The sequence below is a fragment of the Podarcis erhardii genome, assembly GCF_964252035.2.
Source record: "Podarcis erhardii genome assembly, chromosome: 16".
Taxonomy (NCBI): Eukaryota; Metazoa; Chordata; class Lepidosauria; order Squamata; family Lacertidae; genus Podarcis; species Podarcis erhardii.
Genome location: NC_138514.1, coordinates 9,549,909 through 9,694,087, shown reverse-complemented (window position 1 = coordinate 9,694,087; position 144,179 = coordinate 9,549,909). Strand labels below are relative to the sequence as shown.

At 46.8% G+C, this 144,179-nt stretch overlaps 1 protein-coding gene across 1 annotated transcript; it reads right to left on the bottom strand.

Moving 5' to 3' along the window:
• Nucleotides 1–28,549: 28,549 nt before the first annotated feature.
• ZMIZ2 (zinc finger MIZ-type containing 2) lies at nt 28,550–137,052 on the bottom strand. Its single transcript, XM_081843279.1, has 19 exons — nt 136,565–137,052; nt 63,165–63,311; nt 62,510–62,624; nt 61,540–61,742; nt 58,490–58,682; nt 56,558–56,821; nt 53,288–53,467; nt 52,586–52,666; nt 51,038–51,209; nt 48,426–48,567; nt 45,890–46,100; nt 44,943–45,048; nt 43,750–43,907; nt 42,803–42,870; nt 41,719–41,787; nt 37,359–37,600; nt 35,220–35,392; nt 32,825–33,070; nt 28,550–30,359 (listed from the first exon to the last, which is right to left on the bottom strand). The coding sequence occupies exons 2-19, from the start codon at nt 63,212–63,214 to the stop codon at nt 30,252–30,254; spliced, it is 2,781 nt and encodes a 926-aa protein (XP_081699405.1). The 5' UTR covers nt 63,215–63,311; nt 136,565–137,052; the 3' UTR covers nt 28,550–30,251.
• Nucleotides 137,053–144,179: the final 7,127 nt, after the last annotated feature.

Below are 144,179 nucleotides of genomic sequence, written 5' to 3'. Positions count from 1 at the left end.
TTTAAAAAGAAAATAAATCTAAAAGAGTTGATAAAGAGGTAAAGGGTAAAGAGGTGTCTTCAGCATTTGCCAAAAGGTGTATAATAAAGATGCCCAGTGTGCTCCCCCCATCCTTTTCATCTTCATCTTCCTTTTCATCTTCCCAACAAACCTGTGAGTTTAGTTAGGCTAGGACTACAAAGAGCGACTGGACCAAAACCAGCAAGTTAGGCTGTGTACACATTCCTGTTTACTCTCCATGTAATAGCCACAATCTATATTGTCTTGTTTCTTATGAAATGTTGCTCTCTGGAAACTGGGGGGCAGGGTGAGAAAATGATGCATCTTTTTTTAAAAGCAGCAGTGCATACACAGCCTCTGTTTCATGTGGATTTGAACCTGTGTCTCCCCAGTCCTAGCCCAGTTTATGAAGGTGTCAACTTCATATAACTCAACAGCCCCTCATTTCAATTATCTGGCCCTGGGATGTAATCTGGGATTAGGGTGGTTGCATTTCTGAGATCTTGGAGTCAACTGTTTCTCACCTGTATGTTCATTGCTTATTCATGACTCTTGTCCTGCACTTCATAGTGCTGCCTCAATACCCAAAATAGGCACAGCTTCTTCTGGTGGTATTTTTGGCGTGAAGTCATACATTTCTCACGCATTTTTGACTCTTATAGTCTCAGCTGTGCTTGCTTCTGAAGGAAGCCTATTTGTGAGTTTCCTTTGGAGAAAAAGCCACTTGGGAACAGTAGCCTGTTTCATAATCGGCAAGAAGACACTGTCACAAATTTCAGGGTCTTTTCACCTTTCAGTCATTAATGGTATTTCAGCATGTACTGCTGTAATTTGATCTTCAAAATCTGACATTGCAATTTCACTGAAGATAAGTGCTTCCCCATGTGTGAAACACTACAACCAACATGTAGGTTAGTGTGAGAACATAATCTCCTTGATAGGTTTCTTGCATTTTAATGACAATAACTAGTCTCTGCAAGTGAACTACGTTAGCTGTATACAGGCGTAAATTTTGCAGGATTTATTTTGTGCTTTGAGGTGCACCAGCTGAAGTACACAGTCACTTGGCGTGGAATTAGATGCAAAATGGTATCTTGGGGTGCAGCCACTTAAGTATCACATCCAAGTGCATAACTACTTTCGTGTGCAATATAGATCAGGGGCTTTAGCAGCCTAATTTAAAGTACGGTAGCCTTATATATAATCCCACAAAGATGACCAGCATGGAAATATATTTACTGGCCTGTTGTGGCCTGACAAGGGGACAAAGGGATTGGTTCCTCCAACTGCATGCAGTTGGTTTTTGTTGTTGTTGCTATTGTCAAATCTACAAGCAATAAAGTGGTAGAACAGAGCTTTCCAAACTCTGCGTCACAACATGTTTGTGTGTAAGTGTGTCGCACAAATGCTCCCTCCTGGCGCTGGCAAGGGTTCGTTTAACTTCCAGTTTGCTAGTAAAATTGAATTACTGTGTCACGAAATGATGCATGTCCAAAAAACATGTCACCAACTTGAAAAGTTCTGTGGTAGAGCCTCATCTACTTTCTGTCTACGCTGTGTTAGGAAGAGTATCACTGTGAATTTGGAACTAATGAGGGCTTTCTCCACACTTCACTCCAAAAGTAGTCCGTTACAGTAGCAACAACCATGCTCCATCCAAACCAAATAGCGACACTTCCCAGAGTAATTGTTAATACAGCCTGAAGAAAACTTACCACCCACTGAAAGCTTTAAAGTCGACAGAATTGAGACATAACTTGTAAACATTTTGGAGTGGCAGAAAAACACAACCTCTCCTATTCATCACTGATTATTAAGTACTAGCAGAGCATCATAGGTTCCTAGGCAAAATACATAACGCCTTTTCTTTTGTGTCTGTAGGAATCTGGACAAGCTAACTTGACTACGATTCCAGCAATAAAGTTCTCCTCAATCCCATCCCATATATCAGGAGTGGTGTACCTGTGGCCCTCCAAATGTTGCTGAACTGCCCCTCCCATCATCCCTGACCGTTATCCATGCTGGGTGGAGTTAATGGGAGTCATGGGCGTAGCCATGATTTTTGTTAGTGCAGGCAGGCCTTTTGTGGGTGGGGGGGCAGAACCTCAGTTTGCTATGTATTTTTATTGATTTAGGGGGGCAGTTGCCCCACCTTGGCTACACTCATGGCTGCAGTCCAGTAAAATCTGGAGGGCTATGGGTTCCCTACACTTGCTGTATATACAACAAAGCAGTCATTTCGGCATCCTTCAGAAACTAAAAGGGCTTTCCCTCTTGGGACCTCCTGTGTATCATGGCTTCTTTGTCCCACTCAGATTGGAGCAATGAATCAATCAAAGCTCCCTCCGGCTAGTTGCATTCCCACACATGCCTTTGGGTGCATAGACCCTATACATTCAAGGTTCACACACTGCGGGATCCTGGGAACCATAATTCTGGGAGTTATAGCTCTGTACAGGATAAACTAAACTTCCCAGGATTCTTTGGGGTGGGAGAAATGCACCTTAAATATATGGTATGCACACAGTCCCAATTAGTTACCCTACCAGGAAGAATTACATAGGGGTTATAGTCAGTTCTCTGCCTCCAGTGAGCTTCTGCTTCTTCAACAGCAAGTTGTTGCTCATTTGTTCTTGCTTCATAGCTAGCCATAGGCACAGATCCTGCACTCTTGTCTCAGCAAGAGTTTTGTCTCAGCAGCAGCCAGCTCCCAATATTGCCATATTCCATGCAATTTTTAGCAATGTTAAGGGCACTGTATATAACATTTGTAACCCACCAACTCCTTTTTCAAAAATCACAGCAATGTACAATAAATCATTAAAACATCATAAATGCAGAACAAATGAGCAACACTTACTGAAATTAGTCCCACTAGCAAGACAGAAACATTTTCAGGTGACAAAATATCAGGGGCCTGTCAGATTTCAATAGGAAAAGTGTCCCAAATTACTGTTGGCACTATGCTAAAAGCCTTAATTCATGTCAAAGCTAAATAAATAACTGTGGGACAGTTGGGAGGGCTTCTTCAGGTGATCACAGTGGCCGGCCAGTTTGTAAGGGACAATATGATCTTCTAGGTAGCCTGGTTTTTAGCCATTTAGGAGATGTCACGTAAAGACCCATCACTGTCAAAGCTGATCACTGCAACATTATTTCTGATTTAATTGTTTTAAAAAATCTGTAGGCACCTGTCTAGGAATGTACAAGGCAACAGATGCTAATTTTACTATATTTACTTTATCTTATTTTCTACAGCAAAAGTGTGCTTATTCCCAGGGAAATGTGTTTAGCAATTGGGTGGGTGACTCAAGACACATTTGTCACTGCAGTAGCCATGCAGGTTCTTTGATTTAAGTGAGTTTTTAAACACTGAAACTGCACATGCTCAGAGAACATTTTCTTTTGGCAGGGTTGGCCGACTGTTGTGCGTTTTTTGCTCTAACTTATTAGGGATATAGAAGGAGTTGTAAAACACGGACCAGTTATGGAGAAAGGGAGAGGAAACATTACTTGTACAGTATGCTTCACAACTAAAGTACAGTGGTACCTCGGGTTACATATGCTTCAGGTTACAGACTCCGCTAACCCAGAAATAGTGCTTCAGGTTAAGAACTTTGCTGCAGGATAAGAACAGAAATCGTGCTCCAGCGGCGCGGCAGCAGCAGGAAGCCCCATTAGCTAAAGTGGTGCTTCAGGTTAAGAACAGTTTCAGGTTAAGTACGGACCTCCGGAAAGAATTAAGTACTTAACCTGAGGTACCACTGTACACGTGGCCAGCTAAAGCCACTGCCCCCTGCAAGATAATTAAGGCTGTGTATACACCATACATGCAAGGCATATCTCTCCCAAAAGAATATGGGAACTGCAGTTCATTCCTATCTGCACCCTTAAACTGCAATTCCCAGGATTCTTTGAGAGTAAAGTGTGCTTTAAATGTGATACTTGTGCATTAAATGTATGGTATATATGCAGCACAAGCCCAAGTTGCAGACTGCAGTTTTTGTCCTGCTCTTCCCTATGACCTTGTTGCTCTCCTAGTTGCTGGTCTAGCAGTTTGTGATCATCTTTGGGTTCCCTCCCTGCCTTGCTGATCAAGGCATTTTTCTAGCATGGGCAGCAATTATATATAGGTGACCTAGTGCTTTCCAAGGAAGGATGTCACAGCTGCTTTGGCTAAAGTGAGAGCTGGAACTCAAATCCCACTTCCGGAAGCTGAGTGGTAACTCAATATGGGGCGAGGTTCCTGTGTCTGTCCAGTAGTGCTGCAGGAGGTAGAATTGTTGCAGCTAGTTATACAGAATTTGCAAAGTAGTAGCATTGGAGGTTTAACAGTGACAGGCTTTTCAACAACTGCAACACCTGTGGTTGGGAGAAACTACATCTGTCCTAAGTATCCATTGTATGAAACATTGAAAACACCCAGAAAAGCTGTTCCCTTCTAGCTTTCCTCACCCATCCCATGCTTATTCTTGTTCCATTATTATTATTGAAGTGGCCAACCATAAAGAATAATTGACTAGATTGCTGCAGCCACATTAAAGTCAAGAATTTCAAAACAGGTGGCTGATACCAATTCTATGAAGATGACAGACATGATATCAGAGAATCAGACAATGCAATTTTGCTAAACAGTGGTACTGTCAAATGGTTTTCTTCATAAGGAGTTCTAGAGGGTGGTCTTTACTCTGGAAAAGTAAGGGGTTAAATGTAGCTTTCAAAAAGCTCTAGCAGTCATCTTAAAAGAGGAGCAGGAGATGTAATTGTCATGTGATTTATTGCATTAAATTGAATATCTTGTAGCATGCATTTACTTACTTATAATGTAATTTTAAATTTTCATTGTATACTGCCTTGAAATGCATTTTTTTGGTAAAGGGCAGCTTGTAAAATTTTAAAATAAATAGCTATACAGATTTCTGACTACGAGTCCAACATTTCCAGGTTATGTAGCTCAGATTAGCACAAAGGAGGCAAATCAGTACCACTCACATTCCCTTTTTGTGTAGCACCAGCATACCTTGCAGAGCTAATATACTGAAGTAAAAAGGTAAAGGGACCCCTGACCATTAGGTCCAGTCATGACCGACTCTGGGGTTGCTGCACTCATCTCGCTTTATTGGCCGAGGGAGCCAGCATACAGCTTCCGGGTCATGTGGCCAGCATGACTAAACCGCTTCTGGCGAACCAGAGCAGCACACGGAAACGCCGTTTACCTTCCCGCCGGAGTGGTACCTATTTATCTACTTGCACTTTGACGTGCTTTCGAACTGCTAGGTTGGTAGGAGCAGGGACCGAGCAACGGGAGCTCACCCCATTGCGGGGATTCGAACCGCCCACCTTATGATCGTCAAGTCCTAGGCTCTGTGGTTTAACATTTCTGTTTTTACAAACTTACAAGGGCATAATCATTCCTCCATTACAATACTGTATTACTGAAATTTCACTGCTGTGTCTAGGATATGAAGATGGGCTTTAGATATGTGGCAGCTGTCCATATATTACCATCCTATTTTTATCCTACCCTTCCTCCAAGGAGTTTGGTGTACACCTTGTCTTCTTCCCCTCTCGCTGATCTTTATCCTCGCAGTAGTTTTGTTTTGGTTTTTTTTATAAAATATTTATTAGGGTTTTTTATAAAAGAAATACAAAGATAATAAACAGCATTGCTTTGTTTTAACAAAATTTCATAACTTCTTTGGACTTCGTCACGTCTCCCGCTCCCACTTACATCGTTAATAAATTTTTTCAAGCAAATTATCATCTTATTTGCAAATTTATAACCACTCAATTCAATATAGTGTAACAATTCTCCAACAAATTTTTGTTTCTCTTAATCTCATTTATCGTCAATTTCCGATCCAATTTAGTGATGGCCAATTGTTTATAACCAAGCATCCTTATTAACATTCGTCTAAATCACAATATTTTTGTAGATAAATCTTAAATTTCTTCCAATCTTCTTCAATCCTTTCTTCTCCCAGGTCTCGAATTCTGCCAGTCATCTCCGCCAGTTGCATATAGTCCATCAGCTGCATCTGCCATTCTTCCAGTGTGGGTAGATCTTGGGTTTTCCAGTTCTTAGCGATGAGTATCCTTGCTGCCGTTGTTGCATACTATCCTCGCAGTAGTTTTGGGGTGCAAGTTACATTGAGAACGACTAGTCCAGGGCAACCCAATAAGCTTCATGGCCAAGTGAGAACTTAGTCCAACACTCTTAACCGCAATACCACATTAGGGCTGCATACATTTAAAGCACATGACTTTGCCTGCTTGCTTTCAAGAATCTTGGGAACTGTAGTTCATTGAGGATTCTGGGAACTGTAGCTCTGTGAGGGGAAAACTCCAGTTCCCATTAATTTTTATTTTTTTTTTGAGGGGAGCAATGTGCTTTAAATGTATTGTTTATTATTTACTTCATAAATTTTATATACTGCTTGATTGTAGGGGGGAAACCCTCAAAGCAGTTTATTTACTTATATATGCATTTTAAAGTATTTATTTATTTAAAAAGTACGGTGTACAGTATACACAAACTAACTCTCTTAGGGGAAGTATAAACCAGAAAGTGTTATTGATCGGGAAAACCTTATAGCTTAATCAGAAGAACAGGAAGATACCATTCGTGGTCCCTTTTCTTGATTGTGAATTTTGAGGCAAGCCTTTCTTCTTCCTTTACAAAACTGCAACCTGGACATCACACAGCTAGTATAACAGGTGTTGGGAGGAAAAGGAAACTCCCAACAGCCAGGAAGGGGAGAGTGATAAGATGGAAGCCACAGTGGAAGGGCAGGAAGTGTGAGTCAGTGGCACGCCCCTATCATGTTGCTACACAACTGTCTGGTAACATAGCTGCCTTTATGTTGCAATGGGCCAATTCCCTCAGAGCAGCATCCCAGGTAGCTTAAAGCAAAGGTGGGACGCTTTCTTCAGCCTGAGGGCTGCATTCCCTTCTGGGCAGCTGTTATGCACTGAGTTGAATAGGATCCAAAATGCAGCAGTCTGATTGGTCCTAGAACAATAGGATTCAGAATGCAGCAGTCTGATTGGTCCTAGAACAATACAGCAGTATGATTGGTCCGCAGGAGCCACCCAATCCAATCCAATGTTACTCAATTGTGGTGCTCTACTGCCGCAGCTTTCAAGATGCATTCTAAGGTATGTCTCAGACCAAAAGTGACTGGACAGCTAGTTTTTTGTTGTTGCTGAATAATACAGTGGTACCTCAGGTTACATACGCTTCAGGTTACAGACGCTTCAGGTTACAGACTCCGCTAACCCAGAAATAGTACCTCGGGTTAAGAACTTTGCTTCAGGATGAGAACAGAAATCGTGCTCCGGTGGTGCGGCAGCAGCGGGAGGCCCCATTAGCTATAGTGTTGCTTCAGGTTAAGAACAGTTTCAGGTTAAGAACGGACCTCCGGAACGAATTAAGTACTTAACCGAGGTACCACTGTACCAAGATGCACAAAATGTTGGCCCATAAGAAAAATTCCAAAAGGGCAATACCTTGAAGAGGCTGATCAAAATATCACAAAATAGCATGCAAGCTTTTGAATTTTCCATAACTTTTTATTCGGGAGCAGGGGAGGTAAGAGAAAAAGAGGAAAAGTAGTTAAGGTTGAAGCAAAACATCTTAGGTTGAAGCGAGTAAGTAATAAATGAAATTTGTATTTTTAATTTCAACTTCCGTTATTGCAGAATGGATCTGATGGGAGTTGTAGTTCAACAGCATCTGGACAGAGAAAAAGGTAACAGATCATAGACATGGCTTTTATAACTGATTGTTTTTATCAGTGTTAGAAACTGAGATATGAAAGCTAGGAGCTGAATAGCACCTTAAACCTAGGTTATGGGTGCAGTAACTGAGTACAGTGGTGCCCCGCAAGACGAACGCCTCGCAAGACGGAAAACCCGCTAGATGAAAGGGTTTTCCGTTTTGGAGGCGCTTCGCAAAACGAATTTCCCTATGGGCTTGCTTCGCAAGACGAAAATGTCTTGCGAGTTCTTGCGGGTTTTTTCCCCTTCCCCCCCTTTTTCTAAGCAGCTAAGCCGCTTATCAGCTGATCCACTAAGCTGATAAGCCGCTAAAAGCCGCTAAACCGCTAATAGCGCTAATCCGCTAAACTGTCAATGGCCTTGCTTCGCAAGACGAAAAAACCGCTATACGAAGAGACTCACAGAATGGATTAATTTCGTCTTGCAAGGCACCACTGTATCTAGGTGCATGTTTTTTATAACAAGAATACAAAACTAAAAATGAATGAACTGCAGCTAAAATATTATGTTCATCTAGTCCATCCCCTGCCCACCCCCCTAATATTATTAAGAGGGTCTCTTCTCCAGTCTTCAGACAGTAGCTGGAAATGGGGAGGCATAAAAAGGTCCTCCTTTCCTTCCACTCTGCAGTTTTAATTTGAAATCTTAGGTACCCAGAGCTCAGAAACTGCTTGTGCTAATGAAATCCCCTGTCGCAAAATGTGCCTAGAACAATGGGAGTTTCAAACATTGGTTTTGATACCTTGATACATACCAGTGGCATTAATCTGATTATTTTAAATCTTAAACATACTCATTTGAAACACATTCTTTGAACACATTCCTTTGAAATGTGGGGACTTCTTCCAAGTAAATGAACCAAGGATGGGGGTGTTAAATCTCTCAGTGATTAGTGAAGTGCACCATTTGAAGGAATACGGTTATGGTGGGAATGAACCTGGAAAACATCACAATAACCAAGGGAGATTGGGAACAATTCTCATAAGACAAACAGGCCAGAATAAATAGACACACAAATTGGACATGAGAAACAGGCTTTTGTGTTTGCATTCTCCTAGGACCCTCTGCCACTGACTTTAAGGTGCTTGTTATTGAGCAAAAGAACTCCAAAGGGAGGTTGCAAACTTTACAATTTATGAGGAAGTTCCATTTTATCACCTCTGGCTTGAATCAGTTTTTTAAACAATCACACTACACCAGTTAATTCTCTTACCAATTGAAGGATGTTTGTGTTATCACCAGCCCTGCTTTGTGAATGGCAACTGTTAAGTCTGTTAAGTCATTTCCCTCTAAACTCACATTTACAATTATTCCCCACCTGAAACTTAGACTAACACTTAATTCATCTGAAGAAGTGGACTGCAGTCTACAAAAAGCTTATTCTTTAATAAATTTGTTAGTTGTTAAATGCCACAAGACTCTCTGGCTTTTGTTTCAACAGACTTAAATGGCTACCCCTCTGGACAAAGTTATTATAGTAAAGAATTACAGCATTGTGTCTCAAACTACGTTAACGTGTACCTTGGTGATTCCTGGTTCTGCTCTTGATCTTGTTGTCATGCATTCCTATAAAATTCATGCACACAGCTCCACTGTAGCGTTCTACTAAAGTTTAACCCTGATGCGTATTTCGTGCAGCAAAGAATCTTATATCTGACCCACAGCCCCTTACTCCTAGGAAAGTGGGGTTTGAATTTCAGCCTGTCAGCTTTTAACACATTTCCATTTGCAAACAACAAATGACACTAGTTTACAATTCTACAGGGCCGTGTAAATGTGCCTCTTTAATCTTTTCCTGCAGTTTTAATCCAGAATTTAGGCACTGCTAAAATACAGTATTGTAAACATAGTCGGCTGGAAACATAGGTGTGGAGGCACTCCTATATACAGTTATATAGGAATAAGTCCATCAGAAGCAGTGGGCCTTACTTTTAAGTAAACATACTTAAGGCTGTATTTAAAGTCCCTTTAATTTTTTATCATGCATCTTCATTACAGAAGCCAGTAGATTATCTCTGCATTGCATCCAAGCGGCAGTGAATCTGGCTTAGTGCAAGACAACCCAGATTTTCTAGCTATTGAACTTGTATCTTTTTACAACTTCTCAAAGCTGAGTTAGAACCTGTATTTGGCGGAAATGCAGTGGGAAGGGGTACCTGCATTCCTTATGTTATGGCTGATTTAGAGCTGGAAGGAAAGAAGCCTGCCGACTTATATTCTAATTTATTCATTTACCTTATTGCACATATTCCCCCCTTCCTCCAAGGAACTCAGGGCAATGTACAAACCCAATCCTGTTCCAACTCTGTTAAAATGTTTTGTGAATGACAATTAATTACTGCAACCATCGTTGGGCAATGGAGAATCCTCAGTGTAAAACCTAGTAGATCTAGTGCCAGTGTTTAGATAGATAAGACACTGGCTGAGGGCAGGGGCCTCTTACCCATAGAGGCTAGTGGTGCGGGGCGCCAGGGTGCCAAGTTCTGGAGGGCGCCAGGGAAGAGGTGGAGGTTGGATGCGACGCCTCCCGGCATCAGCTCGCCGCCCTTGCCCGCCTCCGCCATGCCACGCCGAAGCAGTGCTGTGCCCAGAGTCTCCATCTGCTGTGGCCACCACAGCACGAAGCGGCTAGCTGAGCTGGGAGGTGCCGCGTCCAGCCCCCACCTCTTCCCTGCTGGAGGAGCCGCCCTATAGCCACTGCCCGCCTCCTCCAGCCCTGCTGGCAGCGCCATCCTCCCTAAAAAAAGGTGGACAGTTCTGGGAAATGGGGGGGGGGCGCCGAATATGCTTAAGACGGCCCTGGCTGAGGGTTCCGAGGGGATTGGTGTGGATCTGCCTTGAGACTGAGGAGAAGGTGGCAGACAACTAATGCCTCCCCCTCAACCGATTGTATGGAGGCGGGCAGGTGAGGGTTGGTTAAGGACAGACAGAGCTTGGTGGGGCAGTGCACCCATTCACCCTAATGCACCAGCCTCCACTAGGTCTCCCCATGATTCAGTTCCCTAACAGAAGAAACAGAACATAGTCACCTCTAGAAGTGGTTCTGTGAACATAAATGTATAAAGACATTGCACATTGCACATTGCACAATAAGATGCTACACAGAAGGTCTTAGTAGTCCTTTTTTTAAAAAAATAATAATAATGTTTTATTTGTTCATTTTATATGGTATTTTAGTTGCGTTTCTGGTGAGCTGCCCTGAGAATTTATGTTATAGGGCAGTGCTAGGAATTCAGTTAGTTCATTAATAACTAAGAAAGGCCATAGACTTCTTCTGTAGGGGCCATCTGTCCACCTCCCTGCCAACCTGATCATCAGCCTTGAAAAACCATGGCAGGCTGTATTTTGATCCGAACTGATAGCAGCACAATGACTATGCACTCAGTGGGTGGGTGGAGAGAGCAGTGATGTTTGGTTCTGCATTTCCCTAGAGATAATCATGCATAATATCAACAAGAATGAAATCAAGTTATTTTGTGGCTAGGAAGATGCTCCCAAGGAGTTCAGAGCTATGGCACATTAGTGCAAGTGGTAATAATGGCATTCTCTACCAACAGCGAATAGCTACTGCTATGGGATAGGAGCACTCACTGGGTTCGGTCAAGCTTCCAGAAGCCCCATATTTAATTAGCCTGACGTGGGAGATGTGTGAGAAACGCTAAAAGCCTTTCTCAGCAGTGTAGTGTCCTCTGGGCTAAGCAGCAAAAGTTAGTAGGCAGCTGTCCTTAGATAACACCGTGATGCAGTTGCAGCAGGAGCTGTGGGTGGGAAGACCCAGAGCAAGCATAGAAGAGGTTAGCAAGATGGCCACACAAAGAAATCAAGGCTCTGGCAAACTGGATCTGCCTTTAAGAGAGACTGAGAAAAGGAATCACACATTTGGCTGCTTACAGGCTGCCTGGAGCATGTGTAGCACTCCCCAGAGTGCCTTTTTGTTACCAGGCAGTTACATGTAAGTAGAAAGGGTCATAGCACAGAGACTGACCACATGATAGGCAGGTTCATTTTTCAGCATGTCCAGCTAAAGTGGCAGGTCTTGTCTTTTTGGCATCTCCTAAATGGAGGCCTTCCTAAACAGCCTCAGCCCAGGATACCTGAAGGAGCGTCTCCACCTCCATCATTCTGCCCGGACACTGAGGTCCAGCGCCGAGAGCCTTCTGGTGGTTCCCTCACTGCAAGAAGCCAAGTTACAGGGAACCAGGCAGAGGGCCTTCTCGGTAGTGGCGCCCGCCCTGTGGAACGCCCTCCCATCAGATGTCAAAGAGATAAACAACTACCTGACATTCAGAAGACATCTGAAGGCAGCCCTGTTTAGGGAAGTTTTTAATGTGTGACATTTTAATGTGCTTTTAATCTTTGTTGGAAGCTGCTCAGAGTGGCTGGGGAAACCCAGCCAGATGGGCGGGGTACAAATTATTATTATTATTATTATTATTATTATTATTATTAATAATAATAATAATAATAATAATATTATAATAATAATAATAATAAGGGGGCGTGGCCCAGGCCCTCTCTCCTGGCTATAAAGGGACTCCTGCTGCAGTGAGGCCTCGGACCATCGGCTGGGTGAGAACTGCAGGGCCTGCTCCCTTCCAGGGCCTTTCCAGCTGGCCCAGGGGGCGTGGCCCAGGAACAAACTTTTGGAACAAACTCTTGGGAAGGGTGGGAAGTGTTCTGCCATTGCTTCCCGTTCCAGGGGCTTAATGTGCTTTAAAATGTCCTCAAGCAGTCGGTGGCAATTTAAATTTTTATTTCTTTTTTTCTATTGCTGGGGGTGGGTGGGATGGATATTTGGTTGGGGATTAATTTTATTATAATTGTTCTGTTCTTTTTTGTTGTTGTTGTTGTTTTATTGGTTCTGTATAGTTTATGTTTTGTTTTGAAGGGGCTAGATCAGGGCTGCCTGGGAGTGGGGCCCCAGTCATCACGATGGCTTGGACAAGTTCCACAGGGGGGGAAGCACTGGGACATCCGATCTCGGTGATCATGGGCAGGAGGCGGAGTTACGCTAAGACCAGACCATGTCATTACCGAGGAGGCAGGTTTAGTCGTTGTTTGAAGACTATCCCTGCCTCCGGGTCTGGCCTTGACCGGATGGATACTGGAATCAACAGGGGAAACCTACATGACCTGAAGGTGTTGCTGTGTAATGCCAGGTCAATGAGGAATAAAACCACTGCCATCCACGACCTGATTGTGGATGGAGGACTTGACCTGGCATGTGTGACAGAGACCTGGTTGGAGGAAGCAGATGGGCCTGTCCTTGCCGCTGCTTGCCCACCAGGTTTCTCTTACGCACAGCAACCCAGGTCATGTGGGCGGGGAGGGGGGGTTGCAGTGATTTTTAGGAAGTCACTAGCTTGCACCAGGCGTCCTACTGGGAAGATCCAGTTTTCTGAGTGCATGTTCTGGAAGTTGGGCAATAGGGGCAGTACAGGATTCCTTTTGGTGTACCGACCTCCCCGCTGCACCAAGGATTCCCTGTCTGAGCTGCTTCAGGTCGTGGCGGATTTTCTCCTGGAGACACCTAGTTTGGTTGTCCTAGGGGATTTTAACATCCATGCCGACACGACCTTACAAGGGGCTGCTCTGGACTTCGTGGAAAGCATGGCCTCCATGGGGCTGTCCCTGAATAAGTTTGGCCCAACTCATAGTCATGGACATGCCTTAGACCTGGTGTTCACCTCTAGTGACGTGGGTGATCTGACACTAAGTAAAAGTGAAACAAAAGAAGTGCCATGGTCAGATCACTTCCTGGTGCAACTGGACTTCTCCGCGACCCTTCCCCTCTGCAGGGAGGTGGGACCAATTCGGATGGTCCGCCCCCGCCACTTAATGGATCCAAATGGTTTCCAGAGAGTGGTAGGGGATGCCTTATCCCATGTTGATGGCCTTTCAGCTGATTCCCTGGTGGCCCGCTGGAATGCGGAGTTAACCAGGGCTATCGACTGTCTGGCTCCGAAGCGCCCTCTCCGATTGCATGGAGCCCGGACAGCTCCGTGGTTTTCTTCGGAGCTGAGGGCGATGAAACAATCGCTGAGACGGCTAGAGCGTCGGTGGCAAAAAACTCACTCCGAATCTGACCGGACACAGGTTAGAGCTCAACGTCGAGCCTACCAAGTGGCGATAGCGACGGCGAAGAAGACTTTCTTCACCGCCTCTATTGCATCTGCAGAAAATAGTAGCAGGAGACTTTTTCAGGTGGTTCGTAATTTAACGGAACCACCTTTACCACCGGGGCTTTGTAAAGACCCCAAGATCTCCTGCAACGATTTTGCAAAGTTTTTTGCAGATAACATCACTCATATTCGGAAGGAGCTAGACACCACCGTGGGAGCAGGGCTGGGGCGGGAGAGTGCTAGAGCTCTGTCTGGTCAAGTTGCATGGAATCGATTTCAATCCATTACCCCCGAGGATGTGGACAGGCTGCTTGGACGCGTGAAACCAACCACCTGTCTCCTGGATCCTTGCCCATCCTGGCTAATAAAAGCAAGCCGGGAAGGGCTGGGCGATGGGCTCTGCGGGGTGGTGAATGCTTCCCTCTGTGAGGGAGCATTCCCAGATCCGCTGAAAGAGGCGGTCATCAAACCGCTTCTTAAAAAACCATCTTTAGACCCGGCCAGTATGGCCAACTATCGCCCAGTCTCAAATCTTCCATTCTTGGGCAAGGTGATTGAGCGCGTGGTTGCTGAACAACTCCAGGCACGCCTGGAGGATGCGGACCATTTGGATCCCTTCCAATCGGGATTCAGGCCTCATCATGGGACTGAAACTGCCTTGGTCGCGCTGGTTGATGATCTCCGGCGAGCTAGGGACAAAGGTGAGAGCTGTTTCCTAGTTCTGCTGGATCTCTCAGCGGCCTTTGATACAATCGACCATAACATCCTTCTGGACCGTCTAGAGGGGCTGGGAGCTGGGGGCACTGTTATACAGTGGTTTCGCTCCTTCCTCCTGGGCCGTGTTCAGAAAGTGGTGGTGGGGGATGAGTGTTCAGACCCCTGGGCCCTCACTTGTGGGGTGCCTCAGGGTTCCGTCCTCTCCCCCATGCTTTTTAACATCTATATGAAGCCGCTGGGAGAGATCATCAGGGGGTTTGGACTGGGTGTCCATCAATATGCAGATGATACCCAGCTCTACCTCTCTTTCAAATCAGAACCAGTGAAGGCGGTGAAGGTCCTGTGTGAGTGCCTGGAGGCGGTTGGAGGATGGATGGCGGCTAATGGATTGAGGTTGAATCCTGACAAGACAGAAGTACTGTTTTTGGGGGACAGGGGGCGGGCTGGTGTGGAGGACTCCCTGGTCCTGAATGGGGTAACTGTGCCCCTGAAGGACCAGGTGCGCAGCCTGGGAGTCATTTTGGACTCACAGCTGTCCATGGAGGCGCAGGTCAATTCTGTATCCAGGGCAGCTGTCTACCAACTCCACCTGGTACGCAGGCTGAGACCCTACCTGCCCGCGGACTGTCTCGCCAGAGTGGTGCATGCTCTAGTTATCTCCCGCTTGGACTACTGCAATGCGCTCTACGTGGGGCTACCTTTGAAGGTGACTCGGAAACTACAACTAATCCAGAATGCGGCAGCTAGACTGGTGACTGGGGGCAGCCGCCGAGACCACATAACACCGGTCTTGAAAGACCTACATTGGCTCCCAGTACGTTTCCGAGCACAATTCAAAGTGCTGGTGTTGACCTTTAAAGCCCTAAACGGCCTCGGCCCAGTATACCTGAAGGAGCGTCTCCACCCCCATCGTTCTGCCCGGACGCTGAGGTCCAGCGCCGAGGGCCTTCTGGCGGTTCCCTCATTACGAGAAGCAAAGCTACAGGGAACCAGGCAGAGGGCCTTCTCGGTAGTGGCACCCGCCTTGTGGAACGCCCTCCCATCAGATGTCAAAGCGATAAATAACTACCTGACATTCAGAAGACATCTTAAGGCAGCCCTGTTCAGGGAAGTTTTTAATCTGTGATATTTTAGTGTATTTCTGGTTTTTATGGAAGCCGCCCAGAGTCGCTGGGGAAACCCAGCCAGATGGGCGGGGTACAAATAATAAATTATTATTATTATTATTATTATTATTATTATTATTATTATTATTCCTCTTTCGACCAGCCTTTTAATGGTGCTCTTTACTGTTTTTATGATCTCATTTGAAAATATTAAGCAGCTTCTAAATGCTTTAAATAAACACACAAAGAAATAATTGTGGACACCCATTTCTTCTGCAAATAAAGGGCCTTCAGACCAATGATAGTTGGTGATGTCTTCTCCAAAGAAAATGGAGCCTGCAAAAAATAGTCCAGAACACAATCTGCCTTTGAAAAATTCAGGAAAAAGGAAGTTGTTTGGCATTTCATTTGTCACAGTGGCCAGTCTGATGCTTCCGGGAAGCCCACAAGCAGGGCATAAGGCTGACTGCCCTTCCCCGCAGTTCCCCCTCCCCCAAGCAGCTGATATTCAAGTCTCATAGGAGCACAGAAAGCTGCCTTACACCAAGTCAGCCCATTGGTCTGTTTAGCTAGTATTGCCCACACTGACTGGCAGCAGCTCTCCAGGATTTCAGAGAGGAGTTCTCCTGGTCCCTCCCCGCAGAAAACACGACAGCCGAAGTGATTTTGTTAATTATTAAAGCATAGTAACACTACAGACTCTGCAGCAGGAAAGGACCTAATATAGTCCCAGGACTTTCAGAAACCAAAGGGGTGGCAAGGAGGACCCCACACTAGGAGAAAGGACTAAGCTTTGCAAGGCCCAGAACAGTGACAAGGAGTTCAAGACTGCATAGGAGCTGAGAAGTTGTTCCAAAAAGTTTCCACTCCCACCTGCCAAGTTCTAAAGCTGAGGCGGAGTGCAGCCTTTACCTGAGTGCCGGAATAGAGGCGAGAACCTCAATTCCTGTAGGAATGTCTAGGTTGTAAGCAGGTACTATGTCTAGGTGGCTGTGTCTCTGCTTTTCTCCAGAGGCGGCTGCTTGTCCTGGGAGAGGGTGCATACCTTTTAAAGCTTCTCTGGTGAAAATAAGGACATCCTATTCTACATCAGGAGACTTCTCCTTCATTTGATCTTGCCGCACACATATGCATTATATACACATATAGATTGGCCACCTTGAGCCAATTACAAATATCTGCCAATCCTACCTCACAGGATTGTCGTGATTCCACAGATAAATGTAAGGAAATAAAATTTTAGTGATAAGCTGCCTTGAGTCCCTTTCAGGGGAAAAAGTGGGACGTAATATAATAATAATAATAATAATAATAATAATAATAATAATAATAATAATAATAATAATAATAATATACCCCGCCCATCTGGCTGGGTCCCCCCAGCCACTCTGGCCGGCTTCCAACAAAACACTAAAACATTATAACCTATTAAACATTAAAAGCTTCCCTAAACAGGGCTGCCTTTAGATGTCTTCTAAAAGTTTGGTAGTTTTTTCTCTCTTTGACATCTGATGGGAGGGCATTCATAGAATCATAGAGTTGGAAGAGACCACAAGGGCCATCGAGTCCAACCCCCTGCCAAGCAGGGCGGGCGCCACTACCGAGAAGGCCCTCTGCCTGGTTCCCTGTAACTTGGCTTCTTGCAGTGAGGGAACCGCCAGAAGGCCCTCAGCGCTGGACCTCAGTGTCTGGGCAGAACGGTGGAGGTGGAGACGCTGCTTCAGGTATACTTGGTTCCTTGGTACCTTGGTTCTCAGACTTAATCTGTTCCGAAAGTCTGTTCCAAAACCAAAGCATTCCAAAACAAAGGCGTGCTTTGCCATAGAAAGTAATGAAAAATGGATTAGTCCTTTCCAGATGATAAAAAACAACTCCTAAAATAGAAATTTAACATGAATTTTACTATCTAATGAGACCATTGATCCATAACATGAAAGCAGTAATCAATGTACTGTACTGTACTGTACTATACTGTAAAATCAATAAAACAGTATTGATGATTTAAAAAAACGAAAATTTGATTTTTTTTTCTTACCTGCACTGATGATAGTCACTGTTTGGATGGGGGGGGGGTCAGGGTCCTCTTCCAGATTCACAAACAGTGACTCCTCTCCTGCCATCCCTTCCCTTGCTTTTTTTACACCACTGCCACCTACACCGCTGCCACCTGGTTCACACTCACTAGGTCTTTTCCTTACCAATTACCATCCCCCCCCCCAGTTGAGACTTTCTGCCCCACAGAAGGGGAAGGATCAGTAACGGCATTGGAGCCAGATGTGTTTGGAGGCAGAAGAAGGCTTCCATCTATTCCAGCCTTCTCCTCCCATGCCTCCTTGTCTGTCTCCAGAGTCTTCGATCCCAAGTCTGAGTCAAAATGTGCTGAGGTTGTCAAGACAGGTCCTTTCACCATCCCTACCTAGCAATGAGGCTTTTTACATGCATGTTGTTGAGCTGTGACCCTTCAGTTAAGTTGTTTTACACTTCCTGGGTATTTACTGGGAAGGATTCCGTTGTTCGGATATAGAATCATAGAATCATAGAATCATAGAGTTGGAAGAGACCACAAGGGCCATCGAGTCCAACCCCCTGCCAAGCAGGAAACACCATCAGAGCACTCCTGACATATGGTTGTCAAGCCTCTGCTTAAAGACCTCCAAAGAAGGAGACTCCACCACACTCCTTGGCAGCAAATTCCACTGTCGAACAGCTCTTACTGTCAGGAAGTTCTTCCTAATGTTTAGGTGGAATCTTCTTTCTTGTAGTTTGGATCCATTGCTCCGTGTCCGCTTCTCTGGAGCAGCAGAAAACAACCTTTCTCCCTCCTCTATGTGACATCCTTTTATATATTTGAACATGGCTATCATATCACCCCTTAACCTCCTCTTCTCCAGGCTAAACATGCCCAGCTCCCTTAGCCGTTCCTCATAAGGCATCGTTTCCAGGCCTTTGACCATTTTGGTTGCCCTCCTCTGGACACGTTCCAGTTTGTCAGTGTCCTTCTTGAACTGTGGTGCCCAGAACTGGACACAGTGCTCCAGGTGAGGTCTGACCAGAGCAGAATACAGTGGCACTATTACTTCCCTTGATCTAGATGCTATACTCCTATTGATGCAGCCCAGAATTGCATTGGCTGTTTTAGCTGCTGCGTCACACTGTTGGCTCATGTCAAGTTTGTGGTCAGCCAAGACTCCTAGACCCTTTTCACATGTACTGCTCTCAAGCCAGGTGTCACCCATCTTGTATTTGTGCCTCTTATTTTTTTTGCCCAATTGCAATACTTTACATTTCTCCCTGTTAAAATACATCTTGTTTGTTTTGGCCCAGTTCTCTAATCTGTCAAGGTCGTTTTGAAGTGTGATCCTGTCCTCTGGGGTGTTAGCCACCCCTCCCATATAACTGGATATAACTGGGGCACCATTCCACTGCACCCAGATGTGGTCACTACACAATAACAAGCACCACCGAGGTGAACACAGCCCTTTGGTGCCTCCACTGATGCTTTTTGTGCTGATGTCAAGAGCCGCAGCTGTGAGCTCTACCTGTGGTGGATTTTTCCGCAGGAGTCGAGTATAATCCTCAGGGATTAGACCTGGCTGAAGTGAGAAGGGCATATGGCCCCCACCTGTTCCCTCAAGTCTCCCCCCCCCTTCCCCAAGCAGAAGCACCAGCCCTGTACCTGTCACTTGAAGCTGAGTTGTAGCCATCTGTTCCCTGGAGGAGCGCTTGTCACCAAGCAGCCAGGCATGCAAAGCAGCCCCGGTATGTGATGTGCGAGCTTCTGATTTAATCCACCCAGCAGCTGCCAAGATTTTATGATGTTCCTGACTGGTAGACAACTGAATCGCCAGGCCGAGACTCTTGTCAGCCGGATCCCTGGTGGATACCTTTCAGTCGGAGCCATGCAAGGAACTCTGTGGCGTTCTGCCCTCCCCAACTTATCCAGGATTCCTTGAGGACTTTTGGCTTGCTGTGTCTTGCTCCAGGGAAACAGGCAATCAAAAAAGGGGTGTTCCTGGAAGGAAGAGGTAGCAGATACGAGCTACTAGAGGTGGAACCGTTTCATCAATTATCAGAATGTGCATTATGATAATGTGAGGTTAGAAAGGTATTTATCTATTATATATGAATATTGAATTTTTATATATGTCTTAGGGTATGAAGGGATGCTATGAATCTTTTTTGAGATATTTTCTCTTCTCCTTTTTCAAATGGGCCTCTTATAGATCTATTTTCTTTATGTATCCCGTTATTTAGCTTTGGCTGCCTATATCCCCATTGTCTCTATAAAGGTAAAGGGACCCCTGACCATTAGGTCCAGTCTTGACCGACTCTGGGGTTGCGGCGCTCATCTCGCTTTATTGGCCAAGGGAGCCGGCGTTTGTCTGCAGACAGCTTCTGGGTCATGTGGCCAGCAGGACTAAGCCGCTTCTGGCGAACCAGAGCAGCGCACGGAAATGCCGTTTACCTTCCCGCTGGAGCAGTACCTATTTATCTACTTGCACTTTGTGCTTTCGAGCTGCTAGGTTGGCAGGAGCTGGGACCGAGCAATGGGAGCTCACCCCCGTTGCAGGGATTCGAACTGCCGACCTTCTGATCGGCAAGTCCTAGGCTCTGTGGTTTAACCCACAGCGCCACCTGCGTCCCTTGTCTCTATACGTCAATATAACTCTGGATCAATCAGACTTCCTTTTGTTCTTTGTATTTTATAACTAGAGGGGGGTCTTGTCATCTCGGCAGCCCAGGACCTCCATACACATTGCACAGTGTTGCATCCTGGGAAGGTCATTTTGGTGCTGCTAATGCAGCAGTTTGACTTCACCCCCAGAGGCGCACTCCATTGTCTCTCGAGACAGATGGATGCCAACAACATAAATAACATATATATTGTGACACGCCACCCCAATCTCTGAGCATTCCTGGGGTGAGATTCCTGAGGTTCCAGGCCCTTAGCAAGGTTCGTGTTTCTTTTTGGAATGAGGCACAGAGGAGACTGTGGTGTCTTTATGATAGATGGTTTATTTACACATATCTACAACCTGAGCCTACAATGGAGGGGTGCACAGCATTAACAGGCCCAAAGGGTCTTTTTTCTCCCATAGCTGCAGCCTTGAATTCAAACACAAGTCAAACATTGCTCTGAATTTCTCTCTAGTTCGCTGCTTTTCTTCACTTCTCTGCAAAACTCCATTCTTGCCTTTGTCTTTTTCTAACTACCAGCCCCTCATGATGATATCAGGGTGGTTATACAAAATCCAACTTTCAATCCTGTTTGTGCCTGCATAAGTTTTTGGGTCGATATACTGCTTAATTTCCAATTGGTGCATGTTCTGCAGCTTCTTGCTGAAATCCTGGAACGTTGGGGTGGCAGGGTTAGGCTGTATGCCTGAGCCCACTTCTAATTCCTGGATCCAGCATGGATTCAATTCCTGGAATAGCTAGGCTGGATTCCTCGTGAAGTAATGACCTTTCTCAGTATGGGCCATTAAGGTAACAAAGGAAATGGCTCTGTGCCAGATAGTGTCAACTCACTGGTGGTTAGAAAGACAAAAGTCAGAGTTGGAAGCTAGAAGCAGGGCTGCAGGGCTCGACAGCTGGGAGACAGAGCCACGGCTGATTTCTGCTAGAATCCAAGGCTGGCTATGGGAAAAGAAAGGCCCTCTTGGGGTGTTATTGCTGTTCACCGCTTCGTCGTAGGCTCAGGTTCTACACACCGTATTTTCCCGTCTATAAGACTCCCCCATGCGTAAGGCGCCCCCTATTTTGGGGGGCTCCGATTTAAGATAATAGGGGAAGAACTATCCGTGTATAAGATGCCCCCAAATTTTGGACATTATTTTTTAGGGGAAAAACCTAGTCTTATACATGGAAAAATACAGTATGTGTATATAAACTATATATCATACATACACCACAGTGCCATCTGCTTTCTCTCATTCCAAGGAAACACCAACTCTGGGTAAGTGCCCAGAAGCCCTGGAATCTTGCACCACTGAGAGACTGAGGTGGCATGCAACAGTATGTTCTACGTCTTTTAATGCTTTTGTTGCACAAAAGTGTAAAAGGAGCCCTCCAGACGTCAATAATACAGTAACACTAGGGAAGCAAAACGATGTGTGGATGGTCCAGTATAAATTCTCCACGGATACACCATTATTGCATGCTGAAAAATACACTTGCAAAAAATCTGATCAGCCTGGAGGCACTCATCTTTGGGATGCTTCTAATCTGAACCAGCTACCCGAGGCCTCAGTGAACCAAACCAAACCAAACCAAACCTAACCAAACCTATGTTTTCTCCCCTCTGCCAATTGAATGTCATTGAACTGAATTGTGAGTGGAGAGAGGAATTTTCTATCATTCTCCAGGCTAGGCAGCTGATAGGATTCTCCATTGTCTGTAGGAAGCTGCTGGATGCTGAGACTATGAGAAAACAATCTCTTAGTTAGGCAGTGACTCATGCTCTGAGGTGTGTGTGTGTGTTTATAGTGAATGACCTAGATCTGTTCTTTTTCCAGGCAGGCAGGGAGAGAGGAATGAACCAGAACACAGCAATGAAAGGTAGAAATGGGCTAGCAGATGCTGTAAAGGCCCAGGCAGTGCTTAGTTGTCAGGGGGGGGAAATGGTGTGGTTGTGTGCTTCATAAGGTCCACAATATGCAGGACTGCAGTGAAACTATTGTGTCATGCACACAGGGTGCTTTTGCATGTACGGTGCTGAGGCGAGGCAATTTAGGGGCTCCCTTCCTTTGATGCTAACGTATATTACTGTACAGTGGTACCTCGGGTTAAGTACTTAATTCGTTCCGGACGTCTGTTCTTAACCTGAAACTGTTCTTAACCTGAAGCACCACTTTAGCTAATGGGGCCTCCTGCTGCCGCTGCACCGCCAGAGCACGATTTCTGTTCTCCTCCTGAAGCAAAGTTCTTAACCCGAGGTACTATTTCTGGGTTAGCAGAGTCTGTAACCTAAAGCGTATGTAACCTGAAGCGTATGTAACCCGAGGTACCACTGTACTTCACTTACTTCAGAATAGGGCATCCTAGTCCTGTTGCCCTTGAGGGTTCTTCTGCTCATTGTGTTGAATGGGCTCTGTTGGCACCTGTGGGTGCATTTCATGAAGAATTTGTGGGTTGTTTTTAGTACAGTGGTACCTCAGGTTAAGTACTTAATTTGTTCTGGAGGTCTGTTCTTAACCTGAAACTGTTCTTAACCTGAAGCACCACTTTAGCTAATGGGGCCTTCCTCTGCCGCCGCACGATTTCTGTTCTCATCCTGAAGCAAAGTTCTTAACCCGCGGTAATATTTCTGGGTTAGCGGAGTCTGTAACCTGAAAGCATATGTAACCTGAAGCGTATGTAACCTGAGGTACCACTATAACTGCAAAGACCAGGATCCATAGCACCATGAAAGTAGAGTGTGAAAACACACTTCCAGGGAATAACTGCCAAGCCCCTGCCTCCACCCCAGACTGTAATTTATTCTGAATTATTGGTTTGAGGCAATGGGGCCAACTTGAATAAACTATTGTGGGGGCCCAGGTAAGCCCTGCCCCACATAATTGATCACAAGATACAGTGCACACACACACCCTTTGAATGACAATGACCATCAACTTTGGGGGCCTACCAACCCCCTCAAATATTTTATTGGGGTGGATGAATGGACCTTGGCCCCTAGGAGTTGTCTCCTAGGGTCTGAGGAATATTGTGTGTTCCTGGACAACAAATGCATCACCGGTGCTATGGGCAAAGAACTACCTGATGTTTTGATAATGTTCGTAACTGGATGAGAAACCCATGTTGAAGGTCATTGCAGGCTGCAGAGAAGGTCCACCATTTACAAAAATGCAAGGCTTTTAAAGAAGAAGGGGGCTTACTCTAAAACAATACCCACTGGATTATACAAGATAATGGACCTGGCATGATAGTAACTGGCGTAAATTTGGCAAGCCCTGGAACAGAGGGCAGATGAGATTCTCAGTGGTTACCTGATCTGCACTTGGGAGCCCTGGGAGCTGATCTGAGTCATCAACCAATTGGCCTCTCGCATCTTTCTTTTTTTTCTTCTGCATGGACTGCGAAGACAAGAAAGTGCGGAAGGGCAAAGGTCTCTGGGGAGCTGATGATAGCAAGTGAGGAGCTGCTAATGGGGGTTAAAGGAGGCAGAACATCCAGAATCTTCAAGGTACCTTAATGCTGGCCGCAATACTTCTGAAACATCACTACTGATGGAACAAATAGAAATTCAGCTGGCCATTTTTATGTCCTTATCTATTTGTTTAGTGCGGGACGCGGGTGGCGCTGTGGGTTAAACCACAGAGCCTAGGACTTGCCAATCAGAAGGTCAGTGGTTCGAATCCCCGCGATGGAGTGAGTTCCCCTTGCTCGGTCCCTGCTCCTGCCAATCTAGCAGTTTGAAAGCATGTCAAAGTGCAAGTAGATAAATAGGTACCACTCCGGTGGGAAGGTAAACTGCATTTCCGTGCACTGCTCTGGTTCACCAGAAGCGGCTTAGTCATGCTGGCCACATGACCGGAAGCTGTACGCTGACTCCCTCGGCCAATAAAGCGAGATGAGCGCCGCAACCCCAGAGTCGGCCACAACTGGACCTAATGGTCAGGGGTCCCTTTACTTATTTGTTTAGTAATTTTTATCACACTCAGCATTAATTCCTCCTATATCTCTAGAGACAGGGGTCAGGAAGACTGGCAACTCAGTTCCATAACAACTGTTCTTAACCCCCGCATTTATATTTTTGGCATGTTTGTATGCATTCCTTCCCCTAGCACTCCAGAACTTTTCATGAGACATCAGTAGACTGGATAGCTAAATCTTTTAGGCCCTAGGATACACAGCTACCTGGCCCAGGTGATGCTATGAGCCACCATGTGATCCACTGTGCAGTCTCCATGCTTGTTCATATGTTGTTGTGTAGACTCCAGGAGTGCCCCGCCCCGCCCCGCCCCATCAAATGCAAGGCACCATTTGATTAGCAATGCCCATCAACTTTGGGGTGGCAGAAGGGACCTGGGCTTCTAGGAGTTGGCACCTATGCTGAGAAAGTTGATCTTTTGTGAATTTTGATACAAACCAACCTGATCCACACCTCTTGAATGAATCTGCAGTTTAGAACCGTTCGTCTTTTGGATTTTGTACGTCTCAGAATTTTATGAGGCAGTTTAAGCTAAAAAAAGAGAAAAGTATCAAATGCTTTTAGCAATGAGTACTTTGGGGTTAATTGTATTTAGAAATGAATTATCCTATGAGAAAATATGTTCAAAGGTATGTATTTAAATGCAGCTTTTAATGGTTGTTATTTTTTTAAAAAAATATTATTGCAGATTAATGTAAAAATGAAAAGTTAACTGAAGAAATGTGAAAGTGGTATGGCCGGGGAAAATTGATCTGTCTATCCCCACTAGACTCCAATTCTACTCCTTACCTGTAAAAACTCCATTTTAAACAATTGATATTCAGCTGTTTTAGTCTTTAGTGACTTCACTATCTTATTCAAAACACTCTCCTGGTACTTAAAACAAAACAAATTCCTTCCAGTAGCACCTTAAAGACCAACTAAGTCAGTTCTTGACTTAGTTGGTCTTTAAGGTGCTACTGGAAGGAATTTGTTTTGTTTTGACTATGGCAGACCAACACGGCTACCTATCTGTCCTGGTACTTAGTCTCCTCTGCAGATTCTGAGCCTTTTTGATAGGCAAGATTAATGCTCCCCTTTGCTCAGCTAGCCTCAGCAGATGGGGGAAATGGCCTTTGCTTCAGATGCCTTTCAAGTTTCTCTTGCCATTTGACATTCCAGCAGATTGTCAAACTTCTAACCCCCTGTGCTGTTCTCCTCCATCTCCTAGTTTCTCTTCATTTACTCTGGAAATCAACTGATACAGATTTTTGATTTCAACCCAGCTCCCTTTCAGTTAGGAGGAGACCTGGGTACATTTTCTTATACTCTTTTCCCTCCTGGTCACAATCCCTGGGAGATAGGAAGCAGCCATATACCAGGTGAGGTTACTGGTCCATCAATTGTCTGTTCTTGACTGGCAGTAACTCTTCAGCATCTCAGGCAGAGAAGAGTCTTTCTCATCACCTGGTACCCAACCTGCTTAACCAGAGACTCCAGGAACCTTCTGCATAAAAAGCAGCTGCTCTATCCCCGAGCTTTCATTGGGACCCGTTTTGACCATTGCCACAAACACTAGGGAACATCTTGAAGTCGTTGCAATCTCATGGTATGCCCTTGTACCAGATCAGGCCGTCTTGTCGATAGCTGTTCCCGAGACAGTGAAATTTACCGGGTAGTGGAAATTCATAAGGCACAAGAAAGGTTGCAGCGTGGGGTGGGGGTGGGGAATTGTTTATTAAAAAGGCAAGTAAGAGGTGACATGATGACGTTTATAAAGTTATTCATGGCATGGAGAAAGTTGACAGAGCATTTTTCTCTCTCTCTCTCCTCTCATAGCACTAGAACTCATGGGCATACAACAAAGCTGAATGCTGGAAGATTCAGTAATGGTACGTACGTCTTCATGTAGTGCTTAGCTGTGCTATGGAACTTGCCCAGGAGACAGTGATGACCGCCAACTTGGATGCCTTTGAAAGATGATTAGCCAATCCATGGCGGAGGCGGCTATCAATGGCTAACAGCAACAATGGCTTTTCTCCGCTGGTGAAGATCCTGCAGGCTCTTGCGTTCTTATGTTCCCTGGTTTGTGAGGCAGAATGGCTATCCCTTACATGCATGCAGACCACATAGGAAGATGTCTTACACCATCTCAAGATATTTGCTCATCAAGCCGTGTGCTACTTGCTATTAAGTGGACATGGCTCTCTAGCAATAGGGGATGGGGGCCTCTAACTTTTGATCGGGAGATGGGTGGAATTGTACTTTCAAAACATGTTGCCCTGCCAGGATAGTAAGAAACAGCCCTGACTGCTAAGCATCATCTTCACAATTATTCTTCTTATCCTATGTTTTAAAAACAGTTCTAAGAGAACGTTCTTTCTTCTGGGCAGATCAAGGAGCCTAACTAATCAGTAGCAGCTTTATTGCTTGGAATGGCCAGGATAAGAGTCAAAGGTTCTAAACTGTTCCCATGGGTAAAAGAGTGTTAGGCAGGGCCCCCGCTGGATGTTGCTGAACTCATGTTTGCCGCAGTTGATGAGAGGACCACAGGCTCCCCAGCCCTGGTGCAAGAGGTATCTTAGGTCTCACTTGAAGAGAGTGAAGTTCCTCATATCAGTTTTAGAAAGGGAAATTGTTCTTCTTTCTGGTTGCACCTCTTGTGATATCTACACTGGTGTTCTCTGAAGACCCTCCAGATCTTGCTGGACACCAACTCCCAACGGCCAAGGATGCTGGGAGCTGGAGTCAAACATCTGCCGGACTTCCACTTGGAGAAGGCTACTTTTTACTCATTTATCCCTTATTGTTATTTTGGTCTACTTTGTTACTTGTAAAGTAGCACTCTGTGCACTGGCAGCTATCAGGAGGAAGGAACTAGACAAAATAGTGGTCAACTGCAAAGGGGATTCAGATATTTAATTTGGCACATCTTACCTGAGAATCTTCTGCTATTCTGTTCTATTTAATGCGACAAATAATTTTAGTAGCTGTGACCGTGGTTTTATTGTATGTCTGTGCTCGATGATTTTTATGGTTATTGTTGTTTTTGTTTTGTCCCTGCTTAACCAGAGACTCCAGGAACCTTCTGCATAAAAAGCAGCTGCTCTATCCCTGAGCTTTCATTGGGACCCGTTTTGACCATTGCCACAAACACTAGGGAACATCTTGAAGTCGTTGCAATCTCATGGTATGCCCTTGTACCAGATCAGGCCGTCTTGTCGATAGCTGTTCCCGAGACAGTGAAATTTACCGGGTAGTGGAAATTCATAAGGCACAAGAAAGGTTGCAGCGTTGGGGGGGGGGGGAATTGTTTATAAAAAAGGCAAGTAAGAGGTGATATGATGACGTTGTTATTCATGGCATGGAGAAAGTTGACAGAGCATTTTTCTCTCTCTCTCTCCTCTCATAGCACTAGAACTCATGGGCATACAACAAAGCTGAATGCTGGAAGATTCAGTAATGGTACGTACGTCTTCATGTAGTGCTTAGCTGTGCTATGGAACTTGCCCAGGAGACAGTGATGACCGCCAACTTGGATGCCTTTGAAAGATGATTAGCCAATCCATGGCGGAGGCGGCTATCAATGGCTAACAGCAACAATGGCTTTTCTCCGCTGGTGAAGATCCTGCAGGCTCTTGCGTTCTTATGTTCCCTGGTTTGTGAGGCAGAATGGCTATCCCTTACATGCATGCAGACCACATAGGAAGATGTCTTACACCATCTCAAGATATTTGCTCATCAAGCCGTGTGCTACTTGCTATTCTCCTTCTGAATGATGCCATGGCCTATGGCTAGTGCAATAAAAAGTTTAATTGGAATTGGAATTATTTTGGCTTCTGACCTAGCTCCAAAATGTCTTCCCCCAATCTCCTCTGCCGAGTTATATGTGTGCAATGTCATATTTAGGGGCTTCCACAATCCTCTCTGCTGGTCAACTTTTAAACTGATAGGTTATCTCCATCCATGCAGATTATCACAGCTATGTTCTAATTACAATCACTGCTCCCAATCACTGTGTTGTCTAGGACGTCTCTGCTGATTGCAAGCTAGATAGCTTGGACAGTTAAGCTGGAAAGGGAAAAAGGGCACCCCGTGAACCTCCCCAAGCTCTGAGCGAGGACCTACTGTTTCCCCACATTCACCCTTGATGTTGCAATAGGTACATTTTAAAACCAACAGCACACAAACTATTTGGTGAGCCCCACCAAAAAGAATCCTTTAATATATAGCAATAATGAAACAAGATACACAAAAACTCAACAGAGCTGTCAGCACTTGGACACAGGGACTCCCTGGCTCAGGAAACCCGGCCACAAACAATGGTTTGATTCTTCCACAGGTAAGGTAACCTTTGGGACCTCTTTGACACCATCCCAAATGCAACCTAAACTGAAGTGGGCTCCTGAGTGGGATGGAGGGGGAATGGCAGGTCAACACACACATTGGTTTTTTTGGGTGGGTGGGTAGGGACTGACTTTGCTGCACTTATTTCTGGGGCTCGGCATTAAAATGAATTAATTCTCAGCATCCAGATCCTACTTTGGTGGGACGCACACATGTCAGATGCAAGGGCTGGACCCCAGCTATGGCTAAATGCATCAAGTCTCTGAATAGTGCACACAGCCCCATGTGGAATGGTCTATATTACAATCTAGGAAGCTTATGCACATTTATACAGAGGACTTTTGCCCCAAGGCTGGGAAGCCCTGGAGACTATACAACAGAGTGATGCGGCTTGCTTTTAAATAGTTCCTCCCCTCCCTTCCCTTCCCCATTTTCCTCCCACCCTCCCTTTTGTTTCCTTTAGTGTTTCTACATTATTTACATTGTTGTGCTTGTAGACGGATCCATTGACAGATGGAGGCAAGTCTGTCAGGTGGTGTCCTGGGAACTGTCTTTTTTTCTTTCCACCAGAGACGCCTTTCCTTTCTGCTGTAGTCCGCGGGGAGAAGCAATGGGGGCGGGGGGGAGGGAAAAAGTTTTCCAGCTCAAGTTCTTGTGGGTCTGTTGGACAGGAACGGAGCATGGGGAGCGTGGACAGGTTTCTGATCCCGATTCATTTGGGCACATCTATGAGGCTGGGAGCCGTAAAAGAGAAAAACCGCTGCTATGCCCCATCCGAGGAGTTTGGGCAAGCAGAGCTGGCTCCGGAGGACCTCCAGGTTCAAGAACATGCAAGAGCAAGCAAACTCCATCTTCTTCCAGACACCGTCACTCTCTGTCCTTTCTGACTGGAGCTTGCGGCTTAAGAATGCTCGGGAAATGTATAAACAAGGAGGAGCCAGTTTCATCCTACAGTGTCACATGTTACAGGTGGATCTGCGTACCCCAAAACTAAGATCCAGAAGGATGTGCCCGAGGAGGGGAAGGTGATTGACTGCTAACATTTCAGGGGAAACCCTGTGGCTCCATTTCCTCCTTCCCTGGCTGTGGGTTTTTTAGGCTGTCTTGGGGGGCAGATTGGCTGAACTGCTACAGCTGCCATGTGGATAACCTTGCCGTGGTGTGAGCATCTTGTTAACAACTAAGTCTTCAAGGAACAGCGCCCCCTCCCCAACTCTCCTTTGGGCATGAAGGGTTCCCAGTATGGCTAAAGCAAGCTGCTCTACTGTCCACTGGAGCCCTTCTGGAGGGTAGAGACAATTCTGACAAAACTGGATTACTGCCTGGCCCAAGTTTCTCGGGCTGCCTCAGTACGGTTCTGACTCGCTGGCAGGTTTCTGCGGGCACTGCCACTTTACCAAGGCAATGCCCCTCTCTCGATGGGAGCCTGGGAAGCTATGGGATGCATTATGTGAGTGTTGGTGTGTGTGTGTGTGCTTGTGTATGTGATGTGCAGGTGTGTGTAGGTGGCGTTTGGAGCTTGGTGACTGTGTTCCTTAAAGGGTGACTTCAGTTGTTCTCAAACAAAGAAAGCAGGTCATCGTTGCTGTTATTGGGGAGATCAGGGGGTCCTAAGTAGGACAGCAGCTCATCTGGGTTCGTCAGCTCAGGAAGAAGCTGAAGGTGAAACAGAAAGAACAGGGTTAACTTGTAATCACCTATTCTGCCCCCCCCTCCTGAAATTCCTTCATGGGCTTCCCTGGATGGGTGACCATTGATCCTGAGCAAACTTCTTGTCACTCCCTGTGATCATGCTCATCCAGCTCCACTACCCTCACCCTGCTCCCTCAAACAGCTCCACCAACTTCCCCTTGCTGCCCCATATGCGTGGAAGTGCCTCCTGGAACGTCGCCATGCAACCACCTCCCTTATTTCCTTCAATTCCTCCCCAAAACATGCCTTTTCCGGGAAGTCTTTTGGATGGTTCCTCTAGCCCTTACTGAAAACAAAAGCCAAATACGTGTAACTGAAGTTGTCGCTATTCTTTTCCTGTCTATCCAGGCCTCCATTTCCACCCTGCCACTGTTGTTTCCCTGTCTCTATTTTTAGATTGTAAGCCCCCTGGGGCAGGGATTTGTCATCTCTGCCCTTTATAAAGAGCCACATGGGCAGATGGCGCTATATAAATAAGCAACTTCTAGGCTTCTGAGCTGAACAGCAGTGCAATGAGCATCCAGAGTAGGACCTGGACTTCAGAATCAAAAACACACCCAGAAGATTCTTCAGGGGAGAGGATAGGTAAAGCTCTTGCAAGATGCAAGGAGGCGTTCTGCATGATGCACCATGGAAATATTTTTTGATCACTCACAGAATGACGGTTCCCTCCTAAAAGTCAAGTCAAGGTCTGATCGTTGGAAGAGACACACTCTCTTTCCTTGATTAAAGCATTTCCCCATTAATTCCAGGACCAGGACACAGAAAATTGGTCACCTGTGAGTTCTAGTGACTGATATTCAGAGACCTACTGCCTCTAATGCCAGAGGTACTACACAGCCATCATGGCTGATAAGTTATCTGAAAACCTGGAGATTTGCTGCTGGCCAGTGTTGACAATAGGTGGACTAAAGCTGTACTGGGCAGCTTCCTATGCTCCAGATAGGAATCAAGGGGAGTGCTGCACCTTAACTGCAAATGAAGTAGGCATGAGGCAGAGGAAGACGAATTAAGCCACCTGCCTGAAGGGAGCTGAGCGCCACCAGGGAAGCTTCGCACCAAAAACAGACCAGCAAACCGAGAGCCAAGCTAGGAACAAGGTCAGGGCCAAGGAGTTCCACCAGCTGCAGTTGATGCAAGTAGCTGAACAAGGCGGAAGGAGCTATGCCTGCTGCCTTCCTTCCCCAAAGGACTGACAGAACCAGCTGCCTTGTCTCCTGTGGGTTTAGCATCCCAGTTCTTAAGATTCCCTGAATAGCCTGACAGTGAAATGCTCAATCCTCAGGCAAGACACAAAAAATAGAAAGGGGGGTGGGAAACCATGATAGCGACTCTAGCAGGGGTGAGGAGCAACCTTTTACTGTCTGAGGGCCACATGCCAGGGGTGGGCAGGGCCAGAGTCGGACAACGGCTCAGGACCGCAACACCTCAAGAACTGCCTCTTTCCATATGAACCTACCCAGACCCTGAGATCATCTTCTGAGGCCCTTCTTCGTGTGCCTCCTCCTCGAGAGGTCCCGAGGGTGGCAGCAAGAGAACGGGCCTTCTCTGCAGTGGCTCCCCGTCTGTGGGATGCTCTCCCCAGGGAAATTCATAATACACCTTTACATGCCAGGCAAAAGCATTCCTTTTAAACAAGGCCTTTGGTTGATTTGAATGACATCCTAAGCCCTTTTAAAATGTGGGGTGTTTTTTGGAAGGAAGGGGTTATTGGGTTGTTGTTTTTATTTTTGATTATTTTGATTTATTTTGATCACTGCCTTGTCGTGCGAAGGGGCTTGAATAACTCCAATAAACTATGAGCTACGCCGTGCAGGGCCACCCAAGATGGACAGGTCATAGCTGAGAGTTTAGACTCTGCAGAAGGAACTGGCAAACCACTGCAACATTTTGCCAAGAACAGTCCATGGATGTAAAAAAGGAGAAGCTTTGAAAAGAATGTGAGAGTTTCCAAGGCATGCTCTGGTTCATGGGGTCACGGAGAGTCGGACACGACTAAGATGAGTAAACAACAACAACAAATATATTTTGTGGTTTTATATTTTGATTTTGTTCTGTGAACCGCCCTGAGACCTCTGGGTATAGGGCAGTATATTATTATTATTATTATTATTATTATTATTATTATTAATGCCTCTTGCTTTTGGAGGGGTGTGTGTGCCTGAAAACTAGCCTATGTCACAAAGGCAACCTCTACATTTGTTGCTCTGCCCACTTCTGCCGCAGGCCCTGCCCTTTCCTAACAGGTGGCACTCAGAAGCTTGCCCAGAAGCAAATGCAGCCCCTGAGCCAGACAGAATATTCCCCTCTCTAGCATTACGGCTTTGAAACTGAGGCCACCCGGTGCTGAGAGGAGCAGCAAGGCGTGAGACATGTGAGATCTTCTCAAGCGATGGGAAGGTTTGCGTGGGGGGTGTAAGGCTACTTACATCCAGGGAAGGCTCAGAGCCTTCTCCAGGTCCCTGTGGACCTCCCATCCCAGGCCCAGGGTTGAAGGCGAGATCTCCTGCGTGCGCCTGGCCCCCGGAGGCTGGCTGTCCCATGGGCTGCCGTGACTGTGGCGGAGGAGGGTTCCGATGGTGGAGCTGCTGCCCTTGCTGGCTGCCAAGGTTGGGGTTGTTGAGCCCCTGCTGCATAGGGTTGTGGGAAGTCTCCATCCTGCTAGATGGGGGCATCTGCAATTGCAAAAGAGGATAGCGGAACGCTGAGTGCCAGAGGTCCCATTTGGGGCAGGGCTGCAAGCACACCTCACATTTTGTACCCCCCCCCCACACCATTTGCCACACCTCCATCTCTGGGTATGTTGGTTGGCAGTTTTGCACATTGGAAGGAAATATGGCAATAGTAAAGTCACAGGTGTTTGCATAAGCTATGGTACTAGGGTAAAGGTAAAGGGACCCCTGACCATTAGGTCCAGTCGTGGCCGACTCTGGGGTTGCGGCGCTCATCTCGCTTTATTGGCCGAGGGAACCGGCATACAGCTTCTGGGTCATGTGGCCAGCATGACTAAGCCGCTTCTGGCGAACCAGAACAGCGCACGGAAACGCCGCTTACCTTCCCACCAGAGCGGTACCTATTTATCTACTTGCACTTTGACGTGCTTTCGAACTGCTAGGCTGGCAGGAGCTGGGACCGAGCGACAGGAGCTTACCCCATTGCGGGGATTCGAACTGCCGACCTTCTGATCGACAAGTCCTAGGCTCTGTGGTTTAACCCACAGCGCCACCCGTGTCCCCGCTATGGTACTACACAGCAGGAATTTGGGGTGGGGAACTGTGGCCCCTCCAGATGTTGTTGGAACCGAACTCCCATCAGCCTGGCCAGCAACTGGAGATCATGGGATTTATACTGCAACAATTATATGGCAGGAACCCCCAAACTTGGCCCTCCAGATGTTTTGGGACTACAACTCCCATCATCCTTAGCTAACAGGACCAGTGGTCAGGGATGGTGGGAATTGTAGTCCCAAAACATCTGGAGGGCCAAGTTTGGGGATGCCTGGTATATGGAGAACCTCCGTTTTTCCAGCTCAGGGCTAGAAGGAGAAAACACATAAATGGCTCAGTAAGCTCTACAATGCCCCCTGGTGGCTACAGAGGGAACCCCAACAAAATCCTGCAGCCTCTTCTCATTTGCTAAACATCAGCCCAATGCCTGATTGTCACACGAGAGGAGAGCGAAAATCAATGGCTTTATGTTCGGATCTCCTGCAAAATGATGCTTAATGGGTCTAAGGCTCTCTGGTCCCATGGCCATTTCTACAGCTCTTATTTCAAAGGCACTGCCTCTAGAAGGAGTGAGCAGCCGTTGCCCCTCTGGGTGTTGCTGAACTACAATTCCCATCAGCCCCAGCAAGCCCAGCTGATAGCCAGAGACGTTGGGAGTTGTAGTTCAGTAAAATCTGAAACGGCTGGAGGTTCTTGGGAATCTAAACTGCACTCTGAACTCCTCCAAAACCCAGTAGCAAGACTGTTCTATGTCGGGGTGGGAAACAAATCTTGCAGGTTGTTTCAGTATCTCCAAGAACTGTACAGCAGCTGCAGGAGCCGAGCAATGGCAGACTTTGGGCTCTCAAATTTCAGCAGCGCCCTGGGCAATGCTAAAATTTGGAGCCCCCTGCCTCTCACACTCCATTCTAGAGCATTGTTGTGGTGCCCCACCCCCAGTGCAGCAGAATGGGTTGTGCTACCCTAAAACTGCCTCTGAGCTGCGATCCCGGAAGGAACAGCTGGTGCAGAATACCGTATTTTTTGCTCTATAGGACGCACTTTCCCCCCTCCAAAAATGAAGGGGAAATGTGTGTGCATCCTATGGAGCGAATGCAGGCTTTCGCTGAAGCCTGGAGAGCGAGAGGGGTCGGTGAGCACCGACCCCTCTCGCTCTTCAGGCAGCTATCCACAGGCCTTCGGAGCGCAGCAGGAGTTCCCGCTGTGCTCTGAAGGCTTGCAGACAGCAGCCTGCAGCCTGAAGCCCGGGGAGTGAAGCGCCAACTCCCACTGCGCTCTCTGGGCTTCAGGCATCTATCCACAAGCCTTCGGAGCGTGCCCTCAGCCCAGCAAGCTCTGGGAGTGGCGGCAAGGCTGCTCGCAACCCTGCCACCGCTCCCAGACCTGTTCTGGGGGCTGGGGTCAGGGGAAGCTTGAGCTTCCCCCGCCCCAGCCCCGCAGCTAAAAACGACGCCAAGACAGTGAGTGGGATGGATTTTTTCCCCTTTATTCCCTCCCCAAAAAACTAGGTGCGCCCTATGGTCCGAAAAATACAATAAGCCCCGCCCTCCTCCTTGGCCCACCTCCCATTCCGCCCCGAGAGGAGATCTGTACTGACCTGTCCAGGGATGGAGGGAGCAGGTGGCTTTTCGGGAGTCAGCATACTGCTGGGAATGTCAGACTGGTATGAGATGGGGGGAGGTCCTTGGTTGAATTCATTTAATGTCGGGGTGCCGGGGTTCACAGTAGGGAAGGAGTCAGGAAAAGTCCCAGGACCAGAAAAGCTTGAACCTGTTGAGAGAGGGAAGCAAAATCCAAATCAGTGGGGGGGGGGTGTAGCAAAAGGGCAATTCAGGAGACAGAGATGGCTCTCCTTATGCACAGTTCCAGGAGCCAAAAGATGGAAGAGGGGCTCTGGACAGGAATGTGAGCAAGAACCAGACGTGTGAGGTGGTTTGGGACTCTGCACCCCATATAAAAACTTAGTGCTAGGTAGAGAATTCCTTTGGGGATTGGTTAGTACTTATACAAAGTGCTTAGTATTTGGGTGCTCAAGTCCACCATCAGAAATGCAAAAATAATGAGTTCTATTCATTCGTAGTTCTAGACTGTGTGCACACCATATATTTAAAGTGGTGAGGGGCTTTAAGAGAGAGCACCGAAGAACCCTGGGGACTATAACTTACGGTCTGCTGTGAACAAGTTGTTTAGCACTTTGTGGACAGAATCCCTTGGATCCTTTCTGACTTGGACACTGTAATTGACACACGTCCTGTGGGTGTAACTTTGGCCTCTGAATGTCCATTGTTAATGGATATTTTTCAAATTTTACAGCCTGAGGATGTGGACAGGATCCTTGGGCATGTGCGAGCTACCACACGTGCGCTGTTTTTGTTGTAATTACAGTGGTACCTCAGGTTAAGAACTTTGCTTCAGGATGAGAACAGAAATCGTGCTCTGGTGGCACAGCAGCAGCGGGAGGCCCCATTAGCTAAAGTGGTGCTTCAGGTTGAGAACAGTTTCAAGTTAAGAACGGACCTCCAGAACGAATTAAATTCTTAACCCGAGGTACCACTGTATTTGTATGTTTTGAACAGATTTTATACATATATATAGTTTTAATTCTGTCAGCATTTAATTGCTTTTAAATGATTGCTTTTTTTCTATATTTTTAGCAATTTTTATCTGTAAACTGCCTTGGGATATAAATATAATAATACAGTGGTACCTCGGGTTAAGAACTTAATTCGTTCTGGAGGTCCGTTCTTAATCTCAAACTGTTCTTAACCTGAAGCACCACTTTAGCTAATGGGGCCTCCTGCTGCCGCTGCGCAATTTCTGTTCTCATCCTGAAGCAAAGTTCTTAACCCGAGGTACTATTTCTGGGTTAGCCGAGTCTGTAACCTGAAACGTCTGTAACCCGAAGTACCACTGTTATGATAATGTTGTCGTCATCATCGTCATCAACCTCAACAACAACATGTCACAGAGCTACAATTCCCAGTACCCTTAACAAACTACAGTTCTCAGGGTTCAGGGGAGGGGAGAGATATGCTTTAAATGTACAATGTGTAGGCACATTCAAATTAATGACCCTAAATTAGTCATGTTCATTCTGTTCTGTGCATCATCTCTTTTCTCTTTCCGCCTAACTCAGCCCTCAGCGCCCATTCCCTGCTAGAACTGCGTCCACGTATGTGTAACAGGAAGAAGCCACAAAGTTCCCCCGATGTTAACCACTCTGTCTCCCCTTCTGTCCCCTTTCTCTGCTTTTATCCAGTGCCAAATCTTAGCCTGTAAGCTCCTTGGGGCAAGGACCTGACCCACTTGTGCTCTGTAAAACACCGCGCAAACCAATGACGTTATATAAAATAAACACAAAAATAAACAATAGGGAAGCTTACAAGGACGAAACGATCCAATAACAGCACTGTACGTACAAAGGTTTGGACTTCTGGTGACAAAGTGGAGACGTAAGTATTGATCAGGGGCGGAGGAAATGTACCCAGGGGCTGCAAAAGACCCATTAGCTGGACTAGGGAGTCCGTACTACTGGAAAGCAGGACTCCCTTGGAGGAGGAAGGCTGAATCCTTGAAGAACGAAGCCTTGCCTCCCATGCTAGTCCTGCTCGGAGATGCTCCCTCGGGCATGGCTACCTTCAGTCCAGTCATTCCAATGGGTCTACTCTGAGATGCAACCCAGTGTCCTTTCCCTAGTCCCCCCAGAGAGGTCTCTCTGCCCCAGGCGCAGACTCACTTTGGCTGGTGTAGTCGCTGCCGCTGGCCGGCGGGGGCTGCAGGGGCCCAAAGGGCGAGGGGCCCGGTCCCAGGGCGGCAATCATCTCCATGACGTTGGGCATCACCATGTGGGTGGGGCTCATGGTGCGGCAGCGCTTCAGCACAGGCCCGTCCTGCTCCTCCTTGATGTGGATGTCGGGCTTGATGGGCACCGGCTTCCAGCTGCACGTCGGGTCAATGGTGATCTCCTCGTATTCGGAGCTGGGCAGGGAGGCAACGGGAAGGATGGTCAGACGGTCTTTCTGGCTCAGCCCCTGGCATCTCTGGGCAGGGCTGGGAACAAGCCCCGCCTGGAACTTTGGAGTATACCCCCTGCATGCTACCCCCTGCATACCCCCCTCGGATGCTACCGAGCTAAGCGGGTGAATGCCTTAAAGGTAAAGGGACCCCTGACCATTAGGTCCAGTCGTGACTGACTCTGGGGTTGCGGCGCTCATCTCGCTTTATTGGCCGAGGGAGCCGGCGTACAGCTTCCGGGTCATGTGGCCAACATGACTAAGCCGCTTCTGGCGAACCAGAGCAGCGCACGAAACACCGTTTGCCTTCCTGCCAGAGCGGTACCTATTTATCTACTTGCACTTTGACAGGCTTTCGAACTGCTAGGTTGCCAGGAGCAGGGACCGAGCAACGGGGGCTCACCCCGTCACGGGGATTTGAACCACCGACCTTCTGATCGGCAAGTCCTAGGCTCTGTGGTTTAACCCACAGTGCCACCTGCGTCCCTTTTGGGTGAATGCCTTAGCAAGGTGTAAACACCACACTATGTTCCTACGCCTGCAGAAGTTGTGCCCCTACACAAAGCTGCCTGCATTCAGGGCCCCTTGAGAGCTGGCACACAAAAGTAGGCTTGCACAGCTTCACGGCCATTTCTAGCATAGCAAGGAAAAGGTGGATTAAGTGTGTGCCCTTGGAACAACCTCAAGAGGGCTGAGAGCTGAGCCATCTCACAGCCCTGTCTTAAGACAAGAGGCTGGAGGCCCATCACTGAACGATGTATGTTTACGGAATTTCAGACTCCGCTCATTGGAAATTAAGCGCCCACCTGCAGCCCTGAAAACGGAGTGCTTTCAACTCTATTTCAAACCTTGTCAGGCTCAGAAGGGCCCTTAGAGAATCAAAAACCTGAGGCTGACAGGATGTCCATGGCTGCCATCTCAGCACAGGACCCCATGGAAATACAAGCCCCATTTTCTAGAACTTCCCAGGCTGCTGGCACAGGACCAGGTTCCCCCCCCCTTTTTTTTTTGGCTCAAAGATTTGTCCTTGGCAGTGTAAGTAAAGGGGAGGGGGAATGATGCAGTGAATTATACACCAAGGCCGGAACATCACTGCCTCAGTGCCCAGCAGGTTTGATCTGGTTCCTTCTTGTTTATGTAAAGCAATGCTGTCTTTTTTATTTTTCTTCCCGGCAGTGAAAATTGGGAGCACGAGGCCCTCAAATGGCAGAAGGGAAGTTTTGCATGCTGGCTGGTCTTGCTCTGTATTCTGGGACAAGGAAGGCTCAACTGTGACACCTGGTGCAGCTGCTAATGAGAGAGCAGGATCTCTGGGGCCGAGAAGGAAGCGAGAAGCACAATCAGCATTCAGGGAAGGGACGGGGGTCACTGAGGAGAGGGATATAAAGCTGCTTGGGTATCAATTCCCTAAACCAGGGGGGCGGAACTTCAGGTGTTGCAGGACCAAAACTCCCACCATCCCTGACCACTGGCCAAGCTGGCTGGAGCTGATGGGAGTTGGGAGTCCACAATATATGGGCGCTCATTCTTGCCCTAAACCGTGATGCCCTGGAGAGGATGCCCATCCATCAGCCCCAGTCAGCACAGCTGATGGTAGTGGGTGGTGGGTGTTGCAGTCTAGCAACAGCTGAAGGATACAAAATTGTGTGCCTAAATAAATAAATGAACAGAGGGGAAAGATGAAAACAAAACACCACCAGGAGCTAGAATTTTAGCCACTAGACTCAAGATACTGTGTTACTGAGTAGCAAAGAGAAGATGCTACAATTAATAAGCATTTCAGTATACAATCTGTTTTCTGGCTGTAATCTCACTGATTGCCAAAACCACCTTGTGAGCATCCCTGTATATCTCAGGCTAGACAGAGACAGCCTGCTCAGAGATCCTTTAAGGACTGTAGTTTAGTGGTACAGCATCTGCTCTGGACGCAGAAGGTCCCATGTTCATTCCCTGGCATCTCCAAGTAGGGCTGGGAGAAACTCCTGCCTGGAACCCTGGACAGCTGCTGCCAGTCAGTGTAGGCAACACTGGGCTAGGTGGACCAATGGTCTGACTTGGGTACAAGACAGGAATCAGATACAAGATCAGCAAGGTGGGACACATGTCAAAGCCTTGTCGGTCGTGGCTCCAACAGTAAGCAGGGATAATTTAGAAATCATAGCAGTGCCATTGTGGTATAGCGGTTAGAATGTTGAACCCAGACCTGGGAAACCAGGGTTCGAATCCCCACTCAGCCCTGAAGCTCACTGGACAACCTTGAGCCAGTCACCATCTCTTAGCCTATCCTACCTCACGTGAAAGGAAAGGGGAGGAGACCCATGTACACCTTGAACAACTTGGAGAAAAGGGATATAAATGTTGTAATAATAATAATAATAATAACATAATAAAAAAACAGTACAGAAACCTTGCAAAGCATTTTTTTTTATCTACTCATGGTGAACCTTTATGACTGCTTGATATTCTGAAAGTCTGAGCTCCCTCGGGTTCTGTGCTTGCAATATTAGAGCTGACTGGCTTTTTGTTTTTCATTGTGTGCGTCTTGTGTTGCCTTCGAGGGCTGTGTAATCGTGCCTCGTTACTGTAAGCTGCCTGAGAGCGTGGGATATAAGCAGAATAAATGAAACTCTGTGGAGGATGTCAGGCTGAGCTCAGCGGCTGTCCAGTGACTCAGCCGGGGTTCAGCAAGGATTTGAACCAGGCCGACCAATCCCCCAAACTCTGCCTCTCGGAAAGCTTTCTGGCTCGTATAAATTTCGGGGGTAGTGGTGCTGGAGTTGGGGCTTGTCAGGCCCAGCGATGCAGTTCCATCCTTTTAGACTCTGGACTTGCCAGTTTTATTGGGGAGCCTCTTTAGAGGTAAATATTCATTTTCTTCAGAATGTGGCGAGTGACTCTTTTCGGAGTTGGGGTCACTCACTTTGCTAAGGCCATAGACTTCTGCCTCAGAGTCCTACCTGAATGACCCCTCTCTGTTCAGGCCTGTCCCTTGACCCAGAATACATATTTGCTTCAAAATTTCCACAATTTTCTGAAGGCCTGAACATTTTTTATGTTTAATGTTTTACAATTTTTTTATGTGCTGTAAGCCACCCAGCCAGATGGGCGGGGTATTCATCTTCATCATCATCATCATCTTCCTTCACAACAACCCTGGAAAGAAGAGGCAGCAGCTGTTCTTGTAGTCTGCTTAACTGGCTGAGCACAGAATTCAACCCAGACCTCTCCTGTCCTCGTCTGACAAGACACCACATTGCACTGGCACTCTCTTCCAAAATGGGTCTCTGCTGACTGCCTCTTCGGTTTCCGAAACCTCTGGTCTCAGTGATGAGCGAGTTTATCCAGGGCAGAGGTGGGGAAGCTGTGGCCCTCTAGATATGGATGAACTTCATCAGTCCCAGTCTATGGTCGAGGTGATGGGAGTTGTAGCGCAGCAATATATGGATGGCCACAGGTTTCCCCATCCCTGATCTAAGGCCTTTCCCTACCTGAATTCTTATTCCGTTCCTATCCCAACACAGCAGGTTTTGTCTAACCATGACAAAATCACAAAGGAAGGGGTAATCGGCTGGGGAGGGGTCTGGCTCCAGTACTTGGCTGCCCTCAGGTGGTGAAAAGCCCATACTATTATAATTATAGGCCCTATTTTGGGCGTACCTGTCCTTGTGGTTTGAAATGGGGTGAAAATCTTGCACGTATTATTACACAGTGTGCTTTGCACGACGTGCTGAAGGAAGAATATCTGGCTCGGATTTTAAGGAAAAAAACAAGGAGGCTGCAATCTGTCTACTGTGTGGAAAGCATAGACACACATCTGCAAACACCACACATTTCCCACCTAAATTACTTGATGCTAGGGATTTTGGGGCAGGATAGTCAGAATCTTAAGTTTGTCTGTTTTTTAAACATTAAATTTTATGTTGGTTTGTGTAACATTTATTTCTGCTAACTCGTCTTATATGGCTATGCAGTTCCTTTCGGTTTGACTTTTTTTTTTGCTTTGCAAATGGTCTGAAGTCTAAATACAAACACACAAATCTGGATCTGATGGTAGCTGCTCACTCTTTTTGAATGGACACTTACTTTTGAATGTAGATTAGGATCCCCAACATGTACTGATCCACTTCGAGTCCCTCCAACAGGGCTGTTTTACTGAGAACAAAGCAAAGGGTACAATAGTTAGCAGTAATAGCGGTGGTAGCAACAAACACTGCTCAGAGAAGTGTAAAGGCTGGGGGCTTGCAATATGCTTCTGACTACATATACTAAAAGGGACGCGGGTGGTGCTGTGGGTTAAACCACAGAGCCTAGGGCTTGCCAATCAGAAGGTCAGTGGTTCGAATCCCCACGACGGGGTGAGCTCCCGTTGCTCGATCCCTGCTCCTGCCAACCTAGCAGTTCGAAAGCGCGTCAAAGTGCAAGCAGATAAATAGGTACCGTTCCAGCGGGAAGGTAAATGGCATTTCCGTGCGCTGTTCTGGTTTGCCAGAAGCGGCTTAGTCATGCTAGCCACATGACCCAGAAGCTGTACGTTGGCTCCCTCGGCCAATAAAGCGAGATGAGTGCCGCAACCCCACAGCCGGCCACGACTGGACCTAATGGTCAGGGGTCCCTTTACCTTTACCTTTTTTACATATACTGAAGATGGGGTCTTTCGATTGTTCAGGCGTTGCTAGACTACAACTCCCATTATCCCTGACTATTGACCATTCTGGCTGATGCTTATGGGAACTGGGAGCCCCAAATCTGCAGAGCCACAGGTTCCTCGTCTCTGACACACACATACAGATTCTCAACCGCTTCTTTCCCCTTCTCCATGTCCCACACAAGTCCCCATGGTTTGTTCACTATTACTGAAGTTTAGCAGACATTTGGCACAAGAAATAGACAGGGCAGAGAGAGGGAGCCATCTTGCCAGAGTGGCACAGCAGGTCAGTAGCACTGTGAGGTACTATAGTCAATAGAGGAGAGCTATTGCCTTCATGCCCTGCCTGTGGGTTTCTAAGAAGCATCCGATTGGCCGCTATGGGCAACAGGATGCTGGGGTTTGAGTGGCTAGTCTGATCCAGGAGGGTTCTTCCTGAGTGCTTATACTGCTTCACTGACTACATTTCATAGATGCCACCCGCTCCTGCAAAGGTCACGGGCCCCACCCACAAATACTCACTTGCAAACAGGACACCTCCACGTCCCCCTTTCACAGTTCAGCTGCAGATAGGACTCCAGGTCAAAGCACTGGGCAAAAGACAGGGAATTTGGTTGGGAAGATGTAGATTTCCCCAAAGAGGGGGCAGCCATTTACGCTTGTATCCAATGTTAGTCACACTCAGGCTGCACACACACACACACACACACACACACACACACACACACTCTCATATTGACAGTGCAACCCCTGCTCCCAAGGATCCTGAGAACTGTAGTTTGCCCCTCGCAGAGCCACAATTTCTAGCATAATAATAATAATAATAATAATAATAATAATAGTAGTAGTAGTAGTATTTCTACCCTGCCCATCTGGCTGGGTTTCCCCAGCCACTCTGGGCAGCTCCCAACGAAATATTAAAAACATGATCAAACATTAAAAACTTCCCTAAACAGGTTTGCCTTCAGATGTCTTCTAAAAGTCAGGTAGCTTTTTATTTCCTTGACATCTGAAGGGAGTGCATTCCACAGGGTGGGCGCCACTACTGAGAAGGTCCTCTGCCTGGTTCACAAACTAGTTCCCAGGATTCTGTGCCGAGTGCTGAATGTGCTTTAAATGTGTGCCAGCCTCCCTCAGAGTAGACCCACTGAAATTAATTGGCATGGCAAGGTTAGGTGCATTAATTTTATTGGGTCTGCTCTCAGCGGAAGTTAGCAGGACACAACCCCTGGTCTTGGAGTAACAGCAGCCGAAGAAAACCTCCTCTCCATTCTAGATATCTAAAAATGGCCTGACGAAGCAGTTCAGCTGCTGCCTAGATGGGAGATCACACAGGCAAGGGGGCAGAAGCCACTCTGCAAACTTTGGAGGGGCAGCGGGAGATAACAGTGCCATTGGTGGAGCTCAATTCTATGAGGCTGCAGTGATGCAGCAGAATGGGAAGGAAGGCTGTATGACCAGAGACTCACCTGTATGTGCCTGCAATCATGACCCCTGGCAGGAAGCTGGATTCTCCGGAAAGTAATGGGGCACTTCAGAGACACCTTGATGGCCGTTTGCTCCACTCCATCTTCCCCATTTGGACCTGGAGTTCCAGGGATTGTGCCGCTGCTGAAGTTTCGCTTTACTAAGGATCGGGAAGGAAAAGGGACGTTGTTGCAAACAGCAGGGGCTCTTTGGCCTCCATCACAAAATTCATAGGCAGGAGAGCACACAGTTGAACTACGGAGGTTGCTGTTAGAATTCCTGCTCCATGATTGCAGTCATGGGATTGTTGTCTTTCATATGACGGTGTGTGTTTTGACTCCACAAAGCAGGAAGTGACGGAGACAGGATGTTTGTGTTACTGTGTTCTGTGAAGTGGGACTATTGTCCTTTGTTCTTTCTCTTTGCTGTCTGATGCTCAAGAGTGAGCCGTGTTGCAGTGCTCTGTTTGTGTTTATATGTAAATAAGGTAGATTAGCCAAAATGCTGAGTTGCTGAGATCTGTTACGCAAGCTGTGAAGACTCTGCGGATCTGTAAGTGTGCTGATGTCTGCTGGCATCGGTCGCTGTGATGTTCGGGCTGAAGAAAGCTTTTGAAGCTCCCGAACGATCGACCAGGAGGGAGAGAACATGCCAGTCGGGCATGTGTCTCTGCCAGGGTCCTACTCGAGTGTTGGACGAGCTCCTGACATTCGCTACCACGAAATGTAGCGATGGATGGCAAACTGCGCGGTTTTAAAAGGAGCTTAGACAAATTCATGGAGGGATAAAGCTACAAATGACTACCAGCCATGATTATCTCCAGTCAGGCCTACATCTGATGGCTGGAGTGGGAGACCCCAGTTGGCTGGGAAGCACAGGGTGTTCTTGGCATGACAGTTAAGCCCTGCAGGGCCCTGGCAGGGCCCCTTGGCCAGCCAAGCTTTCCAAGGCCCTGTAAAAATGTACCAGGTCGCCCCCTTTTCTGCCACACAGGCCTGCCTCCAGTATTAAGTAAGCCTCTGAATGCCAGTTTGCTGGGAAGCACAAGCAGGGAGAGTGCTGTTGCACTCCTGCCTTAACTTGTGGGCTTCCTGTGGGCATCTGGTTGGCCACTGTGCAAAGAGGATGCTGGGCTGGATGGGAATTTACCCAGATCCAGCAGGTTCTCCTTATGCTCTTTCAGCGCATAACTCACTTTTGGTGATGCAGTGCTCCGCTGGCAGAAGCCGTTTTTTTATCAAGCCTTGCAAAACAGACCTCACGGAGGGCCTGTGGACCAGCTGCAGGACGAAGAGATGAGACTGGGAAGAAAGGAGGAGGAGAGAGGTTAGCGGCTGTGTCTCGGGAGATTCCATGCACGGCACGAACAAAGTGAATAGGAAAGAGAGGGTTTCGCCCCCTTCTCAAAAGATCAGAGCAACAAATCCACAGAGGCAGCATGTCTCTGACTAGCAGGTGCTGAGGAGCAACCCTGGGACAGGGCGACCTATGACCGTCCTATCCTGCTTGTGAGCTTCAGGGCTCTGCATCGCCACCTGCCGCTCCTGCACGGATGTGCTATGTGCAAAATGCACCATTGAGGCCACATACAAACACTGAAAGCACTATTGTACCTAAGCAACCACCGCTTCCCCAAAAGAATGCCAATAACTGTAGTATGTTAAGGGGACCAAGCACTTTTAAGAGACTCTTATTCTCTTCCCCCAGCAGCACTACAATTCCCAGAGTGGTTAGACAATCAATCCCTCTTCTCAGGGAACTCTGGGAACTGTAGCTCTGTGAAGGGAACAGGGGTCTCCTTAGGACTCTCATCACCCTTTACATACTACAGTTCCCAGGATGCTTGGAGGGGAAGCCACGACTGTTTAAAGAGGTATAGTGGCCTTAACTGAGAGCATCTGGCTAATTCTCATACAAGGCCTCCGTATATTTACACGGCCATGGGAATATTCAAAAGTATTTAGCGGATCCCCGCAATGAATTTGAAGGGGATACGCCACAGAGAAGGCACATTTGCAGGGTGTTCTCCTGGGTAAACAGAGGCAACTCAACAGTGGGCTCCAGGCAGCTGTGGGAACAAGAGATCCCCTGGTGGGGGGGGGGAGGGCGTGGGGGAGAGAAGGAATCCAAGAGGCAACTTACACAGCAGCAAGCGGTGACGGTGATCTGGATGGTGTTCCTGCCAGGCTGGCACACCTGCTTTAGGTAGAGTGGCTTGTGGGATGTCTTGTTGTCTCCCCGCTCAATGGTCAGGGGCGTGGCGTTCACGCTGACCTGCACTGAGGCTGGCCAGTTGGTGTTCATCTGTCGGTCCTCGTGGTGGTAGCATTTGAACTGCAACTCCAAGTCAGGCCTGGGGGAAGCCAATGAAACGCCTTTCGAAAAACGGCAACGAAACGCTGATTCCTTGGGAAGCCCACCAGCGATGCATGCAAGACCCTGAGGAGGGGTGGAGGGTCAGATGTGGCCCTCCAGTCTTCTCTACCTGGCCCTCAGAACTCCACTCAGGCCATGCACTCACTCTTAGGCTGCCCCTGCTCTGCATCTCATGCATGGGGTATGTCCTTGAAATCTGATGATGCCTTTTGCATTGATAATGCCTCCTGGGTAAACAACTACCTGACATTCAGAAGACATCTTAAGGCAGCCCTGTTCAGGGAAGTTTTTAACGTGTGATATTTTATTGTATTTTTGCTTTCTATGGAAGCCGCCCAGAGTGGCTGGGGAGGCCCAGCCAGATGGGCGGGGTATAAATAATAAATTATTATTATTATTATTGTTGTTGTTGTTGTTGTTGTTGTTGTTGTTGTTGTTATTGGTGGAAGGGTGTGTGAGTGAGCCCCCTGTGCAAATGTAAAATTTGCATGTGTTGCTCCGCTCATTTTTGCTGCTGCCCCACTCACCAGTGGCATATAAAGCCACTGATAAACCATGAAGACCATGGCTCATTGCAGGAACATATGAAACTGTCTTATAGCAAGTTGGACCATTGACTGCAAGTATTGCTCCATCTGGACACAGGTCCTTCCCTGTGGAAATGCTGGGGATTGAACCCTTATTGATACAAAGCATCCCTGTGCTACGGATTTAGGGCTGACAGGGATACAGCAAGAATCTCTCAAGACACAGAAAGTCTGGCATGCTTCTGTTTTAAGCTATTCTCCCTTGGGAACGCCAGAGAACTTCTCTATGTAGGAAGGGGACAGAGAGAAGTTCTTCAGAGCCAAGGGGCCAAATTATTATGATTGTTAGTTTGAAATATTAACCACCCTTCACCAAAAGGTCCCAGAGCAATTTTAAAAATACAATATTAAAATCAGTTTAAAACAAATGACAACTGTGGTGGTCAGTTGTTGAAGACTGGGGCAAAGAGGTGCATCTTCAGCATAGGATAGGAACTACATAATGAAGGTACCTGGTGCACCTCTGTGGCGAAGGGAATTCCACAACTGAAAGGCTGGTGAGATAATAATCTACCTCTACGTGGGAAAGTGGGGCTTTTGATCCTGCAAATGCCCCGACACAGGCAGTCTGTGCCAGTTCGGCCCACCAGAGTTACTGTTGTGATACTGGGAAGATGCCACTCAAAATTAAACAGGGAGCTGCAGCCAAAATGGGAGTAGGCAATCCCTGGCTGATACTGGAAGTCTGATGGTAGTCAAACAATGGCTATGAAAGACCTCAGAAATGAGCATCTCAGAAGCCTTCGTTGAGTGTTCAATGCAGATCTCTTTCTGGATAGAGATGTGAAAGCCCTCTTCCCTTTTTCCCAACTGAGAAAATCATTTCTTGCGGACACACCCCGCCTCATTTTTCTCCGGATTCCCCCCTTCTTTTCTCCCCTCTTAGATTTTCAGTTCTGTCTCTGACAAGTTGGGAATGTTGGGAACACCGGAAGATACTTTAGATACGAAGTCAGACCACTGGCCCAATGAGCTCAGTCCTGTCTACACTGGCTGGCTGGCAACTCTCCAGGCTTTCGGACAGCGTCATCTCTCCCTATCCAGGGATGCTGGGGAATGAACATGGGACCTTCTGCATGTAAAGCAGTGCTCTACCACTGAGCTATGGACCTTTCCCCAGCTAAAACTGAGGATCGGTTTTGGAACTTACTGCCAGACCTATTTTGGAGGTTCAGAACAGAAGGTGAACTTGCTACCTCCAGCCCTTGCAAAGAACAAAAAACAGTCAATTAAATAACCCACTGTTTCTTTTAAAAGTGCAGTGAATGGCTGCCCAGAATGCCTTACAATCTTTCTGATGTAAGACGTTCAGACTACCTGTGTTCCAGATATGTATGCAACTGAGTTACTTGGATGGTCTAGTGCAGGGGGGTGTTGTTGGACTCAAGCTCCCATGATCCATCAGCACCGAACACTTTGGCTGAGGGTTGATGGGATTTGGAGTCCGACAACATCTGGAGGACCAAAGGCCCCACAGGCCTGATACAGTGAAATAGGGGGCTCTCTAGTCTTAAGGAGCTGAAAAGGTCCAAGGAACAAGGAAGACCTTTCTGGGTCACAGCCAGTTCCTCTCATTGTTCCTGTGCAGATTCTGAAGCACGGATGCTCTCTCTGTTCCCAACAGAGCGTTCCCGGTGACCCTGGTGGGAGGAAATGAGCTCCTCTGCAGGAAGCACAATGGCGACAGGGGGGAAAAAAGAGGGTGGTTCTCTCACCTGAGCATCAGAGTCTTGTAAACCGAGTCCCTGAGCTGGAAGACGTGGTTGCTGACAGCCAAGTTGTGCTGGAGGCGGAAGGGCTCCAACACGACCCCGTCCCGCACGGGAAAGGTCAAGCGCAGCTCGTCGCAAGGGTTTCCTGGCAGGGCGAGATGAGAGAGAGGGTTGGCGGTTGGCTGTTGGCGCAAGGCAACGGGCACTGTGAGGTAGCGTAGGGGTACCAGGGCCGGTGTGGAGGCCAGCTTGACCCGGCAGCCGGGGATGCCGTAAGGGACGGCATACGCCTGGGGGCAAAGCAAATGCCTGGCAGGTGGGATGAGGAAGCAGGTGGCGCAGAGAAGAGGCCTGGTCGCCACTCCTACTGTGGCTCCAGGGGCCTCGCCACTCTTCCCCTCCCCCACGACCCTGCACTTTCCAAGCATTTGGGGGGGAGCAGGAACTCCTTGCTCTCCTTTCCACCCCACCCCAGACTGTACCCACTGCATATTAATGAGGTCCGCAGGCGCCCTTCCCCCACATGGGGGCCAAGCACCCAACTGCCACTTCTGAACTGCCGTGGAATCCTCTAACCACTGAAATTCTGCTGTTTCCCCCAAATCTGCTGGCTAAATCTGGAGCAGAATCAAGTGATAAAGCTTGTCCTGGACTGAATCACTTTGGGCAATGGGACCGGGGGTGGGGGTGGGGTGCAGCAAGGAGGAGGAATCATATTTTTAATGCTATTCCATGAAAAAGACCACTCCTCTTCAAAAAGTAAACAGCATATTGAGAAGGCTGGGGTTGAACCTCTCTCACTGACATGCATTTTCTATATACAGGGAAGTGAGTGGGGTTTTTTTTTGTGTGTGTGTGTGTTTAATGCTTTCTTTTCAAGTTTTACATAACAAATTTAAATTCAAACATTAAATGTCCACCTCACCTGAATCCTTCGTGTTTAATATTTTCAACCCCTCCCAACATGCTGTGTGAAGTCGTGGCCATCAAGAGAAGCTTTACCATGTGATTCTGCTAAATGCACAAACTGAATCCTGGTGGAGTCAAAAAACGCCACCTCCCTGTGTGCATGTGTGAATTCAGTTCTCCTTACTTAGCCAATTCAGCCCCACCATTCATGGGGAACCCAAGGTTACCAGAAGTACAATAAACCTTCGGGGAAGAGAAACCTGAAGGGAGGAACTTCACAACTAAAGCAGCTGCCAGGCCTAGTCCTGATCTGGTAGTAGATTTGGAGGATGAAGTAGAGACACCTCACAGATCAAGGAACTTGGGAAGGAAGGGTCCTCTTAAAACCAGTCCTTGAGGAGCCCTCTGGGTTGAGACCTGCTACAGAACTCCTGAAGCTCCAGAGGATGACCTTGGTAGAACCATCACCCGGTCCTCATGAACAATGGCACCAGAAGGCCCAGGCCAAGGAGTCATGACACAGCTAGAGTCATTGTGCTACTTGTGAATAAGCAATTCCCAAAACTCCTTCACTACTAACAGCTGCTAGAAGGCCTGAGCAGCTGCTGGCTACTTCTTCCATAACCCCATGCTGTGCTTTGCTGAATTCTCTGTGATGCTGACTGTGGACTCTTGCTGGCCTATAGATGATCTTCTGAGCTAGACAGATTCTGTGTGCTTAACCATGGTTTGCTTGGATTTCACTGCCTCGGCAATGATGCCCCTGTTGTCAAAGTGCTTTGGTGAGGGACCTATTCCTTGTGGAACTGGAACCGGTGGATTGTGACAGTAGCCCAATGAGGACAGGCTGCTCAGTGGCCAAAGAAAGCAGATTAATTGTTGGCGGGGGTAGGGAGTGGAGGAAGGAAACAGAACAACTCTGTGTGGAATGGGAATGACCTGAAAAAAGGTACCGCTGACTGACTGGAACTCTGAACAGGAGCACTCCAAACTGCAACATTTTATTGTATAAAGTTTCCAAAGGGTAGGTAGGAGATTGGATATTCCTCTTGCGTACCAATCAGAGGAGGTGCCTTATAGTCCATGTTCAATGAGCGTCCAGTGTAGCTATTTGGTTTAAGCTTAGCGTTCCAGAGCGGAGCAGAACGATTTTATTAAAGTTAATATAAAACCAATAATAAATTAAAGTAACACTTGTTTCTCATCTACAGTCGCCAAAGGACTGTACAAACAGAAGTGCTGTTAATAATTCAGGCCTGCACTCAGGTTAGGGCTCTGGGAAACCTCCCAAAGGAAGGGAATCCCATAAAAGATTGCTACAGCTACCAATATTGCCTTTCTGTGGGTCTTTGTGTTCAAAGCTGGTGTTGGGGGTGGTGCTCAAAGGGCACTCTCATTTGCTCTTGAGAACTACAACACGATACAGAAAGGAAGGAGCCTAAGGAGTCATACTGTTTTTGAGAAAGTTGACTTCAGTTAAAAGGTTTGCCCCTCCCAGTTTAATGACTGGCTATATAGCCTCCTAAGATCAGGTGGATCATCTGATTACTGGAAAAAGGGGATCTTAAAAAAAATAACAATTAAGGGACATTCAAGGCCCCTAAGAATCCCTTGGGCCTTTTGCAAACGATTCCCCTTGAACCCAGTGGGAGTGTGGAGGTAAATCAGCCAGGACCCAGGGGTCTCAATATTAAACAAAGACTTACCAGAGGGAGACGGATGCAAAGAGTTGATGTTGGGTTTGATGTCTGGAAGGAACGGGGACTTCACGTCTTGCCCTGGGGACATGTATGGGGGGATGTTGCTGCCAGGTGTCATTGGAGGGGTGGGATTCCCAGGTAGCGGGGAGCTGGGGTAACCAGGCATGGATCTTCCAGGCTGAAAGGAGAATCAAAACATCAGGCTAACTTGATGGAGCAGGGCACATGTTGAAAGCCACGTGGCTAATGGGCAGAGATAGCGTGACTGCATTCCCACATCCCACTAAATCCTGGTTTGGTGTGATGTGCACAAACAGGAAGGAGCCTCAGAGAGCTGTAGGTTTGTGCGCTGTTGCTGATCCCATGAAACCAGAAGTAGGAGCATGGAAGCTTTTTCTTCTGCTTTTGATTGGTCACAGTTTGCTGTTGTCCAGATCCAGGAACTGGGATTAATCTTAACAATGGCGAGTCAGTAATTGCGGCCTGAAGGTAGCTTCTTCGAAACTAATCCCAGTTATTGTTAACCACAGTTTATCAGCCCATCTGACATGATAAACTGAGGTTAAGTGAAAACTTCCAAATTCCCCTCTGACTGCATGTGGTTTGTTCTGACACACATCATGCTAAGTTATGGTTTTGCACATCAACTTTTATTCCTTCAAGGCCTGCATTTCCTTGGGAGGTAAGATATTGGGGACCATATGACAGTGGTGGTTTGGCACCCTGTTCTCTCTCTCTTTGCCGCACTCTTAGAGCATGATGGTCATCATCTCAGGTTCATGAGTTTGAGCCCCACGTTGGGCAAAAAGATTCCTGAATTGCAGAGGGCTGGACTAGATGACCCTTGTGGTCCCTTCCAACTCTGCAGTTCCATGATTAACACCTGCATGACATTGGGCCAATGATCCCACAAAATTAGAAAAAAGGGCCAAAGGAGACCCCTGGGCTGCAGGTTGCCCACCTCTGATTTAGCAGGAGAAGAATCAGTCCAAAGAGGACACCTGGCAGCTGGGGAATGAATCCCTATTGAGTGTATGGACTACAACCACCAAGAGTGCCATTAAAAGGTAAAGGGACCCCTGACCATTAGGTCCAGTTGTGGCCGACTCTGGGGTTGCAGCGCTCATCTCGCTTTATTGGCCGAGGGAGCCAGCATACAGCTTCCGGGTCATGTGGCCAGCATGACTAAGCCGCGTCTGGCGAACCAGAGCAGCACACAGAAACGCCATTTACCTTCCCGCCAGAGTGGTACCTATTTATCTACTTGCACTTTGACGTGCTTTCAAACTGCTAGGTTGGCAGGAGCAGGGACTGAGCAACGGGAGCTCACCCCGTTGCGGGGATTCGAACCGCCAACCTTTTGATCGGCAAGTCCTAGGCTCTGTGGTTTGGACCACAGCGCCACCCGCATCCCAAGAGTACCATTAGGGCTTTGCAAAACTTAAGGAAACACAAAAGAATTCCCTGAGAAAGACTAGAGGTGAGTAACTGGCTTCCACATCATCACAACATGCCTAGATAAGTATTGAAGGAGCGGAATAGTCATAGACTCACCCCATTCATAGTAGCCTGTCCGTAGCTGTTGAAGTTGCCTCCGTTGAAGTTGGGATTTTGACCGTTGAACTGATCCGTAGGCTGGAAAGGAGAAGTTGAGAGACTGGTACCAGAAGAATGTGTTTCCCTAGACCATCCTTATTCTCGAGACAAAAAACTGCCTTAGCCTAGTCATACTTCCCCCTCTCAGCCCTTTGCAGTGGGATACTACCCATCGTCTTCTGGTCGGGGTATCTAGCTAAGTGACACAGTGGCTCTTTCACCTGAAGGATGGCTGCTTGGGGTGGGGCGGTTCTTGGCATATTTCCACCCCTGGTTTACTGGGTAACTTTGGTGGAAGCCCTTGTCTTCCGCCTGCCGTTCCACGCCGCCCCTCAACCCTTTATACAAAAGCGATGAGCAACCAGTGTTGCTGGGGCTTACTTTCTTAGGATCTCTTTGGGCCAAAAGCTAGGGATCACAAAAAGATGGAAGCATTAAATCACCGAGGGAAAGGGCAGACCCAGGCGACAGAGCATTCAGGTGCCATAGGTCAAACCAAAGTGACACGCATTACATCACCTTCACTTAGGCTGGATCTACTCCTGACACATTTATGACTACTACTGGGGGGGGGGGGTTCTCTTTCTCTGCAAGGAGGCTGACTTTCTTCCACGCATCCCGAGAGAATCTTGGGAGGCTGTTTCCATAGTAACTGGGTACCTTATAGTAGGGGCCACCAGTGCCAGAGCCAGAGAGATACTGGCTCATTCCTTGTTGCATGGGCATCCTGTGGCCAGGATACGAAGGGGACGGAGCAGACGGCTGGGGGGCAGTGGGGGCATACTGCCCAGCTTGAGAGGGATACTGGCCACTCTGCATGTACTGCTGTCCTGGATAACCCTGGAAGAAAGAGCAAAAGTAGACCATTATGTTGGCAGGACACTTCTTCACACAGTGTGTAGTGAAACTGTGGGGTTCGCAAAAGGGAGGCACGGGAGCCACCTTGAATATCTTCAGAAGGGGATTAAACAAATTCATGGCTGCTAGTCTCTTTTTTTTTAATAGAATATTTATTAAAATTTTCAAAAATAATACAATGTAAAATAAAAAGAAAAAATAACAAAAATACAAAAATGAAAACAATTAAAAACACATAGAATTTCCATTACTTATTTTCTTTTAACTTATTTCCCAGACCTCCTCATACCTCCCTTTTTTGTATTCCAATTCAGATTGTTAGTTCAGCAAATCCTCACCATTAGTTTTTACTTATTTCTAAACCTTTTTTTTTCATATTCTCTTAAGCATTACAGCTGGAAACCACTTAATTTCTGTCCAACATCATTCTAACATTCATTAATTTTACAATATTTCTGTAAATAGTCTTTAAATTTCTTCCAGTCTTCTTCCGCCGACTCTTTTCCCTGGTCTCTCATGGCTCAATGGCTATGTGCTACCTTTGTGTCAGAGGCACTTTGTCTCTGAATGCCAGCTGCTAGAGATTACAAGTCGGCAGAGTGATGCTGCACTCAAGACCTGCTTGTGGGCTTCTTGCACACATTTGGTTGGCTACTGTGAGAACAGGATACCAGGTTAGATGGGCCTTTGGTCTGATCCAGGACTCTTAGGTCCTTAACACCAAACCTTTAGCGTTACATCTGTAAACAGCCTACGAGTCTAGAAGTTGGGAGTGCTGACTAATTCATCGGAAATCAAAGGAGAACGATCTTGTCAGCGCTGTCATTGCCGATGCTATGTGTTTGCCACTTTCTGTCTGCCAAGTGCCAATCTCTGCGGTAAGCAATCGGAACAGATGTCGCGCATTGTGCTGTAGCTACAAGTTTCCTCCTCCTCAGATTGGCCTGTAATATTCTTTTTGTTGTTGTTGTTAAGAGCGCTTATTAATTTTCCAATAAAAAACATCCAATTAACATATCAAATTATAATCCAATAAAAATTAAAAACTAAAAAAGAAAAAAAAAAGATCAAATTGTCTTCCGAATTGTAATTTTGATTTTACGGCTTCCCACAGTCTGAACCTCGAAGCATATCTGTATCAAGGTCCTGCCTCTCAGGCCTGTAATATTCTTAAAATATTCCTTTCCAGCATTGCTAAGTGTAATCCTTCTTTCATTCCAGCACAACCATTACAGGAGTGGGTGTCTTCAAATAGGCTGAGTGTATGGTTTGTTGCTGATTACCTAGTTTTTGGAGAAGGAAAACAAGAAAAAAAAAATATCTGAATCTCAGAAGCCAGAACAGCAAGAGGGATCGCTGCGCAGTGAAAGCAGCAATCCCTCTTTCTGTTCTGTGATAGCTGCGAAGCCTACATTCGCTCCATAAGACGCACACCCATTTCCCCTTACTTTTTAGGAGGGGAAAAAGTGAGTCTTATAGAGCAAAAAATACGGTATATCTTTCATGGGGTCCCATGCTTTCGCCAAGCCAAAGGACTTCAGGATTATGGGCGGGGGAGGGGGGTGGACCGTGGAACACAGGAAACAGCCTTAAGACTTCAGGCGTGGGGAACCTGTACTCTTCTTGGATGTTGTTGGGACTGTCGGCTACCATCATCCCTGATCACTGGCCATGCTTGGCTGGGGCTAATGGAAGTTCGGATTCCAGCAACCTCAGAAGGGCCACAGGCCTGCACATTTCTTGTACATACATACGTTTCCCTTGTAAGAATTCTGGACATCATTGTTCTGCTTATTATTATATTTATCTTTTTAAAAAAGCAATAGCTAAAATAGAGTAGGCGGTGCGAAATGAAACAGGGAGGAATGGAAGCAGCCCTACGATGTCTCCATGGAGTTGTGAAATAGAAAGGCAAAGTCGTAAATGTTACAGACATTTTCCCTCCCACCTAAAAACAAATTGAGCAGAATGAGTTGTGGTGAATGGGTAGGCATGTACAAATCAACCTAATTTCTTTCTATTTGTTTCCTCTTTTTTAAGGACAAAGACTCCGCTAATAAAACAGGAGAGGAGGGAGCTACACACAGGATGAAAAGGAACACAGACATTTAACCCAAACCATCCTAGGAATAGCGGAGGCTCTTTTTTGATAAGGTTGTAACTTGCATGGGGGGAAAAGGATGCTACCCAGGGCCATTATAGGCTAATGAGCTGGTGCAGATAGGACCTTAGGTAGGCATATGAGGAAGTTGTTGTTGTTGTTGTTTAGTCGTTTAGTCATGTCCGACTCTTCGTGACCCCATAGACCAGAGCACGCCAGGCACTCCTGTCTTTCACTGCCTCCTGCAGTTTGGTCAAACTCATGCTGGTAGCTTCAAGAACACTGTCCAACCATCTCGTCCTCTGTCGTCCCCTTCTCCTTGTGCCCTCCATCTTTCCCAACATCAGGTTCTTTTCCAGGGAGTCTTCTCTTCTCATGAGATGGCCAAAGTATTGGAGTCTAAGCTTCAGGATCTGTCCTTCCAGTGAGCACTCAGGGCTCATTTCCTTATATGAGGAAGTACCTTATAGCAGAAAACAGCCAGGTGGTCATGGCAGCAGCGGCTGAAAGTGCTACCAACACTGCTGGTGGGTGGTATTGCTGTCTATTGCCATGTTTTTAACATGAGCACGCATTAATCGATTTGACGGGACACAGCAAGCATGGGCAGCAGCCTGGTATGCAGTGCCTCCTAATAATTAGCCCAAACTGGCTTCCTTACAATTTCCACCAATAAGTTAAGTTAGGAAGATAGGAAGCTCCATTATATGGAGTCAGACCACCTAAAGGTAAAGGACCCCTGGACGGATATGTCCAGTCAATGGCAACTCTAGGGCTGCGGCGCTCATCTCGCTTTCAGGCAGAGGGGGCCGGCGTTTGTCCGCAGACAGCTTTCCGGGTCATGTGGCCAGCATGACGAAACCGCTTCTGGCACAACGGGACACCGTGACGAGTGCCGGAGCTCACGGAAACGCCATTTACCTTCCCGCTGCAGCGGTACCTATTTACCTACTCCCCCACCCTGACCTCACCTCATTGGAATACGTCCTCTTGACGCTTTGCCTGGGGATCGGTTGGCCTTGCGGGGGACCAGGGTAGCCATGCTGGGGCATCCGCTGGCTGCCATACAGGGCGCTCATGGCAGGCGCCCTCGCTGCGTTCATGCTCATGGGAGACATCCCAGAAGCACCCATCACGCCGCCCATGTTGGCAGGATTCATCCCGGGGGGCACGGATGGCCCTCGCGGCCCCGAGTGAGGAAGAAACTGGTTGTTGAAGGGCTGTCCAGCTCCCATCTTCGAGGGAAAAAAATGAAAGAAGAAAAAGAAAGAAAGAAAGAAAGAAAGAAAGAAAGAAAGAAAGAAAGAAAGAAAGAAAGAAAGAGTTAGCACAATGTGTTAGGAAACCAAGCCCTGTGTGGAAGCAAGGGATGAGAGAATACAGCGCACCTCAACAGATGGCCAGTGCTGGTACCTAACAATGAATATGCGTTTATTATTTTATTTACATCCTGTCTCCAAAGAGCGCAATGTGGTGTACATGCTCTCTTGCCCAAGTTGATCTTCACAACAAGCCTATGGCCCAAGGCCACCTTGTAAGCTTCATAGCTGAGCCAGCAATTGAGCCCTGGTCTCCCATGTCTGAGTCTAACACTAATGACTACGTCACATCACTGTTCCAAAGCACCTGCCACAGCCAAGCCTCCTCTCCACCCTGGCATCAATCCCCGGCATCTTTTTTTAATAAAAAAGTAGAGGACAGGTGATGGGAAATCTTTCTTCACCTGAGATCCTGGCAGTCATCGTAGATACTGGGCTGGAGGGACCAACTGTCTGACTCAATGGCTGTTTTCACACAATGAAATCATGGCACAAGCTGCGTGCAACCTCCCCCCCTTCTCCCACTTTGCTCCTCCCTTTCAGCGAGCAGAAAAACAAGCCAGGAAGGCAAAGCTAACCATAGTTTCCTGCTCTCCACAAACCAGGAAACAATGGTTAAGGTTTAAAATTATTATTATTATAATACAATTATTATTTCTATTCTGCCCTTCCTCCCAAAGGAGCCCAGGGTGGCAAACAACAAAGCAGGAAAATCTTAATTTTTAAAGCTGGTTGATGAATCTTGGCTTGTTTGGAAGCCATTAACCATAGTTTCCTGGTTTGCACAGAACAGGAAGCTATGGTTAAGTGCACCTTCCTGGCTTGTTCCCCTGTTCGCAAAAAAGGAAAAAGTGAAGGGGCTGCAACCAAAGACATGAAGCTTGTGCATTTCGTGGCTTATTAAACCATGATTAGATCCTGTGAACCAGGTCAGCATTAGGCCACTCTGTATATTCATCTGAAGTTCATAGGGGATGCAATCTCTTTGATCACCCATTAAGGTGCAATCCTGATCTGCCACCCAAAGCAGGGCACCATTTCCTGCTACAGCTGCAACTGACTCACAGGTGGAGAAAGACCAAGAAAACCAAAACTTTAATAAAGAATGGGGGAAATTTATAATTTGTCTGGGAGACCACTGTAAGCAGATGGAAACATTAGCAGGATTGCAGTAACACTTGTAGTGCTGCAGGTACTATGGACAAAATGGAGTGATATACAATATGGATTATAGAACAATATGCAGCAGAAAAGGTTGGCTGGACCATGGAGGCGAAGGTGGGAAGTCTAGAAATCTCTAAATATGGATATGTGCTTTGTACTGTTATAATTCTATATTTGTAAAACCAAATAAAACTTATTTCGAGAGAGAGAGAAAGATCACCCTCACCCTCTGGGAAGGTGCCACTTCACTCTGAGCAAATTCAAGGCCATTGGCCTTTCATTATAGCATTGCAACAGATGGTACTCCTTTGGCTTCACGCTATTTCCCCGGCTGCAAGTTACATTCTGTGAGCTCCGCTCTTCACCCTCGAAAACCCCCGGGAATTATCAAGTGCTGAAATCGCGCCGCCTGCATCTTACCGCTCCATACTGGCTGAGTTCCTGGCTTTGCTTCTCTTGCAGGGCGGCCACAGTGGCGGTGGCCGTGGCTGTGGCCGTGGCAGCGGCGGCTGCAACAGCGGCGGCGGCGGCTGCTTGGGTGAAGTCTGCAGGGGGTCGCCCAGTGTGTGAAGGAATGCCCATTCCCCCCGGGCCGTTTGGGCTGCCTGCATAACTGGAAAAGAAAAAGAGGCGTCTCACAGACCAGGCAACTCACATCTACTCCATTGGCAGAAGAACCTGGTATTCGAAGTGGGAAAAGAGGGATGTCCTCGGAATCTTTTTTAAGAAAGCAAAGGGTTAGATCCAGAGAGCCTCCTGTGGAACAGGATGGGCAGAAGGCGACTCTCCTACTTCTTTCTCCAGTGGAGGCTGGTTCATTAGAGGAAACGGGGGCACTGCCCCATCAAGTTTGACCTGCCCTTAGCCAGCCCACCCTCCTACTTACAACCAGTCCACAACTTGTCAGCTTTGTCTCCAAGACCTCTTGCAGAACTCAGAAGGGAGATGGATGGGGACAAAACTAGAATGAGTTGGTTCTGAAGGGCATTAATAATAATAATTTATTATTTATACCCCGCCCATCTGGCTGGGTTTCCCCAGCCACTCTGGGCAGTTCCCAACAGAATATTAAATACACTATCAAACACCAAACATTAAAAACTTCCCTAAACAGGGCTGCCTTCAGATGTCTTCTAAAAGTCAGATAGTTGTTTATTTCCTTGACATCTGGTGGGAAGGTGTTCCACAGGGCGGGTGCCACTACCAAGAAGGCCCTCTGCCTGGTTCCCTGTAACCTGACTTCTCGCAGTGAGGGAACCGCCAGAAGGCCCTCGGAGCTGGACCTCAGTGTCCGGGCTGAACGATGGGGCTTCCCGCTTTCTGCAGCAATGGGCACCAGCTACCACTGCCCTTCTTTCCTTAAGGAGACTGCCCTGCCAACCGATGGATCCCTGATGAATTATGACTTCCACTTGGCCTCTTACATCAGGGAAAGCAGTAACACCACGGTCCTTCTGGAGTGTATAGGGAAGCCCAGCTGGAGTCGGATGATGCTAGAAGAGCGATGTGTCTTGGTGATTGGGAAACCAGGCCTGGTGACCATGAGCTGGCAACCATGAGCTGGCAAACCATGCTTAGTCACACGCTCATGCCCTTTCCCCCACACGCTCAGTGGCAGCGACAGGGGGAATGGGATGACTACGCAGCAAGTGACAGGCGTCTGACAGCTCAACTCCCCACGCACCCACTGAGCGTCTTGTTCTCCCACCACGCAGAGCGTTGATTCACATGTTAAGAGGTTGCTACAAGGGAAAGCGCCACGGAGGCAGACCGACTGCTTTGCAAGCAGAAGCTCCCAAGTCCAATCCCTGATACTTTTCCATTAGTGCTGGGGGGCACTGCTGCCAGTCAGTGTAGCCAATACTGAACTAGATGGATTAATGTTCTGATTCAACATATGGCAGCTTCCCTGTGTCCTTAAAGAAGGATTCCCCCCCCCCCTTTAAAAAAAAAATCCCCTTCTGTTTTAGGATTCCAAAGAAACAAGCAAACTCCCTTCTACCCCCAGGAAGAACAGAAAGGGGAGGGTGGAGATAATCAGTGTGTTCTGAAGGAGTCACACACCAACAAAACAGGAGCATCGTCTTCCTATCAGCAGCCATTGCTCTCCCCTTTCTATTGTGAATTTGCTATATAAACGTAGGCTGGAGAAAAGCAGGCTTTTAAAAAAATGTATCATCCGGAACTTGCTGGGTCAAGTGATGCCTGCAAACATCATCTGCAAAAATCAGATCTTCAAAATGCATCCGGAACAGCCTCAGATCTGACTATGTATTTATTTATTTCATGAAATATATAGATTGGTTGACTGTAAAAAAAAAAAAAAAAAAAAAAACACTTCAGAGCATACGCAATACAACAGATTTGTACTGCAAGATTGTATATTGAGATACATTCTTGGTGACTGAACCACGGTTGTGAAACTAATTGGAACAGACCCACCAAATTCCTAATGGTTTAAACAGTTTTCCAGAAGCACTGTGAGACCTCCTTGTTTAGGAGAAAAATTAAACAGCTGGGGTTAAGCAGGCCTGGGGGCTGTTATATTCAATGTAATATGTAATATTCTGGATGAGCATTTTATTCATCGGATTTCTTGTGAATAGGTAGGTTAGAAATTCAAAATACACAAATCAAACAGAGAGTATTTCTAGATGGCTCAAGCAAGCCACCCTTCTGACAAATGCTTTTTTTGGGAAGGGGGGGTAGGTTGAGTGAGGTCCTCCTTGGCCCCACACCTACCAATAATAATCAGGGCTGCAATGTTTAATCAGTTTCACAAACCGATTAACAAAGCAATTCTGTGCATGTTTATTCAGAAATTAAGTCCCACTGCATCCAACAGGACTCAACGCTCCCTAGCAATTTTGTGTACAGGACTACGCTTAGAAAGACTTTCGCAGCACCATCTTACAGGCGTTGGCTAAAGGCCAAGTTCCCTGGAGTGCAATGAGGCTTAGAACCAGGAAATCAAGTATAGGACTGCGCCCATAATTTGCTAAAATGGTGCCCCCAATTAAATAAGACGACTAACTTCAATAAAAGCACATTAAAAATTCCAGATGGCAAGCCCTGTCTTTAAAGAGGCACCCCTTCTTTCTTCTCACACTGGGGAGAATGACTTCTACATAAAAAGAACGTCTGCATCAGGCCAAAGGCACACTTTTGGGAATCCCATAAGCAGAATCTGAATGAAATTGCACACTCTTCAGCGCTGTTCAACTGATGTTCAGAGGCATGCTAGAAGCCACAATAGTTTTATCTTCCATGGATCTCTCTAATCCTCTAAGCCACCCAAGTTTGCGGCCAGCACCACATCTTGTGGGAATGAGTTCCACAGTTTAACAACGTGCTGCGTGCAGAAGTGCTTTCGTTCTTCTGACCTAAGCTGATGCCTGCTGCGACCCAGGCAGGCAGGCAGGCAGGCAGTACACAATGGACCAAGGTTGATCTGCTGGTCCAGAGCCTACCTTGTGGTGAAGCCCGGACCTCCGGGGTAAGTGTTGCGACTGTACATCCCCGGCTGCACGTAGCCCTTGTTGGTAGATCCCTCTGGGAAAGGCTGCTGTCCCATGAACTGAGGCGAGTTCATTCCAGAGCCGCTGCTGGCCACGCTGGGCATCATGGGGTTGCCAGAGGTGTTCCCCCCAGGGCCCATGGGGTTTCCGAAAACCTGCAGAGGTTGAAGAGCCCAAGTGAGGAAATAATAATAATAATAATAATAATAATAATAATAATAATAATAATAATATTTTATTTATACCCCACCCTTCCTGGTTCAAAAACCGGGCTCAGGGTGGCTAACAACAAATTTAATACACTTTAAAACACTTAATTATAAAAGCAGCATAAAATAGATGTGGTTAAAGGTGCAGAGGTTTTTATTTTGATTATATATTTTGTGGTTTATTATTTTTATTTTGTTCTGTGAACTGCCCTGTGACCTCCAGGTATAGGGCGGTATAATAATAATAATAATAATAATAATAATAATAATAATAATAATAATAATAGGTTTAACTAGGCAGTTTGGACGGCAGTATGGTCTTGTAGGGCAAGGCTGGGGAAACTCTGGCCCTCCAGGCCTCTCTGTCTGGCCCTTGAGACTCTCCCCAGACCACACCTCCTCTCCCCAGGACACCCCTCTTTGGCCTGGATGGAATGCACCCTTCAACTCTGATAAGGACACTTGCTTATCTGAATGGAGCCTACAAAAGGGGAAATCTCCATTCATTGCCCTGGCCACTTTAGCTTCTGCCCTCCCATGTGGCCCCCCAAGAAGTTTTCCTGGAAGGGAATGCAGTCCTTGGAGTAGGGTAAAAAAAAAGGTTCCTCGCCCATTTTAGGGACTGATTACCAAGATGGCCGAAAACACGCAGCCTAGACACCCCACTTCCCTGCCCCACCCCATCATTTTGGAAGAATGCGGAAGGTACCTACCTGACTCTGGGACGTGTTGCTGACTCCCCAGACCGTGGTTACCACTGAGAGAGATCCTGCGGGCTGATTGGTATTCTGTTGCCAAGGAACTGACTCGTAGGCATATGAACCATCACTAGGAAAAGCAACAAACAACGCACAACATTTTAATTAGGAGCCTTTGGGGAAGTGGCAGAAAAGCCTGGCAGGAGGCAGGTGGGGATTGCTGGACCACAGGAAGAGTGGGTAAGCGGCCCAAAGCAGAGCAAGAAAACACAGGACTGGTGCTTACGCAGGAGGGGGGATACAAGAGTGGATGCACGTGTGCCTGTTGATCGCTCAACAGCTGCAACATCAATGGATGTGCATTATGTTAGGTAAAGTGAACCTCCATGTTCAGGTGCCGCGTATCTTCAAAATTCCAATTGCCAGAGGGCAAACCGCAGGGAAGGGCTATTGTTTTCACTTCCAGATATCAAGGGTTGAAATCACGAGACTTTCTCCATGCAAAGTCGGGGCTCCGTGTCTAAGATACATAGCATCTCAATCACCTATCCATTTCTGATGCCTCTTTGTTGTGCAGAATACACCCGGCTCAGTTTATTCCCAAGGGTAAGACAGAGAGAGAGGTGGATGAAGGAATACAGATGTGTGTGGCCAGCTTGACCATACGTACCCATGTGGGGTGGGCGGGAGCGATGGTTTCATTGGGTTCATTGAATTCATTGGCTACAGAAAGGCGACAGGGATGGGAGCAGGATCTTCCAAGGCAACACCAATGCGAGGAGCAAGTAGCCTCTTCAGTGTCACGGCTCTAGTTGGGCTATTGAGAAACAGAGAAAGAGAGAGATTAAAACCATGTTCTCCCAGACAGCATGCAACTGGAATCGGGCTAAGCTTGGTGGCTGGAACGCTCTCAGGTCAGGGCAAGCTGACCCACAGTAATAAATCAAAAGGTGTTCCTCGAGGCAATTGAGCTTGTCTTGCCTGAAGAACTAGTGAGGAAAGCCTAGCACGGAGACTTAGATCAGGTTGATGTTCCACATGAAATCTACTTTACGTCTCAGTCCTTGGTCTTTCAAGAAGCAAAACACACACAGGGACAGAGGAAGCTGCCTCATGCTGAGTCAGAACATTGGTCCATCTAGTTTAGAATTATCTACATTGACCAGGCAGCTTCCTAGAGATGCTAGGGACAGAACCTGGGACCTTCTCTTCACAAGGCAGACAATCTGCCCTTCATACAGTGACATATACACAAGGCACCGCCAGCTGCTTCCAAAAGCAACCCACCAGGATGTCCTATAGCTCTGCCCAGCAGAGAGGGAAAGAGAGAGATTGTTCCTAGGTCATTCAGCGTGTTTCATGTGAGTCCAAGTTTACCTCTTAGTTCAGTGTTTCTCAAGCTTAGGTCCCCCAGCATCCCTAGCTAGCAGAACCAGAGGTCAGGGATGATGGGAGTTGTTGTCCAACAACAGCTGGAGACCCAAGTTTGAGAAACACTGCCTTAGTTGGAGGCTACATCCACACCATATATTTAAAGTACTATGGTACTTAAACAGTCATGATGTCCCCCAAAGAGTGCTGAGAATTGTTAGGAGGCCCCTCTTTCCCTTAAAGGTAAAGGGACTCCTAACCATTAGGTCCAGTCATGGCTGACTCTAGGGTTGCGGTGCTCATCTCGCTTTATTGGCCAAGGGAGCCGGCGTACAGCTTCCAGGTCATGTGGCCAGCATGACAAAGCCACTTCTGGCGAACCAGAGCAGCGCACGGAAATGCCGTTTACCTTCCCACTGGAGCGGTACCTATTTATCTACTTGCACTTTGGCGTACTTTTGACCTGCTAGGTTGGCAGGAGCAGGGACCGAGCAACGGGAGCTCACCCCATTGCAGGGATTCGAACCGCGGCCTTCTGGTCGGCGAGTCCTAGGTTCTGTGGTTTAACCCACAGTGCCACTCGCGTCCCCCTCTTTCCCTTACAGAGTTACAATTGCTACAGCTCCCTGCAAAGAGGGACTGATTGTTAAACCAACTCTGCAATTGTAGCTCTGTGTCTTCTCTGGACATAATTTTTATTACGGGTCCATGATTATTTGCGCCCATGAAGCTATCAGTGTTGTGACACGTGATCCCACATTGAAGACTGTGTGTGTCTGCCAAAGTTGGGGGGGGGGGCAGCCACACTGCTTTGTCAATGTTGAAATCCCATAATTTCTCATATGTTCTGGTTTATCTTTGGCCCCTTATGGTTGTGCTCATAGGAGCCAACTCTTTCCCCCCAATACAATATTTTAGGGGTCCAGGGACCCCTAAAGTGGATGGCCATTCCAAAGGGTTAGGGTTATGTGATCCATTATGCAGGGTGGGGCTTACCTGGGCCCCCCAATATTTTGTTCACATTTGCACCCCTGGTTGTGCTCTTATCTCATGTTTTTGTCTTGTGAACCACCCTGAGATCTTTTTGAAGAGTGTCATGTAAATCCAGCAAATAAATTTAAAAAACGAAATGAAACGTTGTCGTGCCATAGGATATGGCTTTAAATATATAGTGCAGGTGGGGCCTAAGTCCTTAAGGTGCTGCGAGACTCCAAGAGACTTTGCTGCAAGAGACTAACATGGCTGCCTCTCTGGAAATAAGGTACGGACAAGCACTCCCTCTATGATACAGCCCAGAGATGCCTTGTGTCCTTATATACACTCTTATCCTCAAACAGCCAAGGCCACGAGTGGGTGGCAAAACCTGGTGTCCTCTCCCCGCAGATGCCTTTTAGCCTTTTCGTTCCAGATCAGGAGAAGTCTCTCCACCTTAGACAGCAGGTCACTTGATTTCTGTGCTGGACAGGTAAACCGCCAGCCAGCCAATGGGAGTTCTGCCCCCTCCCCAATGACATTCTCTCTCCCCCCCCCCCAGCTTGCTCCCAGTTTTCCGGAGGGGAAGGGGGCGCATTTGTTCAGCAGAGGCTTTTCGCTCTGACTACGTCAACTTTATACAGCGGCCAGAAGGAACTTGGCGTACTGCCCAGATATGGCAAAACAAGGTCCTGGCAGGCGCGGACTGGAGGGCTGGCCTAGTTACGCCAGATTAACTCTCTGCTGCCCGCGCAGCATCCACACAGACGCAAATCTGAGCCGGCCAAGGCAGCACGCCGGCCGGCCACACGCTGCCTCTGTCCTGTGAGCAGGGCCAGGCCCATCACGACCCTTGCTGCTCGGGAACCGGAACCGGGCATGAGTTACTTCCTTCGTTTCGCCCTGCGAAGCAGCTTGCCCTTTTACAGAACAGAACACGGGGCAGTGGGTGGCTACCTTTTAGAGGGACAGGGTGACCCGTAACCAAGCAAGGGAGCACGTGTTTTTGGAGGCAGCGAGTCCCCAGTTCCAACTCCTGAATCCACAGCTGAAAAGGATCTCTGCCAGGAGGCCTTGAAGAACCACAGCCAGCCCGCTGGGGAACTTCCCAGGTTTAGCAAAGGTTTCTTTTGAGTAGGGACATCAGGCGACTTTGGCTTTTCGAGAGCATTCGTTCCGAATCTGCGAGGTACTGTTGCAACAATGCAATCGCTCCCCCCAAACTTCCCAGTGTGGGTTCTTCATCACTTTCCTTATCGCAAAAGATCCAAATCTTAGGGGAAGAAGGTTTGCTGTGCAAGAGTCCTCCAACTCAGCTTGAACTGCACAACCTGAATTTACCGGCGTGTGGCTGAATCAGAACAGAAAACAGGCCCCGTCTGGAAGCACGCAGAATAGACAATACAGTGGTACCTCGGGTTAAGTACTTAATTTGTTCTGAATATCCGTTCTTAACCTGAAACTGTTCTTCACCTGAAGCACCACTTTAGCTAAAAGGGGCCTCCCGCTGCCGCCATGCCACTGGAGCACAATTTCTGTTCTCATCCCAAAGCAAAATTGTTAACCCGAGGTACTATTTCTGGGTTAGCGGAGTCTGTAACCTGCAGCGTATGTAACCCAAGGTACCACTGTACTAGGATGCAATGGCTAGCAGTATAAGCTTTACAGCCTGCATGAAGTCATGCTGGGTACAAACCCCCACCCTTCTCAGTCCTGAATATGTGGAGGATGATTGTGGTAATAGGTAAAAATACTAGGGCTTGCCGATCAGAAGGTCGGCGGTTCGAATCCCCGCAATGGGGTGAGCTCCCGTTGTTCAGTCCAGCTCCTGCCCACCTAGCAGTTTGAAAGCACGTAGATAAATAGGTACGGCTCCGGCGGGAAGGTAAACGGCGTTTCCGTGCGCTGCTCTGGTTCGCCAGAAGCGGCTTAGTCATGCTGGCCACATGACCCGGAAGCTGTACGCCGACTCCCTCCGCCAATAAAGCGAGATGAGCACCGCAAACCCAGAGTCGGCCACGACTGGACCTAATGGTCAGGGGTCCCTTTACCTTTATGTTGAGGGCAGGGAACCTGTGGTTCTCTAGATGCTACTGGACCACAACCCTGACCATTGGCTAAGTTGGCTAGGGCTGAAGAGAAATGGAGTCCAACAACCTCTGGAGGACCACAGGTCCCCCCACTCATTCTGGGTATGCGCAGAAGCATCCTTTTCTTCATTGCTTCACAGGATCCCACAAACCCTCGTGGGCAAACTTCCAAGGGCCACACACCCGTGGCGGGCACAGCCAGGAGCAAAAAGCAGACGTGGCGCCACAAATGCAACCTCTCTGTCTTTGAACAGGTGGCTACCTTCGATCTGTGCTAGCCACACGTCTCTCTGTCCAGGCTAGTTAAAGGCATCATCACAGTTCAAGGTCCCTTTCCAGCCAAGCAAAAGCACTCCAGGAGTGGAGCACAGCCACTAAGGAGCATAACCCGGAAGGAGAGTAGCCTGGGCAGAGTCCCAAGGTCTAGAGCAGGGTTTCCCAAACTTGGGTCTCCAGCTGGCTTTGGACTACAACTCCCATCATCCCTAGCTAGCAGGGCCAGTGGTCAAGGATGCTGGGAGTTGGGGTTGGCAGTGGGGCCCACCCAACTGAGGTATAGGCTTCAGTGGGCTCCCAGCAATGCTGAGTTCTGATACCAGCCCTGTTCATATGCTAAAATCTTTGCTCTGCACATGGGAAAGGGACTTTCTTGAGGTCAGCCATACAGGAGAGTCAAAAAGAAGGGGAGACTCAATGCTGGACAGCATCCCGGCCTAGCTCAACTTATTTTTCCCTCTTTGCCTTTAGGTTTTAGGCTATGGGAATATATTGTTGGACTGCTGAGAGTGATAGGAAAGCATGTTTGGCAAGAACCGCTCCAGCAAGGTTTTAAGGATCCTGTTCTGAAGGAAGAAAAGGTAGGTGTGGGGAGCTTGAGTAAACCAAGCGCCCTCAGCTAGGAGCTGGGAAAGTAGGAATATCTTGCCTGCACCCCACATTTTCTAGGTCACGGGAGTGAAGAGGAGGGTTGGCAAAGTCAAAAAAGCCACCTCTGCTCCTATGGGGCTGGTTGTTGACCAGGGCCAATTACAGAGCCTATTCCCAGCTGCCTCTGTTTTGGGGGGGACCCAAAAGCAGAGGCAGCTTTTCATTTGGGGACCAAACGAAAGGGAGAAACTGCCACCTCTGGCTGCTTCTCACTATTCATTCCACCAGAGAGAGATGGAGAACCAACTAGGAAAGCGTTCTGCGCTCAAGATGGTGTTCTCCAGCCACTGATGTACTGGGGCCTTCTGAGCATACGCCTTTCCTGGGGCAGGGAAGGAAGTTTCCACCAGCAAAGGGAGCAGGGAGAGAGGAGTGGGGACATTCCATTCCACCATCTGCTGGGTGAAAGAGGAGTCAGTGGAATCAGATTGAGAGCCAGGGAGGGGGGAAGGGTTGGGAGCAGGCCCAGCAGCAGGCCCCTCATTTACTCATGCATTTGAGGGAGGGGAGGAAGGCCTGCCCCAGGAATCCTGCCAAGCTAACCTCTCTCTCTCTCTCCCCGCCCCTTCCTGGCTCTTAGGAGAAGGGCAAAAACACTTTTATTTCTTCTGCTTTCGAGGGGGCTGGCTAATTGCTAATATTGTTAAGACCGGGTGCTGTCTGCACGCTCCCCCCGGCTGACTTTTGGGGGGTTTTGTCTGGTGGTTTTTTCGTTTGATGTTTTAAATGGATGCTTTTAAATGGTCTTAAGTGGCTCTGATTGCTATTTTATGTGAGCTGCTGTGATTTTTTTTTTTAAAAAAAGGAAGGTTAGAAAAACCAAAAGCATACAACAAAATAAATGATTTTCAGGGGTATGAGAAGGTAAGAATGGGGGCAGGGGATGCAAACTAAACAGGGGTCCCCATCTGCATTTGGAGCTTTTTTGGGGTGCAGGCCGCAGCGGATATCTGTTGGTGGGATAGGTCTCATTTATTGTGTCAGCAAATCACTTACAATGGGTAAAGGGAATAGAAGAGTTAAGCACTACAGTGTCCAGATACAAAAGTGAGCAGGGGTGCTCTTGCAACTTTAATCATCATGTAGCAGACACAATTCCTTCTTCTTCACAACAATTAAAGGTGCAGAAGCCCAGTTCTCTTTTTTACCTATAGGGCATTGAAAGACACCCCCACTCTCTATGAACAGTAAATCACACTGTATATATCCACTGAAGTTCTTTGAAAAAAGAGGTAAAACACGAGATATACAACAGTTATACAAACAACGGAAAGGGGCAGCTAAAACATAAAAAATCATACCAGAATTAAAACTGCATTCTCATTATCCAACACACACACACACGCATTATCTCAAAACGGCTGCCCGTACTCCATACATTATGATAGGGTGCCTTTTTCCTGAGGAAGAAATCCCACACAATTCAAGAGAACTGTGCATTCACACACTGTGGCAAGCCCCAATTAATGGTTTCCCATGAACTCACAAATCACACCTGCTTCCCTTCCCCTGGTTTAGTGTTAATATCAAAAAGGGGTAATTGTGATTTGTTCCTCTCAAACAAACAATGATTGGGAAGCGGAGAATGAACCTTGGTTTTATAAAACCCTGGTTTGGAGCAAAACAACAACACTAACCCTGGTTTGGATGTGGAACATAGGTTGCTGTTCCTGCTTGCAAAGCACGGAGGAGCAAACTATGTGTTCATGGTAAGCCATTACAGTCATACCTCAGGTTACAGACACTTCAGGTTACGGACGTGCTGAAACCCAGAAGTACCCGCCCATGCGCAGACATGGCGCCGCAGTTTGCGAATGCTGCAGGTTGCGAACGTGCCTCCCGCATGGATCACGTTCACAACCCGAGCGTCCACTGTATAGGCTTTCAGTGTTGTGTTTTCCAAATGTTTTGTTGCAAGTAAACTGACTCCCAAAACTGTGCCACTGAATTGAGAAACAAGTGTTCTCCTAACAGGGTCACGAGCCTCAAACACACAACTAGCCAGACAGGGAAGAAGTTAACCCTTTCATTAGTTTTTTAAAATAATAATAATAATAAAACACACCTCCCATGTGCGCTTGTATTAGCGAATGTGTTGTTGCAACATGAGAATTATCCCTATTGACAAAATGCACCTAAAAGCTCTCATAAGCCTATGAATTCCAAGAAACTTGGAAAAGTGGCTTTGAAGAGGAAAATGCTACAAAGGGAGAGGGGCAGCTAAGATGGCCTAATTCAGACACAGTTCTAAATCTTACATTCATAAAGGGGACCGAGCAATAAAGAGGCTACTCTGGGCTTAGTTTCAGGAATTACTTTTCAATGGAACATTTGGAGAGCAGAATGTTTTTGTTTTGCAGGGTCAGTTCAGCTGAATTGGTTGTTTGTTTTAGGGAAAGGAGAGGGGAGATTTTTCTGGCAATGCTGGCGGTGTTTGTTTTGAGTGACAGAATCAAACTTCAATTCTGGCATGTTTCATACGACTGCTGCCCCTTTCCATAGTTTGTACTATTATTGTTCACTACACAGTTTTGCCTCTTTATGCACACTTTATCAACAATCTATTTTGTTAAAAAACCCGAGGCATTTTTGTTGGGGATTGTAGGGAAAGACCTGCCAAAAAAGTTGAAAAACATCTTCATGTATGTGACAACGGCCACGAGAGTTCTGGTAGCACAAGGATGGAAGACTGAAGAAACCCCAACTAAAGAATCATGGCAAGAAAAATTGACGGACTATGCAGAACTGGCAAAATTGACATATAAGCTACGGGACAAGGATAACTGTGACTTTAAGGATGAATGGGAACCCTTTACAAAGTATTTGAAGACGCAACAAAGCGAACTGGACTCCTTGGCTGGTTTTGAATAAACATTCACAATTTTTCTACTGATAATAATTAGCTAAACAGTTTGAGGATCTATACAACTCTGTAACATGCAGAAAATAGCATTATTGGAGAAACCAAAGACTGGAACTGAGGGAAGTCGGGGGGTGGGGTGGGGTGATGGGTTCTGGGAGGGGGGGAGGAAAAATGGGGGGGGGGAATAAGGATATGTTTTTGGAAAATAAGTTTTGTTATAACTTTGAATAATAATAAAACAAACAAACAAACAAAACAATCTATTTCAACAGCTAGGCATCTCTTATAAATGTACAACGCCCCTGGTGTAGATTCTGACTGAAATGCGCCGAGCCTAATAAAATCAGGATTTTGTACATCTAGACTTCCTTTCCTCTTGTTTTTGCAGTAAATTATGGGATGTCAGATCTATGTATCTGGAGGATTGCAATTGAAGTGCATATGAAAACATGCTTTATTAAGAAAGAAATGCTTAACCAGAGGATGAACATCATAGCAATGCAGATGAAGCAGAGTGTGTGCTGAACAGGACAGTGACTCTTAGATATATGGAGTGCAAAAAAATACAAAATTGAAGGGCTCCATCTACACTATACATTTAAAGCAGTATTATACCATTAAAAACAGTTGTGGGTTTCCCCCAAAAGAATTTTGGCAACTGTAGTTTGTTAAGCATACTGAGGCCAAGGAACAGAAAATCTGAGCTCTCTAGATGTCGGTGGGATCCCAAGGTCTTTCAGCCCAGCCAGGGATGGTATGAGTTGAAGTCAGACAACATGTGGAGGACCGCAAATTGCCTATTCCTGAATCCTAAGGTGCCGTATTTTCTGCTCTATAAGACTCACTTTTTCCCTCCTAAAAAGTAAGGGGAAATGTGTGTGCATCTTAAGGAGAGAATGCAGGCTGCGCAGCTATCGCTGAAGCCAGAACAGCAAGAGGGATCGCTGCTTTCGCTGCACAGCAATCCCTTTTGCTGTTCTGGCTTTTGGGATTCAGAATTTTTTTTTTCTTGTTTTGCTCCTCCAAAAACTAGGTGCGTCTTATGGTCTGGTGCGTCTTATAGGGCAAAAAATATGGTACTTTCCAGCAGTTGTGCCTGAGGCATTTTACAAGAACACCATGTAGTGCTTCTGCTATTGGGGGGGGGAAGGAGAAAATCTACCAGCCTACATTGTAATTTGCCATTCACTGGCTTGCCTGTGGCTAGTAGACTTGCTAATATTTAAGCAACAACCTCCGCCAACCAATTCCTTAATCCACAGATTTAACCCACAAACAGGTAATAATAACACAGCTCCCTGGCATGAGAAAGTTCATCTGCTGATTCCTGCAGAACAAGTGGCGGTTAAAAGTCAAGCCGCCAGTGTAAAGAAACTGAGGGAACATTCTTTCACCTTTGGTGGACGTGCCCAAAGGTCAAGGCTTTCTGGGAAAAGATCTATAATGAACTAAAAAAGGTATTTAAATATACCTTTCCTAAGAAACCAGAGGCCTTCCTCCTGGGCATTGTCGGCCAATTGGTGTTAAAGAAAGATAGAACACTCTTTATGTATGTAACAACTGCAGCAAGAATACTCATCGCAAAGTATTGGAAGACACAAGATTTGCCCACCTTGGAAGAATGGCAGATGCAAGTGATAGACTACATGGAATTGGCAGAAATGACTGGCAGAATCCGAGACCTGGGAGAAGAGTCGGTGGAAGAGGATTGGAAGAAGTTCAAAGAATATCTCCAAAAACATTGTAAAATGTTTGAATGTTAAAGTGATGTTGGATATAAAAATAATATGGCATCAGTGACATAGCTAAAAGGAATATGCAAAAATGTTTTAAAAGAAAAGGGTGAAAAGACCAGAGTAATATTATGTCGAAATTAAACAAAATGATATAAGGGATTAAGTTATAAAGAACATGTAAAAACGGATTTAAAAGGAAAGGAAAAACCGAAGACATAATAGGTGGAAATGTATAATATTGAATAAGATTTGAAAGAGGGTAAGGAATTGCTGAATTTGATTGTGTAAAGGGGAACACAGAAAAGGGAGATGTGAGGAAGTCAGGAAAGAGGGTTATAAAGATAATAAGCAAAAAACTTGATTTTCTTTGTTTTCTGTATTTTTTTATTTTCTTTTTCTTATGTTTTTTATTGTGCTTTTTAGTCTTGTTAGATTGTGATGTTTTTTATTGTCTTTCTCCTTTGTTTTGTTTGATTGTGATATTTGTTATATTCTATAAAATCTTAATAAATATCTTTTAAAAAAAATAAAATAAAAGTCAAGCCGCCAGGTTTCTTTCTTCTGATCAGTTGGCAACCCCATCCTCATCAACTGTATGCCAAAATAGTGGCTGGCTCTCTCTATCTCCTAGAATTGTAAAGAAAGGGGTGGGAAAACCGCTATGTGCTTCTTGGAGGAAGAACAAGGTAACAACCCAATAAATCAATGATAAGTGTTTTTTGTATTTCCATTTCACAAAAACAATTAAAATAAAAACTACTAGCTTTCAGACTAAAATGATGGGAAACAGTTAAGCTACAGTTCAAGAGTTCCCATCTCATGTGTGTCTTGCATTTATTGAGTGTTTTGCAAGTTAATTGATAAATGCAAGATACACATTTGCCAGAGCCTGTCCCTCATCAGGTAATGGATACAGGAGACGAAAGCGCTTGCCTCTGGCTTCTGCAGTAGTGACAAATGTCACCATGGTGCTGTCTTGCCAAAAAAGTGGGGGGGAGGTTGGACCAGCCTCATTGCACACAAAACCATGTGCTCCATCGAAAAGATACAGCCAGTACTTTTTTTCTGGGGGTGTGCAAAGCTATGGTTTTCCCAGTAGTGATGTATAGAAGTGAGAGCTGGACCATAAAAAAGGCTGATCACCGAAGAATTCATGCTTTTGAATTATGGTGCTGGAGGAGACTCTTGAGAGTCCCATGGACTGCAAGAAGATCAAACCTATCCATTCTGAAGGCAATCAGCCCTGAGTGCTCACTGGAAGGACAGATCGTGAAGCTGAGGCTCCAATACTTTGGCCACCTCATGAGAAGAGAAGACTCCCCGGAAAAGACCCTGATGTTGGGAAAGATGGAGGCCACAAGGAGAAGGGGACGACAGAGAACGAGATGGCTGAACAGTGTTCTCGAAGCCACTAACATGAGTTTGATCAAACTGCAGAAGGCAGTGGAAGACAGAAGTGCCTGGCGTGCTGTGGTCCATGGGGTCACGAAGAGTCGGACACGACTAAACGACAACAACAAGCAGGGGTACACATACCCCCAGACATTTTGTGAATCTTTGTGCTTTTGTCCATTTGCTGTATTTATTTTTCCCGATTTGAACTATAAAATGGTGATTTTCTTGAGTCAAAATGAGAGTACCCCAAAACATTTTTTTTAGAAAAAAGCACTGGATGCAGCCATTTCCCTAATGTGCCCTGTGGGACATGTTTTGGGGAAAACCTCTGGCTGTTCAGATGCTGCTGAAACTATAACTCCCAAACAGAAAGAAAGAAAAGGGATAGCCTCACTCACTTTTAGCTCACCACTGCTAGTGTGCGGCCCCCAACAGATGATTCCCAAGGGGATGTGGCCCTCAACAGACTATCCCCGCTCTACAAGACTGGAGGATGCACAAGCACTGGAAACAGTGCAATAGTAAGGAACCAAAACTGCATTTACATAATTGGAGGCAGATTATATATATTGGCTTACCCCCCTCTTCAAAAAGCCACTCAATCCGATAAAAAGCTATAAAACCACATGACTACAAGATGGGCATCAAAGGAAATGTCTGCTTTGCTGTGCTTCGTACGAGATAAAAGTTGAGTTTTCATGGTGCTTCCCAAGGCTTTTTCAACATGATTAGAAAAACAACCCCATTGCTTCTGCAAATTCTTTCACAAACCAATCAAGCGCATGGAGGCTCCAGCTCGTAAGTGGTTTCAAGATGAATTGGCCGTCTTAGCTAGCTGTGCAAAGTTGCTGAGAAAATGTCAGGCCTTTCTGATTCTCCCCAACCGTCCTGAAAATAAGAGGCAGTTAGAAAAATAAGTCTACTCCCTTCCTCCGCTGCCCAAACACACTTCCTGCTCTAAAAACCGTAATCCTAGACCATGACAAGAAAGGATGCCGTTTAAGAAGTTGTGCACGTTTAGAAAGGAAACGGTAAAGTGGAAAGCTTTGCTATCCACATTTTAATAAAAGCAGAAACTGAGAACCAGAAGTATGGATGTGGCAGCTCCCCTCGTTGGTTTAAGATATTTACATGTTGCTTCATGATTCACATTTCTAAGCGGTGTGCATAAAAACAATCCACACGAAATGGGACAACGAAACAATAAAAATTATCATAGTACAATACTCTAGCTTGAAATGCCTGAACAAGGAAGATTTGGTCATGCCTCTAAACTTCTGCAGGGAGGGTACTTGTCTAATCTCAGGTGGGAAGGAGTTCCACAGGTAAGGCTTAGATTTGCACTAAAACACAACTTGCTATGACTCACACACTGTGGTGTTTGTGGGCTCTCAGGTTGACCAAGGTAAACTCAGTATTAAAAATGTCAAGGCACTGGTACATAAACATTAATGCCCCATTAATCTTAGTTTGCCTCCACACTGCACATTGCAAGCACTCTTAACAGTCACAGCATCTTAACATCCCTCAAATAATTCTGGTAACTGCAGGGTGCTGACCTCGCAGAGCTACAATCCCCAGCATCCTTAACAAACTACAGTTCCCGAGTGTTCTCCGTGTGCTTAATCTGGAGGATTTGCTTTACCACCTTGCTGGGCCGAGTTCCTCTCCTCCCTCCCAGTGCTGTCTTCCCCCAACCACCCTGAACCAATTTTGGAGGAGGGGACCCCCTGTTGCACAAGCGTAGGCCTTGTGTGGGGCTTCTGCTGACAGGCCCCATTAGCAGAATCCCACCCAGAAGCCAAAGCTTGGCTCACATTAAAAACTGCATCACTGACAAATGGTCTTTTCCCTTCTTGGAGGAAAAGATCAGACACAGTACACTGAAGCAGCCATGTCACGTCAGGAATAAAGCTCAGATAAGATTCTTTTCCAGGTAGAGACTGGCTTAATCCTGGGGGGGGGGGGGGTAGAGCCAATACAGAGTTAATTGGAGACAAATATTTCTCAAGTCCAAAGTGTAGCACAGCTGTTTATAACCCGAGCTGAGCAACTCAGTGCTCTAAATCTGGCACCCTTTCCATTTAGCTTAATTTAACTAAATGAAACTTTTGTCTTCGTTTTGCTGCTTTTCGGGCGGAACTGACGTTCCTTTGGTTGGGGTGGGGTGGGGAAGCCTAGCCTTTACTTCTAAAAGAAAACAGGAAAACCCCTGCCAATATGAACAGAAACCTGAAGACCAATTTTGAAAACCAGAAGTGGGTCCTCCTTTACTGGCACTGTGATATAAATGAGGGCGCAACCCAACCCTCCGCCCAGGGAAAATGGATGGCTCCTTTTGACTGAAGCAAGAGGGGTGGTTTGTATGAAAATGGTATTCTGGTGAGAGCAGAGATAGGAAGCCTCCAGTTTGGCAGGTCTCCCAATTTTCTCCCCCCCCCTCCCCAGGCCCACCACACACACAGGGGTCAGCAAACTTTTTCAGCAGGGGGGCGGTCCACTGTCCCTCAGGCTTTGGGGGGGGCGGACTATATTTTTTGGGGGGAAATGAACAAATTCCTATGCCCCACAAATAACCCAGAGATGCATTTTAAATAAAAGCACACATTCTACTCATGTAAAAACACCAGACAGGCCCCACAAATAACCCAGAGATGTAGTTTAAATAAAACACGCTGGTTTCTGGACTGTCCGCGGGCCGGATTTAGAAGGCGATTGGGCCGGATCCAGCTCCCAGGCCTTAGTTTGCCTACCCATGCACTAGAACAAGGAAGAAAGGCCCTGCTCATGGTCCAGAAAATAGCCCTCAGTTGATCGGATCAAATCAAATGAGCTGCCAAGGATCCTCAGCTCACTCACTCGGCAGACCCACACCATATATTCAAAGCACATCCGATGCATCTATAATTTACCGCAAAGATTTCTAGGAACTTTTTTGTTTTTAAGTCTTTTTTTTTTTTTTTTTTGTATGCACAATTATTGCATACGGGTGGGGGGGGGAGGAATCCTCTCTTGCAATAATGGTCACCCTGCTGAGAAGGTGGAGCAGCTCTCCACAGCAACAGTGACACAGTGTCATCGCATTACTGCGCCCGCTCCCCCTCGCAGGCTGCCCAGGCCCCGGCGTCGTCAGGAGGACTCTGGAACAGCACGTCCTTCTCGATCTGCTCAGCCGCCTGTAGCTGCAGGGAGCCAGCCAGCAGCCGACCACAAGGAAGAAGCAGCACCCAGGAGCGCCCGGCTCTCCCCCCCCCAACACACACCGTCCCCTCCCACCGCCCACTGTCCAATGCACAAGGAGCCAGCAGAGCAGGAGAGGACTGCTGTAGGAAAACACAGCTTGCCTCTCCCCTGACCCTGACATTCCAGGAAAAGAAGGAGCGAGAGATACACAGCCAAACAGAGAAGAGAGAAAGCAAATCGAGGGCTTCCTGGATCATCTCCCAGGCCAATCCTCCCGGCCGGTGTGGGTTTCCCCTAGCCCTCGGTACTGAAATATAATCCCAAATCCCTTCATGACCAACATCCACTATTGTTGTGTGTGGTTTGTTTGTGCTAATCCTAAAACAAAAGAAAACACAATTCTGTTTCACCCATCTTGCGGTTTTTAAATTCATCTCCAGCTTTGCTAATAAAAAACGACGACACACGACTGTTGTGGTGTTTTGTTTGGTTTAAGTCTGCCTTGTGTCTTACAAGGGACTGGAGGATTTGGGTTACAGCTAGAATTGGATAGTTGCTGGATTGAATATTTCCAAAGGACATTGTGTCTTTTTCTCCCAGAACGCACTGTTGCACCATGGGATCTTTTTATGACCTCCACCTCTCCGCTCCATCTAGTATAGCTAACAACACAACCCCATGCATGTTTACTCAGAAGTAAGCACCACTGAGTTCAGTGGAGAAGCTTACTTTCAAATCAGCGTGCACAGGATCAAAACCTTAGACCAAAATCATTTGCACACTGCTAAAGAGGTATCATAGTGCTTTAAATGTTTAGTGCAGATGGGGCCTTGGTAATGTCACCCCTGATTTACCTAGAAGGGGATTAATCATGGAATGAAGCTGTAATAACAAAGAGATTCTGTAAGGATGGGTGTCGCTAGCAACTCAAATCAAATTTTCTCCTTTCTCTGATCTCTTGGGAGGCCATCTACTCAGTGTCTTCTGCTTAGTCAAGGATCTTACGACTACAGCATCTGACAGACGGCCACCCAGACTCTGCACAAGCATTTCCAGCAAAGGCGATTCCACTGTCAGACAGTTCCTGCTGTTAGAAAGTTTAATGACTAGTTGAAATCTGCTTCCTTGAGATTTCCACCCATTGGATCCCACCTTGCCCTCACTGTAAACCTAAGAATCACCTTGCAAAAACAACCACCAGGCTATAAACAGGTCTACAGTCAGACAGCAAGTTCACAACAGAGACTAAGACTCCAACTAGGGATTTCCTAGTTCACAGCTGATGGGAAGCAATGGTGGAAAACAGGCCCTTTGAAGCCTTAGTGTCAAGGGGAATACAGAAAGCACAATAAACTGACTATTTGTCCCTTTAGCCCAGAGGTGGGGAGACCTTTTCTGGCTGCTGGGCCAGATCATTATCTCCCCAACTATTACAGCTAGACAGAGTCACCCATCTGTCAATCACTCCAGGTGCCATTGTGCTTTGGAGCTACAAATGCTGGGACTTCAAAGCGCAGCATGGGGGCTGTTTGAAAGCCCTTTTGCAAGCAGCCCCTGTGCTGTTCTTTTAAGGTTCTGAAAACTGGGGAAATTTCTTCCCCCTCCCAGCAAAGGAACAATTGGGAGATGACTTGACGCTCCTGATTGTTACTTCGAAGCTGCGTCAGTACCTGTCCCAAACCTGACTTCAGATATGATGGGGGAAATAGCCATGCAGATCAATCCGGAACCCTTGGTGGGCCATGTTTGGGGATCCCCCACCCCCAATCTGGCGTATTATTGTTTGCTGCTCTGACTAGAAGCGACCCCCTCAGGCTCTAGGGCAGTAATGAGGAACCACCCCCAGATGTTGTTAAGACTCCACTGCCCATCAAATCCAGCCAGCAAGGCCAGTGGTGAGGGGAGCTGTAATTCATCATTTGAAGGGACAGATTCTTCATCTCTGCTCTAAGGCGAGCCTTGTAAATAAGTCCCTGCAATTTCCAGCAGGGTCTCCTTGGAAAGATCATAAATGATCAGCTTGGCATACATTGGGGGGGAGGTGATCAGCTAGGCAATCTGGTCCCTGGTTGTATAGGGCTTTACATGTCAACAAGAAAATGTTGAATCTGGCAGTAGCAGAGGCCAGTAGCAGCCAGCGTGGATCTGTCAACACGTGGGTAATGTGTAAAGCTGGGTGTCCCACTAAGCACTCTAGCAGCTGCTTTTTGCATTAGCTACAGGAGGGATGCGGGTGGCGCTGTGGGTTAAACCACAGAGCCTAGCACTTGCCAATCAGAAGGTCGGTGGTTCGAATCCCTGCGACGGAGTGAGCTCCCGTTGCTCGGTCCCTGCTCCTGCCAACCTACCTTTACCTTTACAGCTTCTGAACAAGGTGCAAGGGTAGTTGGTGTACAACCTAATTCCTGGATCTGGAATCCACCTACCCATAAGGCAGGATTCAGTTGAAATTTATCAGCCCCATCTTGCTCATGACTGCACCCAGACATCAGTTTGGCACATCCACAGCATCTTCTGATTCACATGCTACAGAGAACTGGAGCAGTCTAAGAAGAAATGCAAAGTCAGAGAGATTTTTCCTCTCATCTGCTACCTAAGAAATTTTTAACAGGAGGATTGAAATTGGCAACTTCTCTCTACAAAGCATAGCGGGCTCTACCACTGAGCTAGAATTCCTTTGCAAATACAGTGGTACCTCGGGTTAAGTACTTAATTCATTCCGGAGGTCCATACTTAACCTGAAACTGTTCTTAACCTGAAGCACCACTTTAGCTAATGGGGCCTCCCGCTGCTGCCGCGCCGCCGGAGCACGATTTCTGTTCTCATCCTGAAGCAAAGTTCTTAACCTGAAGCACTATTTCTGGGTTAGCAGAGTCTGTAACCTGAAGCATATGTAACCTGAAGCGTATGTAACCTGAAGCGTATGTAACCTGAGGTATCACTGTACAGGCGGAGGACACGGCTCCTGTACTTTTCAGCGACTCTGCGGAAGAGAGTAATTTCAGGTGGTGCAGTTTTTTCTCAACAAACCTGCATCTGTCAAAATTAATCTCTTCTGCATAATTATTAATTACTGCTGGAGCCCACCCCTCCTTTGCACCCGGTGCGGTATCTTAGTTTATCTTTAAGGCCTTCGTCATCGGAAGCAAGTCAATAGACAGCTCCCTATATAGGCCAATATTCAACTTTTGATCTGATGCAATCATATTCTTCCTAAGGACTTGAAAATGTTCCCCAACACTCATTACACCTCCTATGTTTTATTTAATTAATGAACCTCAATATTGTCTCTTATTTCTCCCCCCTTAAACCTTAGAGCAGAATTTTCTGAGTTTGGCTTTTATTTACTTGCAGTATGAATGTTTGCATCAGCTAAAGTGTTAAGTGTTGCCTGTGGTTAATTCCAGGTACCAAGGAAAAGGAAGGGGAGAAACAGGGGTATTTGTTTTGCCCAATCAAGTTATAAAAGGTAGCAGATGAGACGACACGACACGACAGCTTTTTCTTCTTCTTTTAATTGCTGTCTGTGATGAAAGGGCTGGGAGACAAGGGCCCTCCGTTCTCATACACTTGTACTACCAAACAGCCAATTCCAAAATATGGGGGAAATAGACATTAAAAGTCTTGTGTAACTACAATACTTAATGTACTTAAGAACCTATTAATCCAAAGTATACATACATGCCTTTTATACATTGCTCACTGCCTAACAATGAAGCCATGTAAGAAAGCAAAACTCTTAGCAGAGCGAGTGCTGTGGGCGGGTGTGTTTTACTTTTTACTTATTCTTACTGCATTTATTCCAGTTTCCCAGGTATTTCCACTACAGAGACTCACGTCTATGTTGACATGAGTAACTTAAATGTTGACAAAGAGTAACTCAAAGAGCGTAGACAGCCATGCTGCTCCTTAAGTTGGTGGTGTGATTGCAGGCAGTAGGGTTGTATGTACCGTATTTTTCGCCCTATAGGACGCACCATCCCATAAGGCGCACCTAGTTTTTTGGGGGGGAAATAAAGGGGAAAAAATTATTCCCCCCCCCCAGGCTCAGGGCTGGGGCGGGGGAGGCCCGCCCGAGCTTCCCCCGACCCCAGCCCCCAAATAGGCAGCTCTCTGCAAGCCGTGGGAGCCCAGCGCTGGCTCCTGCTGCTTGCGGAGAGGTCCGCGAAGCCTGGAGAGCGAGAGGGGTCGGTGCACACCGACCCCTCTTGCTCTCCAGGCTTCACCGAAAGCCTGCATTCGCCCCATAGGACGCACACACATTTCCCCTTCATTTTTGGAGGGGAAAAAGTGCATCCTATAGGGCGAAAAATACAGTAATTAACTTTTCCTCTGATTAGACCCAATGAAATTAATGGACATGGCAAACTTAGGTCCACCAATTTTGATGGGTCTACTCTGAGTATTCATTGCATATTCATTTCAACAGGTCTATGGTAGGTATGATTAGAACAGGAGGTAAGCTATAGTATATATGTTAAGATGGCCTAATCTAACTGGCCATAACCTAGAAAAAGTATTGTGTGTCAGGACTGCTAGCATCACAATTTGAGAACCTTTAAGGAACAGGTGGTTTCGTCAAGTGCCAATTCTTCTGCCACTGCAGTGCCGTTGATGCAAAAAGCCACATCTGGTGAAAATGCCCTCTTCCTAACAGCTTTGAAAGGAAATCCAAACCTACCATGGCCAGGAGACATCATCTCTAGGATCTTGAAAGCATGTTTACCCTGCTCTTCAGCCCAAAAGTTACAGATCAGCAAAAGACAAGAGAGCTCAAGCCCTCAGGCTTTCAATCTAATGACACAAAAGGGGTGGGGGGAGAAAGGGAGAGCTAGGAAAACAGAACAGGCAAGCTTCAAGACCCAGCTTCTTAAAGCTACAATTCTTATAAAGACCAGAAGGAATGGGCACAGGTCAGGTGGTGTGAGGCTACTGCTAGGAGATAGCAGAAGGAGAATTAAAAGCAACTATCTCTCAGCTTCCTTTCTCTCCTTCTGTTGCAGCCTGGTGGAAGGGGTGACCTCTCCTGATCTTTAGTCCAAGCAACAGGTGACCTCTCCTTGCATCTCCACCGCCCCCCATTTTGCAACGAGAGTAAGGTGGGTTTTTTTAATTAAAAAAAAACCTAAGTGTGTATATATCCAGTTTTCATATGTAGTCCACAGGAATTGTACTGGCCTTTGGTTAGATTAGGGACGTGGGTGGCGCTGTGGTCTAAACCACAGAGCCTAGGGCTTGCCGATCAAAAGGTCGGCGGTTCGAATCCCCACGACGGGGTGAGCTCCCGTTGCTCGGTCCCTGCTCCTGCCAACCCAGCAGTTCGAAACACGTCAAAGTGCAAGTAGATAAATAGGTACTGTTCTGGCGGGAAGATAAACAGCATTTCCGTGCGCTGCTCTGGTTCGCCAGAAGCGGCTTAGTCATGCTGGCCACATGACCTGGAAGCTGTACGCCGGCTCCCTCTGCCAATAGAGCGAGATGAGCGCCGCAACCCCAGAGTCGGACACGACTGGACCTAATGGTCAGGGGTACCTTTACCTTTACCTTGCTTAGATTAAATCTGGACATGATGTGGGAATGCGGTTAGTTTGCTTATGCCATATTGGTGAATAACTGTAGCATGAAACCACTGGTCCATCTAGCCTGGCCTTGTCTACTCTGACCGACAGCACTTCTCTATGGTCTCAGGCAGAGAGGCGTTTTCCAGTCCTAGAGCTGAAGGTCCTTTTTTTGGCTGCACGTGTAGCAGACTGAACCAGGGCTCTTCTGCAATGCAAATCAAGTGCTCAGCCCCTGAGCCAACACACTCTAGATGGGATACATAAGATGCTTTGAAATTCTTGCTTCATCATTACTTGTGGCTTTAAATTAAGCTAGGCTTTCAAGACTTCAGCAGAACCACCTTATACTTATTCAGGGTTTCCTGAAAGATCATTCGTCCTTCCTAAGCTGGATTCCCCAGCATTTGAAATTCACCAGGCGCATTTTGCTCCTGGCCATGGGCCCCTCGTGACCAAGTGAAGATGCCCAGGTGCCAGGAATGCGCCTGATGTGTCCACCATCTGGAGGTGCACACCTGGGGATCCTTGGAGCCTGACTTTTCCCCACACATGAGCAAAACTTCCTGTAGAATTCTATCCATGATATTTTATCTGCACCATCAGAATGAATTTCAGGAACCAAAAAGTCATATTGAAAAATAAGCCTTTAGAGTCGTCTGGCCCCAACATGGCAACTAGACATTCCGTTTTTGACGATGGTAACCCTGGATTAAGGAGTCATTTGGTGCCTCGCTTATATATCATTGGAGTTTCTAACAGTGAGCGTGGCCCAATGGTCAGGGATGATATTGGCTCTGCTGCCTGGAGCAGGCAGGAGTCTACAATATCTGGAAGCCCTGTTTTCCCACCCCTACCCCAGATCACGGCTGGACAATTTGCACCGGGGGTAGTCAACCTTTTGCCTCCACGCGTTGTTGTACTACAACTCTCATCATCCCCAAGCACTGGCTATAGTGGTGAGTGATGGGCATAGCTGTCAACTTTTCACTTTTTTTTTAAATAAATTTTTTTATTAAAAATTTTTCCATGAAAAACTCCAATCATATCCATTTACACATCACATATTTTAGCTTATTGGACCTCCCTCAACTTCTCTGACAATCATTCGTAGTTCAAATCCTTTCTTCACATTCCTTAATTTTAATATTGCCATTAAATACTATATTTCTGTCCTTATTTGCTTTCTAACAATACTCCTTGTATTTTCACAAAGCCTCTTTAAAGCACACTAGCGTTGTACAGTCCTCACATACAGTTTTCAAATACTCCGTAAATTTTCCCCAGTCCTCAAAAAACCTGTGATCCTTTTGGAATCTGATTTTCCCAGTTAATTTCTTGCGAGGAATCCTATTCGGAATAAGGGAATTTCCCTTTAAAAAAGGGAAACGTTGACAGTTATGGTGATGGGTGTTGCAGTTCCAAAAATTAATAAATCTGGATTTACATCATAGGAAGGTATTGGCTCCCTCCACTTTCTCACATAGCACAACACAGACAGTGGGGTGCAGTGGTTAGAGTGTCAGACTAGAAACTGGGAGACTAGTGTTCAAATTCCCACTCGGCCATGAAGCTCGCTGGGTGACCTTGGGCTAATCACTGCGTCTCAGTCTAACTCACCTCACGTGGTTAATGTGCAGATTAACCAAGGAGGAGAAGAATCATGTGTGCAACTTTGAGCTCCCTGGAGAAAAAGGGGGAACATAAATGCAACCTAAAATAAATAAATACTTACATACATACATACATAGCAGAATTCAAGAACCAGCAGGAGTGGGTATGGGTTACGCATCTGAAGCTTAAAGCAAACAGGCTCGGCTGCTCTGCATGGGTGGTTTATATACTAGAATGTAAGGAATATTCTGTTTGCTTTGAGAAAAAGCAATAGATAATAGTACCACTCTTTCGGAGTATCGGTTCAAGTGTTTGCTCAGCCTCCGACACCTAAATAACCCTTGCCTTCTGTGGCTGTTATCCCTACCTGTAATCATGTGACCATGAGTTCCCCTGCTCACTCCTATATGTGTATTTAGGTGGCTACTGCCCTTTTGCTCTGTCTAATGGGTTGGTTAAGGTTAAAAGTACAAGAAGCAGCTGCAGGGGGAAAACCCCATGTGCAGTTTCTAGGCTACTGACCACAAGAACTTGATGTTTTAGGAAGGGGCTGTGTTCTTTAAGTAGATGGGAGAAGGAAGAATTCTGGCAATTTGCCTTGCAGTATTTGGTGTGCGGACCTCTATCTGCAGAAAATTATCCCTTCTAAACATAACACAGCTATTATAAGCACAAGAGCAGAGTCCTGTCCTGAATCCGGAACTCATGGACGAGACAGATTATCCTGACCCAGTTAAATCTGTCTGATTTTTGGCCTGATTTTAGGGATGAGATTGCCTTTGGTTGCTACAGCTGAGGACATGTGCCAGTAGATGGGCAGGGGGAGCATGGCCCCCTTCAGTTTCTTGAACCTCTCAGAGACTTACAATCACCCATCAATTGCTGGTCTAGTTTGGGAGGTGGGGGCAACACACTGGTTCAGTTTGGGCACAACGCTGAGCCAAACCATTGTTTAGTGTGAACAAGAAAACGTGCAGGTTCTGCTCTGCTCTGCAGTAAACCATGGTTTGGCTTAGCGTTATGGCAGCAGTTACACTCTCGATGAGAAGGTTTTGAGAAGATCTTGATGAGAAGGTGGTGTCAAGAGGATATGGCGTCTGATGCCCCCCAAATGTTCTCATTTTCCTCTCAAACAAAGAGGATGCCCTGTCCCAGAATTTAGGGCCAAGGCTGAGCCAGGTGACAGTAAATAAATCAAAGCTTGATGCTCCTTAGATGGAATTGTTGATGGTGAGAAATCTAGCTGGGAACTGAGAGTAGGCGAATGAGCTTTCATGAGATTCCCTCACCCTTCCCCAAATGTTCAGGTTCATAAGAGTCTGTGGCTTGATTACTGAGCTTCCACTCAACGTGAACACGTCAGTGGTGGTTAACCTTCAGATCTAGTTGGACTCCAACTCCCATCAGCCCTATACAGTGTGCCCAGTGGTCTCGGGTGAAGGGAGCTGTAGTCCAGCAATGTCTAGAGGGCCAAGGCTCCCCACCCTAGCTTACTTCGTCCCACCCACCCATTTTATTCTCACAACAGCCCTGTGAGGAAGGTTAAGTAGAGAAAGAATAAAGCAAGCCAGTCAATATAGCTTCATGGTTGAGTGAGGATTTGAACTCGGGTCATCCACTACACCACCCTGGCTCGACACTACTCCAACTCCCATCATTCCCTGACCACTGATCATGCTTGGGGGGCAGGAGGCCGGTCCACTGTCCCTCAGACCTTGTGGGGGGCCCGGGCTATATTGGGGGGGGGATGAATGAATTCCTATGCCCCACAAGTACCCCAGAGATGCATTTTAAATAAAAGCACACATTCTGCTCGTGTAAAAACACGCTTATTCCCAGCACCGTCGCGGGTTAGATTTAGAAGGCGATTGGGCCGGATCCAGCCCCCGGGCCTTAGTTTGCCTACCCATGATCTACACTTTCTGAAGCAACACCCAGGGCCTTCATGGTGGTTGCTCCCTTCCTGCAGAACCGGCTCCCCAAGAAGCTGGCCAGACCTACAGAGAGTGTTATTGTAGGGCAACATGTGGTCTACGAATTGAGATGCACAGGTCGCCAGCCATATAAGACGACCCAGAAGGAGCTGGGTAAACAATCTCTGTGTCTTTTGTTTTCACTGGCACGAAGTAAAAATAGATGTTCCAGCACCTAGCAGCCCGTAATCAATGGCTAGCGGGCAGCATTTGGTTTGGTGAGTCACACACTGTGCAGGCTTGCCGCAGGAAAGCACATGACGAATGAATGGCACAAGAGTTTTACAATGTGATGTGCGTTGGCTACTTGGCAAGGACGGAGGAGACCCGAGTTCATATCTCCTGCCCCTGCCCTAAGACATGAAGCTCACTGGCTAATCTTGGCCAAGTCAGCATCTCTTAACCTAACCTACCCCAAAGGGCTGTTGTGGTTAGAACTGATTGGGCAGGGGGCAAAACCATGTGTACCACCTATAAAGATGCTCTCTCTCTCAATATATATCTGTATCTATATATATCTACACCCAAAATATATTATAACCCACCTCCAGCACTTCCTTCTAAAGTTTATGTGCAGGCAATTATAACGCATTACCAAGACTTGCAGAAGGGACATGGGTGGTGCTGTGGGTTAAACCACAGAGCCTAGGGCTTGCCGATTGGAAGGTCGGCGGTTCGAATCCCCACAATGGGGTGAGCTCCCATTGCTCGGTCCCTGCTCCAGCCAACCTAGCAGTTCGAAAGCATGTCAAAGTGCAAGTAGATAAATAGGTACCACTCTGGCGGGAAGGTAAACGGCGTTTCTGTGCGCTGCTCTGGTTCGCCAGAAGTGGCTTAGTCATGCCACATGACCCAGAGGCTGTCTGTGGACAAACACTGGCTCCCTTGGCTAGCAAAGCGAGATGAGCGCCGCAACCCCAGAGTCATCTGCGACTGGACCTAACGGTCAGGGGCACCTTTACCTTGCCAAGACTCACTATGGTAAGGGTCTTTGGCTTGGTAAACCTCAGCCAGCCATTGCATTAGTGTTAGCTGACGACACTAATTAAATTCCGAAATATTACACATTAAGGAGTTCTTAGCATCCTATCGTAGGTGAATAGAAGAAGCTCTCTTACACTAAGGGCAACTGTTGGTTCATCTAGCTCAGCACTGTCTACAGACTGGCAGCAGCTCTCCCACGGTTTCAGACAAGGGCAAGCATTCCCAGTCATACCTGTATATGCTGAGGACTGAACCTGGGAGCTTCTGCATGCAAAGCAGGTGGCATATATCTATTTAATATATGTGTCCAGGGCAGCTGTTTATCAGGTCCATCTGGTACACAGGCTGAGACCCTAGCTGCCCGCAGACTGTCTCGCCAGAGTGGTGCATGCTCTAGTTATCTCTCGCTTGGACTACTGCAATGCGCTCTATGTGGGGCTACTTTTGAAGGTGACCAGGAAACTACAACTGGTGACTGGGAGCGGCTGCCGAGTCCATATAACACCGGTCTTGAAAGACCTATATGTTTCCGAGCACAATTCAAACTGTTGGTGCTGACCTTTAAAGCCCTAAACGGCCTTGGTCCAGTATACCTGAAGGAGCATCTCCACCTCCATCGTTCTGCCCGGACACTGAGGTCCAGATCCAAGGGCCTTCTGGTGGTTCCCTTGCTGCGAGAAGCCAAGTTACAGGAACCAGGCAGAGGGCCTTCTCGGTAGTGGCACCTGCCCTGTGGAACACCCTCCCACCAGATGTCAAAGAGAAAAATAACTACCAAACTTTTAGAAGACATCTGAAGGCAGCCCTGTTTAGGGAAGCTTTTAATGTTTAATAGGTTATTCTATTTTAGTGTTTTGTTGGGAACCGCCTAGAGTGGCTGGGGAAACCCAGCCAGATGGGCGGGGTATAAGGGTATAAATAATAAATTTATTATTATTATTATTATTATTGTTGTTGTTGTTGTTGTTGTTGTTGTTGTTGTTGTAACAGCCACCTTCCCTTCTCCGTCGCTTTAAAAAATGCTGAGCAGAGCAGGCAGAAATTAAATGCATGAACCTTTCCCCAGCCCTCTGCTTGCACACCAGGGAAAGCTTCTACCTGTTGAATTCCCGTCGGCCCCACAGCTAGGTTGCTCCAGCCCTCTGAGCAGCTTCCAGGTAGGCAAGGTTGCAATCCTAACCCCACTTACATGTGAGTAAGCCCCTACAGATTCAGTAGGGCTTACTTCTGAGTATACATAGTTTGGCTTGCATATTGCAGAGAGGCTGCTGGATGGCAGCTTGCGTATGTTGTAAAGAAATCTGTTATAGGTATTTCTAAGCAAAAAAAAAAACCCAAACCAACCACAAACAACCACCTCTGTATGGAAACTGCGCGCTATCTATAATTTTAACCTGGAGGAGGCTATTCCCGCATACGGCTCAGAAAGCCTGGTGGTGTCCTTGGTTTGTGATTCTGCGCACCCCCCATGTGTGTGGAGGAGACTGCTTGTTTGGATGAAGCCGGCTCCCATCTGAACAAAGGGGGCCTGTCTGGGGTCCTCTGAGCACTTTCGGCAATCTTCCCACAGAGCCGTGCTAGGCAGCTCTGGTGCTGCAGGGGTTAATCAGATCTGTTTCAACTGGCAAGGCTGGGTGTGGGAGGCTGGGAGCTCTGGAAGAGTGTTGGACATGGTATGCAGAGTTTTCTAGGGGAGTGGAGGGGGGTGAAAGGGGTTTCAGCTCCGAAGGCAAAAGGAGACAGACAAAACCATCCTTTGCAAGGGAGGATTCCTGGAGACGAACAGAGCAGAAATTGCTCCAGACCCATAAAATCTCAGGCCAAATTCGGCAGTGATGGGGGGCTGAGTTGTCCTACAGCATTCGCCGGCCTCACCCAGATATCCCTTGTTGCTAATGGTGTTGCAGGATAAAGCCAACAAGCCAGGAGTGTCTCCCCCAACACACACCCGGCCCCAGCATCTTCAGCAGCAAGAAAGGGCTGTTTGCCAAAGGCTATAATCTTATGGGTGCTCACTTGGGAGGGGAGTTCAGAGGGATTTAGAACTGAGTAAACAAGCAGAGGACTCAGGAATGAGGTGGCTGGATTTCAAGCAGGGTGACCCTAAGGAGGGAAGTGATTAAGCCCTTCCCGAAGGCAGCGCAGACACTCTGCATGGCCAACAAACCCACTTCCTTTTGATGACAATTTGCTCCGTTCTTATTAATTTAGTAGAGGGGAGCTGGAAGTATGGAACATTGGGCCAACCCTCAGCACTTGGGGCTACACCAGGCCAATAAAAGTAATATTAATGAGCATTTGTTTTCAACCTTTTTGGGTCCATGGCTCCCTTGACCAGCTACATTCCTTCTGCAGCACCCCTGTGGGGCTCAGGGGCCCGTTATGTCACCCCTTTCCTGCAGAGACACCCTTTTTGGCCACCCTACTTTGTGGAGCATTCCCTCAGCCTTCTCTCTCCTCTTCTTGGAAGTCCTCCAGGCAGCCGCTGCTGCCACCCCTAGTCTCTGAGCTGCCCCTCTGCCCCAAAGAGAGGTGTCTCCTGACACTGCCCCACAGGGGTCTTGGAAGCACCCCATGGCCAGCCCCAGAGGCACCATTCGCCTGGGGAGCTTGTAGCCAGGACTGCTGCAAAGAACGGCTTTGCAAGCCTTTGAGAGGCAAAGACGCGAGAGGGCATTAGAGGAAGGGAAGGAAGGAAAAGAGGGACGGAGGCCAGTGTTGCCCATGGCACCCCTGGCCATCATTCAAGGCACCCTAGGGTGCCACGGCACACTGGTTGAAAACCACTGGTATAGGGATTTCAAGTATTCAAAGCTATTCACTTGCATTGCCTACTGGGAACCTTTACAAGAGCAGATCCTGGTGAACTATAACTCCCATCATCTCTGACCATTGGGCCATGCTGCCCAGGACGGATGGGAGCAGCAATCCAACAACATCTGGAGGGCACCACTTTGGCTATGCCTGCTTTGCAGCAGCCACAGAACCACGGGATCTATGCCTTCCCCAGGTGGTGTTGAACTACAACTCCCATCATAACTGACTGTTCGCCATACTGGCTAGAGCCGATAGGGAGTTGAAGTCTAAAATTGTCAGGGGGGGGCACAGGTTCCCCAGCTTTGCTGAAACGTAAATTTGTATTAGCACCTCCCATGTTGCTGAGAGAAACTGGGCGGCCTAAAGGCACTGAATTGCACATAATGTTGAACCAGGAACTTGTGGCTCCTTCGGGGAGAAAGGTCCATAGCTCAATAGCACAGCATCATTCCTGCATGCAGACACTTCTAGATTCAGTCCTTGGTAGAGAAGAGATTAAAATTTGGGGTGGACGGACTTCCTGGTTTGCAGCTCAGGCTGTTGGGGAAAACACAACTCCAAGAGATACACTTTTTGAAAAATTCAAGTTAGGGCTTTTGCCATTACTCTCCACATGAATGCTGGCAATTTTGCAGAACTCAAAGCAAATTAAGCACTACAGCAGCCAAGTGATAAAAACCGTGACATGTGAAGGAGTCCCAAAGAACGACACTTTGCCTCATGCACCTCCAGTGCACTAATGGGGTACACAATTCAACATCACAGAGAGAGGCTGAGTGTCCCCAGTTGCAGGGAGAATAAAGAAAGATTTGTTGCTGGCTACTGCCAGGTCAAGGGACGCGGGTGGCGCTGTGGGTTAAACCACAGAGCCTAGGACTTGCCAATAAGAAGGTCGGCGATTCGAATCCCCGCGACGGGGTGAGCTCCCGTTGCTCAGTCCCTGCTCCTGCCAACCTAGCAGTTAAACAGCGTTTCCGTGTGTTTCTCTGGTTCGCCAGAAGCGGCTTAGTCATGCTGGCCACATGACCCGGAAGCTGTACGCCGGCTCCCTTGGCCAATAAAGCGAGATGAGCACCGCAACCCCAGAGTCAGCCACGACTAGACCTAATAGTCAGGGGTCCCTTTACCTTACTGCCAGGCCATGATCAATGGTGTGAAGGGAACCAGTGCTGGCATCCGAGGGGGTACTTCTTAATACCTAACTTCAGCCCCCACCCCCTTACTCTTTTGCAGAAAGCTTTATAAGGTCTGTATTTCATCAGCAATCATTTCCAATGAAGTGTCTTTGCCCTGAAATGAAAACTGAACTAGGCTGGGCATCGCTGTGTGCAAGGACTAAAACACAGCACGTAATGCTTGAAGCAGGGTCTCTTACCCTCCCCTTGATCACTTCTGCAGTCAGTTTCCTTTACGGGCAACTCCCCATTTACGTGTATTCTGTTTGTACATCGCCCAAGACTGGTAGGAGGCCCAGGCCGCGATGGCTGCTTCACCGAGCAGTCTGTCGTGGGTGAAACCGCTGTTGCGTCCGAGTCCCTCTGCCACCAGTACCCAGCTTGCCAAGGGGCAAACAAGCTGCAGCCCAGCACTGGAGGCAGAGGGAATCAGGAGAGGCAGTGGTTTCACTTGTTAAAGACCGCTGGGTGAAACTGCCAGTGCAGGTTGGTGGTTCCTTTAAACTTCTATATTGAGGGGCATACAGCTGCCTGCCCCTCGGCAGAGAAGTTTAAAGGAGCCCCTACCCCACCTCCGGCTTATGCAAGCCACCTGCGAGGGGGGGGGGCTCCTTTACACTTCTCCAACAGATGAGTCAAGCAGCCCTTGACAGTGCGCCCCAGACTTACGGCGGCAGCTTTTCAGGAGGGAGTGCCCTATATCTGAAGGATGGCGAAGTTAGCTTTTAGACTGCGTTCAAGTATTGATTCAAATATGGACCCACACCACTCAATTGGCCAGCACACTGCCTCACAGTGTTGCATTGTGCCAGGCAGTAAGCATGGAAGATGGAGCTTTGATTAGTTTCAACCTATTTACACATGCACCTCTTGCAATTGCTGGGTGAAGAATGTGTGCTGTGAACCTTCGGCTTTTCTGGATGCCCCTGGGAATCCGGCACACTGGAAGGGAAAAATAGGCCTGGCGATGCGGATTTTAGCAGCAAACCGTCCCCAGTAGCAAGGTCGAGGCTGTGGAGGGTCCAGCTGCCTGCTTACTGCCAACCCACTGCGTGTGACACAGCAAGAACTCACGCTTTCTCTCCGAACGCCGAGTGCCTTTCTCCAGAACATGTTCCGAGAACAAGGAAAAACAGACTGTTCCATCCCAGCACTGCAGCCTGGAGCTACAGCACTGCAGGAGGTGACCAGAGACTTAGGCAGTGGGCTGTGCCTAGGGGCAAAGAATGGCCTCCTCACCGTAATCCTCCCCCCACCATCTCCTTCCCTCCCCCAAAACAAGCAAACAGCTTGCTTGGTTTCTGCCCAGATTTGCAAAACAGCAGTGGAAACATTTTAAAAATATATAAATCCAGGCTGGTAAGAGGAGAGCCGTTTTCTCCCCAAGCCTTGTTTAAAAAAATAAGCAGCAGCCATTACGTCTTGTAGAGCGGAGGTATTCTACAGTATAAAAAAATATTCCCTCCAAGGATACCACTTACTCTGCAGACTCCCCATGTTGCTATTTACTAATCTCGGGACACACACACACACACACACACACACACAGAGGCTTGCAAGAGTTAGGGTGGTTTCCTGTTCTTGCCTCTGTTCCCAGACCCCTTCGAATGAGCTGCCACTTCCTCTACTGGAAGGTGGGTTTTGCTAACCCGAAAGAAGCAATCTGCATGATGAAAGCTGGAGGGAAAGTAATCTTGCTTTTTGGAGGGGTTTTATGTCTGAATCCTTGCCATCTACATAATTTTCAGCAGCACAAGGAAACACTTTTTTTTTTTTTTTTTTTTTTTGGTCTTGATGTGGCTGAAGCCACTAGATGGGGTATCTGATGTGCCCTCGCCTCCTCAGGTTTTGCAAGTCTTTTCGCTGCCAGGTGTTTCAGCTTCAAGTGCCCCCTTAGAGAGAAAGGATGCACTTTGAGTAACCAAGAATGCCGGTCACAGACAGTTTATAACACCTTGGTAAGCATGTAGGTGTATTAACATGCCTGTGTGAAGACTTCTAGCACTTCTTCAGATGGCTTGTTTTACAAAAGAAGGAACCTGCCTTGTATTGAGACAGACATCTGGCTCCATCTAACTCAGTACTGTCTACTCGGACTGGCAGTGGCTCTCTGGGTACTTTCCCCAGACAGGGGAACCTGGAACCTTCCATACCCAAGGCATCAGATGCTCAACACTGCGCCCTTTTATTACCAGCACATCACATTTCAAATATAGAGTGCTTTATGAACCTTAACCCTGTCTCGAAATTGCTCTGTTCTACAGAAAGGCAAGCAACCCATTTCAAGGCCAAAACTTAAACCCCACTCCCTGGGAATGTCTCTGCGCAGGGCTCCCTGTGCCCTTCAACATAGCCAGCCCGTGGCACCTCTCTAGCATTCTAACAGAGCCAAGTACGGACTCAAATTTCAGTCGCAGAGCCTTAGGCCCTGGGGTTCTGGGTAAAGAGCAAAGCACTGTATTTTCTACCCAGGAGAGAAAGGGGCGAGAAAGGGTTAAGAGGCCAGGAAGTGCCTCAGAGGCTCCAGTTCCTGTTACGGGCTCTGCAGATCCCCCCACCCTGGAGAGAAAAGGCTGTGGGGGCAGCAGTCTGTGCAAATGGCAGCGAGGGAAGAAATGCGCTGGGGGAGGGAAGAGCAGCAAAAAAGGGCTGGAGGAGTGGCGGGGTGGAGGTGGGGGTGGCTGCGGTAATCCAATAACCCACCCCTGGGATCGAGGAATCCATGACCACCTCCTCCCTGCTTGGAGCTGAGCCATATGGCCTCCATAGCAAGGGGAAGCTGGGGGGGCGGGTTGGGGAAGGGGGGGAGAGAGTCTGGATAGGCAAGACTCAAGAGCATTCCGCAAAGCAACTCCTGCCTTTGGCCCAGCCTGCTCCAGTGAGATACAGTCATGCCTTGGGTTACAGACACTTCAAGTTGCGTTTTTTTGGGTTATGGATGCGCCGAAACCCGGAAGTACTGGAAAGGGTTACTTCCGAGTTTCGGTGTTGCACATGCGCAGAAGCACCGAGTCGTAACCCATGCGTGTGTAGGCGTGGCGCTGCAGGTTTCGAACATGCCTCCTGCACGGATCACGTACGCAACCCAAGTGTCCACTGTACTTCAATTGCAAGGGGTGGCCAGAATGCAGATGTGGCTCTGCCGATAAGACCAGCGGGCGATTTTCCCGCACAAGAGCTAAAAGAGGTCCTGACTCATCAATTGCAACATCATCAATATTACAGATGTTTATATCTTGTCTCTCCTCCAAAGAATTCAAGGAGGCATAGATGGTTCCCCCCTGACCTTCACTCTCCGTTTTGTCCTGAGAGACTGGCCCAAGGTCACCCTGGTGACCTTCGTGGCAGAGTGGGGATCTGAACCATGGTCTCTCCAAGTCCTAGTCCGACCCTCTAACCACTAGGCCACGCTGGCCCTCTTAACAATAGTGACACAAGAGCTCTGCTCTCCATCAATGAGGCTGTTAGAATTGCTGATCCACCGTAACTCATGTACAGATTTATGTTTGTTTATATAAAGGTCGTCACAGTGTGCCGTCCAAGGAATGCCCTATGTAAATGGCTTGGCCCCTTGAGCTAATTCTTCTACATCTAGCTTTCATTGGTGCAAAAGCAAATCAGAAATAGCAAAGTAGATTCCGCAAGCCTTAAGTTTGACCATGCTGCTTTACTTGACTATCAGTCGATCAATACCACAATATTAAAGAATCAGGGATACAGGAAACACCCAAGGCCTCAATGTCTCTTGACTGCACCCTTGGTCACCTGTCTAATGGAGTCTGGGTGTTGCAAGGGGACATGGAGGAAGCCAAGAGCTCATCCAAAAAACACTTTGCTAATGTGATATATTTTTTTAACAAAATGAAGAGACATCTCCACGAAGGAAAACCAGCTACCACAACCCAAGGGAAAAACAAAATGGAACAGGAAGCTCTTAAAATAAGTGTTCAAGGCAGGCACTAAGAACGTGCCAGGGAAGTCCATTGGATCATATCACTTAATACAAGATGTGGGCTTAGAGGCAGTGTGAGTGACTCAGGTATTTGCCTTCAGTGCAATTTCTGTGCATCTCGAGCAGGCAGAATGCTGTGGGGGGCATGCACAATCTAGACGCGCAAGGCAAGGGAATGATGCCGACACACTGCATGCTCTCTGGGAAGGCAATGCGCAAATCTCGTTGCTAATGCTGCATAATGTGCAATAGCAGTTCTAGTTGGTTCACTATTCCATTTTAATCCCCACCCATAATGCTCAAAAGTGCATTCCACAGTTCTTCTCTGCCCACACTATTCTCACAATGCACTGAGCAAGAGAGTGTGCATATGCACGTTTCGGGGGGGGGGGGAGAGTTGGGAGGGAGCAAGGTGCCCCAGTGAGCTTTAAGTCAGAGTTGAGATTTGAACTCGGAATCCCTCCCACCCCACTCCTAGCCTGGCACTCTTTCTAAGGCCCCAGCACTGGGTCTGAAGTACAGTACAGTGGTGCCTCGGGTTAAGTACTTAATTCGTTCCGGAGGTCCGTTCTTAACCGGAAACTGTTCTTAACCTGAAACACCACTTTAGCTAATGGGGCCTCCTGCTGCCGCGGGAGCAAAGTTCTTAACCCAAGGTAATATTTTTGGGTGAGCGGAGTCTGTAACCTGAAGCGTATGTAACCTGAAGCATATGTAACCTGAGGTACCACTGTACATGGAAGGGAACTTGGGGAAAGGCCGTAGCTCAATGGTAGAGTTCTCTGCCCTTCAGAAGGTCCCAGGTTCAAGCCCCAGCATCTGCAAGTAGGGCTGGGACAGACTCCTTGTCTGGAACCCTTAAATGCTGCTACCAGTCAGTATAGACAATCCTGAGGATCAGTGGGTCCGATTCAAATGAAGGCAGATTCCTAGGCTCCTATGATTTAAACCCAGCAGTATGAGTGTGGAAATACTGGGGCTGGGATGAAAAGGGAAGCTATATATAGTCCCACCCAGGCTTCTCTGTCTTGCAGCTCTGCTTCCTGGACAGGGACCCATCCCCAAGAGGCTGATTTCAGCAGGCTGCCTGTTGTGGATTCCTTATCCAGAAAGCAGCAAATGTGTTTGTGCGGCAGCCGACAGAAGCAGCAACAACAGCAGGGTCACCTGATCCCAGGAACGGAGAAACATCCTAGCCTTGGCACAGATGCACCCAAGCGCAGTTCCAGCTGAGAGCTTGGCTGGCAGTCTGCCCAGAGCCTGTGAGGGCTGCGTTGCAGCTCCTTCTGCGTGAAGAGCAGATGGCAGCTCTCCTTCTGTTTAACATGGAGGGGCTGGCCCTAGGAACTACAAGTCCCAGCATGCAATGCTCTCTGAGAAAAGGTTCAGGATGGGAAAGGGATGCATGCAAGTTGGGGGACCGTGTGTGTGTGTGTGTGTGTGTGTGAGAGAGAGAGAGAGAGAGAGAGAGAGAGAGAGAGAGAGAGAGAGATGCCTGTTTTTGGGCAGCTGCCATCTTCCCAAAATGTACTTCAACAGCCAGAGATTGGTACATATGGACGCCAACCAATCAACAAGCAAGGAATGGGCATACTAAATGGAACTGAACTTGAAAAGAGAGACAGAGACTGTGTGTGTGTGTGTGTGTGTGTGTGTGTGTGTGTGTGTGTCTCTCAGGCACTAGCTCATTTTGAAAGTGATGCCAGTTTTGCATGACTCTGAAAAGCCAATAGACCCCCTTCCACTAAGAGCTATTTAGCATTGCAGGATATATTGCTTGTGCCCTCCCCAACACCTCAGACTTTCCATTAGTTAGTGTAGGTTTCTGTTGCCCTCACACTGCTGGGGCGGCAAAATAGGGCACCCCCGGGAGCTGCCCCATATGGCAGGGGTTTGTCACCCCCTTTTTTGGGCCCGTGGGCACAATTGTGAAGCTGCTGTGGGCCACCCCAACACCCCACAATTCAGCTAACACTACAGCCTATTTTATTGGTTACAATAGGATGATTTAATCAGTGGGAGGGGGGCATGTCCCCATAGGTGCGATGCTGCTGACCTCCTCCCACCAGTTCTAGATTTGAAGGGGTCCCTTGGCAAAGTGTCCCCATGCTGGCTTTGCAACACCATGAGTTTGCTTGGCAGCTATGGGTAGTTATAAGTCAGTTTTTAAATTCCCTACAGTTCCCCACATCATTTTGGGGCTCTGTGGGAAATTGAAATGGTGCCTAATGGATGCTCCATCACTGCTCAGGGTGCGTGTTGGGGCAGGTGGCTCCTGGCACCTCCCTGAGTTATGCCAGCCCTGCTACTACAGATGAATAAAACCTGAGAAGTGTCTGAGGAAGGTGAGATCTTGCTGTCTAACATAGTCCCTTGTTTTTGTTTTAAAGATTTGGCTTAGCGGCAGCAGAATGATTTCCCCTTCCCAGCAGCCTGCCCCTGTTTCAACTAGGAATTTGCTTGGTGGACCTAAGACTTCTTGTTCTCAGTGCCTCAGCCTATAAAATGGGAGCAGCTGCAGCCTGCCACTCAGGTTTGTTGGGAGAATTAATTACACGCAGATTGCAAAGGTGCTTTATGTGCTAAGAAGTGTCACTGAAATTATAAATAATAGCCTCTGCGGCCAACTGCTGCACACACATTCCTGTCTAATTATTCTAGTGAGAGTCCTTAATACACTTAAGACAGGCCTAGTGGAACATGCCCTGGATTAACAGATTTAAAATCCGTAATTTCTGGCGGCCTCAAATAACGCCCCCACGCCCTCAGTCTTCCGAAACCTAGCCCCGCAACTTTCATCACACGTGGAAAATGAGGCAGAACATTGAGAAAATTCAAGAAAAAGAGTTAGTAAGCAATGAGTAACCCCCCAAACACAATACACCCACTTCCCGGGCCTGCCCCTCCTGTCTCTTCCGATAATCTTACATCTTCTGCCAACTAGAAAACAGAAGAACAGTTTTCTCTTCCTCTAACATTTTCGTGCTGTTTTGCAACCTGCTAAAAACCAGGATTAGAAATGCATGCTCTTTTCCCAGTTTTCTTGCTTCTAGTCTTAAGACAAAGTAGGCCAAGGGGGGGAAATAGTCCCGACCATCTCAGTGTTATGCAGTTGGATGCCAAATCCTTGGGAAATATTAACTCTCTTTCCCTGGGTATAGGTTACTGAAGGACAACTGTCTACAAGTTCATTAGCCCACGACTTACTGGACTGTAACCCTATGGGATGACCTACTATGTACAGCGTATTCTCACAGCCAATAATAATATGGAGCAACTCACGCACGTTCAGGAGTCCAAAAATCCCCTTGCCAACCCACCCCATTCCCAGTGCAAACAAAACCCCTTCCACAGGCTCTCTTTGCATGTTGTTGCAGCGAACTCAGAAAACAGGTGGGGAATCTGCAGGTTGGGCATGGAGGACCAGCCCTTTGCTTGTGGTTTTAACTTGTTTTAAACTGTGTTTCATATTGCACTTTTAAATTGCTGCAACGTACCCTGGCAGGTAGGAAATCAAAATAACAACAACAGTAATAATAAAACAACAACAACAACAAAAACAGTAATAAACCAAGCCCTGAGAGGAACTTGGGTATGTTTAGCCTGGAGAAGGGAAAACAGAGGCGATATTATAGGCATCTTCAAATATCTGAAGGGCTGTAACATGGAAGATAGAGCAAGCTTGTTTTCTGCTACTCCAGAGGACAGGACCCAAAGCAATGTTTTCAACCCACAAGAAAGGGGAGTCAAATATTAGGAAGAGCTTTCTGACAGTTAAGAGCAGGAGTCAGCAAACTTTTTCATCAGGGGGCCGGTCCACTGTCCCTCAGACCTTGCAGGCGGCCGGACTATATTTTTTTTTGGGGGGGGGGGGGAATGAATGAATTCCTATGCCCCACAAGTAACCCAGAGATGCATTTTAAATAAAAGGGCACATTCTACTCATGTAAAAACATGCTGATTCGCGGGCCGGATTTAGAAGGTGATTTGGCCAAATCCGGCCCCTGGGCCTAATAATAATAATAATAATAATAATAATAATAATAATAATAATAATAATAATAATAATAAATTATTTGTACCCAGCCACTCTGGACGGCTTCCACAAAGACAAAAAATACACTAAGATATCACACATTAAAAACTTCCCTGAACAGAGCTGCCTTCAGATGTCTTCTGAATGTCAGGCAGTTGTTTATCTCTTTGACATCTGATGGGAGGGCGTTCCACAGGGCGGGCGCCACTACCGAGAAGGCCCTCTGCCTGGTTCCATGTAGCTTTGCTTCTCTCAATGAGGGAACCGCCAGAAGGCCCTCGGCACTGGACCTCAGTGTCTGGGCAGAACGATAGGGGTGGAGACGCTCCTTCAGGTCTACTGGGCCGAGGCCATTTAGGGCTTTAAAGGTCAACACCAACACTTTGAATTGTGCTCAGAAATGTACTGGGAGCCAATGTAGGTCTTTCTTAGTTTGCCTACCCATGGTTAAGAGCTCTCTGACAGTGGATCGGGCTACCTCGGAAGGAGGTGGGACTCTTCTTCATTTGAGGTTTTAAACAGAGGTTGGATGCCCATCTTCTGCTGTGATTCCTTCACGACAGGGGTGTGTGCGTTTCAACTAGATGACCCCTGGGGTCCCTTCTAACTCTACAATTCTACAAATACCAACCCTGCCTCCCTACAGAGCCCTCCAGTATGCAGGAACGGACACACGCCTTGATAGGCGGTACACACCCCTTCCCAAATCCCCAGGCGGTGAGATATTTCGGGGTGCCACCACATGCCTCAGGTTAGGTTTCCTGGGTAGGTTGGTGCCTTTGCAATATATGGTTTTATTTGCACATATATGCAGGTTGAGGATAAGGGGGGTGGGCTCGCAGCATCAACACTCGTCTACAGGTACTGGCGCCCCCCATTAGGTTTTGGGGGAGGCTCTGCGATTCCATAGCACTGGATTCTCACAGAGAGTAAAATCGAGGCTCTGTCTCTCTTCCCCACCAAGCCTTTGAAAGCCCAGCATGCTAGACTTGCAAGAGGGTGGCACCCTGGCACCCTAATCTTTTCACCAGCCAAAGCCTTCCCCCGCCTTCTCTGCATGCCCTGGGGGCAAGTTCTCTCCAATTCTAAAGTGGCCAATAAAACTGGGTGGGAACAACCTCTCCCCATCCCTGCCCCTATTGTTCCCACCATCTGGTTCAGCTACTTCAGCCCAATCCAGGTGCTGGGGTCAGGCAAGGTTTCCCCTCGGGCTGACAGAAAGGTAGCCTCATTCCCCTTCTTCCCTTTTAGTCTCCAGAAAGGAAACCTGGCAAGATATGAGCCTTCAAAGATACCACTGATTCCCAGATTCCTCAGTCCTTCCCTTACATGGAAAGCAGTATTATACCGCTTGTAACAGTCAAGCTATACCCAAAGCATCGTGGGAACTGTAGTTTGGTGTTGAGAGTTGTTAGGAGACCCCCCTAGTCTCCTCACAGAGCTACAGTTCATAGCACTGTATGGTAAGAGGGTTTGGCAGTTAAACCACCCTGGGAACTGTAGTTCTGTGATGGAAATAGGGGCCTCTTAACAACTCTAAACCCCCTTAACAAACTACACTTCCCAGGATGCTTTGCGGGAAGCTGTGACTGTTTAAAGTGGTACAAGACAGCCTTAAACATCGTTTTGTATCTGTAATGATTGCAATAATTTTGGCGTATACACTTTGGCACAACTTTGTTCAGAAAAGTTTATCTGAGTGTTTGTTGTGGTTTTACTTTTTATGTAACTGTTGCATGTTTTATATTAAGACATATCTCAATGCAGCCATGCTACACAGTTTAAAGGTGAACATGAATAAAAACAATAATAATAATAATAATAATAATAATAATAATAATAATAATAATACTGCCTTAAATGTAAAATGCAGACAGAGCCTGCCTTAAGTGCAACTGAGGGCCCAGTCACCCACATGGGGAAAAGGAGAAGTATCGGCAGGCATGTGCAACTCCAAGGTTTAAAGAAGCAAAAAAACTTTTAGAAGAAAACCCCGTAAGTGGGCAATGACTAATAGCTGTTAGCGCTCTTTCTCGTCACGAACTACAATTCACAGAATTCCCTGGGGGAAGGGATCAACCGCTCTGGAAACTGTAGCTCTGTGAGAGGAACAAGAGTAGCCTCAGCAACCTTAACAAACTACAGTTCCCCTGATTCTTTTTTTTGGGGGGGGCAATGCCTCACAGCGGTATAAGAATGCTTTCAACGGAAGGTGCAGATGATGTGGCCTTGCAAGCTATTGGGAAGCCAATACAAGGCGGTGATAAAAGCCCAAACCAGCTTTTCCACAAACTGCTCTCTTTGGCCTTAGGCAGGTGGGCCTGATCCAGCAAATGTTGTATGTTCCTGGAGGGGAGATTGATAGCTGCATACACAGCAGACAGCCTGGGGCTGGAGCTTGGCACTGAACTGAGCTACAGTTTCTTCATGTTGGCATAAAGGCCGCTGAAGTTGCCCTCAGCCATTACAATTCCTTAACCTCTGGCCTTGTGCGCTCAGTTGGCAGGAGTCAGCTGCCCCCAAGGGAAGGAGCCTGCAAACTCCTCACTATTTTGCTCCATAGAGATTAAGGGGGGGGGTGTCTCCACTGTTCACTGCCAAGCCCATTCCACACTGCCCCCCCCTCCTGCACCTCAGCCCAAATACAGGTGGCAATTTGGCTGGCCAATCTAACACAAAATGGCATACTTGGTGAGAGTGGTGCCTTCCATAGTTCCAGTATCTGAAGAAGTGTGCATGCACACGAAAGCTCATACCAAGAACTGACTTAGTTGGTCTTTAAGGTGCTACTGGAAGGAATTTGTTTTGTTTTGGTGAGAGTGGTTCAGCTGCTAAAGCGGCAAAAAGATTCCCTGCTAACATCATTGATTGTTTTAATGATACAAACGTGTTATTCTGATCATGCACCGCTTTGCCTTCCCCATTCCTTTTGTGCAACACTTAATCGCAACTTTGGGTTATTTTCTTCATTAATTTGTTATGGCAATTAAGTCTTGACAATGAATTGAACCTCCATCCGTACCTGTTCTAACGCTGCTTGTGCAATTTCTCTCATTATGTGTGAGTCACACGGGAATTTCAGTCTACCAGGGAGAGCTGGATCTACAGAAGCATTTTGGTGTTGTTTTTTTAAAAAAAGAACTCTGTGCATACGTGTGTGTGTGTGTTGCAAATATCAAACGCTGATTGCCTTTTTTGTTTTTTAAGCAAAAGCAAATTGGACTTGGCATCTCCGTAGCAGATGTGTTCAACTAGATATAGGGTTGCTATTGGCATGGTTTTTTCCAAGGGTTGGGCCCGCAGTGCAACTGGGAGAAAAATGACAGGCACTCCCTAGTAACCATGTCCCTAGTGACACCAGCAGCTGGCCTGGCTGCAAAGAGCTGTTTTGCCCAGAGCTGTTTGCCACTGAGCAAACAGAGCTACAAGATTGTCTTCTCCCTGGTGCATGCAGTTCCAAGGCCCTGATCCGGTGTAATTCCCAAGCAGGAATCTGCCTTGGCGCTGCATGGACATTATTCTGGGGAAAGGAAGAGAAGAGTCTGTGTATTTGAACAGAGCCTATGGTTCCTCTCTCTGTCCCGGCAGAATCCTAAAATAAACTGCCATTGCTAAACCACTATTTGCTTAATAAATGGGATTTTTCTTTAATTACAGAACTGAAAAACACCAGAGGCTTCTTGTGTGTATGTGTGTGTGTGTTTTTAAACATTACAGGTACTGAGAGGCAGAGCCAAAGAACTGCTGGCTTTTACGCTTTTGCCATTGTTCCATAAAACTTGCTTGCTGAAATCAAAAGTCTTCTTTGCATCGGGTTCCGTCTAACCTAATTAAGCCTCCGGGACATTTCCTTCTGCTCTGTCTTAAGTCCATTACAACCTTCAGGCAGGCAGGCTTTTCCATCCATGCCCCCCTCCCAATCCCACCCCACCCTCGGCTTTGCATTGAGTCCACAGAAGAGTTCTGATACTGAAAAGCATGCTCACCACTTTGTGACTCTGCTGGCCCTAATAAAGGCATCAAACTACTCTTGGGGTGTTTTTTTTGCAAAACTTTACACAGTGTTCACTCTGATTCTGCAATGCAATAACCTGCAGATAAAGGAGTTGTGATTTTATTTTAATTAAAACAAATAAACAAACAGCCAGGAGATGTGTGAGGCAGGGGAGAGCCTGGTCTAAAAAAAGAAGGAAAAGAAAAAGAATCTGCCAACTGACAATAGTTGGCAAACTATCCCCGGCTCAGCAGGTAAGGCTATATTCACCTCTTCTCTTCCTCCTCCCCCCATTGCAGAAAACAAGCTGCAACCTGTCCCAACAGGAACAAGCTGGTCCAGGCACCCAGTTAGTCCTTGATCTCCATTAAACCTGCCAAAACAAGAGGTGGATTGACATGAGTTACCAAAGAGAGCCTGGGTGTGACACAAACACCTTGGTGCTCGGAATAATAGGACACTTGCTTCATGAATTGCTAATCGCAGGGGACCTGCCTGTGTTGATAAGGGCACATGGAACAGTCACCCGTGGGACCTGGGGATCTCTATCCCAGGAGCCTCAGGGCAAAGAAAGCATAAGAAGGGTCAGATGATCGCAGTGGTGTCCAAACTTTCTTCAAAGAGGGCCGGATTTGATGATGTGAAGGACCGTGAGTGCCAACCAAAGTTGTTGACCTTTTTTTAGGACTGAAGTTGGTGAGCTTTTTAAGGGTTGAAGTTGAAGTTTATTTTTAAGAAATAAACTGCCACAGGGGCTGGATTAAACCGACTGGCAGCCCGGATTAGGCCCCCGAAACAGACTTTGGACATGCCTGGACAATAGCCTAGCCTTCCCCAACCTGACTGATGCCCTCCACCTCCATATGCTTGCTGAGACTTACGGGAGCTGGCGTCCCAAAGTGCTGTTTCCCTTCAGCGGCTACCTGATCCTTTTAACTAGAAATTGCCAGGGACTGAACCTGGGAATTTTTGCACGCAAAGCATTTGTTCTACGCTGAACTATGTGGAAGTGGGAAGAACACTCCCTGGAAAAGGAGAAGATAATCATTCCCCCAGCTTGTTAGGAATTAAGTCTTGTTTCCTAGAAATGAAACCATAATTGCACACACATTGCAATAGATGCTTTTGCTGGTTGCTGACACAATGCTGAGCATCTTGCCATTAGTTGCACACTTCCAAAAGATGCCTGTTGTGTTGTGGTCGCAGGATATGGTTTGTCTCAGAAGGCAAACTTTCCTCCCCACTGCCAGAACCTGTTATTCCCGCAATAATTTTAATCCAACCTTAACTTGTGTGCCGCTTCTCTGCCACACTTGTTCCAAATCCCAGAACCACCAGCACCATTTCTTTAATATTTACGGGTCATCATATTTGGTTACAGACAGAGGTGTCTGTAGTTTTATGTATAATGTGCATCAGTGCACATGGTGCTGTAGGGTCACAACAAGGTGGCAAGGTCTCTGTCCCAAGGAGCTTCGAATCTAAAATGTGACAGTGGATTAAAACAGCGGCAAGCCTAGAAGAGGAGGCTCAGATGGGGCTATGGCAGCTTAAGTCCTTCACTCCATCTCAACCGCGGCTCAGCCAGTGGAATACACGCTGTTCTAAGCTCAGAAAAGTTCTGGTGGCATTGTGGGGGTGCGACAGGGCAAGAAGAGACTCAGACCTATTCCTAACCCCCTTCAGTTCAGTCATGTGGCCTAGCAAACCAGGAATACCTAGGTGGCAAAAAGGGTGGTTTAAGTCAAATTCCTCCTGAACTGAATTTGGAATAGGGGTAACTTAACCAGCTCTATATAGTTAGGATTGCTCTGCTAGTCCTCACCCCACACAAGTGTTCTTCAACTTTGGGCCCCCAGATATTGTTGGACTACAACTCCCATCATCCACAGCCAGCTTAGCCAATGGTCAAGGGTGATGGGAGTTGCAGTTCAACAACATTTGGGGACCCCAAGTAGAAGAACGCTGCCATACAGAAACCTAAGCCCAAGGCTTCCCCAAAAACGTGGAATTTGAAGCAAGTGATTTGCCTGCATTCTGCAGCAAGGTGTTCCCAAGGAGAAGACATTTGTCTGCATTCACCCAATGCCTTTGAGCGTATGTAAAGTGCCCTTTCACCGCTACTGAGAAACAAGCAGTCAGGCAAGTCCAAACTCCCCGACAACCACTCTCGGATCAGAAATTGTACTGTCTCTCCACGGGCACACAAATACACAAACCTAAAGTTCACCAGTTGGCATTTGCTATATTTTCTCTGCAAGGCTTCTGCTCACCACCTACCCTTTCAATAACACGACTAAGATATTCTGCCTTCTGAAGCGAGGCGGGAAAAGAGCCTTACTATATCCTTCAGCCCAGTCATGATTAATGTGCTTAAGAATAGTCACAGGGGCTGCGGAGAGGGAGGGATGATACAAACTCCTGGGAACTAACCAGCATCAAGAATGTCAGGAATGAGCAATACCACCTTCTCCCCAACTCCCCCGCCCCCAAGCTGGTATTCTCCCCTTTAAGTCTGAGGGAAGGGGGACTCTAAGAAATGGGACTTTCCTCCTTTAGCAGCATGGAAGCTTCTCTGTTTCAGAGAAACATGTGATCTGAAGGGCATCTCAGAAATAGAGAGTCAGTGCAGAGGTCAGAAATTTGGGACTAGGATCTTGGTTGTTGTGGGGATTAATTAAGGGGGAGAACCATGTACAATGGTTACAGCTAATTTGCATGTGTTCAAAAGGACCGACATTCCTTTATTTTTTATCTTCTTCTATATCATCACCTGCCTTTCTTTCACCATGGAACCCTCCCTCTGACAAGTCACCTTATCCAGGCACTAACCAGGCTCAGCCCTGTCTATTTTTCACAAGGCGGCTGCATCAAGTGCCTTGCTGGACTCCAGCTCCCATCAGCCCATGGTGGTGGAAGATTGGAGTTGTAGTTCACCAAGCTTTCAAGGGCTACAGCTTTCTCATCCCTGCTTTGCATGAACACAGCTGTTGGGACACATTGCATTTCTGCATTTTACTCTCTATTTAAGGTTTCATTCTTTTTTAAACAACCTTGCATTTTTCCATGTCCAATTTCATTTCTGGTTTACCACATGTATCCCATCTTTCCCTCAAAAAGCCCAGAATGGTATACATGGGTTTATTTTATTTTATCCTCACAATCATTCCCTTTTGTGTCATGCCTTTCAGACTGTAAGCCTGAGAGCTGCATATAAATGCTTGCAATCAATCAATATGAGGTTAAAAGTAACACACCATTTACATACAGGTTTTCTGTGTCTTATTTTACCTTCCCTTAAAGATTTGCAAAGACTGAAACAGGTAAAGTTAAGCTTATGTTTGTTCAGACAAAAGGAAGGAGACTTTCTTTTGATATGCCACCTGCATGCTCTCTAAACCTAACCGCCTATGTTTTGCAGTGTGACCGCTCCATAATCACCATTTCTGCCCTCATTTCCACCCACCCACCCCAATCACACTTCCAGGTGAATCTGAATGCACAAGCAATGGCTGTAAGGGAAGGAGGAGCAGCAACAGTGTAGAGGTCAGAACCTCTGAAGAAGGAGGAGGAGGAGGAGGAGGAGGAGGAGGAGGGAGTTTGGATTTGATATCCCACTTTATCACTACCCAAAGGAGTCTCAAAGTGGCTAACATTCTCCTTTCCCTTCCTCCCCCACGAACAAACACTCTGTGAGGTGAGTGGGGCTGAGAGACTTCAGAGAAGCGTGACTGGCCCAAGGTCACCCAGCAGCTGCATGTGGAGGAGCGGAGACGCGAACCCGGTTCACCAGATTACGAGTCTACCGCTCTTACACCACACTGAAAGAGGTACAACAAGGTTCACTCCAAAATAGAATTCCATTGCTCATCTCCAAACCTGAATGGCTTATAACACACCAAGCTCTCAGACATCATGCATTCTTCAGGTGCATTATGGACAACAGGCAAAAAAATGCACATGACTAACTTGCATGTTTCTTAACACATGCGTTTGCAACTCTCTGGTGTTTACTTACCAAAGCTCTTACACCAGGGGTCAGCAAACGTTTTCAGCAGGGGGCCGGTCCACTGTCTCTCAGACCTTGTGGGGGGCTGGACTGTATGTTGCCATGATTATGACCCGCATTTTGGCAAAAACCCTTATTGGGACCAACCCCAACATTGCCAAAATGCTTCCTTTGCATTTTACGCGTTGACAGTTATTATTTCTCTTGTAAGGTGGGGTGAGGGACTGAGGTAAGCGCCGCATTCCTGTCAGCCCTGGAGAGCGTGTGCGCATTCATGGGTGAAGGGAAAAGCTGTTGGCCACGCTAAGTCAGGCTGGCGCCACACAAGCAAAAATGTTTTCCCCACGTGGGGGAAGACGAGGTGGCGGCTATTTACCTTTCCAGGGCTCACACCGTGTAGCTATCAAGCGGCCTCCCCAGCAGTGTGCAGAACTGTTTTGGAGTGCAGCCGTCCAGGCGCTCCCCGCTTCCTCTGGCGGGGAGCGCCACCGAGCCCCTGCCGCCGCAAACTGCTCTTCCTGAGGTCAGTCGCCAGTAGCTCCATAGTGGAAATCCGAACTGTGGCTCCTTTTCCATCTTCCCCACCCCGGAAGAAAAAATTGCTGCGTGCGACAGACAGAGAAGGGGCTTGTCTCGAGCAGCCATCCACCTCACTTTTGACCCCCAAGCCTGGCTGAGTCACAAAAACCATTGTGTGCGCACGCTATGCTGGCTGCCTGGATTCCCGGACCATCCGCGGGCTGGGTCTAGAAGGCAATTGGGCCTGATCTGGCCCGCGGACCTTAGATTGTCGACCCATGATTTATACCCTTGTTATTTGTTCAGCAAATGCCCAAAATGTCCTTGCAGCAAATGGAAATCCTTTTAGGGTGGAGTATAAAAGTAAAAGTAGAAGAACCGTGACAACCCATAAAACTACAGAGCCCACAAGAAACTAGCCTCTACACCGGAGGTTGAAAACCTCAAGCATGGGGGGCAGAATTCAGCCCTCCAGCCTTCTGTCTGGACCTTGGAAATCTCCCAGGTCACAAAGTCTCTCTTCAGACCACACCCTTAACCCCACAATGCATCACAAGTGTTTATGCCTGACTGGAATGTGTTCTCACCCATGTTATACTATAACACGGGTCAGAGCCTCCCCCCAAAGTTCTGAAAACAATGCAGCCTTTGTCAGGAGGCTGAAAACTAGGAGAAGCAAATTTTACTCAGATGGAAGTTCCATCTCAGTGGCTCAGTTGAGTCGTCACCCACTGCCTTGCATGCAGAAGGTGGCAGGTTTGATCTCAAGGTAGGGCTGGAAAAGACACCGTGTTTGAAACAGTGAGTTAGATGGAAAAACAATCTGACTCAGTACAAGACAGATTGCGATGTTCCTTTGATGCAGCGGCAGCTGGGAGAAGGTCTCTGGGGAGGATGTTGGCATTCCAGTAGTGAATTCGGTAGACTTTCAGGAAGCTGGCTAGCCAAATGCCTACAAGAAGTATGCGGGATTATTCAGAAGTTGCAAAAGCCCATTGCCTTCAGCCACTTTCCAATGCACATCTTTAATATTTGTGCATCCACGGAAAACTATAGGAGAAGCGGGATGTGCAGTTGAGGAAGAGTGATTGCGAGTCCTTTTGCGTATTAGGCAGGCAGAGAAATTAAGGGCTTTGCTGCTTGAGCATCAGTCACTCGTGCTATTTGCAACTGCCCTTCCAGTTCAATCCACCTTCCTCTGCAATCAATGCTCAGTTGGAAAAGGGCTGGTTTGTTTCTCTACTCATGATTCACCATTGGAAGAGTTTGGAGCAAACAAAAGAAAAAAAGGGGGTTGGAGAGAACTTCAAGGCCAGGAGAGATGCAGGGACGGCCAACACTTTTGGAAAGGCACAAGTTGCAGAGGAAATGATGGACAAGGGTCCACAAGCAAGAAAGATGGGGTGGGTCCTCTCCATACAACATATATGGGTAATGGACAAAGATCATCACTGCTACCCATGCGACACGTTGACAAAATGATTTGCAACCTTGTTTTTGTTTACTCTCTACTGCAACCCTCAGAGGTTGCTTTTACTCCTGCTGTATGTATGGAAATCTTTGTGAGGTAGTCACACCATACATTTAAAGCACATGGCTTCCCACAGAGAATCCTAGAAACTGTAGTTTGTTAAGCGTGCTGGGAATTGCAGCACTGCGAGTGGGTAAACTACAGTTTCCAGGATTCTTTTGGGGGGCAAGCAATAAGCTTTTAAAAATATATGGTGTGGATATTAACCTAAGCTACTCAGCAGTGTTAGAAACTGTTTACAATAAAAATATTGGTACCGTACTTCAGTTTTCAAAACACTCTACTTTTTATTCTTAAACTCCTTAACATATTTTCTATCCTTAACATATACTTTGAGGCTTCAAAGCACATACATTTCAGTAATCCTTGAGTGTCAGCAGGACGCAAAAAAACGGCACCCAGACTTTTTGAGGTGCTCGCAAATGGAGAATCTTTAGGCGCAAAACGTGGCTGGCGCCCTGCTAATTTCGATCCCTGGGCAGAGAATCCCTTCCACTTGGCTCCTCCCCTCTGGTGTGAGTGGGTGAAACAAACCAGGAAACCACAACTTAGCTTTATGGCTTCCCACAACATCTGAATCTAGGACTGTGGCTTGCTTCTCCCAAACAAGCTAGAATTTGTATGCCAATAACAAACCATGGTTTCTGGCTGGTAAACGGTCCTGGCTTGTTAAGGAGAAACAAGCCAAAGTTCCGGCGTTGTGGGAAGCTGAGCTTAAGTGCTGTTTCCTGCTTAGTTTCCCCCACTCATGCCATAGGAGGAATGAAGCAGGAGCCACTGGGCATTTGCAATAAACCACGGTAAGCAACCCTGGCTCACCATGATGTGCCGACATGGCCATGGGGGAATCACCAATATGATACGATATGCAATCAATAGAAGAGGGGGAAGCTGCAACAATACCAGTCTTGTAATGCACAAAATGGGTTTCAGCCTACCTCCCAGACCATCACAATATCCTCTGGGCTGTTTCTCCCCACCTTGCCCCACCCCAGATCTTTATTTATATATAAATCTCTCTCTCCCTCCATTCTCTCCCTCTTTTCCCCATGCTTGGATAGAGCGTGCCTATTTTGCAATGCTTCATGCATATGTGGAATCTGTGTCTTTTCTATGCAGCCCTTTAAAGCAAAGGTCAAAAGACATCACAAAATGGCCCTAGGATTATCCCAGTACAGGGAACCCTCCGCACACAGCTCACCTGGGCAATATATGGAGATATGAAGGTAATAGGGGAAATGTGTGTGTTCTCTCCTCAACCTCAAATTCAAGCATTGCACTGTGTTTGATATACACTATAAAGCAAGTCTGCTTGGTCCAGTCAGGTGCCTGCTTATTGCAAAGCACATTTCATCCATTCACCACTGGCGCACGAATCCAATGCAGCCTCCCATCCCAATCTCTCTCCTGAACAAAGCTGTGCATCTTGTTACAGGAAACACCAAACCAACTCCCACCAAAGGGATGAGCCTTCATTTAGGCACTGATGTCTTGCGGAGACTGAGCACTCCTGACTCTCCTCTGCTGCTGTGCCTTAAAAAAAAGGGGGGGGGGAATCTTAGGTCTCAACTGGGCCCAGGTGGAGTTAGGGAAATCTGAATTCTCAGATGACATGAACGGGAGCCAGATGGTGCAATTAGGTCTCTCCAACCCTGAGTGTTTAATATTTTCAGTGTGGCGGAGGAAGGCATATTTTCAGCTATTTTGGATCTCCAGAGGGTTGTGCACCATGTGTGTATTTGTCAGCATCTTTTATTTTTAATTGTTACGCTTCTAATTAGACGCTTTTCCAAGGTGATTCCCAACTTTTTGTTTCAAAGCAATATTGCTATGGCCGTTATATACATCCACGGAGCGGAACTTCTTTTTCTTTTTTAATTACAAAAAGCAGAAAGTCTGTAGGCATCTCAAGAGTCCTTTTAAGAATCTCAGCTTTTATTTAGTTAAAAATAAGTTTCCAGCACTCATGGAACAAAAAATGATTCTGAATAAAGTCTTGAAAAATTAAAAGGGATTTTCAAATTTTATTCAAGATTTATTTTTTTTAAATCATGAGATTTTAAAGCCAACAGTTTTCAATTTTGGGAAGTTAAGGCATGGGTTCTAAACCCTTGACAATACCAAGGTTCATCCTTCATGTCTTAGCCTGTGAAAAGTGGGAACTGTTCAACAGTGAATAAAAGTGGGAATGATGTTTCCTATATGTCTGCAGCTCATGATTCACTTCTCAGGGCCACACTGGATGTTAACAAGTCCCTGCTTCCTTTTCTAAGCTTTATACTCTTATTACTCGGGATGCATTCCTCAAAATACAAGATGTAAGCCAAGATTTAAAAAGTCAAACTACACGCAAACAGGGTTAACAATAACCTGAGGGGTTGTGTCATGAGGTATTCAACACTGCCATAAAAGGTTGTTCCAACCTGTGATAGCCAATTGTGCCTCTGCCTTCAACTATATTTCAGGAAACAGCAAATGTGCACAAAATGTACAGGATTCACCCCAGATTTCAAATGATCACATAAAATACACAAGAGCTCCTGATTCCACTGACCTTGCAAAGACTCAACAAAGAAGGGTGACAGGTGCCCCTTTGGGGACGTATCTTCCCTTTCCTCTAAAAACTGCTTCCCTTAAAACAGAGGTGGGAAATGTGGCCCTCCAGGCTTCTTGATCTGGCCCTTGCAACTCTTCCCAGGTTGCATCCCATGTCCCCAGACATACCACTCACTGGCCCTGCTCTGCCACCTTGCAAGCTTCTGCCTGGCTGAGCCAATGCTTGGGTGTGGAAAACCTGTGACTTTTGCATGGCTGGAATGCCGCCTATTTCACAAAGGTGAGAATGGCTCTGCTCATTCTTGCCTCTGGCTCCACCCAGTCATTGACATGCAGCCCCTAATAGGATCCCCACAGAGGAATGTGGCTGGTGAGGGTGAGGCCTGGGAAGAGTCCCAAAAACCAGGCAGAGAGGCCTGCAGGGCTGCATGTGGACCCCAAGCCAGAGGGTTCCCATCCCTGCCTTCCAGTTCAAAGCTTGAAACACCAATAATTTATTCTGGATGTGCCAAAGTAGCACAACCACCCAAGAGCTGGATGGGGAAGGACAGAGCCTCTCGCGGGCAGGTTGTAAACACACCCTGATGGCTGGGGCAATTTTTTAAAAAAGACAATTGCTGCTGGCACGGCACCAACTTTTTCACATCCTTTTTGCGGCTGGGTGGGCGGCAGGGAGGAAATTGCTGGAACACTTGGTGTGGAGGAGACCAAACTGTTCAGCCGGGAGGCAGGGCCCTGCGCGCACACACACACAACCCATCCCCCAGAGCTGCAAGGAATCCAGAGCTGCTCTGACCCAGATTTTCAAAAGCCTCGCAGGCCGCAGCTGATCAGATGATACTCCCAAGCCTGCTCTGCGCTTGGCCTCTTGTCTGCTCATCCTCTGCTCATCTAAAGTCTAAGCATTCTGCCCTCTCTTCCTCCCCGTGCACAAAAAGGCAGGAATCCCCTTTCTCCGTGGGGTTGTGGGAAGGGGTTCCTCCCCCCCCCTATTCTACCCTCTCGTTTCTCGCTGTGTTATTTTTGGCCTGACACGGGAGGAGTTGACGAGCTAAAAGAACGCAAAGAGCAACGCAAAAACACACAGGCAGAATGCGCTAAATGAGGGTAAAAAAACCACCTCCAAAATCTGGCCCTATTGCTACAGTGGTACCTCAGGTTACATACGCTTCAGGTTACATATGCTTCAGATTACAGACTCCACTAACCTAGAAATAGTGCTTCAGGTTAAGAACTTTGCTTCAGGATGAGAACAGAAATCGTGCTCCGGCGGCGCGGCGGCAGCAGGAGGCCCCATTAGCTAAAGCGTACTTCAGGTTAAGAACAGTTTCAGGTTAAGAACGGACATCTGGAACGAATTAAGTACTTAACCCGAGGTACCACTGTATATGGAAGTGGGAAAGTGGGGGAAATTCCTCTCTTGGAGAGAAAAAGACAACAACCACCCATTCCCTCTTTCCAGCAACATCAATTAGCTCTTGTTAATTAATGTAGCATCGCTCTCATTTCCCCTCAGCAACCACAACTGACACTGCATAACTGTCCGTCAGCACCCAGCGAAAGAAGGGCGAGGGACCCATCCTCTCACCTCTATTCAGGCCAGCTTGCACAGAAGTCCATGAAAGATAATGATCCACACACAAAATATGTTGACTAACCCTGCCTGCTGGTCGCTTGAAAGCGACAGGGAACACCCCATGGTTAAGAGGGTGTTTAGTGGGGTACCTAATTTGCATTACGGAATGGCAAGTAAGGCAGTCACAGTCTGGAAGGTCTCAAAAGTTCCCCAGGACTCTTGGAAACACATGGCAGCAGCGTGGTTAGGGCTATTCCCCCAGCAAGGAAGGAGGCAGTGGGTGGGGGACAGCCTGCAGAAATGAGACAACGCTTGCTCACTTAGGGAATCCCCAGGATTCTTTTCGAGAGTCAGGGCTTTCGAGAGAGATCTTTGTCACTTGGGCTACAGATTCAGCGTGGCATAGTGTCAGAGCAGGACCAGCCAGGTAAAGGTAAAGGGACCCCTGACCATTAGGTCCAGTCAGGGCCGACTCTGGGGTTGCGGCGCTCATCTCGCTTTACTGGCTGCGTGTACAGCTTCCGGGTCATGTGGCCAGCATGATGAAGCCGCGTCTGGCGAACCAGAGCAGCGCACGGAAAAGCCGTTTACCTTCCCGCCGGAGCGTTACCTATTTATCTACTTGCACTTTGACGTGCTTTCGAACTGCTAGGTTGGCAGGAGCAGGGACTAAGCAACGGGAGCTCACCCCGTCGCGGGGATTCGAACTGCTGACCTTCTGATTGGCAAGTCCCAGGTTCTGTGGTTTAACCCACAGCGCCACCTGTGTCCCAGGACCAGTCAGACTAGGGTTCAAATCCTCAATCGGCCATGAAACTCACGGGGTAAACCTGGGTTAGTTTCTGCCTCTCAGCCGCAACCTACAGCACAGGGTTTTTGTGGGAGTTAAATGAGGAGGTTGTACACCCCCTTGAGCCCCTTGGAGAACAAAGTGGGAAATAAATGCAACAAATAAAATAATAAATAAATAAATAAATAAATAAATACATGGTCCTAAGGCCAGGGACTGGGCGCCTTTCAAAATACATGCATTTTAAATAAAATGTGCGTATAAGAAGCTGCTGTTGCCCCAGGATGCTGAACACTTGGTATCGCTTTCTGTATTAGTATCATGTGCTGAAACAACGGCACGTTTCTGACAAAATGGACACCTCGGGCTTGTTAGAGACGCACATCTAATATTTTGAGGAAAGTTTACATTTACATGTTTCCCACCAGCCTGCTTGACATCCCAAGATAATGTCAATAGGAAGAGTAAAAAAGTCAACGAGAACAAGTGAGGTGTGGTGAATAGAGTCAGACATGGCACAGAGATACTGATGCTCACCTATGAATCTTACTTGAAGATGCTGAACCCACTCACCATCGCTCAATCTAACCAGACTATAGAATCTCCCCCTCCATAGCCCTTGCCCAAGGTCTAGATGGGTCCCCGCTTCTGGGTTTCAGACAAGCTGTGAAAATTTTATTTCATCTGACTTGTGGCTTGAGTTAACTTATTTTTTAACTTCAAATCATACTAGCTGATTATGTCTTATTTTGATCTTGTATCACTTTTGGTTTTACATTTATTTCAATTGTACGATAAGTGCATTTTATTGGAATTATTTTTGCAAATGGTTTTGAGGTGAAGCAGGAGGAAGCTGGCTCTGAAGACCGAAAAGCAGGGTATGAATAAAGAAAAACAAAACAGCCTTCCTCACAGGATTGTTGTAAGGAGAGATGGAGGGGCAAGGGAGATGGACCGCACAAGCTACTCAGAACAATCTGGATAAAAGGTCGGATTAAAACGTAATACTAAAATATCAGAGGAAGCCTGCAGATCAGATCGGATTTGCATGTTCTTAAAATAAGCAATGGAAGAGGAAGGTGCAAACTCTCTCCTTCTCCTCATTGACATCCCAAAGTTACTCCAAAAGCCAGTTCTCATTTTATTGGTCGAGTCTGATTAGGGTTTGCCCCCAACCAAAATACACAAGTCTTTTGGCAAGTGTGAAGTGAGCACCAATGCCCCTTTAACCTACTCTGAAAAAAAGTCCTTCCCCAATCCTTTCTGACCAGCTTTCTCAATATTTTTTAAAGGACAGGTGCCTAATTCAACACAAACATGAGCCTCACGCTTGACAAGTTTTGTGCACTGTTTTGTTCACACCCAGCTACAAAAGTTGGAGTGAGAACTAGTCCTCAGAAAAAATAACAATGGCATTTGCGCTTACTAAGCCAAGATACGGACAAGCCTTTTGCCCCAGTCCCTTTGCTGCTCCCTTCACAACATGCAGCCATGAGTCATGAGTCGGGAAGTCTCTAATTAACCATCGTTTCCCATCTGAACCAGGAAACTATGGTTATCATCTCTGGAACAAGCCACGATCTGAAATCATAGACTGACACCAGTTAAAAATCCTAACTTGAGCTGAAGCAGGCAGCCATAGATTTCCAGTTCAAATGAAATGGGAAATTATGGTTCACTGGAGACTTCAAGTTGTGCCACAAATAGAGGACCAAAGGGGCTGCTGAAACAGGCAAAAGATTTGTAGGTATCTCGGTTTATTAAGCAGTAATATGATTGTCTGAAGGAAGCCTCAGAACCCTAGGAGACATCAAACTGTGTGGAGAATGAGCCTCTGGTCACAAAAACCTTGGTTCCCCACCCCCTCCAGGGGCTCCTTTGTCATGGAGAAGATTAAGCCTTGCCAGGGGACCTTTCACCTCCGAACTGTGCATTCCACTGCTGTTCTGACAATACCCAAGCAAGACGTCAATCAAGACAGGCTCTCTCCAGAGGGTGGAGTCATGATGCTGGAGGAGTGGAATGGAGCCATAGATTAAGAAATATCCTGAGCTGGCAGACAGAGTTGAGAAGGAAAAGACTAACTGAATCTAGAGGAAGAGGCCACCATCAGATCTCAGACAACGCTATTGGAAAAAGAATGGGACAAGAGGAAATGGAAGAAAATTTTCTCCTAAATTAGTATGCAAAATCATGGCCAACAGGAAATGGAAGACATGGATCTGGGTGTGAATTAATGAATATACAATAGATAAATCGCTATGGATTTCTGCTCTAATATACGACCACAGTGAAGAGGCTTCTGTGGGAATAAAGATCAAGGATTTATTATTCCTCAATAATGGGGACAAATTTGTTATGTTGGACTGGAGGAAGACGATTGTTGACATTTATCAATAATAGCCTGGAAAATCTCTTTTAGACTTTTTGCCTGAAAAGAAAAATAAATGAACTTGAGATGTCCGGATCTGAGGTCTACAAAAGCATTGCCTAGCTGTGGTACGGACAGAATACATGATTTGCATGCTCAGTGACTGACCAAATGTTTTGCATGAAATCAGATTCAAACCTTGGCATCTACAGGAGGAACCAGCAATGACTCCTGTTTGAATCCCTGGAGAGGAGCTGCTAGTCAGTGTAGGAAATACTGCTTTAGACTGACCAACAATCTGACTCAGTAAAAGGCAGCCTCCAAAGTTCCTATGACAAATGATGTTTTCTGCCCAATCCCCCACCCACAGCAGTTCCCCTGTTTCCTTTGATGTTCCTAGATGGAAAACCCTGAAGAATGCTGCAGAAGAGAGAGAAAGAACCTGTCTGCACAACTCTTTTGCATGCCCAAATTTGCTCCAAAGTTAAAGAAGAATGAAGCACACCAGGAAAATGTATTTGGTTCCCTGAGCATACAGTGTGACCATACTTTCATTTTCGCTCGTAACTGAAAGGATCAGACTGAAAAACAACTTACTGGTGCCTTTTCTGAAAGGGTTATCAATAGGACAAGGCCAGCATGAAGTTCTCAAGGACCCAGGGGCTGATATAGGAGGAGCTACACAGATCTAGCTCTAGATAGCACACATCAGGACAGGAGTAGGCTAATAAGCATGCAAGTTTTCAACTAAATAGTAGTTGCAACCACAGGTTTAGATTCTCTAGTTACCATAAAAGGATGCTTGGTTATCACAAAAGAAGGTGAAATGACATGATCGTTAGGCGACTTCCGGTTGATTGCGAAGCCATGAACAAGCGGGATTCAGCCCTCCAGGGAGGGCTTTTCGGGGTGAATGGGGGTATTGCGTGGGTGCCACAAGCCCCCAAAAACCTCAGAAGGAAGATTTTGAGGTCAGGTTCCCAGCGGCGCCAAAAAGCGGTCTCTCTGCTGCCTAAAACACTCCTTTTTGGAGCGAGAAGATCGGCAAGATTGAGACGCCGGCGCGGGACGCCATTTTCTACTCCCAAGAAGTGCAGCCTCGAGCTTACCCAGCACAGCGATCGATTCTAAGCCATGGCCTCTCAACTGGCAGATTTGGGCCAATCACCCACTTTCTCTGCCTAGCCTACCTTGCAAGGTTGTTGGGGAGACACAACGAGTGAAGGGGAGAGAACCATGAATGCAGTGTTGAGCTATTTGGATCGGATAAAAACGCCACTCTGAATGTGTGAACGGGTTTATGGTTACTCAGCCGGAGAAAAACAACATGCCCCCCCCCTCTTTCTCAGCCTCTCATCAAAGGCAGGGTCTTACTACTAGAGGGAGAGAAGCTTAAGTTCAGGTATGAGTCATGATGTCATGAGTCAGGTAGATCTTGAGCCAATCAAAAGCATCTAGCATTTTCGATGGCTTTTTGGAACAAAGGAATGAAGTCTGACTCACTCTAAAGAAGAAAAAGAGCAGCTTGTCCAGTAGGGACTGATTAACACTTAGGAAGAAGGCGTATCTGGAGAGCACTGTCTGCTAGCCCCAGTTTGTGAAAAATCCTCGTAATGGACAACAGGAGAACAAAAGGTAGTCAGACTTGATGGGCAGAGAGTGTTTATTTTGAGAAGAGCAATTTAAGAAGGAAAAAAGGTGACTGTACCTTGGGCAAAGGGGCTGCCAACATTTAACAGAGAACATCATCTCTGCCTGTAATTGTGTCCGGTTTAAACATTGGCTTAACCAGTATTAAACAGAGCCCAGTTACTAGAAAACACAGTTCTTCAGTATGAGCTCAGAGCAATGCCCTTTAGCTCTTAACACCCACACTCTTGGGCTCTGTGGTCAACCAGCTAGGTAAGCATCAGCACCCTACAGCAGTCTTTGCAGTGTGGTGCCTTCCAGCTGCCTTGAACTACAACTCCCATCAACCATGTTGGCTGGGACTGATGGGAGTTGTATTCCGAAACAGCTGGAGGATACCAGGTTGGCCAAGGCTGCCTTAAGCATTCATGAAACAGCAATAAAGACTGAGCAAATCACAGCAGACCTGCTGCATGAATATCCAAACTCTGTCGAAAGCCAATCATAAAAGTCATGCCTGCTTGTGGGAAATAAGTACGTCAGGCAAAAGTACGGCTACAAGCTTTACACACATAGGAACATTTTTAATTTTAGGTATTTGTTGCTTCCTACCAAAGAGTCTCAAGGCAACCGAGAACAGTAACACACCTATGCAGATGCAATTCACATCATTACAGCGTTTAAAACGAAGGACACTGCACCAACAGTTCATCCTTTAATAAAAATTGATAAAGAAACATTTCCTTTCCCTATTCAAGACAAGCACAACCAGCAAACAGCTCAGAGAAAACGGCTGCAGGAACCAAACATTATTAGCATTCAAATGCATCAGACAATAAAAAGGTCTTCTTCACCTGTTGCCCAAAAGATGTTGGTGTCAGGCAAGCTTCCCTGGGGAGAGTATTCCAGGCTTTTTGGAGTGGCGTGGAGGGCTACCATCAAAATAGCCACCCTCCGGACTTCTCCTGGAGGGAGCAGACAGAGGAGGGTCTCTGATGAGGATCCTAGGCCATTGGTTGTCAATCAGTGTGCTGGGGCACCCCGGGGAGTCTTGAGGAACGTTCAGGGGAGCCCTAGGGAGCTGTCCTTTCATTAACTTGCAGCCCATTATCTTCCTGCATTATATTTCTCCCCATGGAACATTCAGGGGAGCTGGCGGGGTGTGGTTGCACTGGGGGAATCCCCACTTATGCAAATCCTGTAACAGAACCCCAGGGTTAGTGGCTCCCAAAGGGGAGCCACAGAAAGAACATGCTTGGTGAAGGGAGCCGTGGACTCAAAAGGGTTGAAAACCACTGTCCTAGGGTACAGATAGGTTCCTCTGGGGAAAGAGAACTCCTGAGATATTGAAGTCTCAAACCACGTAAGGCTTTATAGGTTAAATCCAGGAAAAAATGGCCCAAAAACAACGCCGCTCCAGGAAGTTGCTCTATACTACCAAGTCAGACCATTGGTCCATCTAACTCAGTACTGCCTACACTGACTGGCAGAGGCTCTCCGGGATCTTTCCCAGCCCTATGTGAAGATGCCAGGGGTTGAACCCAGGACTTTCTGCATGCAAATGATGTGCTCTACAAATAAGCTACAGCCCCTTCCAAACAATGCTCACTGTTTTTGTGCTGTGGCCACACAATCCCAGGTCAACGAATGGACACTTGAAGAGGCCACTCTTAGCAATGGAGTGCTTGAGGATACAAAATTGTTTCTTGCTAGTCAGCGGACACTCCCAGCTATCACCATGAGGAACAATACCTGGAGAAATGCATCAACCCTCTGTCATAACCAATTTATAATGATGATACACTTTTTTTTTAAAGCCTCTTGCTTAAAATATTCTCCCGAGAGTCATCACAACACTGACCTTTTCCACCAACATCTCTCCATGAACTTTCCCATGACTGAATCCATTTCCTTAAGACACAAGCAAATGGAAGCAATGGGATCTTACAAGTGGCTAAACAGAATCTACATCAAAGGTCTTTTTCTCAGGCCTGTGGACATCTTTTCAAACCTGATGAACTGTCAGAGGGACGACACACACAAGCACACACCCCAACCCATTCTATTGCCTACAACAGTACGCTCCTTCCAAGCTGAACCCTACATCAGGACAAGCATAGAAAGCTGAAAATAAATTTTAAAAAACCGGGAGCAGCAGGGCAAATCAAACCGTAAAACCTTCAAAGTGCATTGGCAAACAAATAAGCAGCACCATCGGCCACCAAACACAAACTTCTTGTGTGGGTAACACAGAAGGTGCTCTAAAGAAAGACAGCCACCGTTTATAAACTAGCCATGCTATGAATCACCTTTAAGCAAAAACAAACTATGGGTCAGTTCAGACGGAATGCCAAATCAAAAGTGTTGCTACTTTAAAAGGCCCTGTGCTAACACACACATTCCTATGTTTCTCTGCATAATGCAATGAGGCAGTTGGTGGCAAAGGGCCAATATATATACCTGAAGGAGTGTCTCTATCCCCATCGTTCTGCCCGGATACTGAGGTCCAGCTCCGAGGGCTTTCTGGCGGTTCCCTCGCTGCGAGAAGCCAAGTTACAGGGAACCAGGCAGAGGGCCTTCTCGGTAGTGACACCCGCCCTGTGGAACACCCTCCCACCAGATGTCAAAGAGGAAAACAACTACCAGACTTTTAGAAGACTATTAATAGACTATTGTATTTTAATATTCTGTTGGAAGCTGCCCAGAGTGGCTGGGGAAACCCAGCCAGATGGGCAGGGTATAAATAATAAATTGTTGTTGTTGTTGTTGTTATGAATGCCTCGCCTGACATGGCACCGTACCATGGAGCCACCTTTATTACACTCCCAAGCCTTTCAATGTACCAACAGGCACACATTTATGGTGTTTATAATTTCTTGTACATTTTCCCCTTACAGGGTTTACATTGGTTTTAAACTGATTTTGTCCTGCTGTGTTTCTGCCGGCTTTTACGTGGCAATATCTGCTTACAGTGGTGCCCCACAAGACGAACGCCTCGCAAGACGGAAAACCGCTAGACGAAAGGGTTTTCCGTTTTGGAGGCGCTTCGCAAAACGAATTTCCCTATGGGCTTGCTTCGCAAGACGAAAATGTCTTGCAAGTTCCTGCGGGTTTTTTTTCCTCTCCCCCCCTTTTTCTAAGCAGCTAAGCCGCTTATCAGCTAAGCTGATAAGCCGCTAAAAGCCGCTAATAGCGCTAATCCGCTAAGCTGTCAATGGGCTTGCTTCGCAAGACAAAAAAACCGCTATACGAAGAGACTCACGGAACGGATTAATTTCGTCTTGCGAGGCACCACAGTATTTTTATTGTTTGTAATAGGCTTTTATTGCCTTTCAGAGTGTGTGTGTGTGTGTGTGTGTGTGTGTGTGTGTGTTGGGGGGGTCTGTATGTTGTAGTTTGTATTTTTAACCATGTTATAAACCGCCCCATAAATATAATAAATGACAACATTTGAATATAAAGGACACACACACAAAAAGCTTATCTTGGAGGAGATCATACTGTGGGACATAGTGCGACTCCTTCCTCTCCTGGGCTACGTGCCATAGTCCCTCTTTCAATCCAAGCTGTGTGGGGTGTCCTTTTGAAAAACAAAACACTCTGCCACGTCAGTCACCCGACCCACCAATGCCGGGCATCTGTTTGCACCATCATCTGTTTGATGCCCTACAGGGCACCAGCTTGTTTTTTTGGCCTCGGTTTTTGCTTCCAGGACTTTTGAGTGACAGGCTGCCTGGTTTGCACTGAGCAAACAGAGCTAGATTGCTAGGTGGAAAAGTTAATACCAGTTATGCTTTGCCACCCAATAGCACAATACTGGACAAGGCGCAAAAGCAAAGGTGCATTGCCCCCAAAAAATCTGAAAATGTGTTGTTGTTTTTCTGTGCTCCCTCCCTCCACCACCCTCCCCCTTCAGTTGTTGAAAGTCCCACTCTCCAAAACTGCACACCTCCACGTTCCTGCTTTAAAGCACCTGACCTTTAGAGACACCTGTTTTTAAAAGCCCCTGCTGCATTATATAAGCGAGTGGGCGGATGACTCAGTACTTAACCTAGTTACCTAGTGAACTATTTCACCACTAACGCAATTGGCAATCTCCTCGGGGCAGTGGGAACGACGGCACCACACCCTGTGTTGGATGTGCAGAAAAGGGACAGCCATAGCTGTGTTCTGAGAAGCAAAAATAGCCTAGAGTGCAAAGCCTCTTGGCTTCCATGGGACAAGTTTAATGGACTTAATAAACGCAAGCAGACCTTAATATTTAACCTGATATGCCCCATGGATCAATAAAATTATTAGGGAATTGCATTCTTCTCCAAGGGGTTCAGGTACATGATCCCCCCCACAACCCACATTTTGCCCTGACAACAACCCTGTGAAGTAGGTTAGGCTGAGAGCTGGTGACTGGGGCAGGGTCCCCCGATGAATTTCATGACCGAGCGGGGATTAGAATATGGGTCTCCCCGGTCCTAGGCCAACACAAAAACCACTACCCCACATTGTAAAGACACTGTGTGTTTGCAAAAAAGCACTTCTTGAAAGGAGGTTATAGGACTAGGAAACCCTTGTGAGCTAGGAATCAGGCAGCGGGGGTTCACATCCGAAGCAGACACCTCATTTCCAACTTTATGCATGCTAGGAAAAGGTACGGTAAAGGTAAAGGGACCCCTGACCATTAGGTCCAGTCATGGCCGACTCTGGGGTTACGGCACTCATCTCGCTTTATTGGCCGAGGGAGCTGGCGTACAGCTTCCAGGTCATGTGGCCAGCATGACTAAACCGCTTCTGGCGAACCAGAGCAGTGCACGGAAACACCGTTTACCTTCCCGCCGGAGCAGTACCTATTTATCTACTTGCACTTTGACGTGCTTTCCAACTGCTAGGTTGGCAGGAGCAGGGACCGAGCAACGGGAGCTCACCCTGTCACGGGGATTCGAACCGCCGACCTTCTGATTGGCAAGTCCTAGGCTCTGTGGTTTAACCCACAGCACCACCCGCGTCCCTAGGAAAAGGTGCTGGGTGCCAAATAAAATATCCAGGGCATCATCGAGTCTGATGTTCTATGGGGCCATGGCATTCTGAAAAAGAGGAGCTTCAATATGACTGCAGCATTCTGTGAATGAGATACAAGCAACACCAGGTAGCCTTCACCCATGCAGGCCTTCTGTTGTCACGGGAGATGGATCTAACCTTGTCTCATCTCTGCTGTGATGTTCCTTGGATCCCTCGCAAGAGTCTGTCTGATCGGCAAGGTCGCAGACGTCACATTAAAATTTCCAATGCCGCTACCTTCTGCCTAGCAGAAACAGGACTGCATACAGACAGCACTTTATTCTGTCTCCCCAACATTTTCCCTTAACTTTTTTTGCACTTCATGTTACCTTTCCCACAAAGTAAAAGCCACTCCTGGAAACCTAGTGGGATCGAACAGAAGTTTAGCACTTGTTTCTGTGTTAATGGTTTCCAGAAGAAGAAGAAAAAATAATATCATTTGCAAATTGTCCATGTCAAGCTTACTCAGAAGTCTTTGGCAAAGGACCGTATCAAGAACTTTCTGAAAGTCAAAGTGCTGTATACGCTGCCTACTGCACCATTCACCAAGAAAGCGCTCTAAAAAGTTAGTTAGCCAGGACTTACCTTTACAGAAGGCCGTTTTATACCAATTTGATACCAATTCTGCATCAGCTACACTGACTGCAAATATGCTCCAGACCCAATTCAAAGTGTTGGTCATGGCTTTTAAAGAACATAACTGCTTAAGGCCAAGTTACTTGAAGATCTGCCATAGGCAGTGAAAGCCTGGCTAATTTTGAACACTGGGTGCATGAGTTCTGGATTGGCTCTGCCAGTGCACTTGTCCATACCCTTATCCAGGTAATCTGCAGCAATGCATGTTATTAAATAATAAAATAAGCTCTGTGCCAATAAAGCAATTTGTTTGAAAATGGGCCTGCGTGTTTCGACTAATTAATCTGCAATAGATACCACCTCCCAGATCTTAACACTCACAATCTCCAACATCACTTAGAATCGGGCCGCACCTACAGAGGGTATGTTGAAAAGCGTGATGAGGAAAGGAAAACAGAGAAGAAAAAGTAATCCTTTCGACACTCGTTTTAATACACGCTGGCTTAAGGCTGTCAGACTCTCACTGGGCAGGGCTGCAGAGGGGTTGCCAACTTTTCAGCCAGCCCCTGTAACTGTGCCTCTAGCACCTGTCAGGTTTACAGAAATTAGCAGGCGATGGCGTCTAGCTCCTTGCCAGGAAAAGCCTGTGTATCAATTAAACGCACAGAAGCAATGCCATTTAAATAATAATAAAGATTGACAGTAGCAGCAATTCACATGCTGTTCCTTTTACCCCTGGTGGAACAACAGGCAAAAAGGGTCTGAAAAACAAATACAACGTTCAGACCCTCCAAGCGTCCCTATTTTCCAGGGACAGTCCCGGATTTAGAGAAGCCGTCCCAGTTTCTGATTTAATCCCATTCTGTCCCACTTTTCCTTGGAATGTCCCTATTTTCATCAGAGAAATGTTGGAGTGTATGGAGTTATGCAACCCCTGAGCTAAGGAGATAAGTAATGATACAACCTTTAGAAGTTTTCTAATGTTTGATGTTTTATTATGCTTTTCTATATGTTGGAAGCCACCCATAGTTGCTGGGGCAACCCAGCCAGATGGGCGGGGTATATTTTTATGGTTATTATTATGATTATGAAATAGGACATCCCTATTTTCATCTGAGAAATGTAGGAGGGTATGAATAGTAGTATGGCAGGCATATGCCTGGATAGAAGTTGTATTATTTGTTTGTTTGTTTGTTTACTGCTCTTTATCAAAAGATCTCAGAGGCCAGGCAGTGTTATAACATGTGAAGCATATTCCAAAACATCAGTGATAAAAATGTAATAAAAACATAGTAAAAAACATACTGACAGTTCCGGGCACAGAAGTCAGTAAGGAGAAAGCACAGTAATGTGAAGAAGCAAACAACCTCCTGAAATTGTCAAAGAGGCACATTCTTTACATATTAAATGCCTTGAGCAACACCAATAATGGAGACTGTAGATATTTTAAAGTGGAACTGACATAAATTCAAAGCCAAACCTCAATTTCACCACAGTGATTTTGAACATTTAAGTCATCTGTTCGTAAATAGTAATAACAGCTTGAGGCATAGTAAACTGATTTTCAGAATTGTATGTTTCTCAATTGGGCCTAGTGGTTGAGGGGTTCTCATATGAAACAGAAGAAAATATTTCATGGCTGCATGGGGGGGGGAGATGGGGAAACCTTGGCCCTCCAGATGTTGCAGTCTCATTAGTCACAGACAACATCACCAATGGTCAGGGGTGATGAAAGTTCTACAACAGGCATAGGCAAACTTGGCCCTCCAGATGTTTTGGGACTACAACTCCCATCACCCCTAGCTAACAGGACCAGTAGTCAGGGATGATGGGAATTGTAGTCCCAAAACATCTGGAGGGCCGAGTTTGCCTATGCCTGTTCCACAACATCTGGAGGGTCTTGAAACTTATTTCATTGTTGCAAAAAGATTCCTGAAGACCAAGCTGCTCTTAACAGTCACAGAAAACAGGCCATTATACCCTGGTCACTTGGCAATCCTGTTTGCTGCTTCTCTGCCTATTTAACTATTTCAAAGCACTCCAAACAAGAAAAACAAAAACTAGATAGGAGGTATCCTGTAAATCAGTGATGGGGGAACTTTCGCCTTCCAGATGTTGCTAGGCTTACAGCTCCCATCGTCCCTGACCACTGGGTATGCTGGCTGATGACAGCTGGAGACCAAGTACAGCCACAGATTCCTCTTCCATGCTGTAAACACCATGCTATTGCTACATCATCAGCAAACTATGGGCAGCAGAGGAGCAATCAAATGTTTGCATACTTCCCTCCCTCTGCTATGCATTGCAAAACTAGCATTTTAGAGAGGCGGCTAGCCTTCTACGGGGCTGAGAGCATTCAAATATTTGACCTCCCTGCTGTAGACTGTACTGGTACAGTCCAACATGCAGATGCATTATGTAAAGGTTGCTGGTTGTTTAATTTGGCTCTAAACCCTGAAAAACTTTGTTCCAGGAGACTGAATATCAAGCCCTCCAACAGGCAATTCCACTAAATTTTAACCAAACTGGCTTACTGCCTTGTGTTGTTTGCATATTTATCTCCAGATTTACTACAATCAGGACTATTTTTGTTCCCTGGTTCCTAGTTCCCTATTCACATGGGTTCTGAGAAACATAATCGAGGCTGCAATTCCAAGTACACTTATTAGGAAGTAAATTTGGTGGTTATTATTTCTGAGTAAACGTGCTTAGGATCATGCTTGTGAGTTAAGGGCTACAGGAAGATAAGAACTACACTGTAAACTTATTAGTATTTATTTTACTTAAAACATTTTTCTACTGCTCTTAGGTAAACCTCAGGAATTAGATTCCATAAAACTATTTCAAAGGAATACAGTGGTACCTTGGTTCTCAAACTTAATCCGTTCCGGGAGACCGTTCAACTTCCAAAACCATTAGAAAACCAAGGCGCAGCTTCCGATTGGCTGCAGGAGCTTCCTGCACTCAAGTGGAAGCAGTGTTGGACGTTCGGCTTCCAAAAAATGTGTGCAAACTTGAACACTTACTTCTGGGTTTGCGGTGCTCAGGAACGGATTTGTTTTGACAACTAAGCCGTTCGGGAACCAAGGTTACTAAGGAGTAAAAACTAGATATATATTCCAAATATATATTTATGTGTAGTATTCCTTCATTTTGTTTTACCAGCTCAGATGTCATGATAAACCATGGTTTATTGTTACAGCAATGGGCTGCGGTGAGCCTCTAGCTTATGTACTCATTGCCTTCTTCAGCACAGTCATGAGATAAAACTTTTACAGTGGTACCTCGGGTTACAGACGCTTCAGGTTACAGACTCCGCTAACCCAGAAATAGTACCTCGAGTTAAGAACTTTGTTTCAGAATGAGAACAGAAATCGCGCAGCGGCGGTGTGGCGGCAGCGGGAGGCCCCATTAGCTAAAGTGGTACCTCAGGTTAAGAACAGTTTCAGGTTAAGAACGGACCTCCAGAACGAAAAGTTCTTAATCCAAGGTATCACTGTACTTCTGGTTTTGATGAACTGTAGTTTAGCGTTACGCCTGGACCTTAAACGGTGGTTAATCTTAAATACAGTTTGTTGAAACAAGCCAGCTTCATAATCCATGGTTTGATTCGGGTATGCTTCACGCGAACAATTGTAGGCTCACATAAATTGTCAACCAAGAACGAAAGAAATCAGAAGTGAACATTTCCAGTCTCCTCTTCACGGCTGTGTCACAGGAAGAGAAGAAACAAGAGCACAAGCCCAAGGCTGACTGCAGCTTCTTTTCATCATGATAACAAACCATGGTTTGTCATGACATTTGAACCAGCTCAGCATCTGTAAAAGCCATAAGAAAACTCAACCTCCCGCCAATTTCTTGGCTAAAAGTTAACTATTTGTAGTATTATTTGTAGTGGCTACCGTCACTGCCTTTTGTCCTGAAAACAGTAAATCTGATCAGCTACAACCAGTGCTGTTTTTCTAGAAAAAGAGGTGCCGGAAGTAAGTTCCAGCGAGTTCTGGCTATAAAAAAGCTCTGGCTACAAATAAGAAATCTGTCTTATTTTGGCTCTGAGCAAAATGCCTGGAGCAAATTTCAGTCAGCTCATATCAACCAGCTCTTACGGAAGTCCTACATTCCTTACTAGGAGCTCATCCAGACTGCATTTTGTGCTGAGTTTCTAGGCACAAAGTCCGCGCTTCAAAGCTCCGTATCCAAGCGGTGTTTTGTTCTGTTCTGTTTTGGTTCCAATGCTTTCCCTGGGAAAACCAGTGTTTTAACGCTGAATTGGAGCTGATGGCAATTGGTTATTTCATGGATTGCCATTTGCTCTGGTTCGCCTGTAAAATGTGGGTTTTCCCAGGGAAAGCGCTGTCTGGAAAAACCCAACAATAACAACAACCTCAGACATGGTGTTTTAAAGCGCTGACCTGTGCCTGGAAAGCATGGCGCTGATGGAAACCTGGATGAGTCCTAGGAGACACTATAAACAAAAACAAACAAGACAGCTACCATTTCATACACTCCACCTACACATGTCATTACGATTTACCCAGTTCAACCCAACTTGGAGATGCTGCGGATTGAACCTGGGACAGTCTGCATGCAAAGCAGATGCTCTACCACTGAGCCACGGACCTTCTAAAGCAGAGCTTTGTCAGGATCTACTGGTAGATCCTGGGCTGATGTGCAGAAAATGGATTTCCAGCTCCAAATAGTTTTTTAACAGCAGCAAATTACACTGCAAGAATATTTCTATGAGTGAAACCAAGTCTGGTATGTGATAACTGCTTATTGGACTCAGTGTAGGGGTTGCCTTACACCAGGCATGTTCAAAGTCCATTTGGGGGGCCTAATCCAGCCCGCCGGTCGATTTAATCCAGCTCCCATGGCAGTATATGTCCCGGGGTAAAATCCTAAAAAACACTCAACAACTTTGGTTGGCCCTCATGCATGATCTCTTTATCAAATCTGGCCCTCTTTGAAAAAAGTTTGGCCACCCCTGCCCCACATGTAGAATTCTTGACACCCGCAAAGTTGTTGTGCTTTTTTATGAAGACCCCAAAATTGTTGAGTTTTTTTTGTTCTGTTGAGCTTTTTCCATCGAGTTGCCATATATCCATGTTTTAAAGTTTTAAAGCCCAGACCAGGGGTCAGCAACCTTTTTCAGCTGAGGGCCGGTCCACCGTCCCTCAGACCATGTCGTGGACTGAACTATATTTTGGAAGGGGAAAAAATGAATGAATTCCTATGCCCCACAAATTACCCAGAGATGCATTTTAAATAAAAGAAGAAGAGGAGGAGTTTGGATTTGATATCCCGCTTTATCACTACCCTAAGGAGTCTCAAAGCGGCTCACAACCTCCTTTGCCTTCCTCCCCACAACAAACACTCTGTGCGGTGAGTGAGGCTGAGAGACTTCAGAGAAGTGTGACTAGCCCAAGGTCACCCAGCAGCTGCATGTGGAGGAGCGGGGAATCGGACCCAGTTCACCAGATTACGAGTCTACCACTCTTAATCACTACACCACACTGGCTCTCCACATTCTACTCATGTACAAAAAGCACAAATTCTACTCATGTAAAACACCAGGCAGGCCCCACAAATAACCCAGAGATGCATTTTAAATAAAATGACACATTCTACTCATGTAAAAACACGCTGATTCCTGGACCATCCGTGGGCCAGATTTAGAAGGCGATTGGGCCGTACCTGGCCCCCGGGTCTTAGGTTGCCTACCCCTGGCCTAGACTCAGTGTCACTTCTTCTGCACTCCCAGGGTACTGACGGGTTGTCTTTGGAAAGTTTTAAGCTGTGTGTTAGAATCCCCCATCTACAGTCATTCAGACAGAGATTTGACCATGCATACAAGCAAGGCATTCTGCTATCTCGATTGTGGTGGGCAAGCAGGAAATCTGAGTCTTCATTTCCCATGAGGCTCCAGAACGATCCCAGCCACTATTTTGGACCTTAGTGGTTCTACTACAACAAGGCTACAATACTTCCCCTTTGTGTGTCTGGTGTGTAGAACTTTGCTGAATACCACGCCCCACTCTTCAGTGTTAGAAACTCAGGTATATAAGCTAGGAGCCAAATGGCTCCTTAAACCAAGGTTGCAGTCGCCAAAACGGAAGGTCTAGTTGCCATTTTTTGATAAGACGGCTCTAAAGTCTTATTTTTCAAATGATGGACTGACTGTGATTGATTCTCAGTTAAACACCTGTCTAGTTTGGATGACAAACTTGAGATAAGTTGAGCTTTGAAAACTTAAAGAAAAGTCCCTTGATCCAGGGACGGTCCACATATATATTGGCCTATTCTGACCTCTGTTTCTTAATGGTGACTGCTCCTGCTTAGGCTACACAGAAAAAGCAACTGGCTTCCAGAAATTCATTCCGATTGTGCAGATAAAATATAACTGATAGAACTCTACAAGACGGGGTTTTAGTGTGCGAAAACAGTCCTGATCCAATGATCCCCAGAAGGTGAAGATGTCAGGTGCCATCCTGGCACCCAGGCATCTTCCATTGGCCGCAAATGATCGATGCAAAATGCACCTGGCGCCTGGCTAATTTGGAACATCAGGAATAGGAAAGGTGAGGGGCAAAGGAAGAAGGGTCCTACAAGCACAGCACCAGGCCAAATTCAAGGTGCCAGCACTGCCCGAAATGTCTTGAGCCCAAAGTACCTAATAGCTTGCCTTGCTCATCCTCAAGCTTCTTGACACTGACCCTATTAAATTAGCTTCCAGGTGGAAAAATCAAAATTGGAAACAGAATTGTTAGAACCCAAAACTAAGATATTATCAAGAATGTATAACTTGCTGTTGAAGTGGAATACTCAGGATGAAATGGTGAAATCTGCTATGATTAAATAGGCACAAGATATTGGATATAACATTATGTTTGCTGACTGGGAACAGTTGTGGACCACAGGTATGAAATTTACAGCATGTAATGCCTTACGAGAGAATATTATGAAAATGATATACAAGTGGTACATGACACCAGTCAAGCTTGCAAAAATCTATCATCTGCCCGATAATAAATGTTGGAAATGTAAAGAGACTGAAGGTACATTCTTTCACCTTTGGTGGACGTGCCCAAGGATTAAGGCTTTCTGGGAGATGATCTATAACGAAATGAAAAAGGTATTTAAATATACTTTCCTGAAGAAACCAGAGGCCTTTCTCCTGGGCATGGTCGGCCAATTGGTGCCAAAGAAGGACAGAACTTTTTTTATGTATGCCATAGCAGGAGCAAGAATACTTATTGCAAAGTACTGGAAGACACAAGATCTACCCACCCTGGAAGATTGGCAGATGAAAGTAATGGACTATATGGAATTGGCGGAAATGACTGGCAGAATCCGAGACCAGGGAGAAGAGTCGGTGGAAGAAGATTGGAAGAAATTTAAAGATTACCTACAGAAACATTGTAAAATTATTGAATGTTAGAAGGATGTTGGAACGAAACGAAGTGGTCTTACCAATAAGGTTAAAAGGAACATGTAAAAAGGGAATGATATTAGATGAAAATTTGAAATTATAATATGTGAAGACAAAGAATTAAGAGAAAATAGAGAGGGTATGGATTTGCTAAATTAAATATTTGAATTGGAATACGAAAAAGGGAGGTGTGAGGAAGTCATGAAAATAAGTAAATGAACTGTAAGATATAGAAAGAGGGATTTGTTTTTAATTGTTTTTGTTTTTCTTAGTGTTTGTATTTTTTGTGTTTTCTTTTTACCATTTTTGTAACTTTTCTCTTGTGGAAACTTTAATAAATATTACTTTAAAAAAAAAAAAAGACACTGACCCTATTACCAGCAGGTGAAAGCTTGTTGGTGCTGCTGCCACTGGGAGCTGCCTGGTTGGTATTGACCCTGGACAAGACCTTTCCAGGGGCGATTCCATTTGTGGAAAGCTCTTCTGAGTGAGGTGCGTCCGTCTCCCTCGTTGCTGACTTTTAGAATTAATTTAAAAGCATTCCAGTTTATCCAGGCAACTGGTGGCTGAAAGATAGTATTCCGGGGCAATGTTTCTAAACAGTTTCTAGAATGGTTTTTTAAACTGTTTTTGTAAATGTTTTATCATTGCTGGGTCTGCCCAGCTCCTTAGGGAGGAAAACGCACAGTATAAATCGAATAAATAACACATAATGTTTACTGATAACATTAGCTGATCGTGTCTATGAGCTCTAGGTATAGCTATCAGCTATTGAAAGTTGTTTTGAGTTATCATATTGAGTTACAACCCTGGAGCGTCTGCAGGAGTACAATGGGTGGTATTTGGCTGCTCAAAGAGACGGATGCTGCCACTGTAGTCTTATTCATCAAAACTCAAGAAACTAATTCTACGTGTGCAAGTCATTATAGAATTAACAAATCCTGTAATATTTATCAACTTGTTCGCTTTTGGACTGTCTCCTCAGAACTTAAGTGTTCCTAACTGACTGGTTTTGACCTGCTTTGGTTCCTAATCATACCAAATGCCCCTGGAAATTATTATTATTATTATTAACTGTATTTATTGGTAGATACATACACATACACACACAAAACTCAAAATAACTTACAATATAATTAACAAAATTAAAACCAATGCAAACCTAAAACAAAATAAAAGCTAAGATCATTCATATGCATAGAAAGCAGCCTAGCACATCCCATTAAAGAAGGCTGGAATACCCCAAACTCTCCAAATTAAAGGCCAAACGCCTGGATGAAACAGATTGTTTTTGCCTGGTGCCTAAAAGCAGCGAGTGATGGGCCTCGCTGAGAAGAACATTTCTTAAGTGGGCAGGGGGGCACCAAATAAAAGGCCTGTTCTTTCTTGCATTGCCACCCTCCACATCTACCTCAGAGGACACTCTGAGAAGGACCTCTAAGGAACTCAGTGTCAGGATTGGCTCATTATTACCTTTCTGACACTCACAGCTGTGAGAGAGTGGTGCTACCCCCCCACACACTTTTAGGGAGTTTTTCTTCTAAAGGTTCTTTTTTTTGGGGGGGGTACTTTTATAAACCTTGGAGTTTCCCATATCTGCTGACACCTTCCCTCTCTTGTGTGGGCGGATAGTGCCCAGCAATGCACTCAACTCAAGCCTGAGAACCTCACCATTGCACAGAAAACCCTTTTCAGGAAAAGTGTTTATCCTTACAGTTGCATGCCACGTGTGTGATAAGAAACAAGTCGTCTCCGTGCATGGATCAATCAGACCGTTCTAAGGCCTCATCTGCACTATGCCTATAAAGCATGATCAAACCACTTTATATCCCAGGTGCCCCCAAACGAGACTGGGAATGGTAGGTTGTTAAGGGTGCTGAGAGTTGTTAGGAAAGCCCTATTCCCCTTATGGAGCTACAGTTCCCAGAGCGGTTGAAGAATAACTCCCCCTTCCCAGGGAACTCTGGGAATTGTAGCTATGTGCAGGGAGCAGAAGTCAGCCAGCAACTCTCAGCACCAGAATACAGTGGCATTGTCTGAGCTGGTAGAGGCAACTGTAGACTGGGCTTTTGGCTGAAATGTGTGTTGCACAGACCCAAATACAAGCAGGAGTCAGGCGTCCAGTGCAGCAGTATCCCATGCTCACTTCACGACCACATGTCTATCATGCATAGGTTTCCAGCAGCAAGTTCCCAGTAACCCCAGTTAAAAGGTTCTCAGGTAGAAGAGCTGGGAAAGGCTGCTTTCTAAGATCTGCTTTGACCACTGCCAGTCAGAGTAAACAACCCTGGGACCAATGGAATAACCTTAGTCTAAGACAGCAGCTTAAAAGCCACTTCATCACTGTCTCATCAGCTGCAGCAACAGTGATGGAAACCAATGCGCCAGGGCTCTTAACAGAATACAAAGCTAGAGAGAGTTTATGCAAGGATTGTGCATGAGCAAAAAGACCCCGCAAACCCAACCCTTCTCCGTCTAGCACAGTGAAAAAGCGACTAAGGGAAAAGGAAGCAGATCACACAGTCTCTGCCCTCCCCCAAATTCTCCCTCTTGCAGGTGCCCAAACATCGCCATGGCTGCCATATCCTACAAGTAACATGGTAAAAGAAAAACAATACACCCAAGAGAGAAGGAAGGGAGACAGGCAAGATGAGCTTTGCAGAACCAACCAAACCAGCCAAACTCCTGCTGAGTATTCCTGGCTCTGTGATTATTCTGGTTCATTCAAGAAATCTTAGTGCTTAATATATATTTATAGACTCAAGCTACTGACTGCGAGAACGGGCATGCCCTCCCTCAACCAGACAGAAAAGGGGAAGCATCACCCCACATTGCCAAGAGGTTCTGCCTGATGCCCCATTATTGTGCCCGAGGTGCACAAGACAGGGCCTTTCTGTTTGTGGCACTCAGACTGCAAAGATCCTCTGCCCTGGTTCCCTTGAAGAAGAGGTGCTGCTTTACTTGCAAATGGTCTCAGGTTCTCCACGTAAGGCTGTGAAAGACCCTTGCCTGAAGCTCTGAAGACCTGTAGCTAGTCAGGGTATGTTATGGAGAACCAATGTGGCACATTCCAGGTCTTCTCCTCAGCGGTGTGCAGTCAGTGGACTAGGGGACTAGTCTAGTCTCCTGAATGTTCCTTGATGCCTCCTTCCCAAAGCCTGCGAAGCTTCGGCCCAGCTTAGGGAAGGAGGTGCAATGCTCACATGCATGATATCACGTGTGCAACATGACCCCACCAATTGCCCTTGCAAGTTGGTGCCTCTGGCCCTAAGTGAAAAATTTCACTGCACACCACTGGCTCTTGTACAACTGCCACCACCCCTGACCACTGGCCAGAAGGGCTGGGACTGATGAAAGTTGCAGTCCAACAACATCTGGAAGGAACCACATTGGCTAGCCCTAGTGTGGACAATCCTGAACGGATTGCCCTGGCCTAGATCCAAATGATAATGTTTCATGACCTGGCCGGATATTGACTACATCCAACCCTCCTCTCTGTCTCTCTTGGCCCTGCCCACAGTTTCATTTTGTTATTCTCTCATTCATTTGGTTTCGTTTATTTGTTTTGAATAAAGTTTCTCTCCCCTGCCCGCTTTGATTGTCGGCCACTTAGGATGTTTCGCCAAGGGTATTTATGACATGTTTTACTATACAATCCTAGGCATGTCCACTCAGAGATAAATCCCACTGGATTCAATAGGGCTTACTCCCAGGTTAGTGTGTATACGATCACAGGATTAACAGATCAAATAAAAGGCCTCTTGACAGTCTGGGAGGTTCCTTTACGCTGATCCAATAAACCCCAAATTCAGGTAAACCTGGGAAATGCTCTGGCCCAGACAGATTAGCAGTGTCTAGAAAAGTCAGAAGCACAAGATGAGTTGAGCAACCAGCAACCGGGAAAAGAGGATACTCTCTCTCACCCCACCTTGCTGCATTCATCTGCCCAGAGCAATAAGATAATTTAAAAAAAAAAATAATCCAGAAAACAAGAGCAGCGTCAGCAGACAGCTGGAGACCTACCCCTACTTGCCAGCAGACCATGATCGGTGCACAAAACAGGAGAACGGTGGAATCTCAAACTTGTGTTGCAATCAAAAGGCAGAACAATAAACTTCTTTTTTGTGGTTTTTTTGGTGTTTTTTTTGCTTAATGGGATATAAAAATACCATCCAGCTCCAGAGAAGAACAGATTGTAACTGTGTGAATATCCTAGCAGCCTGACACCGTCCTGTTCTCTACTTTGGACTCATGCAAGTGGAGCACCTCAAAAGGGGTGAAGATGTGGGGAAATCTAAAGCTGACACCCACGCTTCCTAAGTTTCTGGCTTTGAAAAGCCCCGCTGGCCTTGCACCCACCACAGATGACTGAAACCGTGCATGAGACTTCCACAAGATCAGTCAGCTACAGTACTTAAGAACTAAAGTCGCCAGATGAAGCACCTCCAAGCTCTCTGCAGTACCTGGTCTTCTCACACTCTCCCTTTGGAGTAGGGTTTTTCAGACACAAACTATAGGGTGGCATTTGAACAGGGGCCTTGGCATTTAAAATGTCCTCTAAACAGCCAAGCACAAGATTTGCTTATCGGAGGAAGAGATATCCTTCTCAAGTACCAAAGTATCTCCCCTTTAAAAAAACAACCAAGGAGAGCCGTGCAGGGCCACCTCATTCTCAGTCTGAATGCCCAGGGAATGGCATCCCTGCCCGCAGGAACACCAAGTGATTTTACCCTCACCTCCACAGCACACAGGAGCCAACAGCTGGCCAGGCAGCAGGTGCTCTTTGCAACAACCCCGCTCAGCCTCACAACACCCCCCCTCCCCAGGTGCCCACATCTCCCATAGCAGGTGCCACATCGTGCCCACATCTCCCCATGGCATCAGTTTCTGTTGCCATAGAAACTCACTTTCTCTCTCTCTCTCTCTCTGGCACACTTTAGCCAATAATTATAATATTTTTATTTATTTTTAAAATTATTTTCAGAACAACAACAAAAAATATGGCAGACTGGGTGAGGTGGGTCCCCCCAATATCTGGGTAGGGTCTCCACCTCACCCACCCACCCCTCTCCCCGCCTCTTCTCTTTCTGCCCACCACCAAACCCTCCCAGTTGCCAACAGGGAAAAAACAACAGGGAAATCCAGGAGCGCCCAGCAAATACGAACAAGAGGGGGAGATATTTCTCTGTGAAATAGCCATTGGAGGGGGGGGGCGAGGTTTAAAAACACACAAAGCTCTCTCTCACACACACAGACACACCACCTCGCCTCTCTCCCTGGGGAACATGCCCCCTTCCACTTCCCCCCACAAAAAGCCACAACCAGTAACACAACAGATCCACCTTGCCTCGCCTCCCCCCCCCAAAAAGACCCCCCTTCAGCCGCCACTAACCTCCGAAGCAGGAGCCTGCGGCTGCCCAAGAACCCGAGCTGAGCCACGTTAAAATGGCCTTTTTCTCGTCTCTCTTCCAGGCGTGGAGGGAGGAGGAGGAGGAGGAGGGCTCGGATGAGCCGCCGCCGCCGCTGCTCTCCCTTCTTCTTCCTCTTCTCCTTCCCTTCTGGGGTGTGTGTGTGTGAGAGAGAGATTGTGGGTCTTCAGCAGATCCTTGTGGCTCCTACAGATCTCTCTGCCCTCGCTCCATCGCGTCCGCTTGGCTGTGGCTGGCGGGGGGCTGGCTGGGAGGCGATGGTGTGCAAGTAACAAAGCCCCCCCGTCCCCGTCCCCGCTCCTCCTCCTCTTCCCTCCCCCGGTGCAGGCGGCTTCTGCTGCTGCTGCTGGCTCGCTCGGCTCGGCGGCTGCTGCTGCTGCTACTGCCGGAGCCACAAAGCTGCGAGCGCATCGCCGCTCTCCACCTCCATTCTGCCTGCGCTTTCCACCTCGCAGCTCCAATTGCACAATAGAGCCCCGGCAGCCTCATCAATATTCATGGCCCTCCTCCTCCTCCTCCTCTTAGGCTAGAGCAATAGAGCTCCTATCTCCCGGTTCGAAAGGAGGAGGAGGGGGGGGAGCTTGCTTTGCATTTTGCATTGCACTCTGCATTTTGCAAGGAGCGCGCGCCGGGGGAAGGGTCCTCCCCGGGCGCGAGAGGAGGGCGACGCTGCCGTCGGGCAAGGCTCGCAAGCGGGAGCAGCGTCTCCCCGCGGGTGGGAAGGTGGTGGAAGGGATCAGACAAAAGAGCGCCGGCTCCCTCTCCGCCTCCATCGCCCCCAGCCCCCTCTGTGCAAAAGCTGCAACCCGAGGCGCGTTTAAGTCCCCCTGAACTCAGGAGGATTTTGCATTTTATTTTTTCCCTGAATTGCACGGGTGGCTGTGCATTTTATTTTACGGTGGCACCCTGCAAAGATGGGTGGGGGAAGTAACGTGGAGGGCTGCTGTGTGTGTGTGTCTGTCTTTTTCTCTCCCCCCCCCCCAGCCCACACACTGAGGAAAGGAGAGGCTGCAGCCTGGTAGATGATGAGACGGACGTCCATGCCTCCAGCGTAGGGGCCGCCGCGATGACGAGGCTGAGCTGGGAACTCCCGGTTCAAAGCTCCCCGCAGCTATGAATACGCCACGGCTCCCGATCCCCGCCCGTACGCAACCCGTACTCGAGACGGGGAAAGCCGCGCAGGGACCGTCCTGCCTCGGAGGCTAGGGGCGCCCTTGCAGCCAGGCGCTCTCTCCGTATTGAGAGATAATAGCCCTGCTGACCTACCTTACGGGGTTGTTGTGAGAATTGCTTTTCAGAACCAGGTGGGTTCAGGGGTGGAATGTTGGAGACCTCGGTTTGAAATCCCCATTCATCCAGGAAGCACTCTGGGTGGTGTTATAAGAATTTTAAGGTCTCTTATATGCAGTATATAAAATAGATGTTCATAAATGTACCAAGCAAACACATACATATATGTAAACCACATGTCTGAAACCCACAGAAAAGTCCTGAAACCATTTTCTCTCTCCCAAAATGACCTCAAATATTTCTCTGCAAGGTCGAAGGAAATGGGAAATCTCCCCATTGTCTCTTTCACAAATCCTGTCTTAAGGGCACATTTAAGATATGAATAGGGTGTGAGCCTGTGACCTGTGGCCTGGATTTAGGAATTGAGTAGTTATCCTAACAAAAGAGTGGCCAGGATGCCCAGGTAATCCAGTCAGGTAATTTGGCAGACAGAAAGAAACAACACACCCAGATTTCCACCCCTTCTTTGATATATTAATGGGGTGGTCTTGGGCTACACCCCTTCTGTGATGTATGGATGATGTATGGAGTGGTGGTCTTGAGCTACAGGGTGGGCAGTTCAAAAGTATACAGTGGTACCTCTGGTTGCGAATGGCATGCATGTGACATCATTTTGTGCGTCTGCGCATGCGTGAGCAGTGAAACCCGGAAGTAACCCTTTCCGGTACTTCCGGGTCGCTGCAGGACGCAACCTGAAAATGCGCAACCTGAAGCAAATATAACGAGGTATGACTGTGTAAGGGCTCGCACATCTTTGTCCTGGGTCCTCCTCTCTCCTGTGTGTGTGTGTGGGGGGGACGGGACACCCTGTTGCAACAGCTTTAATAAAGATCAGGCTTACTAACTGCTTTACTTCTCAATTTTCTCTGTTTGGCCTCTGTTATTTTCTCCAACCTATGGAGAACCTACAAAGGACTCTATAAGGGCTCTTGTGGACCCCATAAGGCAGGTGTAGGCAACCTAAGGCCCGGGGACCGGATGCGGCCCAATCGCCTTCTAAATCCGGCCTGGGGACGGTCCGGGAATCGGCGTGTTTTTACATGAGTAGAATGTGTGCTTTTATTTAAAATGAATCTCTGGGATATTTGTGGGGCCTGCCTGGTGTTTTTACATGAGTAGAATGTGTGCTTTTATTCAAAATGCATCTCTGGGTTATTTGTGGGGCATAGGAATTCATTCATTATTATTTTTTTCAAAATATAGTCCGGCCCACCACGTGGTCTGAGGGACGGTGGACCAGCCATGGCTGAAAAAGGTTGCTGACTCCTGCCATAAGGAAAAGGGAGCAGTTTTTGTTTACAACAGTGGCTTTGGCTCCCATCTCTTTTCAGACCAGCTGGTTGTGAAGACAAAACAGGAAGCCTCCTTTCGCTTCTTGGTGGAAAAGTGGGATATAGGGGAAATAAAATTACTGGACATTTAATGAACCTGAAGGGCTTTTTAATGTACACTCAGAAAACACAGCTTTATCATCCCTCCAAGGTCATTGGCGATGAGCCCACAGTGCCCCTTTTCCTCAACCACAGTCCTGTGAGGTAGGCTAGATTCCAAGATAGCAAGATGCCTAAGGCCACTCAGAGAGCTTTGTCACAGATTGAAGAACTGTTTGTGTCTGGGTGACATCCCACATTTGCTACCATGGTGAAACTTGGGTTGCTGTACAAGAGGCTCCTTTTGTCAATCAGTCTCCATCCAGGCACTGGCTGGATCTTGGTGGGCTTAGCTTCCACACAGTTCCTGCATCGGGTATCTTCAGACCAGGCGCTCCTTGGACCAAGTTACGGCATCCCTGTGAAATGACTGCATCCTGCTAGGATCCAGAGCCTCCTTGGCCATTTGTTCAGTTGTTTTCCAGCTCAGCTGTGCCGCCAAGTATGATTATGCATTTCATTATAGATAATATTATTATTATTATAAACACACAGAAAACGTCAAGCAGACTCATTCCTCCACCCCAGCTCCCCAAACATCTTAACTGCTTCAAAAGCATATGTTTGCTGCAGTCCCCACCATGTGCAGAGCACATAGAAGGTCTTCGTACAAACACTGGTGACAGGCTGTCCCCCTGCACACATGGTTGTGCAGCTACAGTCAACAGATTCTTGCACTACAAAACGTGAGGGGCTTTGATTATACTGTGACAGCTTTCCCCAAACACAGGGTTCTCCAAAAGATTACTGGACTCCAGTGCCCACCTGCTCAAGTCAGTTTGGCCAGTGGTCAGGGCCAGGATGATGAAAGTGGTAGACACGCAGAGGACAGTGCTAAATTGGATGTATTTATTATATGCCACCCCAATCCCTGCTAAGCAGTAGCAAAATTCCAGGCATTCCAGGCGCTTTACCCAGGGTGTGCTTCCTTTGAGAATCCAGCCATGACAGAGGCTGTAGCGTTTTAAGGTATATGGTCTATTTTGCACCTGAGATATACACTGAGAGTCTTCCATGAAGAGGGAGAGTTCACAGCATTACATCTCAAGTGGGCCTTGCTCCCTGCAGCTGTGTAACATTACAGCCCAAGGCATGCTCACTGCGAGAAGTGAGGTTGCAGGGAACCAGGCGGAGGGCCTTTTCTGTAGTGGCACCCACCCTGTGGAATGCCCTCCCATCAGATGTCAAAGCAATAAACAACTATCTGACTTTTAGAAGACATCTGAAGGCAGCTCTGCTTAGGGAAGTTTTTAATGTTTGATGTTTTATTGCGTTTTTAATATTCTGTTGGGAAACCCAGCCAGATGGGCGGGGTATAAATAATAAATTTATAATAATAAACACCATTCTAGTTCCAGTTACAGATAGGTAGCCGTGTTGGTCTGCCATAGTCAAAACAAAACAAATTCCTTCCAGTAGCACCTTAAAGACCAACTAAGTCAGTTCTTGGTATGAGCTTTCGTGTGCATGCACACTTCTTCAGATGAAGAAGTGTGCATGCACACGAAAGCTCATACCAAGAACTGACTTAGTTGGTCTTTAAGGTGCTACTGGAAGGAATAAGAAGTGTGCATGCACACGAAAGCTCATACCAAGAACTGACTTAGTTGGTCTTTAAGGTGCTACTGGAAGGAATTTGTTTTGTTTTCACCATTCTAGTGGCTCTCTCCCAGCCTCAAAATATGATTGTGCTCTTCAGCTGCCCCCCCCCCCAGTTCTACCTACTTCCTTTCTTCTTCCCAGAAAACTATGGAGCCCAAACCCCAAACCTTCCTGTAATCTCACATCCCTCCCCATCACTGTCTTTTGCACAAACCTGGGAGGGGATTCCTTTCGACTGTCTATTGTTTCATAATGACTTTCATTCAGCTAGCCTTGCCAGGTTAGTTTGCATAGGCCACACACCCAGGCTGCAGGCTGTATTTTCCTTTCAGTATCCCAGATATTACCTAGATTCTGACATGCATTAACTTCTTGGGTTTATGACATCACCTCCCCTTTCGAAAAAGGGACATCCCACCACAGATGCATAGAAGAAATAGCAGAAAGAAAGAAAGAAAGAAAGAGAATACAACTTTCCTGTAAAAAGACTTACTGCAGAGTTTAGCAGGCCAGGCATTAAAAACAACAACAACCAGCCTCAACACAAACACAATGACAGCTCATTTCCAGGCAATTCCTGGCTTTGCTGGAATTCCCCAAGCTCTCCCCTTTCTCCTTGGGGTACACCCTGGTTTGTTCTGCATCCTAAAGCAGCTGACCCATTTGGCAGCCCAAATGGTGAGTTTCATAAGGACATGTTTAAGGGCGATAGCAGCCCTCAGTACCAAAGGTGCCCCCCCCCACAAGCCCCTCCTTCACCACTTCATTATCCTCATTTCTTATCAGAACAATTCTTAAACCTCATCAACAGTGTATGTATTTGTTATAAGAATTTTAAGGTCATATATATATATATGTTCATAAATGCACCAAGCAAACACATGTTCATAGATGTTCATAAATGCACCAAGCAAACACATGCAAATATGTAAACCACATGTCTGATACCCACAGAAAAGTCCTGGAACCATTTTCTCTCTCCCAAAATGACCTCAAATATTTCTCTGCAAGGTCGAAGGAAGTGGGAAATCTCCCCATTGTCTCTTTCACAAATCCTGTCTCAAGGGCACATTTAAGATATGAATAGGGTGTGAGCCTGTGACCTGGACTCAGGAACTGAGTATTTACCATTACAAAGGAATCAACAGACTGCCCAAATAATGTAATCAGTTATCATTCTCAGGTAACCTGGCCGACAGGTTTTCTGCTGCTCTCGACTGCCTCTTCTGTGATGTAGGTAAGATGTATCTGGGTGGTGGTCTTGGGCTCCAGGGCGGGCCATTTAAAATGTCTATAGAAGGGCTTGCACACATTTGTCCTGGGTCCTTCCCCCCCCCCCGTATGTGTGTGGGGGGAGCACCCTGGTGCAACAGCTTTAATAAAGATCAGGCTTACTAGCCGCTTTGCTTTTGTATACCCTGGTCTGGTCTCTGTTCATTTTTCAACCAGTTTGAACCTTAAAAGGTACACACTCTCCAAAGGTCCAGTCTTCCTTAAGAAGCTGAACCCTTTAAAGGGACCCCATTTTTATTCTTATTTGATATTGTAGTAATTCAAGCAAATTATCCTAAACCAGGGGTCTGCAACCCGCGGCTCCGGAGCCGCATGTGGCTCTTTTACACCTTTGCCACGGCTCCGGGGCGGATATTAGCGAGGGGAGGAGGTGCATTGTGCGCCCCGACACTCCCCACTGTGGCGGGAGCTGTACTGGCTGTGACGTCGCATGGGGGCGGTGCGTGCATTAGTCACGCACCGTCCCGACGTCACCTTCCCGCCAGCTGTCAGATCGCTCCGGAGATATATTTGTTTTAAATGTTGCAATGGTTTTGCGGCTCCCAGTTGTTTTTTCCTTTGGAAATGGGTCCAAGTGGCTCTTTTTGTCTTAAAGGTTGCAGACCCCTGTCCTAAACCTCTCAGCAGTGTGTACTGTAAATGGACATTCTTGAGTGCTGGCTGTGCACATGTGAGTCCAGGCACACACTTTTAACAACCTTGGTAACCTCTGTTTCACACAGACCAGGGGAATTCCTTTTGAGGTGATGACGACTGTCTATTGCAGGAGAACTGCTGCAACCTGTATTTTTCCCTTCGATATCCCAAATATTAGCTAGATGCTGACATTCATTAATTTCTTAGGTTTAGGGAGGATTCCTCCTCTCAAACAGATATATCTGTACTGTGTCTTGTTGTTCCCTCCCCTCAGCTATTATTTCCAGTAACCTGAGGCTCACTGAGGGCAGGTGGGGCAAATATTTGTTTACTTCTGAGCCCAGCCATACCTTTTCAAGTTACAAGTTTCCTGATGTACCAGACTTGCACAAAACACTGAATTAAACAAAAATCAACTATATTTCGCCCAGCCCTACCAGCAACCCAACTGAAGAGACCTCACGTAGGCAAACAGGTATTGTGGTGATAGCTGGCGTCCAGAAAAAGGTCCCTGTATGCATATTAAAAATGTACAAGCACACAATACACTTCAGTACATCCACAGCTGGCTAACACACAATTTAATGTCAGTTTTTTCCTCCTTAATATTGCCTTATCAATGGATCGTGAAAACCTGAAGCCATCTCCAATGCCTCGAAAGATTCCATCAACAGTGTCTCCGAAAAAATTTACACATCACTTGGGAAGACAGGCGAACTAATATCAGTGTATTGGAAGAAGAAAAGATCACCAGTGTTGAAGCAATGATTCTTCAACATCAACTTCATTGGATTGGTCATGTTGTGTGGATAACTGATGATCATCTTCCAAAGCAACTATTCCAAGCTTAAAAATTGGAAAGCGTAATGCTGGTGGTCAACAAAAGAGGTTTAAAGACTGTCTCAAGGCAAATCTAAATAAATGTAGTATAAACACTGGCAACTGGGAAACACTGGCCTGCGAGCGCTCCAGTTGGAGAACAGCCTTTACCAAAGGTGTGATGGGTTTTGAAGACACTTGAACTCAGGACGCAAGGGAGAAACGTGCTAAGAGGAAGGCATGCCTGGCAAATCCACACCGTGATCAACTCGCGCCCGGAAACCCATGTCCCCACTGTGGAAGGATGTGAGGATCCAGAATTGGCCTCCACAGTAACTTACGGACTCATTGTTAAAACTGTGTTTATGGAAGACAATCTTACTCGGCTACGGGTGATCGCCAAATAAGTGGATAATATTGAAAATATGCACACATGGGATGCATCAAATCCAATGTAAACTGCCATGTTTAGCTGCCTCAATTAGTAACATTTTCTTTCTATAGCCAA

What these genes read in the sequence shown, in the direction of transcription:
- ZMIZ2 (XM_081843279.1), bottom strand. Translation starts at nt 63,214, where the DNA reads ATGAATTCAATGAACCCAATGAAACCATCGCTCCCGCCCACCCCACAT. An exon ending in TTTGCATCCGTCTCCCTCTG is followed by an intron (nt 48,568 to 51,037) that starts GTAAGTCTTTGT and finishes TCGCCCTGCCAG; the next exon opens with GAAACCCTTGCGACGAGCTG. An exon ending in TGGAGGTGTCCTGTTTGCAA is followed by an intron (nt 41,788 to 42,802) that starts GTGAGTATTTGT and finishes CTTTGTTCTCAG; the next exon opens with TAAAACAGCCCTGTTGGAGG.